Source organism: Fringilla coelebs (assembly GCF_963513975.1).
Source record: "Fringilla coelebs genome assembly, chromosome: 10".
NCBI classification, from domain to species: Eukaryota; Metazoa; Chordata; class Aves; order Passeriformes; family Fringillidae; genus Fringilla; species Fringilla coelebs.
In genome coordinates, this window is record NC_140036.1 from 22,404,052 (window position 1) to 22,547,891 (window position 143,840).

General features: G+C 44.3%; 2 protein-coding genes across 4 annotated transcripts; one reads left to right on the top strand and one right to left on the bottom strand.

Moving 5' to 3' along the window:
• Positions 1-32,716: 32,716 nt before the first annotated feature.
• Positions 32,717-77,805, bottom strand: SERPINI1 (serpin family I member 1). Its single transcript, XM_084212238.1, has 9 exons — positions 77,689-77,805; positions 53,813-54,080; positions 51,763-51,993; positions 49,144-49,338; positions 48,168-48,372; positions 40,727-40,824; positions 35,739-35,825; positions 34,486-34,575; positions 32,717-33,375 (listed from the first exon to the last, which is right to left on the bottom strand). The coding sequence occupies exons 2-9, from the start codon at positions 54,060-54,062 to the stop codon at positions 33,299-33,301; spliced, it is 1,233 nt and encodes a 410-aa protein (XP_084068364.1). The 5' UTR covers positions 54,063-54,080; positions 77,689-77,805; the 3' UTR covers positions 32,717-33,298.
• Positions 77,806-77,921: 116 nt separating this feature from the next.
• PDCD10 (programmed cell death 10) lies at positions 77,922-92,558 on the top strand. 3 transcript variants are annotated; one of them, XM_084212523.1, is made up of 8 exons: positions 77,922-78,066; positions 84,358-84,572; positions 85,162-85,215; positions 86,541-86,658; positions 87,297-87,423; positions 87,768-87,846; positions 88,164-88,246; positions 89,767-92,558. In XM_084212523.1, the coding sequence occupies exons 2-8, from the start codon at positions 84,477-84,479 to the stop codon at positions 89,846-89,848; spliced, it is 639 nt and encodes a 212-aa protein (XP_084068649.1). In that variant the 5' UTR covers positions 77,922-78,066; positions 84,358-84,476; the 3' UTR covers positions 89,849-92,558. The 3 variants fall into 3 exon arrangements, with proteins under 3 accessions (XP_084068649.1, XP_084068651.1, XP_084068650.1); XM_084212525.1 differs by having other exon boundaries at positions 84,366-84,572; XM_084212524.1 differs by having other exon boundaries at positions 77,930-78,066; positions 84,363-84,572.
• The last annotated feature ends 51,282 nt before the right edge of the window (positions 92,559-143,840 follow it).

The following is a 143,840-nucleotide window of genomic DNA, read 5'->3' on the forward strand; positions in this document are numbered from 1 at the left end:
ATCACCCAGGGAAAGGGGGTGTCCCCACCAGGTTTCAGGGCACTCTGAGGTGGCAGAAAGCCTCTCAAGCCTCATCCCCCTGAGAGCTGAGCTGTGCAAACACTCCTTTTGAATTGCTGGGTTTGTTTCTGTGTGCTCTGTTCTACCTCCAGACAAGTTATTCCCTAATAACGCTGTGGCTGCACCTTAGGGAGGGACAGAGGGGAAAACAAGCCAGCCTGAAAAATGGCACAAAAACCTGTGTCAAGGCTACAGGAGGGAGCAGGAGGAGGGTTCCCACCTTGAAATGTGGTTCTGCCCCAGGCCTGAGCAGAGCAGGGAGCTGCAGTGCTGTATTGCACTAAATAGTTTATTTACACACAGATTTTACACTGAGGGTTTGCTGGCTGGGTTTATTTTAGGGACATTGCCCACACCTGGCAGTCACCAAACCAGCTTGGCAGCAGCTGTGGGGCTAAAACCCCTCGGGGAGGAGCAGAGCCAGGGCTCAGGGGGGTTTTGGGGAGGGGATGAGCAGTGCAGGATGCCCTGCAGACAGGAACAGCTCTGCTGCTCCCTGAGCTGGCTGGCAGCACCTTCCCCCAGCCTGGTGAGCCACAGGCACAGCAAGGACCAGAAATTGGCTCCTTTCTCCACTGAGCTTGTTCTGAGGCTGGCTGGGCAGTGGAGGAGCACAGAGCCAGCAGCAGGGGATCTGCACAAATCAGCACCTTGTGGCCTTACCTGGAGATAAAGGTCTATGGGAACAACAGATAAAAATCAAATAAGTGGCACAAAGCCCTGAGGTTATGGGAAAAAAATCCCTCAGTTTTAACCATTGCCCCCTACTTCATCACACACCTTTTTATCTCACAGTGAAAAGCAGGAACTGCCAAAACACTGAGCCTAAAAAACTTTATTTTCCCTCAAGGCAGGTTCTTCACCTTATCCTCTCCCCAGACACTGCCCTTGCCTTCAGATCCCCCTTCCAGCTGCCAATCTCCTCACACAACCCAGGGAGGCTCTTCCAGCTCCCTCAGCCTCATCTTTCAACTATTTTCCTTTTCCACAGTGTTTTAGTTCCCCTGATGATTTCTTATTATCCTCCAAAAGGCCTTTGAATCTGTTTTCCCAACCCATCCAGCACAATAAATTATCAGGAATTAAATTAGCTATCAAAGGGCTAATAGACTTGTTCCTTCAGGGGCTAAATTAGCTACAGCAAACTTTATCTGGAAGGGGGAAGGTTTAAAAATGTATTCTTCCAACAGGTTTTAGTCCTTATTATACACTCTGAAGCTTATCTGCAGCAGCCACTCAAGGGACCACAAGAATCAGCTGCTCAGCACAGATGGCCTTGCACTAAAGGTCAAAGAAAAGAGCATGAAAAACGTGGAAATACTTTAAAATCATTCCTGCTGCTGGCTGGAGTTATCTTTGTGGAGAGGTTTCACTGCCTTTGAAATGCTTCCTCAGTGCTGCTGCAATTTCATTGTGCAAGAATTTTGTTCTCGTTGTTTGGCTTTGCTTTGTGTTTAAAAGCAGGATTTTTGTTATCTCTCAAGAAAGCAAAATATATTTGCTTAATTGTGAAAGGATTAGGAGCTGAGACACTGTGTAATGTTAAAGCAGCACAGACTCTCCATCATACAATAAAAACTTAGCAACAAAAGCCCTCAAGAACTGATTATGAGAACAATTTTCCTCTGTATATAACAGCCTGATCCCCTCTGGTGGCTGAGGGGATGAAAAAGCTGTACAGGACATTCTTCCTGTAAAATGGGGAAAATGCTGGGTAAATGAATACCTGCTGAGTAAAGTTCAGGAAGTGGTACCTGAGCAAAGCAGAGTCTGACATTCCTGAGCCCAAATGCTGCTCCCAAAGCCCAGCCCAGCCCTGCACAGGCACTTCCAGCACACCCACGGGACAGAGGGGATGGGGAGGCAGATCCTGGGGGGACTGGCACTGCCCTGGAGCAGGGGCTGGGCAGAGTCCCAGAATAAAGCAGGGATTTATCCAAAGGATCTCCATGGATCCACCTGGGGCAGCACCAGAGCCCAGCCAGGGCTGCACCCAAGATGAACCAAAATGGCCCCAAAATCCCCGAGCGCTGCCGGGGTCTCTCCCTGGGATCAGCTCTGCTCCATTTGCACCTTGCAGTTCATTGTCCCATCCCAGCTTCAGCCCCTGCAGTCCCACCCTGCTTGTTTTTCTCTCTCCAGCCCACGGGGTTTGTGCTCCTGGCCTGAGATTGGGATCATTTGTCCTTGGTGCCCAGCTGGAGCAGGAATTGTTTTGTCTCCCTGCTCTGTGCACAGAGCTCAGCATCCCCTGATGTGAACCCAGACCCACACACTAAAGCAGCACAGAATGTGAAACATAGAAAAGCCAAACCTGAGGCATCACCCCTGAGCATTGCTGAGCTGCAGCAGCTTGTGGGGCAATCTGGGCACCTTTGGGTGCAGGATCTCCCCTTACCTGGGTCAGGCTGCTCCAGGAGCCCCAGAAGGATCCATTCCATCCTGACCTGTCCAAGGCTGTGCCCATCCTGCCCATCCATGAAGCAGCACCAAGTTACCCCCACCTGACCACCACAAGGATTTCCAGCAACGAGACACACCTGGGAGAGGAGCCCAGCCCCAGCTGAACACCCAGGAGTGATTCCTGCTGGGAGCCCAGGCAGCTCCTGGGGCCCCCTGGTAACCCCCTCCCAAACCAGGCACTGCAAATATCCACTGGGCTCCAGCTGGAGGTAAAATGATGGGTGGGAAACTTGAATTTCATCATTTTTAGGAAGAAATGATTTAACAGTGCCCAGCAGAATCAGCCTAGGAGGGATCTCTGAGGTGCTCTGAGCGTGCTCAGCCCCACTGAGAATTTTGGGAGTCTCTCTGCACAGAACCAGCTCATTGTGGCTCTAAAAGAGACCTTTAACATGAACATCTAGGCAATTTGAAGGAGCTCCATAGTAAGGGGATGTTATCCTTTTAGAAATCCTATGAATTGGAATTCTTTGAGGCCTGCAGGAAGCACTGGAGAATAATCTGTGCAACCCAAAAAATTAGCACAAAGAAGAAAAAAGTCACTTTAAAGCCAAGACCCAGTGCCAGCTCCCTCAGGTGGGCTCTTTCAGGCATGCTGGGTACAACTTTCAGCAAAAACTCAACAACCAAGAGACCCAGAATGGCTTAAGGAAGAAAGAGTGGCAAATTGCAGCTGGTTATTATTGTCAAAAAGTTCAGTGTTTCTCTGTGAAATCATTGTTTCTTTTGGCTGTAGCTCATTCCACTGAATAAAACAGTTTTTTTAAAAAATTTTTTTCCTAATTCATTTGAACTTCTGGCAGCTGCACTTCAGCTCATTGGCCAGGGTTTTGTGGCTGCTCTGCTCTCTCCAGTTCTCATTGTTGGAGAGCTCAGTGTTCCAGATTGCAAGGCAAGATGTATTCTATTGCCATCTGTATGGCAGCTGTCTGGTGTCAAGTGGGCAATCCTCCTTATTTCTCTTCCTGAGTGATCATAATCAGGGTCCCTCAGCAGGGGACAACTACTGATAAGGGGCTACTGAATGTCACTGCATGACTGATAAGAACTGTAACATCCCATTGTGAGATGTGAGCCCAGAGGGAGGAGCCAGGCATTCCTACCTGGATATAATCTGGAGATTCTGACACACCAGCACGGCTCTTCTCCACTGGACTCCCCAGAGGAACAGCAGCTGCTTCTACTCCCATGGATCTTTGGAGGAAGAATTCACCCCTTTCCTACAGGACCCCCCTGCTCCAACAGAACCACGCCTGACACTCCAGGAGGACTGCAGCCCCTTTTCCAACTGGACTGCTGCCAACACCCTGACCAGCAGGGTGTCAGGTTGAGTTCTGACTCTGTCAGTGCTGTTCTAGTGTATTGCATTGTTTTATTTCATAATTTTATTTTTTTCCCTTCCCTATTAAAGAACTGTTATTTCCTGTTATTTTTTTGCCTGACAGCCCCTTATTCTGTCCTAGCAGGTTTGCTGGTTTGTTTAATCCCACAGAACTTGCTCCACCACCCGTTTCCCTCTGTCCACGCAGCTCCAGAGATCCCAAATGCCCTGGTGGCCCTGGAAGGAGCAGGCAGTGGGCAAGGAGAGAGCAGCTCAGCCTGGAGGAAATTCTGTCCTAGGATGTTAGAGCAAGACTTTGGGAATGCTTTGCTAAGTGTCCGTGAAATGTCAGGTTCAAAGGAATCCTTGTAAGTAATTGGAAATTGATTTCATGACACTTTGATACTGCACTCACCAGTGGCAGATGCTATTTTACATTTCACAATGGATGGAAGAAATCCTTCCCTGGGAGGGTGGGCAGGCCCTGGCTCAGTTTTCCCAGAGAAGCTGTGGCTGCCCCTGGATCCCTGGAAGTGCCCCAGGCCAGGCTGGACAGGGTTTGGGGTAACCCATGGCAGGGGGGTGATTTAGGTGGGCTTTTCTGTCCCTTCCAACCTAAACCATTCCGTGGCTCTGTGATCTTTTAAACCTCTTCACAGCAAAATGCCTCAAACATCACCAGCACATTCTTGCTCCTGGATGCACTTTAACTACAATCAGCAAGGCTCCCCAGAATTACCTCACATTTCCCTGGGATCCCAGAGCCAGAGCATTAAAATAATGAAATGAAAAATGATGAGAGCAGAACCAGCTTCCCGTTTGGAAAGAATAAATCAGTGTCTGTGCCTTTCTCTGGTGCCTGACCCAGCACTCAGGTGCAAACAGCAGAGCCTCTGAGCCTTCCCCAGGAGGAGCTGCAGCAGCTCCTAATTACAGCTGCAGGAGGTGGCTGGGAGCTTTACCAGGAGCTGGGAACTGAACCCTCTGCCCAGGGGACTGGAGCAATTTCCCATCCCAGCCCCACTTTGTGATGCTGAGTGCTGGGAGGAGAGCCTGCTCCTTGAGTGCTGCTGCGTGCTGAGATTCCAGTCCTGCTGCTTGGAGCGCTCCTCAGGGGCTGGCACTCTGGGAAAAGCCTGCTGGCCACAGCGCCACTGCTGCTCCTGCCCTGGCCAGGGAAGGCTCTGTAAGGTGGTCAGCAGGGGCAGAGTGGTCAGTGAGTGGTCAGAGGGTCACTAAGGGACAGGTGTCAGTGAGGGTCAGGTGGTTGGGGGGTGGTCAGTAGGGCTAAGGGGTCAGGGAGGTGGTCACTAAGATGGTCAGTAGGGTCAGGTGTGGTCAGTCAGGCAGGTTCTTCAGGCTCTGTTTTCCCTCTGCTCCTGCCTTGGCCAGGGAAGGCTCAATAAGGTGGTCACTAAGGTGGTCAGTAGGGGTAAGGGGTCAGTTAAGGGTCAGGTGGTCAGTGAGGCTCAGGTGGTCACTAAGGTGGTCAGTGGGGGTCAGGTGTTGTCAGTCAGGCAGGTTCTTCAGGCTCTCTTTTCCCTCTGCTCCTGCTTTGGCCAGGGAAGGCTCAATGAGGTGGTCAGTAGGGGGAAGGTGGTCACTAAGGGTCAGGTGGTCATTGAGGTGGTCACTAAGGGTCAGGTGGTCAGTGAGGTGCTCATTAAGGGTCAGTTGGTCAGTCAGGAAGATTCTTCAGGCTCTGTTTTCCCTCTGCTCCTACCTTGGCCAGGGAAGGCTCAATAAGGTGGTCACTAAGGTGGTCAGGTGGTCACTAAGGTGGTCAGGTGGTCACTAAGGGTCAGGCAGGTCCTTCAGGCTCTCTTTTCCCTCTGCTCCAGCTCCCTGCCTCATTTCCAAGAGCTCAGTGTTTTCTCACACTTATGCTCAGCTGAAAAGAACATATTCAGTCCTCTGTGTTCAACCTTGCACTCCCAGACACGAGAGGGGTTCTTTACAGTGATGATGAGTTATAGGGTGTCTGGATTCATTTCTAGACCTGATGTAGACCCCCATCCTCAGCCCACAGAGAGCTTTCCTCTTGTCAGTTCTGATCCCCTCCCCAGCAGGCATTGCTGCTCTCTGCACCCCTTTGCCTGTCCCACACCCTGTTCCCCTGTCCCAAAGCCCTGGCTGTGCTGCTGTTCCTGTGCAAACCACACCATCTCTCTCTGAGCCCGTGGAAGCTCTTGGCTGTGTGTTGTTGGCTTTCCCTCCTGCTCCTGGGGTGTGTTTATGGAGGGGTTGGCACTGCCTGTTCTGCTCCCACTGACTGGATCTGCTGATCCAGCCCTGTAAACCCTCCTCTGCTTCTCCAGATGTCAAGATTTCCTGGGGATAACCACCAAGCTGAAACCTCCTTGCAGTGGTCCACAGCCTGACCCTGTCCCAGCTGTAGAAAATCCTCTGAGCCAGATCCTGTGACACATTTAAAATCTCCTGGATTCGTCCATGCAGGATTTTGATCCCCTGTTTGGGCTGCTGAGCTGCAGGAGGGGCAAGGACAGCCTGAGGGAGAGCCTGGAAACTCTGCAAGCTGCAGATTTCTCTTGCCTGGCTGCAGTACAGATGTTGAGCTGTGACCTCTGTGCTGCCAAGTCCTGGCACTGCAGGGCTGAGCTCTCCTTCCCACCTGAGCTGTCCCTGCAGCCAGCACACAGCAGAGAACTTATTGACTGCCTCTGGAATGAAGCAATTCCCTTAATTGGCTTCATTTCCAGGGCTCTGTGCCTCCCCTGCACTGTTGGTGGCACAGCTATTTGTGTGCTGGTTGGGAAAAAACCCCAAAGATTGGACAGCAAATCAATCAAAGGCAAGGACAGGGACCTCTCAGAGATAATTGCATCCAGAAACCCAAACCCTGGCAGGTCTCTCCCTCCTGTGGCTTTGCTTTGAGGAGCCTCTATTAAGCAGCAGGACATCACCAAACAATGCCAGCAGCCAGACAAAAAACTCCTTTCCTTTTCATGATTCACCTCCCCAGTGCTCTCTGGCCACACCAAGCTCCAAAGCGAGATCTTTTTTAATTATTAGGGTGAAAATGGTTGGGGTGGCTCAGCTGTTCCCATGTACAAAGCTCATTAAAGAGCACTTGGACATTGGTGGGGCTTTTTATTCAGCTCTGGGATTTGTTTTCCTTTCCTTTGGGTGCTCATCCCTGTGTCAGTTCCCACAATGAGCTTGGGGTCTGAGCTGGGATTCGTTCTAATTAAAGGCAGTGGGAGTCAATAATTGTGAGCTGTTGTTGACACAGAGTTCCTAGGTGAGAAAATCACACACTATTTTTAATAATAAATGTAAAAAAATGCTATTAATAAATAATAATCATTAATTTTAATAATAAATTTAATAAACTCATGATAGCCAGTATAACATTATGTCTTATTTACATATCCATACCCATACTTACTTGGTATCACAAATGCACTCAAAAATGTTTTATTTCTGTTTCAATGTCTCCTTGATCAGTAAAAAAAAAAAAAAAAATAGAACTTCCATGAGCAGGATTTACAGTCTCTTTTAAGCTGTAGCACAGTTGAGATGCTGCAAAAATACTGTGCTAGAGTATAGTACACATTCTGTAGAAACACCTGGCCTCAGGGGGTGAGCAGTCCTCTGGCAGTTTTGGGATGCCATCCAGTATTTTCAGGTTTGGCAAGTTGGAGAACACACTTAAAGAGAGGCAAAACAAAAAAACCAGAAATTGAGAAAAGTAATATTGGGAAATGTTGAGAACAAAACAGACCTGATAAAAAAGAAGCAGTGGATTCAAACATATCTAAAATAGATTTGGCTTGTTGGAAATCTTGATTTGCCATTTGTTGCAGAATTTATCTGATAAAGAGCTAATTAAAACTCTCCGATTTCACTTCATTGCACCACCTTTATATCCTCAGACCCAGTAAAGTACTTCAAGAATTTGTCTTCCAACACTGACAATGAACATAATGCCAGAGTTATACCAAATTGCACCAATATTTAATTGCCCTAAGAACTGGCAGATTGAGAGCAGAAACACAATTAGGAATTGTTAAAAGGTGATTTTCTGCTTTTGTTCTCCTGGACTTGTGATAAGCAAATAATAAAAGGTGAAATCCATCATTTAAAATGTACTTTTCCCCTTCCATGCTGATATCTGCCTCCCTGCCTTTATCAGCACCACACTGCCAAAGGGATCCCACAAGACTAAAGGGAAATACACAGGAAACTCAAAAAGGTTTCCATTAAACACTGATTTTAAATTCCTGCTTTCTTTTTTCCCCCTCTCAGGAAGCAATGGGAGGAGATGTGTCCCATTTGAGACACACTCTGCAAGGTTTATATTCAAAATATCAACGCCTGGCTGTGCTTGTAGTGGGGCAAAGCATGGAACCATGCAGATTTTCTAAGAGTGAGGCTTAGAATAGATTATATTCTCCTGAATTCTTGGACTGTAATGCCTTTGGATTAGAATTTCCTTTTCCAGTGTCTGAGCCTGCTCTGTTAAATCTCCAGCCCACCCCAAAGGCCTGCCACAGGGACAGGGGGAATCCAGAAAAATCAAATGAAGGGAACTTAATTTTCTGCTGCTTTTGCTCCCATCTTTCAAGACATCCCCCTGATTCCAGCTCTGACATGTAATGCAATTTAGGCAGAACCCACCGAGGATGCAAGGAGGCTGAAGAGAGTTTGACTAATAGGTAGTTTCTATTAATAAAAGGGAATCTAATTTGTCTGCCCTGCTCACTGTCTCTAAACTTGATCCATGGGCTTAGTTCAGTTCCAGAGCTGCCAGTCATGCCATTAAAAAGCATCATAGGCAGTTTCTGAATATTTGGGGGCTTTTATCACATAATGGCTCGCTAACCCACGTTCCTGGAGTATTTCAGAGCATTCCAACTACAGGAAAAAGAAAAACCTTCTTTAGAAAGCTCGTTGGGTTTGAGATCCCATTCCTCTGAAACTCTGACAAACGTTTTCTTTTGTGTTTATCACTTCTGTTGGCCACGAGAGGGTCGGACTTACAGCTGTCTGTATCTTTCCTGGAACTCACAGGGATTCCTCTTGAGGATGAGGGATTCCAGTGGAGTGTGCCTGAAGTCTGAAATCCCCCTCAGGCTGGTGATGTTGTTTTCAGCAAGAGATAAGTGCTGAATCTGAGGGATCTTTGGCAGCTGTTTGAAGGATGTAAAGTGGTTTTTATTTACATTTAGCTCCCTGCATCTGTAAAGTACAAAGTGTATGGCATCACTATCACATCTGGGACAGAGCCCCCACAAGAGGGATGGGTTTCATACACTGGTTTTACATTTGGTGCTGGCTTTGCCTAGTCATGGATCAGATCCCTGCACTTTATATTCCCTTATTTCTTTATCTTGTACAGCAGATGCATCATTATTTCTGTTCTCAGTACTCTCCATACACCTAAATGCACAAGAGCAGAGTAGCAACAGCTGGATGGTAAAATAAATTTACAGTTGTCATGGTCGTGCTTGGGTTGTGTTCCCCCATCTCTTCACAGAGATTCCTCCTTCCCCTTTTGGCACAGATCTCCCTGGAGCTGGCTGGACCCATTGATTACTCCCCAGGAATGAAGGGGCTGTGATGGGATCTCCTCACTGGGTATTTCCAGCAATGGACTGATGGATTCTCACCCCAGCGCCCCCCAAGAGCAGATCTGGCAGCTCTCAAGAGCCTGCTCCAGCTGTCACTTCAGGAAAATTTTGATTTCTGGGCTATTGTACAAAAATAGAAACAGATTACATAAAAATAGAAGCAGGACATTTTTTCTACCTTGGCAACCTTATGGCACTGAGGTCTGTCAGAGAATTGTCCACCAGCCAAAGCTTTTCCACCCGAATTAATCTGTGGAGGATTCTTTTGAGGTTTTCCACCTGGTAAAGATCACCCAGGTCCTGGAAGGAAAGGTTCAGCTCCTGGGGAGGGAAAAAATAAGAGAAATCACTTTTTAAAATTTTTTTCTCCTTGCTTTGTAATATCTATATCATTAAATATAGACTCAGTCAGAGGTAGTTAAAATGAGAACACATTTTATGCTGCTGCTCTTATAACAATTGGTGATACCAAGCACCAAATCCACCTCAGAATCAGAGTGATGAACTCCTTAATTGTTTGAAAGAAAGAAAGAAACCATCTCTCAAGCAAGAATTTTAGTGTCCATCTCCTCCCTCCCCTGTGAGTGGGGTTACCAGGGTGTGGGAGGGAGCAGGACTGAGTGGTTGTGGCTTTTTGGTTTGGCCTCTAAACTCAGCTGGCACCAAAGTTCTGTGCAGCAGCCAGATTTAAACATTCACAGAGTCCTCACAGAACGGGCTGGGTTGGCAGGGAATTCAAAATTCATCCAATTCCACGCCCTGCCCTAGCCAGGGACACCTTCCTCATCACAGGTTTAAATCTATTAAATGCAGTGAGCTGCCAGCACTTGATTATTTGGCTTCTTCACAGCTACAGTCCAAAATGTTAATGAGAAAGTTTTACAGCACAGTTTTCCCAGTTCTCTTGCAGCCTCTTTTCCCATTTCTCTGTGTCAGTTACTTGTTTTCTTCTTTTCAGAGTATATTCTTCTTTTCTGAAAAACAGCTCTTCTTCTGAGGGCCCTGGTCAGAGAAAAAGATTTACAGTTGAGGATGTGATACAGAACTGGCACTTAGTCACTTGCTAGAAATATATATATATATATGTATGTATTGCTGGGAAGATTCTGTAATGAAGAAATATATATAATATTATAGGTCTGTGACTTTCCAGGCTTCTGAGATTTAAATTAATGGGAAGATTTTTCTACCATTCCCAGGCCCCTAGTTCAGCCAGCAATCTGCAGTCTTTGTGCATGGTTGGTAGATGACAGATCTGCCACAGATCAGAATGAAAGCTGCTTCTGAAGGGCTGTTCATAAGGACCTGAGCTCTAAAATCCTTCTCATTCCTTGCCACACTGTGAGTTGGCCTTTGATTGTCTTGAGAAAGGAAAATGTTTCAGCTTCCAGAGCAGTGCCAAAAAACAACAGCCCCACTCCAAACCTCATTTGTATTGAGACAGACACACACACTAAGACTTAAAGCCTTAATGAAAAGTGTAGAGCTGTGGGCATCTTCAAATTCCTGATTAAAACAAGGACTGGCTGGAAATTTTCCACTGTTTACTCCCAAACATGCAAATACTGTATTTTAAAACCCATCTGTTCTTGAGTGTGTCTGTAGATTGCAATTGGGCCAATTTAGTCCTAAAATACAAGAAATGTGCCACTGTTTGCAGGACTGGGCTCCCCTCCTGCTTTCTGGTTTGGCACAGAAATGGCTGCTGCATTCTGAACAGGCAAGTGTTAATCAGCTTCTGAGAGAAGTAATCAGCAGCACATTAATACTAAAACTTTCCAGTTTGCAGTTCAAGCAGTTGTTTTTCATTTTGGAAATGACAAAGGATAATTTCCTAATGATTAAAAAATAAAAGCAAGCGTGGGCACTGTGAGCTGAAATCTTCCCCCTTTTTTCAAAAGAGTGGCAAACTCCAGGATTTCAGCTCATCACTTCTTAGGATGCACTCTCTGCCTCGGTGGAGTTGGGGCTGAAATGTCAAAGTGCCTTTTTGATCTTTACCTTCCCTCACTCGGGGGCAGAGGAGCTGATTCCCTCTCACACCGTGTTCCTCTATGTCACACCAGCCAAGGTACTTGAAGGAGTCAGAGGGAAGCTTTTAAAAAAAAAAAAAAAAAGGGAAAAATGAAGATATAAAAGAATCACTAAAAGCTCTTGAGGTTTTGGTGTTGCATTTTCTCTTATTTCTGGCCTTATTACAGCAGAAATCCCCCAGCCAGAGCCAGGGGCAGGAGCTGGGGATGCTGTGGGAATTCACAGCTCAGTGGAGGTTTCCACAGCTCATCCTGGCTGACTCCAATAAATCAGCTGAGATATTGGAGGGAGCCTCCTCAGGGCTCATTGTCCCCCTGCAGTTTGGAGCTCAGAGACTGAGGCAAATCCCCTGCCACAGCTGACCCCAAAGAGCAGGACCTTGCTTATTCTCCTTGTTTATTTGGAGGATAAAAGGAGGAAAATAAAATCCTCCTCAAGGCAGAGGAGGAGATTTCTGCCCCAGCTCCTCTGTGTCCATGTTCTCTTTTTTACAAACCTGCAATCAGACTGGGAAACCCAACACTCACTGGGAAAGGCAGCCTGGGGTCCCAGTTCTGCACGAGGGCTCCTCTGCTTTGGGGTAAAACCAGCGGAATGTTGTGGGCATCCCTCAGGATGGAGCAGCAGGAGGAGTAGGAGGTCAAGAACTTCTGATTGCTTGTAGTCAGACCTGAGGAACTAGAGAGGAGACCTTGAGCCAGCCTAGAATCTGTCCAGAGAAATGCAAATTTTTTGGGGTTTGTCTTATATTTACACAAAATAGTTACAGGAAATAACTACAGAAAATACAGAATAGATCAGGGTAGGACTTTGCAGCAGGCAGCAGCCACATCCTGAGGCCAAACCATGAGCAGCCCCCTCACCTGAGCTCATCTCCTTACACACCTGAGCCTGTCACAGGCATGTCCAAAGCCAGAGAGAGGAATTTCCTGGCAGTCTGTTAGGAAAACTGAATTTTGGAGAAGATGGAGAGCTGAACTTGTCCAACAGCAGGATGTGGTGGTTCCCTTCCACCCAGGAGAGCCCAGCTTCTGTGGGTCTGGGCTGGATGGAAAGGGACCTCAGCTGTTTGTTTCATTCCATCCTAGGTGTGGTTTAACTCACTGCTTTGCTAATATTGCTGTATTTATTTTAGCCTCTTGGATGTGTTCTAGCACCTGAAGATCCTGGAACATCAGAGATCTGCAGCAAAGCTGGATTTTGCTCAATGGAGCCTTCAAACCACAGAATCATTTTGGGAAATCTCTCCAAGGTTACCAAGTCCAACCTTCAGCTTGAAGCTGTGTGTCCATGTGCTCTCTTAGTGCCTTGCCTAAGAACACTTAAAATTCACATTTTACACACCCCAAATGGGGCAATTTCTCCAACTGTGCTTCAGAGGGATTGAAGGATGTGCAGGCTGGCAGCTGCCATTTAGAAATTTACCACAGCACACTTGAAAACAAGGATTTCATTTGGTCAGGGTGTGCATCCAGCACTGGAATTTGGTGTTTATTCTACAGGCTTGGGGAGCTCTTGCCAGGGAGCCTCAGCATCAAGAAACCCCTGGAGTCAGGAGCAGAAATAAATAAATAAGCCAGAATAAACCAGAATAAAAATGCAGCTTTAAAATGGTTTGGGGAGGGAGGCAAGGAATGTCTCATAGTGGGAGTAGCAGCCAGGCTGAACAGAGCATTGGTTACAATGCACAGTGACAGATTTTTGGCAAAGCCTGGTGAGGAGAGGTGTCCTGGTGCCCTGACAAACTGCTCCCCTCCCTCCTGCTTTATCTTGGGGTTTCAGTGGGGTCACAGCAGCCCCAGTGAACTGCAGGTGACTCCCAGGATGCTGGGGGAGCTCAGCATTTTGGAGAATAACAACTATTTACTGAGAGATTTCTGAGGGCACCTGGAGGCAAGCAGCCCCTGGTGGGTGTGTGTGTGCTGGAGAGCAGCAGGAGTTCACTCACAGCAGCCCTGGGAAAAGAGGATTTACATTGGGTAAAGAAACCCCAGAAAATAAAAAGAAAAAAAGTGCTGGGAATTCTTGTTTAGCTCAATCTTGCTGTTTGTTCTGCTTTTACCTCCTTGTATGTTGAATGAGATCAGAGCAAAGAAATTTGTAGAAATTCTTTTGTGTCTAAGAAAAAGATCTGCTGTTTTGCTCAGTTTGGAAGTGATCCTTTAGGATGGATTCAAATGACTATTTATAACTGCAAGACTTTTCAAAGCCCACCTTCCTCTCAGCTAGATCCTACCTCCTCTGCTGAGACAGGAATATGCACTCCCAGTCCCTGGCAATGTGGGATTAAACATTTCAGCTGAACCATTGAACATGACATCTATTCTGATCTGCTGGAAACCCACTCACAGAACTCTGGATTGCTGATGGCAAGTAAAACATGAAGTTCCAGAAAAAATAAATATGTGATGGATACCACTTCCCCAGCCAGGTGGGCAGTGAGGTTTCCATGAGAAGGAGTGACAGAAAGAAACATCTTTCCCCTCAAAACTGCCAGGTTTAACCAGGACCAGCTGGACCCCCACATGATGAGATTTTTCTGGAGGACCAAGTGGCACACAGCTTTCCTCTCCCCTGCCTTGTTTACCTTCCTGTTTTGCTGCAGAATGGATGCAGGAGGAGTGGCAGTGAAGGAGGCAGGATGCAATTCCAAGCAATTACTGAGCTCACAATACATGAAAGGAACAAAATTTCCTGCCTTGATTGTGAGGCCCTTTGGCTGGATATGAATCTCCAATGACACCTCTGGGAGCAGCACACTAGATTATGTCAAGCATTAAGGGAAAAAATATTAGATTCATGATGTCTGTCCAGGCTGAGTCATTTCCTCTCACTTTGCCTGCAGTGAGAAATTGGTGGTTATCATAAATCATGGACCTAAATTCTTATGAGAGAAGAATTAATTTCACTAATGGAAACCCTCTGTGGCAATTGCATTCCTCCATTCTCCCTCTTTTTTGGGGGGCTGTGGGGGAGTATTTATGATGTCTCTTAAGCAGAGGTACTTGACTATATTTTAAGAATTCTGTAATAGAGGTTTGGAAAGGAAACTTCAAAAAGTAACAGGGGAAAAAAAATCTTGTGTGTGACCAGCTCCTAATTTCTGAGGCTGGCCCTCATTCCAGCTCCTAACACGGCTACAGCTCTGCTGCTGACACCAAATCCAGGTACAAAATTGTTTTTCATCTCAGTAATAAACAGAAGCCCACAAAATTGTACCAAGCAATTCTTTGCAGGCACCTGGAGGTCTGCAGTGCTCCCAGTGAGCTGACAAGAGGGAGCACAGGCTGGGGGGCAACTGGAAGCACTCATGGCTCACCCCTTGCATTTTACATTATTCTGCTCAGTGGAAGTCCCAGGGAGGAATTCAGTGCCTGAAGTGTTTTGCAAACTGTCAGGAATGAGAACAGAACAGCCCCAGCCTTTTTCAGAAACCCTGCGCTGCTGAGCTCCCCGATCAAAGCCCCAGCTCAGCAGGATGGCAGGATGGGGCTGGGAATGCTCTGCTCCCACTGACACCTTGGCCAGGTGTCCAGGGAGCCCAGGGTGCTCCAGGTTCCCTGAGTGCAGTGCCAGCACCTCTGAGCCCAGCTGCCTTTCAGGGCAGGACACGTTAAAGAACACGAGAAGACTTTGAAGAGCCAAAGCTGAGCTGCCTCTGAAACTGAGTGAGAAACAGAGTGAAAAGTCCCTCCTGTGTATGTTTTAGCTATTTGGCTGTTAAAACATGAGTGTCAGTCAAATCCTTTCTCCTGATGAAACAGCAGCCTCGACAAACAAACATCTGAGACTCAGCACAGGCTCAGCTCTGCTGCCCAGAGAATGGGGAGCTCAGCTGAAGAGGAGGGAGGATAAAGGGGGTCATGGGCAAACTCCTGCATTTGGAATTTGAAAGGCTTTTTGTCCCAACCTTTTGAGCAGTTTTGGGGTCTGGTGCAGCTTCTCACAGCCTTATCCCAGCTGCTCTTCAGGAATCAGCATCCTCCAGCAGGCTTAGCTCGCACTGAGCCACAGCTGCTTTCCCCTTAAAGCTGAAATGCCCTGGATAAGAGGTTTGGGAACAAGTAGTGGGGCTATTTATAACCCTTCACATATCCAGAGTCAGGATTCCCGTGGTGCTGGATGCATCCCACCAAATCACAGCCCACATCTGCTCCTGTGCTGAGCTCAGTGAGCTCTGGTCAGGGCCTTATTTAGCAAAAGGGCTCTCAGATCATTCAGTCCTGATGCTGTGGAAGTGAAAAATGTGCACCATTCTAAAGGAAGGAACCAAATCAAATGTGTTTCAAGATCATCTTGAAGGAATGGGGAAAAAAAAATCCAAACTAGAGAAATTAAGAAAAGAGCAATAAATCCTCCCAAAGCAAAGGGTTTGTGTCACTGGGTGAGAACTGCTGATTTTGCCAGCTCTAAGAGGGGTTCTGGATCTGCCCAAACCACCTGCACACCTAGGTGAACTCTCACAGGTTCCAAACACCCAATTATTTATGTTATCCCAGTCATGGCAAATGCCAAAGCCATGAATGAGCTGCAGGGATAACTCACCAGCACAGCCTGTGAAAGTATTTAAGAGATGGCAAACTCAGAATCCAGGCTGTGCTTCATTTCAAATGCACACAATTTACTGCTCCAGAGCAGCTCTGCTTGTATGCAAACATTTGTTATGAGAACTCTCTGAACTTAGGAGAGTAGAAGATATGGACACAGTGTTTGCATGCTCTATTACCTCTCAATTATTTTTATAGGAGTTTTAGGAGACATTATGCAACATTTTGAAGCAGTTCTTCTGAGCATAATTTAGTGAAAAACACACCTGTAAGTTATGGCTACGAAGCATCCTTGCTGATAGCTGTAGCATCAATTATCTTGCTTTATGCTTCATAAAATTGCCCCCCCCCCCCAAGACATAATTAACTTAATTAGGTCCTATCACCATAATGATACACTCTTAGCATATTAACTAACATTTTCCTCGTGGATCCAGCTTGCACCAACACAAAGCCCACATCTCAATCCACACATTTTCACAACAAACTCAACATTTTTGTTGGGGCAGCTTTTTCCTCCGGCAATCAGGCACTGACACCAAGAAAAACAGCTCTGTTTGAACTCCTGTTTTCCCTGCACAGCAATCTCCTTCAGCAACACAGGCTGGTACATTTTAAAAAGACACTCAATCCTGTAACTCTATCTTTGTTGTCAAAGCATGTCAAGCAATGACTACAGGTTCGTGTCTCCTTGCACCCTCCTACCTTTCAGACATGTCTGGCTGCCGCATGAAATCCTCACATCTTGCACAGGGCTATTTGTCTACAGGCAGGGCTTATCTTCCCATCTCTGGCCCTGCTCAGGGAGGGAGTTCCAGGGCCTCTGGAGAGGGGGAACCTGCCGGGATCCCGATGGATCGATGGGCTCGCCGTCTCCAAGGGAACGCCGTCACCTCGCAACGCCGCTCTCACGTTGGGAGCTATTGTTACCAACCCCTTAAGCACATCCAACAAATTCCTGGGCTGATCCAGCTGGTATCAGTGAGCTGGCTTTCCAGAAGGTGCCTAAAGATAGGCTGGTGATACCTGTGGAGAGATACGTGATCAGCCAGCTGAATCTCTGGGCTGCTCGCTCCGGCCGCTTCGCTTTCAATTCCTTTCACAGTTTTGCCCACTTGAAGTTCGTATTTTTGTTGCCTGAAAGATCTCCTGCTTCATTAATGGCTCATTAAAATCCTTATTAAATATCTGTTGGATGAAAAGAAAATACTTAAAGAGGCTCAGGTTTTATGTAATGTTCTGGAAGGTTCTTTATGGGCACCGTTTCGCTCTGTTGGGCGTTCTTGCCTCATTTGAACGTGCTCAGCCACTTTAGGAACATCTTCCAGGCGTCCTTCTTCAGGTTTGCAGCTGGGAATGAGAACAAGAGATTCTTCTCTTGGTGGGAACCAACAGGCCAGGTTTGTGTCTGTTTTTATATTATATTTTTCTCAAAGCACTAAAGCTGTAGGATCAGCCCAGTGAATTATTCCCTTCAAAATGCGTTTGGTTTCTGTTTGCTCACCCAGACGGAGTGCAGGTGCTGGCAGGGCTCCAGGGTGGGACTGCAGCAGCCCAGGGTGGTTGTGGGCGCTGGTTAGTCCCTGCTGAAGTTCCCAGATGGCCTCTAAACTCCAGCAGTGGTGATGGGAGCCGGGGTTTAGGGGAAGGTTACAATGGAGCTGTAACTCGCGCCCTATCGATCTGCGACTTCCCCACCGCTGGCACAGCCCCTTCCTCACTTCAGCTCCTGGGCTCTGTGCTGAAAAAAGAGGGGATAAATAGATTAAAACCAATGTGGGAGAAGTCCACAATCCCCTCTGCCCAGGGAGATTCAGTTGGAAATGCTATACAGTCAAAACCTCTGTGGTTTAGACTTCTGCCTTTCAGCTTCTTCACAGAAAAGTTACTCCTTATCCTCCTTTCCCTTCACATTTCTCTTTTCTCCTTTAGGTCACTACAAAGGCTGATCATTATAAGGTCTTTCTGCACAGAAAGGTCTGTGCTTTCCCCAATGGTTGCTGAAGGCTCCAAAACCTTCTCTTAGAAATTCTGCCGGCAAATTTCACCGTGCCGGCAAAGCAGAGGGGAATAATGGTAATTAGAGAATTTCAGCTCCATGCACAGGCATTCCGTGGTTCCAAATGTTGAACTGACAGATCATTATGTGAAATTTAACAAAGTAGTCATTCCACCCAGGTTTCATTAAAACTTTATGTGCTAAGAGCTGAGTTTATTACGGGGTGGGCGAGGACAGGGTATTAAGAGATTCATCAGGTCACTTGAGCGAATCATTTCTCTGTCTGCTAAGAATAAAGAAATTAATATCTAAATCAAACAAGATTGCAATTTGGGGCCTTTCTACTTAGCATTTTTTCCTCTGTCTGTAAAATGAAAGGTATTGGTCCCCATCACAGCCTAATGGGCTTCAGATCTTTTATGGCAAATGCATTCCTCATAAAGCCCATGAAAAATTATCTCTGTGCTATTTCAGAGGAACGACATATTTTACATGGTGTCGGCCTTTCCATTATAAACACTATTTTTCAGATCTTTACAACCTGCCCATAAAAATGTGCTTCTGACAAGAAACTCGGCAGTGTGTCCCCAGCTCTGCAAGAAAGAAATCTTTTTTTCCAACTTTATCTTATTTTGATCAGTAGTTTCGTCCTTGAATCGGGTAAATACAGGGTGGGCATGGTTCTCACCCCTGTGTCTCTCACACCTTTTTTTTGTCCCATTGGATTCTTCCCTGCATGTCCATGAAATTTGTAGGAACTGGGCAGAACCCAGCTCATCCTGAGGTCTGATTAATGACAGAAACAATCCCAATTATTCTCACTGCTGTAGGCCACCAGAGGCCCCGTTGTTCTGGGCACCACAGAAAGTCAGGAAAACAGAGTTTGCTCCAGAGGGTTTGTGCTCTAATTGAACAGAGCAGACAGACAAAGAGTAGGAAGAAAGGAAATAATATTATCCCTCCTCCTTTTATACAGAAATAACTGAGATGCTCAGACCATGAAATCCTGGCACTGTGGGAGCAGAAATTCTGTTCCTATGCCCAGGGTCAGCATTCACACAGGATTCCCAGCCACTGACTCTGTTAAAACCAGACTGGATGAACAGTCTGGCTTTGAAATCTGCAATTACTGGCTGAGTTTCTGAGCTGACATTTTCTAATCGTCGTTAAAGGACACTTGAAAGAAATTTCTCTGTTAAAACATTTTTCTGATTCAGGGATAAATCAGTTTGTTGACATAATTTTATGCTCTTGACATAATTTTATGTTCTTTATGCAAAATCCTTTTTTTTTTTGGTGTTAACTTGGTACAAATGGGTGATATGAAACCATCAGGTCGATATCACCAGTACAATCAGACTTATACACGTAACACCAGCAGAAAGCCAACTTTTATTGACCTTACCTGCTTTGAACATCTCCAGGAATCCAGGGCACTGGTGTTGGATGAGTCAGTTGGAAAGAGAGAATTTCTTGGGCTGTCTCAGAGGTGTGATGTGCCTGGCCCTGGAAGAGGAGCTCACTTTTGGTGCACAAACGCTGCTCTGCGCCTCGGCGGGCAAGCAGCGCACTCAGCCCGACCAACAGGTTGGAGTTATTTGTTACCCAGGCTACACTTTCCTCTCTGCCCTGCCCATTCAGGATTCCAGGAAAGTATTTGATTCCCACTTGGAGAGCATTCCCAGGGAAAAGCCAAGGACAACAGGATAAAGCCTTGGGCAGGAGGAGAGCAGAGTTAGTGAAACATTTCATCGGGGTGGCCAGGCAAAAAAGGAATCGGCAACTAGCTGGATAAATAATTGAAGGGAAAACTGTACATGCCTGCTTTTCTGAGGTGTTCCAAACCCATGGATTCCAAGAGGCTTGGAGGGGCTGTAACCAAGCAACGAGGGCTGAAATTTGGTTGTCTCTTCTGGAAAAACAATGGGCTTGCAATAATGACAAGGAAGAGTGAGCCCTTCCTTGGTTTAACAGTCTTTGGATGAAGCTGCAAGAAAAGTTGTTTATGGAATGAAGAAAGCATTTTTGTTTGGTTTAGGAGAGGCCTGCTCCAGCATCAAACCTGCCTTTTTCAGAACAAAATGAAGATCAACAATTTCTGGATGAATCTGACACTGAGGAAAGGCTGCAAATAAGTAACATTTCAAGATTTTCTTTCTCAAAACTTCCTTTTCAAAAGAAATAATGGACATAACTCACTGCCTCTTCATTTGCCTGCGTGAAAGAGAAAACAAGATTGTTTCCCAAGTGGATTTGGTGTCACACAACACTCCTGGCTGACACTGAAACGAGGTCTGTTTTCCCTTTCACCTCAAAACACGGCTTTGGCACTGAATGAAGTCATTGCACCCCTAACCCACAGATGCACATAAGATCCTGATTAACCCTGTAGCCCTCAGGGGCAAAACCAAATGAACCAAACCTGTGTGTGAATGTGGAAAAGCCCCAAAGGGACCTGGCAGGGACCTGCCAGCCCTCCCCAGAGGGAAGGAGCCTCACACAGCCCCTGGTCCGGGCTCTCTGGAGCCCAGGGACAAACTGGGCCATCTAATGAGCTCCCTGTCCCTCTGCACTCCCCCAGCTGCCATTCCTGTCTGACCCTCAGCATTCAAAACACCCAAAGCTGCCAGGACAAACGGATCAGGCACTTGATGGAGCCTCCAGCCTTGGGGTCAGTCCCATCTCCTCCACCCACACCTTCATCAGGGATCTCATGTCTCATCTTCTCACCAGTTAATTGTTAATGATAATTCCCCATGGAGTACAAGATTCATTAGGCACTTCCTAATTTATCAAGCTCAAATCTCATCAGGTAATTTTAATCATGTGAAAATCATTCTAAATTCATTTTGATAGACAATTTCCTGTTGCAGCCTCCTTTTCCCCTGTGTGGTTGGAAGCAGCATCTCTGTTTTTTCTCCTCTGACTTCCACCTTTGCAGATGCCATTGCACTTCCATCATTTTCTTGTATTTATTTGAAACTGCTGCCAGCTGCTAAGGAGGTATGTTTCCTTTTTTTTTTTTTTTTAATTGATTACCTGAAATAAATTGAAAAAAATCAGTTTATTTCATCCATCAAACCCTTTCCTTCCTGAAAATCAGATCTTGCAAATATGGGAATCACCAGAGCACTTTATTAAAGTGGCTTGGCCAGGTTGTCATATAGGAGATATTTGAGACAAATAGGCATAATCTCTTTAAGGATGGGATGGGAAAAGAATTGTATTGCTGGGCCAAGGTGGCAAAAAGCACCCAGCTCTGCAGGAGCTTAGAAAGGCAGGGAAAAACAGGAAAACACGGAAAAGCAATGCAGCTGAATGGCAAACACAACTCAGATGTTTAAAATTCAGAGCTCCCTGTCCCCATTCCAATCAAAAAAGGAGCTGAGAACTCTGAACATGTATTTACAGGCAGAACTTGTTCCTGACATCTCCCTTTTTTTTAATCCCTATTATTTCCCCGAGTCTTATTGCCAAAAAAAATTAAGTTCAAGTGAATGCCTGGTTATTCACTGTCTGCAAGGATAACAAAGATGTTCTCTGGCTGAAAGCAGCGAGCAGAGCCTCCTGTGATGGTGGGGAAAAGAGGAGAGGGGCATGATGAGAAGAATCAGGGGTTTTTATTAAAGGTGTTGTGCTCACGCAGCTTTTGTCAGGAAATCCAAATAATTTACTCCCACTTGCTTTCATTTGGAGCAAAAGGCAGCCTTGTGTTCCATGAAAAAGGAATGAGCCTTGCTCCTCTGCAGTGCTTCTTTTCAGGGCAGGAGACAGACACGCTGTGGCCGTCCACAATCCCTGCAGCTGCAGCCAGGAGCTGGCACAGCCTGCCAGAAGGAATTAAATGTAATGAAAATGTGTTCCTGCTCAAAGTCAGGGGCAGCAGCACATCCCTGTGTCCTGAGGGCTGCCCCACCTTGTCCTGCCAGCGCTGCTGGGGGAGCTGAGCCACTCCTGGGTGGTTTTCCACCGCTTTGTGCCACGGCTGAGGGGCTGTACCTGCTGAGCAGGGCATTCCTCAGCTGCCAGGCTTTTCCATCCTTAGGGCACAGCTGGGAATCTGTAAGAATTTAGTGCAGCACAACAGAAATCTCTATGCTAAATCAGGTCAGTGGAGAAGGGATTCTGAACTTCAGCAGCCAAGGAGACCCTGAAGCATCTTGCCCTGCATGGTTTGCCTTGCCCCTGCACACCACTGGCTCTGCACAGCAGTGCTGGCACTGCAGAGCTGCTGCTGGGGCTCCCCTGAGCAGGGCAGGGCTCCCTCCACGTGCTCCAGCCTTGCCTGGGGTTCAGTCAGAGCCCCATGAAGGCAAACCACGGGCTGGAAGTGAATCCCAGAATCACAGAATCACAGAATTCACAGAATCCCAGAATCACAGAATCACAGAATTCACAGAATCCCAGAATCCCAGAATCCCAGAATCACAGAATTCACAGAATTACAGAATTACAGCATCACAGAATCCCAGAATTCCCAGAATCCCAGAATCCCAGAATTATAGAATTACAGCATCACAGCATCACAGAATCACAGAATCACAGAATCCCAGAATCCCAGAATCCCAGAATTACAGAATTACAGCATCACAGAATCCCAGAATTCCCAGAATCCCAGAATCCCAGAATCCCAGAATTATAGAATTACAGCATCACAGCATCACAGAATCACAGAATCCCAGAATCCCAGAATCCCAGAATCCCAGAATCCCAGAATCCCAGAATTACAGAATTACAGCATCACAGAATCCCAGAATCCCAGAATTAGAGAATTACAGAATTACAGCATCCCAGAATCCCAGAATCCCAGAATTACAGAATCCCAGAATCACAGAATCCCAGAATCCCAGAATCACAGAATCCCAGAATTCACAGAATCCCAGAATTCACAGAATCCCAGAACAGTGAGGTTGGAAGAGACCTTCAAGACCATCGAGTCCAACCTGTGCCCTGACACCTCAACTAGAGCACCACTGCCATGTCCAGTCTTTTTTAAAACACATCCAGAGATGGTGATTCCACCCCCTCCCTGGGAAGGGCATTCCAGTGCTTTATTATTCTTTGGGTGAAAAACTTTCCAGTGGAATGACTTCAGCCAGTGCCTCAGCTCTTTTCAGCCCAAAATCCCCTCTGCAGACAAAGCTCTGTTTTCCAGAGGTCATTCCCCACCTCACATTTTTGCTTGAACAGAGATGAGGTGATGGGAGGAGCAGATTTCTTTACGGGAAAGTGAAAGGGATTCAACCCCAGACACTTCACACCCACCCTGATCTTTGGGGTTCAGAGGGGCTCCAAGCCCACAGCTGGCCCAGAGGGGCTGTGGAGGTGCTGTTAAACTGCTTTTTGTCACAAAATTCCCCAGCCACAGCCTGCCAGGGCACTGAACCAGTCCCAACCATTATCCACACCATCTTTCAGCTGCTCCACTTTGCTGCCAGCTTCCTGCTGTATTCCCAGCTGGGAAATTAGAATTTCCTTTTTGCCTCGCACTGGGGGAAGAAGAGAGCCCTGCCTTCATTTATTAAATGACTGAGTGACCAGGGGTTCTTTTCCTGATTAGGGCAGTTTAATATTTCTGTTGATACCTGTTCCCCAAAGTCTCCTTTCAGCCCTCATATTTTTTTTGCAGTTGAGTCGTGAAGGATCAGCAGCTGAGCTTCAGACATGTTCCTGCTCATTTTTCATGCTGCCTTGGCTGTTTTGGAGAGCTGCTGAATACAAAATGAAGCTGCAAGAGTGTGTTTGCTCCACAGCCAGCAAGGCATGAAGCCCTTTTTTCTCCAGCTGTGGAGTAGAGCCAGAGCATCGCCGACAGAGTCGCTGGGGATGTGACTCAAAGGGTGACATTTCCTACTCTGCTCTGTGACACCAGATGATGAATGCTCACAGCAAAACACGAGGCTGGTTTAAATAAACAAAATTAAATCTATTTCTGTGATTATAGGAATCGTGTTACATCTCTGAGGGAGCATCAGCTGCTGCTCCCGAGCGCTGCAGATTTGTCAGCTTGTTCAGAAATGCTCTGGTTGTTCACTGGGTTTTCCTGCTGCATAAATCCATTGGCATTTTGGCCTGAGCAGGGCAGGGGGGGAATTGGCCAGTGGGGGATTTGGCCAGCAGGTTGATGTTCTGCACATCAGCCTTAATCTTGTTTTACACTCAGCAATTTACAGCATCATATTGTTCCCATTTTCAGCATTACAGAGACACCATGGGAGTGTGTGAGAGCAGGGACCTCAGCCCAGAGCCAAAGCAGAGGGGATTCTCCCATTCCTGGATTCTCCCATTCCTGGGTTCTCCCATTCCTGTGTTCTCCCATTCCTGGGTTCTCTCATTCCTGGGTTCTCCCATTTCTGGATTCTCCCATTCCTGAATTCTCCCATTCCTGAATTTTCCCATTCCTGGATTTTCCCATTCCTGGATTCTCCCATTCCTGGATTTTCCCATTCCTGGATTTTCCCATTCCTGGATTTTCCCATTCCTGGATTCTCCCATTCCTGGGTTCTCCCATTCCTGTGTTCTCCCATTCCTGGGTTCTCTCATTCCTGGGTTCTCTCATTCCTGGGTTCTCCCATTTCTGAATTCTCCCATTTCTGAATTCTCCCATTCCTGAATTTTCCCATTCCTGGATTTTCCCATTCCTGGATTCTCCCATTCCTGAATTCTCCCATTCCTGGATTCTCTCATTCCTGGATTTTCCCATTCCTGGATTCTCCCATTCCTGGGTTCTCTCATTCCTGGGTTCTCTCATTCCTGGGTTCTCCCATTCCTGGATTCTCCCATTCCTGGATTCTCCCATTCCTGGGTTCTCCCATTCCTGGATTCTCCCACTCCTGAATTCTCCCATTTCTGGGTTGTCTCACTACTGGGTTCTCCCATTCCTGGATTCTCTCATTCCTGGATTCTCCCATTTCTGGGTTGTCTCACTCCTGGATTCTCCCATTCCTGATTTCTCTCATTCCTGGATTCTCCCATTCCTGATTTCTCTCATTCCTGGGTTCTCCCATTCCTGGATTCTTCCACTCCTGATTTCTCCCATTCCTGGATTCTCTCATTCCTGAATTTTCCCTTTCCTGAATTCTCCCATTCCTGAATTTTCCCTTTCCTGGATCCTCCCATTCCTGGATCCTCCCGTTCCTGCCCCCAGGGTCTCAGCCACCCTCCCCATTCCCTGCTGTTTTTTTGGGAATGTGTCCCTTGGGATGCAGCCCAGCTCTGAGCCCTGGCACTGCCCCAGCTGCAGCTGGAGCCAAACCCACACCCCAGGGCAGGAAAGGCACACCTGGACCGTGCCAAACTCCAGCCAGGGCTGGGAGGACACCAGGGGAACCATCCCCACAGCAGAGGCTGAGCCAGCCCCTCCCTTGGGCTGGGAAAAGAGCATTTCCCCTTCCCCACTGAAGCCAAATTTTAGCAGCAAGGTGCTGGTTAAGCTCTGAGATTGAGACCAGCAATAAATTCTGATTTTATCTGCTCTGCCAGCTGTGCTGGGGAGGGGTGAGCCTGAGCTGCTGTGTCTGGGCAGGTTTAGATAGTGTTACAGGCTGAAGTCACCACTGCCACGGCACACAAAGGCTCCAGGCTGTCACAGATACCCCCTGGTTCATCAGATGGTGTCTTCAGATGTCTGTGCTGAATGTCAGCACACTTGCAAAATTAATACTCCCCAAGCTCCAGTGGGAAAAAAAAAAAAAAAAAAAGGTTTTGTACAGAAACCCTAAAAATAAGGCAACACTGAGGGAGATATAGAAATGTAAAACAACCTTTCCACTTGAAAACCTTTCTCCATGGAGCCATCAGGATGCTTTTCCTGGGAAAGCAGCACAGGCTCAGATCAGCCCTGCTCCTGAATGCTGCTCAGATTCTCATGCTTGCCATGGAGGGTGGAAAACAGGCTGCCAGCTGGTTAATGGCCCTCCTGAAAAATGGCCTTCTAGGCTGCTTTTGGAAGCCACTTCTCATGGAACTATCAAAATATAATCTCTGTGCTCTTGTCACCCAGAGGAGGAAGCATGTTTTGAGCAAGTGTTATCGGGGCTAAGAGAGCCCGAATTAACTTGTGCTCAAGACACTTAGTGCCCTGCCAATAAATCCACCAGAAAGTAGAAAATACAAAGTAATACCAAAGCAATTCCACCAGGAGAGCCCTGCCAGCTCCTCCCACGGGGGTTGTGGCTCCTCTTCAGGGCTCTCAGGGGCTGGGGAGCTTTGCCAGTGCCCCAGGGTCAAACCCTGATCTCCCTTTATTCCCCTCTGTCTGCTCCCATTACCTGGCTGCATTCCCTGGGCAGGGGTGGCAGGCAGAGGAATTTGCTGCCATCAGTTCCAAGAAGCCAGAATTCCTCATTTAACTGAAGGAGATGAACCCAGACAAGGCACTGACTGAGAAGGGAGGGGGGAAAGAATAATTTTGCCTGAAGAGAGTGAATGAAATATGTTAAAACTTGATAAGAAATTAAAGACATCAAAAAGATTGCCCTGTAAGGATCATGCCCTGGGCAATGCCAAATCTCACTGGTCACCAGCAGTGTGGCACAAAAATTATTATTATTATTTGGGGCTTTTGTCGCTGTACTTTGTAAATGCATGTGTGGCAACAGCCACAAAGTCAGCAAAGCTTAACACAGGAATAATAACATTTATTATCACAAGACAAATACTGGTCTCAACGTTCTTGGTCTCTGCTGGGGACTGCTCTCCTTGGGTCAGGCTGGGATCAGCAGTGGGCAGAGCCAGGCTGTCATTTCCAGGAGCAGGACTGTGTAAAGCTCTCCTGCCAGCTCCAAACCAGGGATGTGTCCTTTTGAATAAAACCTTTTTATTCCCTTACAGGCACCAAGGAAAAGCCCCCCCAGCCTCTAAAGCAAGAGGCACAGAGTGGCTTCATTATTTTGAATTATCTCATGGTTCCATGCAGTAATAGCTTAGGTTTTGTTTACTTTTGATAGCAGAAAAATAACAGGATTGGTGGTTCCCATAATGCATCTACATTTAATGAGAGCACAGACAAAATGCAATTTTCTAAATTCCACATCTTGCATGCACACAGTCTCCACCATTTTTTCTGTAGAAACAGTGATTAGAAGCCTGTTTCATATTTTCAGGTAAGCGTCCTAAAGTAATTTTTGCAAATTGGGGAAAATGGGCAAACTGGACAAAATTTTTCTAGTCACAAAAACCTCAGGTGTGTCACTCCCAGGCAGTTGTTTGAACTCAGGCTTCAGGGCATGGCCTGAGAGGAACCTGCATGGGCTCCAGGGCTGCCTGAAGTGGTGGCAATCATCCCAGGATGGACCACAAAGGGCTTGGAACAGGCTGAGGGTGACAGTGCAGCTTTGTCTGGGGATGCTCTTTGCTCTGACACCACAAGGCTGTCTGCTCAGCATTGGAGGTTGTGGAGGCAGACATTCCCTAATTCCTTGCTCCCTCTCTCCCTCAGGATGCTGTGGCTGGAGACATCCCTGCCTTTCTGTAAGGCTGACACGAGGCTGTCCTGCTCAGGCCCCAAACTCTCTGTCCCACACGTGTTCAGATTCAAAAGCTCAGCAATTAAGAGCTCACCTCCTCAGAACACTTTTATCTATTAGTGTATGCACATTAAATGTGGAATGACACTGGAAAAGAAATGAATTTGATCACCCCAGGCAGCCTGGTCACCTTGCTGCCCGTGGAACTGCAGCAGTAAGACTGGCTCTGAAACACTGGGATGATTCACAAATGATTTCTGATCAAAAAATCTGAAGGGAGCTGATAAACTGGAGCACACTGTCTCTGATTTTCTTTTTGTACAGACCAAGGAGAAAATTCTGTGAAAGAAAAATCAATGCAGACAGATGAAAACCAGGCAGCAGCAGCAGAACTGGCCTCTTTTACCTCTCTGCATTTTGCTGAGGGCTTTAATAGAATCACAGAATCCCAGAATGGTTTGGGTTGGAGCAGACCTTGAGGCTGAGCTCGTTCCAGGTGTCCTGCCAAAAGCAGCTCAGCTGATGAAGACACATCCCTGGTTTGGAGCTGGCAGGAGAGCTTTACACAGTCCTGCTCCTGGAAATGACAGCCTGGCTCTGCCCACTGCTGATCCCAGCCTGACCCAAGGAGAGCAGTCCCCAGCAGAGAGCAGGAATGCTGAGACCAGTATTTGTCTTGTGATAATAAATATTATTATTCCTGTGTTAAGCTTTGCTGACTTTGTGGCTGTTGCCTTCAGAAACATGCATTTACAAAGTACAGTGACAAAAGCCCCAAATAATAATAATAATTTTTGTGCCACACTGCTGGTGACCAGTGAGATTTGGCATTGCCCAGGGCATGATCCTTACAGGTCTCAGGGCAATCTTTTTGATGTCTTTAATTTCTTATCAAATTTTAACATATTTCGTTCACTCTCTTCAGGCAAAAATGTCACCCAGTTACCACCTGCAAGGATTTCAGTTTTGGCTCCAAATGTGACTTTTAACAAAGAGTAAATAGAGTGAAGAACTGTGACTGGCTCCAAACTCTTCTGGTAGCGTTGGAATACTTGAAGGAAAGGTTGAAGCTCATCTTTTTCCACAGGCAATTCCAATCCCTTCATGAGAACATTAAAAGCATGATTTAGACACAACCCAGATTTCCTCTGTATCTTTTCCCTTCCTTACCTAAAAGCATTTCTACACAAACACAGAATAGTTTTTTCTGTAGGAATTTCCCCTCAGTTTGTCCAGAAAGATCACTCTTCCCCAGGGAGGGTGTGTGTTTATGAGAGCCAGTAAAACACCTTGTTACCAGCAAAGCCTGGCTCATATCTGAGCCATCATTCCCATTGTGATTGTGTGCCTGAAAAGATAAAAACCCAGAAAATGGGCTCGATTCCTGAGCTGCAGGGACAATTCCAATGCTTCCCTCAGCCAGCTCTGAGCAGACCCAGAATTTTACAATCAAGATCTGTATCTGGGCTCACACATTTATCTGTCCCACCTTTCTCCATGACTCAGTGACTGAGGCTGGCATCCCTCACAGCCCCACTGCTGCTCTGTGCTGCACTGCCATCCCTCACTCCTGCCCAGCTCTCCATGCAGCTTGCCTCATGCCCACAGCAACTGGCCCCTGACTTGGGCTCCTAATTAGTGCTGGAAAATGAGCAACATCTTCCTGTGGATGCTGGTGGAAGGCAGGGCTGTGTGAAAGGAATGTCATTTGGGAAGCCCTTGTGGAGGGGGCCGCAGCCACAGAGTGTTAATGAGTTCCAAAGCATCCCCATGTGCATTGAGGGTGGTTTCTCATGTGGAATTCCTTGCACAGCCCCCAGCCTGCCCAGCTGGACGCCCCAGAAGCTGCTGGAGCAGAGATCCCAGCGAGCAGCCAGAGCTTTGCCTCTGTCTGGAGCCCTGAACCCGCAGCAGCCTGATCCAAACCCTCGGGAAATCCAGAGTTTTCCCAGCTGAATCAACCCAGAGCCCCTCCCCAGCTGTGCCAGGGGGTGCAGAGCAGCTCCCCAGGGAAGGCAGCTCCTTGCTGCAAGGCTCTGCTCTCCTCCTGCCTGCCCTGTCCATCTCCCTCTCATCCGTGCATTCCTGTTCTCCACCACAGGCAAGCACTGCCCACTGAAAGGGACAGGAACAACTCGAGAATGAGCTGGTAAACACCATTTGTTATTTTAGGGACAGTATTGCCTCCTGCCCAGGCAGGGAGAAGTGGTGGGACCTCACTGTGCCAGGGAATCTGCTTGGGCAGCAATTCCAGAGGCTCTGCAAGGGAAGGGGGGGAATTTAGGAGACAACTAGAAGAGAACAAGGCATCAATGAGTCAATCCCAGTTATTTATGAGTCAATTCCAGTTATTTATCTCTTGTAGAGAAGAAATTCTGGGTCCTGTTGCAGCAGTGGCTCTCTGAAATAGCCCCAGCACAGCTCTGGGGCTGTCCATGGGGACAGGTTGAAGAACAACCCATTCTTGCCATTTCACCCCAAGCACACGAGGCATCATCCAGGACAAAACTTGCCCTGGGAGCAATGAACTCCCTCCAGCAATCCCTCACCAAGCTCAGAGTGAGGATTGCAACACAAAGCAGGTATCTGGGGGTTTGTTTTTCCCCTCTGTGATTATTAATCCCAGGAACCGGGGCTAATGCTGCTCCAAACTCAGCATCTCTCATTAACTGTGCTGAGATCCACCTGTGCCCGAGCTCTGTTCAGGACATCCAGCTTTGCAACACTCCCACAGGATCCCTGTCAAAAGGAAAGTCCTTCTCAGCTCCTTAGGATAGAGTGACATCTTGTGGTTTCTTCTTTTGTCCACCACTGACAAATAAAAATTGGCCAATAAGAGCCTTGACTGAGTTTGGGTTTGTCTCTGGTGCAACACCAAGATCTTATTTCTCTGAGGAACCTCATGTCCTTGATTCCCACACTGATACAGAAGTTCTCTCTGCCACTATCAGGGCTTGTGGAAGGAGAGTGAAAATTGGTGCTTGGAACAGCAACAAACCCATTGTAACTCACACAACGTGACAAATCTTGGTTGAGTACAGACTCTACAAAAACCCTCAGGTGCTCAAGGTCGTGCACAACTGAGTTCCCAGCAGCCAAATAAATAAATTTTCAGTAGTAGCACCTCTGCTGAAGGGATTCTTGGGGAAAACCTTTCCAAGAGCAGCTCTGGAAAGCATTCCCACCTGGGCTCCAGAACTGTGCAAGGAAGAGAAGAGGATCCCACCAGGCAACTCAATTCCAGCTGCAGCCAGCAGGACCTCAGCACTGTCACACCTGGGTCACCTCATCAGCACAATTCCACAAGTGTCAGGGATTTGTTTTCTGACAGAGCCTCCAACACAAACCAGCTTTCAACTGAAGGCTCCACACCTAAGCTCTTAGATGAGCTACAACTGACAAATTGCCCCTGCCAAAAAAAGACAAAATGATTTTGCCAGCTTGGTGGTGAAAGAGCAGTGGCATCTTTGAAAGGAACATTGTACAAAATCTGGAGTCAAAACCATCATGGAACAGCATCCACGTACCTATGAACTGGCAAAAATACTTGTAATATTATTGCTACTGAAAACTCCGGAAATAAATCAATTCATGGTGTTGCAAACCAGGCAATTCTCAATTTTCAAGAAACAGTAAAAGGTTATTTTGCATCTGTAAGGCCTGGGAGAGCAGCAAGTGAGATCACAAGTGTTTGTGTTTCTGTTCCCACTCAGGCAATCCTGGGAATTTGACTTGGAATTTGTGATTCTGCATCACTCCATTGTAGTTTTGCTCAATCCAGCTGCAGGGGCATTCAGTGCATTTGCCTGATACCCTCTATAAACCCTTCTGCCTGGCAGCTGTCCTTCCAAAATTCAAAGCTTTAGCTCAAATCTGTTTTCAGCCCTTCCCTTGGTAAGGTACATATAAATGTTGTAAGGAACTGATACAGAGAAAAGGCAAAACTGGTCAGGAAGAACTTTTGATGGACTGAAAATAAACACAACTGAAGGTTTCTCATGTCTTTCTCAGTCAGAGTGAACACCACAAAAATAGCCTGGAAAAAATGTTAAAAATGTTCAAAAGCTTAAAACCCAGTTTCCCCTAAGATAACCCACAGGGGATCCTCAGCATATGGTGCCTTTCACAGACACGAGGGGATGTCCACAGGGTTATTGAAATGTGAAGAACCAGCCCTTGAGTAACCCACACCAAAGCTCATTTTACCTGCAGTAAGTGAGGCAGTTCTTGGTAAAATCAGCCCCTGCTCCTTCTGAGCAGCACTCCCCTTTCCCTCCCCAGCACAGCACTTTTAGCTACACAAAGCCTAAATTACCATTTTCATCTAAATTTGAATACAAAAGCTGCCTCACCAAGTCCAGACTATAATACAGCAAGGTCATCAGCATCAGAAACACACTTGGAACCCCATTTGTGACACAATTCAGGGGCAGGGCTGGAAATGTGTTCAAAAGCCCTTTTTTGCAAGGGAGCATTCCCAGCCTGCACAGAGAACATCCCTCACATCCTGCTCTGACCTGCAGGAGCTGCACCAGCAGCAGAAAGAGTGAACAATGTGTCAGATTTTGGAAGTTCTCCTTGCATTAATAACTTTGGGAGCAGCATCTCTAGTGTTCTGAAGTGAGTGATTGCCAGGGAAGCCTATAACTGCACTTCAGCCAAAATGCATTTGTTCCCATAGAATTCCAAAGAGAAAACTCCTATTGACTGAGAAAAACCCAGGTTTGTATTTATGATCTGTTTCAAAGGAGCTCCTCCCTCCTTTTCTCCTATTCTCTCTCACCTTCTTAATAACCTCTGTTCTTTTTGTATTTTGCACAATGAGAGAAGAAATAATTACATGTCTCTCTGCTGACAGTGGGTACTGCTCCTCCTCTTCCAAATGGAAACAGCAACTAATTCCCCTGCTAATATTTCCTTGTGCTAGGTGTCATTCTCCTCCCTGTCAGTCTGTTCTCAAGGAAAAGTTAGGAAATGAAAAGGATGATGCTGTTCCTTAGATATTTATTTACAAACTCAACATTTTTAGACACTTTAAGTTGGGTTTCTTTTGAGAAAGAACATTCTGGAGCCCTGAAATGGGATATTGAAGAGTAGAACTGCTGTGGGGGGAGAAAAAATATGTCCACACCAATGGCATTACTAGTGAACTCCTTTACTTCAGTCACACACAGAGCTTTCTACACTGACAGGTCTCAGGTATTCATGCGATCGGGTTTTATTGGCATCATTTCATTTATCAACACTCAGGGGGCGGTGGCAGTCACATGCAGGAGCATCCAGAAAGCAGCACTTGAGAATCACGTGGGACAGTTCACACAAAGTCTACCACAGGCAAGAATCAAATCCATTGTGTCTGCTGGAGCAGGGCAGCGTGGTGGCCCTGCTCTGCCAGGGACAGGGGAGATCACAGTGTCCACGTGTGCTTCTTCAGCTCGAGCAATGCCCACCGAGCTTTGCCATTTGCATTATTCAGAGCTGCACACATTCTGCTCCTGGCTCATTGATCAAGTCAGTCTTTGGACTGTAAAAAAATTACAAATAATGGGCTTGCAGTTTTCTGCTTTACAACTCACTAGAACGAGAAACAATTGTAGACATGTACACAACTTTATTTTAAGGACACGGCAATCACAATGACAGAAACAGAACCATTACTTTAATACTGTAAGCTTTCCTCTGGGAACTGACTTGCACACAGTTAGATCCAAAAGCGTTTTGAAACAGTGTCTTGGGGGAAAACACAGCAAACCTTAAATATATTAACTTCAAACTTTATGTGCTTATCTCCTCCTTTTGGTAGCTGGTGGCAGTTAAAGCTTTTCAAAGTCGTGGCCGCTGGAATTCATTGCCTCGGGGTGCATTACCCTTCCCATGAATAACACGGTACCTGTGGAGAAAGTGGGGAAGGAGGGAGGGAGGGGAAGGTGAGAGAAGCAGGAGGAGCTGAGGATTTAAGGTAATGAACACCAACAATGACCTCTAGAGCTGTGCTGTGTGATTGTTGTAGGAACAAACGTCTGTGGTACAGGAAATGGCTCAGGAGCCCTGTTTGAAGGGAGCAACCAAACCTGAGCACCTGGGCTTGTCTGGAGAGGAAGGAAAACCAACAGGACTTTTTCAAAAGGTTTCCAACCCCAGATTTCTGGATTAGTAACAAGCTTCGAGGCTCTAGCTACAGTTGTTGGCAGCTCCTCTTTCTACCTGCAGCAAGGGTTCTGCAATTTTAAGAACTGTCCCAAAGTGACCAAGTTCTCTTCTGTCCTGATTTGAACGTTTCTTTTTGGGGAGATTTTTGGATGTTGACTAGCAATAAAGGCCAGATACCCTTCTCCAGATATATTTTTTGTCTAATGTGTCTACAACAGTAATAATATTTAATTTTATTATGGTTAAAAAACCCTAAGAGTTGGTAGGGATGGAGTTTGTGGGAATGAAGTCCCCTAAGCAGACCCATAAAAACCCTGTGGGCGCACAGCAATGTTTTATCACCCAGTCACATCCACATCATTACAGCAAATTACAAATACCAGACTCAGGAATTACTTAATCCTTGCCCCTTTTGCTGGTGAGTGCTGCTCTCATCCCTCACCTGCCACAGAGCGCTTGGAGAGCACAACAGAATGATTCCCAGCTGTAATGTCCCTCCATTATGCAAATCATTTGGGACTGGGAACATATTTCACCGGGCTGACTGCAGCCAAGCTCTCAGGGAGTGCAAGGATTATGGATACTCAGGGCAGTAACTCTGTTCTCACAACAGAAATGGTGAATTTTTCTTTCCTGTGAGTGTTTTTCAGGGTTATGTTAAGATGTTGGTGTTTTATCTGGAGAATGATTCAGGGCCATGGAAAAGGTGAGTCTTTCAATATGGTGTATTTTAAAACAGGATAAGGAAATGCATAATACAAGCCCAGTCCATTGGTCAAAACATGCAATTTTCCTTTGACTGCTTGGGGACGTGCAGTGAAAAGCTCAGAGAAGTCTGCAATAATCTCACCTGTTCTTCTATTTCTGACCAAAAAGAAGAAGGGATGGTCCACTATAACCTGGGGATAGAGCACTGCCATTCTGCTGATGGCAATCATTCCTAGAGGAAACAGAACACAGGCAACTCGTCAAACAGCTCTGCCCCTTCTCCTGCTCTTCACCTCTGTGCAGCCCCTGAGGTCCCAACTCAACACCAAAAACAGCAGGAAAAATATTCCCTGAAAAGGAAAGAGACCTGCAGAGTAATTGCCTATTCTGGCTTTAAGAATGATTAACAATGCAGAGTGCTGCAATTTCCCAGGCTGAGGGAGCAGCATATAAATTTTGAGATGCAGAACCTTCAGAGGAGTTGTGAGCCCTGCTCACTCACAGAGGGGAGTGCACTGCATTAACCAGCTCTGCTGACCTGTTTTACACACTGGAGAGGCAAAGGGAACCCTCCATAACCAGGGAATATGCAAAAATTCAATGGGCTGATCCTGCAGCTTTTGGCTGGTGTTCTTAAATATTGCAGAGCTGAAGGTAAAATTAATTGTGAAACAGGCAGTTTGTTATTTTTATTTGGAGGTGCATGGATTTCTCCAGGATGTTATTTCTAATTCCTAGTGTTTCCTTTACTTCTAAATTTTCACTCCACTGTTCATAAAGACTGGAGCATGGCCATAGAGGCAGTTGGGCACAATTCAACCCAGACCTGGCCAGCAATTCTTCCTTTCCTCAAAGACTGGCACAGTAGAGGCAATTAGAAATCACCTAATGATACATATGGGCAACAAATGTAACTTATTTTCATGTGACAATCTGTAAAGCAAGCACCAGCCCCAGCACTGACAGTGCTGTGCATTCAGAACTTCCCACCTTGTTTTTCTGGACATGAGCTTATTAAAATGCAGCTGCCACAACCACCCTCATCTCCTTCTAACTCTCCTGGATCAAATGCCTCTGACCATCTCAATTAGCAGATGAAAAATGATGAATGCTCAAGTTCCATGAAGGAAACATAAATTGCAGTCTGTACTCTCCTGACAATCAGAAAATAGAGAAGAGGTTTTTCACAGGATGCTCCAAACTCTTGGTAAAACATGTTATAAAAATGCCAACACTTCTGATTTGCAGAATTCTCCTCTGCAAGCAGCACACTTGCTATGCTGTGTCTCCATGCTGCTATTTAGCTTTCCTGCCTGTACAGCAAATCAGTTGTAAAAAATTAATTAGCACAGAATACCCAGACATTTGATTTAATTCTGCTTTTCAGTCAGGTACCTGAGGCAGCAGCAGCTTCTGATCCTTCCTCATTAACTTCTAGAAATGCCTTGTGAAATGCCTTTGCCAGGTAAAGTTCCTTGTTATCTGCAGAGGAAAGGGGAACACATTTCAAGTGGCTCAACAATAGGATTGAAGCATTTAAAGAACCCACCCCAAACACTGCCAAAACCCCAACACTATTATCCACCTTCTACAGCAGGCAGGGAAGGAGAAAAGCTTTCTTGCATTAAAACACCTTCTGCCAATGCCTTTTAACAGCACCATTTACCTCACTCAGATTTGTAGTGCTCTCCTACACCAGGGATATTAAAATAGCTCAGGACTGCCCAGAGCCCAGCACAGTTTATAGAGAGAGGGTAAAAACAGCCCTTAGACACAATATTTTAAGTACAATTAGTGGGAAAAAAGATTATGACATTATAGGCAAATACCATGTAAGAATTTACTGCAATACAACAATACTAGACATAAAAAAATTCATTTCTGCACTAGATACAACACAGGCTTCCTCCAGGAAAATGAGGTCTTTTCATTCATCTTCTATTATATATTTACAAGAAGCTGAAGAGAAATATTTATTGCCAGAACCACCACAGAGCTAGGTTTTTTTTTTTTCCAATCCTGTTTCTGTTCCATCCTTCTCTGTCAGTATTTTAATTTCAGTCCCAGCCTGCTCCTGCTGAATGTCTCACAGGTTTTTGGGGGATGCTGAAGGATCAGCTCTATTGGAATACTCAGCAGCAGTAACACCAAAGCAAGCCAAAGGCAGGAGGAGCAGCAGCTGGAAAAGTCTTTCCCCAGCAGAGCTCATTTGCTGCTCTGTACACTCAGCACTGAATTAAAGCTCCCAGTTCAGCTGCTGCACTTCAATCACACCAACAAAAGCCCCAAATCATCCCCCCAGGGACTGTGTGCAGTAAAACATAGACAAGGCTGCTAAAACTGATACCAGGTCTAGACTTCAGCAAGGCTGCCCTGAGAGCTGGGATTGAATTTCCACCCTGTTCCTTTAAAACATGGCACATGCAGCACCCACTTGTCTTTAACATTAAGCAAAAATCTTAAATCCAAATACATTTTTATGTTCAATAAAACATAATAAGTGGAGAAACACCCACTTAGCCTAATCATGTATTTTAATCACTTCTTTATTACTGCAGCACTGAAGCCTGATCCTGTGCCCTGTAACACTCACAGAAATATTCCACATTTTTTGCTCCCAGTGCTTTATTTTGCATAGCTTGGTGGTGTTTTGGTAGTGCTTATGGAACTCCAAGGTGTACTCCTGATGAGCAATAGCACCTCAGAAGATTGCTCTCCACCTGGTGGGCTCAGAGCCCCAAATTCTGAGAGCACAAACACTGCTACCATTTGCCATCAGGTATAAAAGGTTGCTACTTGTGAGAGCTTTCAGGATCTGAGCATTAAAACCGACATTTTAAGTTGACAGCAACACAAAAAGTGTCACTGCAGATGAGACCAGTACACCCAGTGTGCACAGCCCACTGCACCAGCTATGGAATTGTTGCTTCACAAGAAGGTACAAAAAGCCCTGTAAATGAAAACTGCAGCACGACTTACAAGAGAAAAATATCCTCTCACCAGCATGTGCCTTGTAGCCTAACCCAAGTTCCTCTCCACAGAGTGCCTTTATTCAGTGCAGTACAGAGAGTTCTGATTGCTCTGGAGCCATTTCCATTTTTTTGCTCTGCCAATCTCAAAGAACACCCAGCAAAGACCCCTGTGGTTAAGTTTTCCATGAGAGAAGCACTTTCTATTTGTTTTCCATTTGTTGCCTTTCACTTCATTGGATATCTTTGTCCTTGGATGATGAAAAGAGCAATTCCACATCCCAAATTACCTTCTCTAGATTCTTCTCTCTCTATTGCTGCTATCACATCCTTCTCATTCATCTCTCCCTGCAGTGAATGAATCTATTTTCCTGTGAAAGCTTAATGTTGTCCCTGAGAGCTCAGGCAGCCTTTCCTTTGCTCCAGGTTGGGACTGTCCCATCCCTGGCTGCAATGCTCCCCTCTCCTCAGCATTATCCACTTTCCCTTAAGGCTTTCACAGGCAACAAGGTGGGGCTCCAATGAGCATCTCCCATCACTTCATTTCTCTCCAGGAGCCTCTCTGAATGTGGATTTCCGTAAGAAAATGTGGATTCCCTGACTTGGTTCCCTCCCCAGGGAAGTCCCTTGGGGATTTGGTGGCAAAGTTTCAGCTTTGTGCAGGAAGGCTGACCCCTGGGGAGTGGGAGGGAGCTGGAGCTGCCCCCTAATGAGCACGACTCTGCTGGCACCACACTTCATTTGTCACTATCTCCATATGTCTGCAAACTCCCACTCAGCTGCCAACTGGCTGCTCTGCAAATCTCATTTTTAAAAAATACCATGTGGGTTTATTGGCTCTTCTTGCTTAGGCTGTCCCAGAAAAATTATATGGATGTCAGTCAAGACTTCCAAGAGTTATTTACTGGACTGATGCTCTTCTAACTACTTCTTATTGTGAAGGAAGTCACTGAGATCCCTTCATTGCTCACCCAGGTCACCTTGCATTAAAAGCAGCTGCTTTTAAGGCTCTATAAAACAGCCAGAAATATTATAACCATTTGAAGGAGAAGGGGAGTTTTAGCATTGAAATTAGTTCAGTGCTAAGTCTTCAGTGGTGTTAAAACACTCAAGCAGCAAATTTATGTGATGTGATAAAGTCACAATGGTAACATCTCAAATAGCAGAGGTTGTTTCAAGATTATTTTGGACACATGATGGAATCAGATGCAAGTAAATACTGTCAAAGTCTTTTCTGAAAGTGAGAGTCAGAATGCAGGAGAGCTGACAGCCCAACAGGAATGTCCTCCTACTCACCTGTGGCAATTGTCAAAGAACCTAATTTCTGCCAGGGAGTAACATTTGCAAAGTGCACCTCACTAACACTCTCCCTTTGGCTGCTCAGAGCCCAGACATCCCAGAGGGCAGAGCTGCTCCTTCTGGGTCCATTTGGCAGATTGAAGGGAAACAGCAAAATAATTCTGAATATTGAAAAATAATCCTGCAATGTGGTTTATATCCACTAAAGCCACAGAGAATTTTGCTGAGCTCACCAATCTGCCTGCAGCTGATGACAGGATTTGGGTTGCTGCTGAAATTGCAGGAGACTTTCCCTGGCAGCAATGCCAGAGCAACAGGACAGCAGGAGGAGAGGATCTGTGAATGCAACCAAATTTCTCAAAAGTCTCTTTAGATTAAATTTGATTTATATCTTCCTAAATTAAGTGTCCAATTAAAGATTCTGTTGAAATATCTGCATTTAAGACCTCATGAAGTGCCAGATTTTCCAGGGGTGACCCTGAGATGCACATAAACTTCCAACTTCCATTTCCTGATGTCCCATTCAGGTGTCTGTAAAAGTCAGCTTTAAACAATTTGTCTTCATGATTTATTTCCCCTTCCTCCATCTATATTTTAAATTATGAAAATTAGAAAAAATGAAAGTATTCTGCATTTTAACTACTTAAAACTTCATTTAGACAGCATCAACTGTGGGATTTTCATTAAGGACATTACTTCAAAACCATTTTTTCATTCTTCATTTACAAATAACCTTTTCATGCCCAGGTGGAACAACCTATTTTCAGTAAAAAGCAGGAAAGCTACAGTAAAACTCATGAATTTTCTCTATACTTAAATAACAAATAAATCTTTAAATGGCAGAGGAATTAATTCAGCCAGGCAGAACGTGGTGTTTATTTTGTACAGTACAATTGTCAGAAATACAAAGCTTTAAATAAATCATTAGTCACATGGATTAAGACACAAGCACGTGGTTCTTTCTGCCAACCTCTTGATAAGTAGATGTCCCTGATATATAAGTGAATTTTACATGGAACTAAATAAAAGCCAGGAGCTGCCTTTGTGGCTCCCTGTGCATTTTCCATTCTCCTTGGAGCTTTTTCTCAAGTAAATAATTTCCTATAAATAGACAAGATTTTAGAGGAAAGCAGACTTTTCTTTGAGCTGGCAGAGAAATTGAAGGTGTTTTTCTTCAGAAAAATGCTATTTCTTTGAAAAAGGGGTTTTTCATTTATTTCAACTCTTTTCATATTAGCTAAAGCCAGTTTTTCCCCAGTTTCACTGGAAAAGTGAAGGTGGCAAACCAGTGGAATAAGCTACACGATAGACTATAAAGAATGTTTCAAACTTAGCAAGAATGAAAGGCTGTGAACATCCCCAACACTGCTCTGTGAATGAGGGAGGAAGGTTTGCTCTATGAGCAGTGCTTGGGCTAAGGCACACAGCTGTGACTGTCCCAGGGTCAGACAGTGGGGAACAGGATGTCCCACCAGCCAAGGACCTGCTGGATGGCTGGGGAGCAACACATGGAGCTAAAAAACCCCAAAATCACACAGGTGCCACTTCAAACTGAGCAGCTGCCCCAGGCCAGGCTGGACAGGGCTTGGAGCAGCCTGGGACAGTGGGAGGTGTCCCTGCCCATGGCAGAGGGTGGAATGAGATGTTCTTTAAGGTTTCTTCCAACCCAAACCATGCTGTGACTCCACAAACAGCTTTAGGAGGTATTAAAAGCATAAATATCACACTTCCACGTGGATTTTTAAAGGTATTGGATATTTCAATTTCTGTTGAATGCAGGTGGCATTTGTGGCTAAATTGCTTTTATCTCCAAACTCTTCCTTCCCGTGCTGCTTCCAGGTATCTGGGGAGAGGAATTGATTGTGCAACAGCTGGATGCTCCTCGTGCTGGGAACAAAGAGCACTGGAGACACAGAGTGACCCCCCTGGGGTGTGAATCCCACCTGGCACCCAGGCACTGCAGCCATGCACTGCTCCAATCTGCATCTGCCTCTTGCAGAGGATCACACTTTGTCCCCATCTCTAATGAGACCCAGTTCTGAAACAGAGTGAACCTTCCCAGGTGAAAAATGTATTTCCTCATCCACCTTGAGAGACAAGACAAGAAGTTCTTACCAGACATGGCAGTGAGGTCAGCACCGCTGCTGAACAGCTCTGTAATTCCCAGACCTCTCCAGACATCCTTCAGATCAATTTCCTGTTCTACTGTGAACCTGGAGAATGGAAGAGAACATTACAAAAACCAGATGTAAGCACTACTTACTGTTATTAGAAGATTAAATTTTCTAGGTGAAAACACCACGATAAATAATGCAAAGTAGGAGATCCAGTGCTAGTGACACCTTCCAAAAAATGCTTCTAAACAAATGAGTTTACTCACAGCTGGATTTTTCCTAATACAGAAGCAATCAAAAACATGCTAATGGTATGTGCAGCCCCCTGCCCATAAAACTGCAGAGCAAAATTATGCAGCAGCTAATGGAAATGCTTACTTTTTACACAAGAGGTTTTCTCTAAAACCTGAATTTAATTGTGCAGATACCAGAACAGAATATCAAATGAGGCAAAGGACAGCAGAACTTCCCAGAGAGCTGCTGGCAAAGGAGGAGTAAGATACATACTCCATTTTTACTGTGATAATATAAGAAAGACCAGCTATGAATATGAATATGAAGCATTGCTGATTCAGCTTCTAATTAGTGTGGTGGCACAATTGTAATTGGGTTTTGATTGTGAGTAAAGAGCAGGGAAAACAAATAGTTGTTAGTGTAAATGCACTGAGTGTAACCTGGCAAAAGCCCTGTTCCAGGCTGGGTTAGCGTGCTGGAAGGACAAACTGACATCTGTCCTGAGGGCAACATTCTGGCAACCCAGGAGAGTGGAAAACAAGCAGAAGCTTGTTCCATTTACAAGGTGATTTTCAAACATTGTAAAAGCTATGCTTGGTGTCAGTAGAACACAAAAAAAAAAAAGACCTTTATGCATGGCCAGACTGAGACTGGACAGCTGGAGAAACAGAAATATGGCAGAAAAATATTAGTAATGGCAGCCCCAAGCAGAAAATACAGATGTGTCCAGGCTGACAGGGGAGAGTGACTGTAATCCTTGGGAGGGGTGAGCTCTGGGGGCTCTGGAGAATGAGCAATGAATTATTTGTGATTTCCAAGGAGCTGGCTGGAGCTGTCCAACACTCAGCACGGTCTGTAGGAGGCTGCTCTGGTTTGTTCTGGTTTCTGCAGCCACTGAGTCAGACCCAGCCACAGCTCAGTCCTTGGTGATGGGGCACAGAAGTGCTAGAACCAAATAAATGTGCTTCTGGGCAATCTCCTTCTTTGGGAGTGGGCTCCCCAGCTCCATGGAAGAACAACATGTTCTTTCCTAGTGAAAGCCTGGCCCAGAGCTGTAGGCAGGGCACAGCTGATGGAGAGCTGAGATGTCCAACCTTGGCATGCACCAGCCTTGGCAGCTTGAAAAAGAATCATCTGGGCATCCAACAGAACTGGATTAGAGTCAAGTGGATCTTCCTCACTTACACAAACCTGAAAAAAATCCAGTACATAATCTACTTTCATAATGAACTTAGAAATGCCACCAGAAGCCAAAAATCTGGGGTGGAATGGATATCATCCAGAATTATCATTATTCAGAGAAGAATTTTAGGACTTAAAATAGGATCTGGAGAGAGCTCAGCATTGATAAATCACTGGTGGCATCAGCAGTGTTCATGCACTTGTCCAGACCAACTCCAGGGCAGGCATGGAATAAAAACACAGGAACTGATTCTTGTGGTTTTATTGCCTTGAAAGCCCTCCAAAGAATCAGAAGAGACCAACAAAACTTCAAGTACTGAAGAAGCTTCTCATGGTGTTCTGGCAGATCCTGCAGCAGTTATTGTGGTAACAAGTCTACAAGTTGCTCATTCAATCACATTTCCCTGACCTTTAGGATCCAAAACTAAAACCACTTTTACCCTCACAACACACTCGTAAAACATGTCCACAACTACTTTAGAGACTTTGGTAAAAACCCTAAAAAAGGTGAATTGAGATTTGATTCCCAATGCTAAAGTTAGTACAGTCCAGTCCAGAGATTCTATCTCTGCACATTAGAGAGTTCTACAGAAAATAAACTCAGAAATATTTCCTTCTACATTACATTTACATTAAAATGTTTTGAAAACCACTTCCAACTGCACCTCCTTTACAGAGAATGCAAATGATTGTTAAAATACATTTTATAAAAGTTTCAGAGCTGTCTGTTTCCCTTTGTGGTTTTTATTTCACCCCAATATTAAATGCATCAAGCTTTCAACATGATTTAGGTAGGAGCCAGCAGTGTCAAATTTGTAAGGAATATCAGGATAAGAAAGCAGCAAGTAAAATCTGCATGGAAAGCAAACTTTGAGGTAAAAAATAAGAAAAAAAACCATTTTTTTCCACATGCAGAGAAACAGAGTAAGACAGAAATGGAAATCAGGTGGGTTTAAGTCTCTGGCCCATTAGACACAAACACCCATCTGCTCAGAGATGCAACTGACCCAGAAAGCAGCTGTGGCACAGGATGCTCCTGCACACTGAGCAAGGGAGAGCCCTGGGAGAGGTTCAGGGAAAGATAAACCTGGAAAGGCTGACTGAGCATGGATCTGAGGAAAGGGGAACAAACAGATGGGCTGTAATGGCAAGGAATGCCTGGGGGAAGGACAGCAGAGCCACTGGAGATGGAGGCTCCATCCCTGCCTGGAAGCTCTGGAAAGGCAAATCCTGAGCAGCTGGATGAGTGAGGGGCTGCCCAGCATCTACAGAGGTGAGCTCCTGCTTTGTGTGACCAACAAAACAGACCCAAAATACCACATCAGCTGTACAAATATCAAATGATCCCTTTAGGAAAACAAACCTCATTACTGCCCTTCTTGGAGTTTTGTCTTGTGGTAAAACCCCACTCCAAAGAGATCTCCCCTCTTTCCTCACATGCTCTGAAAAGCAGGCAGAGTTACAGATCAATTATTAATGAGATTTCCAATATTTCAGCTGACATCAGGACCAGCCTTTTCTCAAAAGCAACAGGGCAGCTCCCACAGTCTGAAATTTAATTTCAGGCTCTGCAATTCGACATAAACATTCAGCAGGAGTTACCCCTCAGTCAGATGTGGAGTTCTGTGCACTCCTTACAGACAGTGAGGATGATATTCAAAATCAAAGCTGACAACCCAGAGCACAGAACTGACACTCCAGCTCATTTCCCAGACTCTGGGAATGCTGAGCTCCACCATAGCAGCCCTGACACTTGGTTATTTGCACTGTTTGCTGCATATCAGGAACCAGATGGCCATTTTTTATTTCCCCCACCACGTTTTAGGTGCTCCTGATGCTAAAAACACTCTGAAAAACTGATTTAAATACTTCAGCATCAGAAATCATGGAACAGTAGCAACTGAGAGCTTTAAAAACCACAAAGGGAAATCTGAGAAACAGACACTGAAGAGAAGATGAGGTAGAGAAACCAGCAGGTCTCTGGAGATTTTAGCAGAGAATCAGGACATTTTAATGAAATTTAAAACTTGCACAAGCATTAGAATAAAATGATGCATTTATGTCACTGACATTCTGTAGTTAAGCATTAACATTCCACATCAGGCCACCCTTCTTCTATTTTACAGCCTTTTAAGAAAGAAAAAAAAGATGTGTTCATCTTCTATGGTGTCATACTGAATTGTCTGTGATTTTTAGGTGCTCAAGAGCCAAGGAGGATGAAGGTACAGGGTCTACTCATCCAGGAGAAGGGAACTGCAGCCTGGAGTGATTCATCCCAAATGCCATCTCTTAAAAAATTCCTGAGGGTTCTGAGTGAGCCAAAACAACACAACTCCTTGTTTTCAGATTGGTTCTAAGGGATGGAACCCTGCAGAAGGAGGGGCAGAGGAACGGCTGCAGTGCCTGACATCAACATTCCTGCTTCTGATGCCCTGTGCAGGCTGTCCTGGAGCAGGGGCTGGGCAGAGCCCCAGAATAAAGCAGGGATTTATCCAAAGGATCTCCTCCATGGATCCACCTGGGGCAGCACCAGAGCCCAGCCAGGGCTGCACCCAAGATGAACCAAAATGGCCCCAAAATCCCCGAGCGCTGCCGGGGTCTCTCCCTGGGATCAGCTCTGCTCCATTTGCACCTTGCAGTTCATTGTCCCATCCCAGCTTCAGCCCCTGCAGTCCCACCCTGCTTGTTTTTCTCTCTCCAGCCCAGGGGTTTGTGCTCCTGGGCTGGGATTGGGATCATTTGTCCTTGGTGCCCAGCTGGAGCAGGAATTGTTTTGTCTCCCTGCTCTGTGCACAGAGCTCAGCATCCCCTGATGTGAACCCAGACCCACACACTAAAGCAGCACAGAACCTGAAACATAGAAAAGCCAAAACCTGAGGCATCATTTGGAGAAGAGGCCCTGGGGACTGAGGCACTGTTGGCACCCAGGCTCCAGTGCCAGCTGCTATCAGTTCCAGCATCCTGGCTGGAATTTCAGCCAGCCTGTCCCCAGGTGCTAGGAACAGCTTCCAGGATTTAATACTCTGAAAACAAACAAGAGAGAGAGAGCAAAAAAACCCCACCAACAGCAAAAACAGGCAAAAAAACCAAACCCAAAACCAACAACCAATTCAGCTGCTCTGGGCAGGGGAAGCAAAGCAGGTTGTGGGTTTTCCTCTGTGAAGTTCCTTCCTGCCAGGGCTGAATGTGCAGGAGTTGGGTGGGAATGCTTTCCAGGGCAGTTCTGTGCCTCTTCTGTGGTTGTGTCTCAAGGACAACCAGCACTGGCCCATCCTCATCAAAAGGGGACTTGAGACAGCATGTTAAAAAGTAAAATCAGAAAGCTCAAGGATTTTTTTTTTTCATTTTGGTTTGGATTTATACTGGGTTTTGAGGAGTGATTTTAGTGCTTGCTGTTTTTTCTTTTAAAGAAAACAAGCTTCAGCTAACACCACTTATCATTTTGGCACCAGCTAAAGATTTTAAAGCTATTTTAAATGCACAAAAAAAAAAGAAAGAAGATTGTTACAGAGATTTGGGCACACTGGAACAATCATGAACAGGGGATCTGCAAACTGTAGCACCACTATTAGGTACCAGTTCCTCCCATGCTCTTCAAGTAATTTATGTTGGAGAGACAGCTTTGTAAATTAGATTCATGGTCTGTTTCACTCCTATGCAAAAAGTGGATTAAAATGTTGATCATTTTAGTCTGGGTTAAGCTGGAAACAATGATTTGGAAATGAAAATGAGGAAGTATAATTTAACCATTCTGTACAAATCTCTCCTTTGCCATTAAGAGGAATAATACACAATTTCATTTGCACACAGATAATGCAGACAGAAATTGCAAAGTTGTGATTAACTCTGCTTTGGCAAGTCATTCAGTCCCATTACAAATGTATAAGTTTAAAAAATGTTCACTTTATAATTGGATAGCATCTCTCAAGATATAAAAATTTAATTTTATTCCAGTGCTGCTTTCAATTTCTCAGTGGACAGAGCCTGGAGGCCACATTTCATAACATGCCTTTCTGAGTCACAGCATCAAATATTTATGAAGTGTTTATTTAGAGCATTGACAAAATCCTGCAGATCACCTCTGAATCCCTAATGGAATCCAACACCTTGGGAGCATGCAATTAATTTCTGGATTTTTTTTGTAAGGATACTGCAGAATTCCTTCATGGAATTCCAGGCTCAGGATAGTTATCTTTTGTAATCTGAAAACACTGAAGGTGATTACCATGTGTTTGCCTCTGTAGAGGATGAATTTGCAGGTGTTTATCCCATTCTTTGGGGTTCTTGGATAAGAACCAAGCAGCCTGAAGGCAGAATAAATAAGGACATTTTATGATCACACAAACCCCAGGCCTCAAATTCTCATGTGAGAACCTGGTGTGTCTACAAACAAAACCCCAAATCACCAATATAAACTGAATCCAAGCCATAAACATAATTAATTATGTTTTCAATGCCATTCATGTGTTTAGATACCCAAAATACTTCAATATGGAAACTGGATTCTCCATAATCAGTGGAGGATCTCCATCATCTGCTGTGGATCTCCCACTCTAGAAATTCTAGGAGAGAAGATGCCCAACTTCAGCACTGGGTGCACAGGCTGCTGTCCCAGGTACAGAAGGAAAGCTTAAGGATGGAGGAATCCTCAGATTTCTCTTCTCATTCACACCCAGGTTTGCCCAGGCCTGCAGGAAAAGCAGCCTAAGAGAAAAATGCCCTCCCATGTGTCTTAGTGGACTTTCTGAGGCCTCTGGCACCTGAAGCTCCAAGAGAAAACAAACAAAAACAAATCCCAGGAACAGAGTGCAGCAGGTTCAGTCTCTATAAAACCTGCAATGCAGCTCTTTGCTGCTCCTCCTGCTTCTTCAAAGGAACTGGGGCTTAAAATCAGAGAGAAACTCTTACTAAGGGGACTGACAAACAGCCCCAGAACGCTGCTGGACCCTCAGCACTCTGCCTCTAAGCTCTACAGAGGAGTGGATTCCATCTCAATTTGGGATCAGGGCATGCTGACAGCACCAGTCAATCTCAGCCTCATCCTGGCTGGCCTTGTTTATTGTGCCCAGCTCCTGGTCTCTGCTTTGGAAAGGGAGCTGATGGACTGCAGGGAGCCTGAACCTGTGAAATGCAACAAGCTCAGATCTCCAAGTTACCTGAAATCAAAGAACTGTTTTAATGATTTGAGGATTCACTTGAGTTTATTTTTTCTGCAGCCACGTACCCACTGCACAATGCCACAAAAATAGAAGAAGTGGAAGTGATCACTTTCAGAGATGGGCTCTGTTGTTACATAAACAATTCCATGAAATCATCATGAATCACTTGAAGGACAGTGTGATCCAGCTGTACATTATTAGTGACATTTAGTAGTAAACAACTCTGCTACCAAGCCAGGCAGAGCACAGGCATGAGAAATATCTGAAGGTGGAAGGAGCAGGATTCCAGGAAAGATCCAAATGCTGTATGTGGGCAAATCTGCCCTGAGCACACAGCCTGTGCCTGCAAATGAACTGACACAAATTTCAGCCCTTCTGGTACTGATGTCTTGCTGCTCTAAGGAGGAAAAGTAGCACTTCTTACAGCTGGGAATAAAAAACACCATAAAATAGACTGGAATTACCCCTCAACACTCAACCATTGGTATTTGCAGACACACACCACTAGAACTTCTGAAAATAGCAGCACATAGAAACCTAATTAGCACCTCAATGAAACATTTGGTAGTTCAGACTTCCAATATTTCTGTGTCTCCTGTCTAAATGGAACTTATCCATAATGAGCTCTGCACTACTCTGAGCATCATTCTGGGTGGATGTACCCCTGAGGAGGGAACTTGCCTTTCTGGAGAGCTCTCCTCTCCCTGAAAGAGATGCAACTGCTGAGATAACCTCACCCTGCACTGCATCCCCAGGCCCTGCTGCATCACTTCAGGCTTGAGCAGGACAGTTCAGGTGTTCCCTGCTCTGCTCCTCCATCAGTGGGGATGCAATTCCCCCTTCCATGACCTGGGAGCACGCTCTCACCTCGGCAAGTACACTTCCACTTTTTGCTTCTTCACAGAGTTAGCCCATTCATTAATCAAGGAGGCCTTGACCAGTGGCTCCAGGGTGGCCAGGGGAACCTCCTGCCTGGAGAGGACAATCATCATGCTGATCTCATCCCCCTCATAGGGGATTTCCAGGACCTGGTAGATCCCTCCTGCTTCATTGGAGCCATCGCTGAACTCTCCTAGAGGAGGAAAACAACAAAAATCCTGTTAGAACTATTTTCTTCTGTCTTTAGTATTTACTAGATACTGGAACTAAAAATGACCCTCTTTAGTCTATATAAAATTTTATATAAAATTGGTTTCTTCATCACAGAATTTGAGGCTTACATTCAATTTCTTAAAGAATACAAGCTCAAGCTATCACACAGTTTGTAGATAATCACAGCTCTGGGACATAAGTTTCAGTGGTTATGCAGAGAAGAGTCTAAAATTTAATGCAGCTGAGACTCTCAGGGAAATGGGAAGAGATCTTATTCAGGAGAGAGGATTTTTCAGTGATGAGTTTGAGCAAAATGCTGCCAGACATTTTAGAACCCTCTTGGAGCTCAAGCTCCAACTAAAAATGATCATTAGTTCTGCTGTTCAAAGAACCTCTATTATACCAGCCCAACAGTAAAGAACAAACATTACTCATTTGAATGTTTAGCACAGCACAAGAAAAATATTTTTGTGATAAGCAGGACTAGCTCAAGAATTGCAAAGAACTTCAATCCAAGGGATAAACATTCTGAAATCCATCCTATGGCAGCAAGCAAGTCATTATAAATGTTGCTACCAGTTATAATACACACATTAGGGGAAAAAAAAACAAACTCTGAGACCCTTCTTTGGGCAAACAGCACATTAAAAATTCTAGGTGGAAGAAGAGACAACAATACAAGTGGATATTACTGCAACAAACCCATTAAGTGAAGATTTAGTAGCTCTAAATTGCTGAAGGTCTAACTCACCGTAGTAGAACTCTCCCTGTTGGTACATCATTGGAATTTGCACTTCACTTTCATCATCTTTAGTGAAAGAAAAAGTTCTGGTATTTTCAGGCCTGAACTGTGACTTCCAGTTGCCTTTAAAGTAGATTGCATTGATGAGAGCCAAATGAGTTAGAGCACCAAAGTCTCTTGAAGACACAAAATCTTTGATCATACCTAAAAAGAAACCCAGCTGTCAGTCTGCATGTCAGAGCGAGCATTAAATCCCAACTTAAGGCAGCTAGAAAAATGCAAGAAAATAAAAAGCAGTGTTAACATGTAATTTCCAATTCAGATGTTTCATTAAATCTCCAATTAAAGTGCCAGTGTTTTGTAAACCTAAATCACAGTGTAGGTGTGTAAACCCTTCCATCAAGGACGTGTTAGGCAACTGTTTCTTGATCACTACTAAATGTACCCCACAAGGAAGACACGTGGAGAAAGGGTCACATTTGGAATGTTTACCCTGCTGCTATGAAACAGTTCAGCACTTCCATCTTAAAGGGCAGAACTTGCACAAACTTTGGTTCCAATCCAGAGAAGCACTTAAATGGGTGCTTGATTTAGAGGGGCTAAGTGCACCCATTGCAGCTCCACCTGGGAGCTTCAGAGATCTCCTGTTGAATTCAAAGCCAGGACTAAGCACCAAAAACCCACATAAATTCCCAGCATTTGTTCCAGTGGCATTAGCTCTTGAAAAGCAAAAGAGGAAAACCATCTAGCATCTGCTCTATTCATGGGAGGTACAGCAGCTGAGCATGGCAGCTGCTTTGCTCCTACTCCTGAATAAGTCATTTACATCAGAATGCAGTCTGCTACCTGCTGTAGCTCATCTCAAACATTTCACTAAAATCGTTCCCAGTTTGGTAAACTGGGTGCACTGACCAGATCTGCCACTGCTCTTCAGGAATTACAGCCTCCTTCAGATTGCTTTCTTGCTCACTTCTATTTTTAGCTGACATTGCAATGCAAAGTGTTAAAATAAACACATTCCTCCATCTGATTATTACTCCTTAATCCATGGTTTAAAAAACAAATTAATTCTGCTTTCTGGAGCATATGATCCTGACTAACTGGTGTGAAATTTGTGTATCACAGGGCTGGATTTCTTCCGGGTTGCTGTTTGTACTTCATTTTATCTCGAATGTTCTAAGGAGGGAGGTGTGACCAACACTCACTTGGAGTTGGAAAAAAAACAAAGGGGAAACTAAGAAAGAAAACATTTCCAGATTTCTATTTGGTACTCATATTTCTTTGTTTTTTCAGCCACATCTTGTTAATATGTTAATGAAATGTTAGGAATTTTCCTGCCCAGAGGAACCTTGGATGGTTCTGTTTTCTGCTTCAAGCCTCTCAACACGCTGAACAGGCTGGAACTGAATCCTGCCTGTGCTGTGCTCCTTTCCCAAGGGGGAAATCAGAGAGAAGGGGACCAGCTGAGGGACTGGAACCATCCCAATCTGCCACCAAGAGCTCCCCAGCTGCCCTGGTGGGCTCTGCTTTTCTTTTTCCCTCAGACAGACACCACATCCATGGAAACCCTCTGCAATCTGCTGCATCACTTCCACCCAGCTATTTCTGCAGCCTGAGAGAAAGGGCAGTTTGTTAAGAACAGAATGGCTGATGTGTTCCCTTGGAACAAACCAGACCGTTTTCAAAAGGGAATAAAAGCATTACAGAAGGTGCTTTTCCCCTTTGGAGCTGTGCTTTTCCAAAAGGAATTATGGATTCTTTAGTGCTCAGACTACATGGGGATGTGCTAATTCCTTCCAGGTGATTCCAATCCCTCCAAATTCCCAGTAGTACAACTGTGTCAGAGCCAGACCTCCCTGAATTACTCCCAAAATCTCAACCTTCAGAGCGGGCCAGGGGAAGCAGAATGAGAACATGCTTTGATCCCTACACCAGGAGACTCCCAGATATGGGGGCTCTGCATGGCTCCAGGAAATGCCACCTCTCTGGGAGCTGCCAAGCCAAGCAGCATCCTGCAGCTCTCAATGTGCATATTTACAACAGTAATTTTGTGCTTAACTCCCCTGCTGCAAATTTGTGTTGTGAAACTGTTGACAGCGTTCCTAAAATCAACTACCCTCTCAACATGCTATCTCGTTTCCTCACACTGCAAAATATTACATTACACACTCTGATTTTGTGGTTCAAAATTAGCTTTTTATTCCCCACTATTCTGTTTCTCAGTACCTTGTGAGTATGAGCTCCTCAGAGGAGGAGTGATACTCCACACATTCAAAGCACAATAACCCTTGTGCAGACAACTTTTCTGCCATTAGCAATAATACTTTTGTAAAATAAATTAAAATGCCTACCATTAAAACAGTCTCATTCAATAAATGTTACAGATGGTAGGACCAGAGAACAAATATTCAAATAGATGCCACATGATTAACAATGACTAATATTACTTATGACAGATCATTCCTACACAGGAAAAAATAGAAATACTAGAATTCTTCTCCTGGGAGGAGACACTTCAGTCTCAGACAGAACAGATAAAAGCCAAAGCAGCAGCCCAACACCACTGCACAAGTTTGGAAGCAGAAACACTTCCTGCAGGAAGCGCACAAAAGGATCACATGCACTTACTATTTGTGTGATTCTCCACCCATTTATTGATCTGAGTAGCAACAGCTGCACTTTGGCTGAAATCTACATTCTCTACTTCAGCTTTAAAGTATTTTTTCACCAGCTGCAGGAATTTGTCACTGACGTGGAACCCATTCTGCACGTAGAGGGAGTTGGCGATGTCCAGCACGTAGTGACTTTCTTCAGCAGTTGCCATGTCTGAAAGCTCCTTCAGGAAGGCAAACTCTTCACCTGGGGAAGGAAAAAACACCTTCAGTGGTTCAGAAAGGAAAATTTTTCCATGGCTTTTCTGCTGAAAATTCACCAAAATGTTTTATTGAAGGAAAGCCATCTTTTTTAAACAAACTTGTTTCTAAACCTACACACACCTTCAGATCTGAAGGAATAATCTCCAAGATCATATTACTTAGAGCCTGTTTTTTCTCCTAGCTATAATTAGTCTAATTAATGAGACATTTGAGTCCTACCAGAAGCAAAGCTATCAATTGAAATTCTTTCTACACCAAAAAAGGAATTAAAAAAATTCTTCTTACAGGTTCCATTTCTTAGTCTTGCCACCAGAAATTCTTAACAGAATTTTTATTCCATCTTAAATGCCAGTTGTTTAAGGAAAAATGGACTTCAAATCTTGAAACTAAGGACCTGCACAGCCTCTTCTATGACAAAGGCAGGTCTAGAATTACCCAGGATCCTTAGTGGGGTAGTACAGAATCCTTGGTGGGTAATGAGGAATCTTGAGCAGGATTAAAGCAGCCTGCTTTGAAATAGGAAGCTTGTACTGCTGCATAAAGGTAAAATTTTTAATTAAAAATCCAAGAAAATAAACCTTTAAACTGATGGCAATGATGTGTTTCAAGCAGAAATCATGGGAACACTTTCACTGAATGCCACACTCATAACCCAGAATAGGGAACAGCCCAAAAAAAATCAACTACACGACTCCCTCCATGACAGCTATGGGATAACTGATTGTTGTTTTAGAGACAAAATGTAGATCTCAACTGGTGCTGCAGCCTCCACAAAGAGGCACCAGCTCTGCAGTGGCTCTTGACAAACACAGTTTGATGTTGGTGTTCAGAAATTCCTCACCAAGATCCTTCCACTGAAGACTCCAAAGTCCAGCACATTGCACGAATAAAAAATTTCATTCAGGTTTCAAAGCAGTTCCTTGGATATCAATAGAAGCAATTTTGCTGAAACTACTGCTTTCCTTAACAGCTTTCACTATAATCTCTCAAAAGGATGTTCCTAAAAATCTTCTCTTTCTAGAGGCCAAGGCAAGTTTATTTTGGAGCAGAAACCGAGATGAGCTGCAGCTATTGAAGGCTCAGCTACCCCAGCCAGGGTTTTATGGCAGTGTCAGAACCCAGGACATTCCTCTGGCTGACCTGGGTGATTCCAGACCCTGGCAGGGAGCTCAGAGACCTTGGCACGGAGTCAGAAACACCTGTGCCTTTGATTTTAGCCATGGAAACAATTACCAACTGTGTGTGAAGATTTACAAGCCACAAGAGTTTGAATAGAATGGTAGTGAATTTGTCACAGGGTGAAAAAGTAGAATTTTGGGGATTTAGAGTGGGAGTTCAGGAGGCAAGATGGAGGACTAGGAGAAGAAGAAGAAAGACAAGACACGCCCAGATTCCTCCATCTTGCCTCCTGAACTCCCATTCTAAATCCCCAAAATTCTACTTTTTCACCCTGTGACAAATTCACTGTCATTCTATTCAAACTCTTGTGGCTTGTAACTCCTCACACACAGTTGGTAATTGTTTCCATGGGCTGAAATCAAAGGCACAGGTGTTTCTGACTCCATGCCAAGGTCTCTGAGACCCCTGCCAGGGTCTTGAGTCCTCCAGGGCAGCCAGAGGGATGTCGTGGGTTCTGACATGTCAGCACCTCTCAGCTCATGCAGAACCCACACATCTGAGCCTGCCCATCAAGGCCACCAAGAAATCCAGTGATTTATAACCCATGGACATCAGCAGGCTGCTCCCAACCCTTGCTCCTGCTTCTCTAAGACAAAAAGTAAGAGATGCTGCAAAGGGCTCACCGTTTTTCAAGCTGTCAAAGCCCATGGAATGGCGGATTTCCTTCAGGGTGGTCCCGTGGGCTCCCAGCTCCACCATGCCCATGGCTATGGCAATGCTCAGAGGGGAGAACAGGATGTTCTCATCCTCCCTGCTGGCTCTCAGCTGGTTGTAAACGTTGACAGACAGCTCAGCGATGGTTTCATCAGGAAAATTGGTCTTGAAGGCTTCGCTTTGCAAAGCAAGCAGAGACAGCAGTCCAAGGAAATACATGACTTGGGATTTTAAGGCCTGCAAGATAAATTTGAGACAAAATAAGATTGGTGGATAATATAAAATTCAACTTGAGAGAAGGAAGAGTAGTCAACTTTTTAATCTTAAATCTGTGGGGGAAGAAAATCCCTAGAGTTCAATGCACAATGCAGTTCGTTGGAGGAGACACTATCAAAAGAGAAGTAATGATGGATTTTCACACAAAAATAACCTCCTCCCTTATGTAACGGCATGTTTGTGAAATCTTCCAGCCCCAGACCAAGGAAACACTCACAGCTTCTACAGAAAAGACCCCAAAGACAGCAACCCCCTCCCTCCTTCCCTTTGGAATTGTGGCTGTTTAGCAGTGCTGACCTGGAACTGGTTTGTGTTTCTGCACTGTTCCACCAAGAAGAGCCAGAAATTTGCTATTTCTTTCATTTGACCTTCTAGTAAGATGGAACTTATTTATCTAAGTCACTTGAAGCCCCCAACAGGTAAAACTGTTTCAAAGACTGTGAGAAAGCTCCCTGACACCCCTGACAAAGTTACTGTTCCGTGATGTTGCTCAGTTGCAAAACACGTGGCAAGCAGCCAAAAATTCTTTGAAAGAAAAAAAGAAATCAATCATGCCTTAGTTACTAACTAAACCCCCTTTTGTTAGTAAATAACAGCGAGAAGTTGGGTAGCTCTGCTAGCTGGGAGTCAACCCCCGGTGAGAGGATAAAGGTACTGTACAGTGAGAAAGATCCAACAGTGGGAACAAGGAAGGAAACTAAATTTAAAAAAGGGTGATGCTTCTGACTAATCCATCCCCCAAGCTCTGCTGAAATGCTCTGGGGTAAGCAACAGTTCTCACTCTACCCCAGTTTAGCTCACACAACTACTGATAGTAGAATCCCAGCTCCTGGAGCAGGGAATGTGTAACTTCATCCTTCCATTTTTATTTTCCTTTAAACTCTGCGCTACCTTGGCATGGGACCCACTACTGCTGCAAGCCTTGGGTGAGAAACAGCAACCACCAGAGCTCCTGTTTCAACTCCTTCCCTCTGCCACTCTGCCTCCAAGGCATAGCAGAGCAAATCCTCCTGAAGCAGGAGCTTGGACAGGACAAGGCTCAGAGCTTTATCCACAAGTGTTTACAAGTTGTTGTGCCAGGCTGCAGGGCTCGTCAGCACAGCCCAGATTTGTGTGAATGCTGCTGCTCCACAGAATCAATTTGCATGCAGGCAGCCCAAGTGCCTCTCCTTATGCTTCCCAGCAATCCTGGGGCTGCATTACCAGGTTTTATAGACATGGCACAAAGTGAGCTTTATACAACATTTATATTCTGCATTTCATCTTCAAAGGCCTATGTAGCATTATCTAATTCACTCACACGGCGCTGAATGATCCATAATTTAAGTGTTATTACTCGCATTTTATAGCTGAGAAAATACAAAGAACAACAGGGTACACACACGTGCCTTGGCAGCCACTGGTGCCAGCACTAGTTAAGATTCCTCCTGTCCCCCAGCCTCCATCAGCTTTTTGTTCAGTCCTGAACTGAGAAAATTGAAGAGATGAACCAGGGCTGCAATCCCACATGGTTCAGGGGAAAAGGAGAGCCTTGCCTCTCATCTTCCTCGTGATTCTTTCCACATATGTAAGAAATATTCTCCTTCCTAAAATTCCAATAAATTATCTATGGTGGCATCACTTCACTTCTGTGGATTACTTGATCAATCTTCCTCTGATTCTTAGTAAGACAGCAAAAATGTCCACTGAAGGCTCTTATCCTATTTAGGAACAGCACAGAAAAGTCATAGAAGCCTAAAGACCCAGCTTGAATCCTTCTGCCTGCATGTTCCAGGGCACTGACAGAACCACCCAGCACTGCTGCCCAGTGCAAGACACCAGACTGACCATCATTATTTATTTCAGAAACACTGAGACACTATTTATAACCCCAAACATTATCAACACACCACAAACTTCCCCAACAAAACTGCTTAACAGCAGTATATTCTTTTCAACTTACCCATTTATAAATTATTGACTTAAGGATATTAAGGTTTCTGCTATAGAAAAAAATTGGATTTCTCTGTGATCATGGGCATTGCAGATTTCTTTATTTAAAAGCCCTGGAGCATGCCTCTGCCAGTGTTACATAAGACTTGAGCCAGCACATCCCTGTGATAGACTGAGCCCAGGTATTATTCTCTTATCCTAAAAGCTGCAAAAGGCAAGGAAAGCTTAACAAAGCTCCATCACACAGGTCTGTAGTGGCACCAAAAGCGGTACTCAGGAAATAGATAAGCAGGAGCTCATCTTGCTTTTGTTGAGGATGAGCCCAAATTTGGGAGCTCTCCCACCCTAATCTATACAAACAAGTTGTGCAGCTCAGTGTGGATGCAATTACACAGAGAGCTGAAGCTTTCCACTCCTGGATCAAGAGCAGCTTGAGCTCACTTGGAGACCTGATGTGCTTAAAACAGATGTGAAATAATCTGCAATTTTCAGAAAGGGAAGTTCCCCAGCCTTGCAGTTGCAGAGGCAGCTGCTCAGCACTCCATCACTGATCTCTGTCCTATGTACTACTGCCAGACAGGCTTAAATAATTGCACAGAGGAAGGAGGGGAGAAATTTATACATCTTAATTAAGTGTTTAACATGCAGGTCAGACTGTCTGAAAGCTAATAAAATATTTGTTATTAGACAATGCTGGAACCCCAACATTACATACAAATCAAAATCATATTTCTTTCTGACCACTCACCAAAAGTTCCTCATGTGAAATAATTATGCTATATTACTTTTCATTATTTAGTTGGAAAGAAAATAGAGTAAGTACATAGACAGAGACAAATAAAATTTATACTGAAATGCTCTTAACAAGACAAAGTACATTTTTAACTACAAAAGTATGTTTTTAACTACAAGCCAAATCCCACTGATGGCAACATAAGAGGCTGAACTGTGCAGAATAGAAGTTCCTAGTAAGAATGAATTAAACCCAAACAATTTTGATTTCCTCCCCAGCCCTTCCACATCATTTTAGTCTAGAGAGGCTTTCTAATGAAGTTCACAGTGAAGTTCCCCATACAGACACCAAGGGGAAAGGAAGACAGGGAGGCAGGAATGAACACATGGATACAGGCAGAGAATTTATCAGCTCCTTGTCTGGCAGTGCTCTCCAAAGTGAAAACACAAACATAAATGAATGAGCCCAATGCAAGGGAAGGTGCTTTAAAGCCAACTAAAGATCTGTGGGTGCTGGTCAGTGGGAAGGAGCCTGTAAAACACCACAGATCAATCCTTGCCAGCCAGTGTGAAAATGGGCTCATCTCATCCATCTAATGGGAAATGTCACTGGTAAATTCCTAGGTTCAATTCTTCTCACACTTCTGGCTCATGCTCACACTGCTCTGCTGACAACTGGGAATCCAGCTCTTAATTATCATTCCAGCCAGAGCAGCTCCTGCTCCTCTGATCCTGCCTCACTGCAGGCTGCATTACTTTGGGGTCTGGGCCCCACCAAGAGCTGGGACTGATTCTGGAGCAGCATCTTCTCAGCATCTCCCTCCTGACAGAGCCCAGGGCACCCTGGATTGTCACTGCAGTGGCACTGAGAGCATCTTTGAATTGCCTGGACCCTACTCACAAACACACTTCAAGTTGAAGGAAATGAAGCTGAACATTATGTAATGCACATCCAGAAACTTAAACAGTCCCTGGGAGTATCATCAAAATTTTACTCAGGCTTTTCTGTCTTCCTCAGACATCCCCAGTACAGTCTGTCACTGCTGATCTGCATCAATGCAATCTGGTTAAATAATCCTGCAGCAGTGGGAAAGGAGTCAATGTCCCCACTGAGCAATGTTTAAAAATCAACAATCATCAGTTTCAAATGTTACTGTGTACATTTTGCTTTCACTGCTAAATATAAGAATTAAAAAAAAAAAAAAGCTGTTAAAAATCCTTTCACTCAGCCATACAGTTATTAAGGCCAAAGGTATGAACTTCTCATTTGAGGGTGTGTCAGACAGATTCTGAGTTTTGTTTGATTTCATCAATTGATGCACGAACACCTCTCTCCTACCAGGCAATCAAGGAATCAGTGCAAACAAATTCTCCTTGCCACAGCCTCTTCTTGAAAAACAGTTGTGTATCACAAATCCTCACTTGCTACAGAGGTTTGTCAGAGCGTATCAGTCTTGTTCTGGCTTGCAACTGCTCCCAGGGGAAAAAAGCAGTGATGGAACACTAAAACCAACAAGATTCCAGATATCCATCCTTCAGCAGCTACTGGCACTGAGGCCAAACCTGGTTCAATTCCCAGGAAACTTTTTTATTGAGCATTTCAGAAAACACCAGCCCCAAAACTCAGCCACAACCAGCTCAGGGCTGCTGTTCACTGCCCTGGGGCCAGCCCAGATGTGCTCCTGTGCATGGGCACAAGGGACACCCATCCTTGTGATGGCTGAAGAAAAACATTCATCTGATAAATACAGGACTGCTTCTCCAGCTCTTGCCTCTCCCCAGCATAAGGCTGGGATGACTAAGAGGAAGCAGAACAAATTCGCCCCCTCACACCCACAAACTCTGAACTATTCGGTTCCAGTAAAATGCAGAAGGGGCAGGCGCTCTCTGGAAGCTGAGATATTTTGAGATATCCTATCAACAAACTCCAACTGAGTTCACAGACATGAGGTACCACGGATTTTGAAACAGCGAGACCTGGACTCGGCGTAGGAAGGTGCCAAAAATTCAATTAAGGGTTGAATTCTAGTACCTTGTACTTGTCAGACAGGTTGAAAAAATGGGTTATAATTTCCTTTTCTTTTACACCTTTACAGAGGGTTTTATAAAGAAACTAATTTATGGCTTTAAAAACCTACAAAATAAACCTGTGATACATTGCCTTGGTTCCTCAGCACACGGAGACTAAACTAAGATTAGTTGCCTTCAAGATTACTCTTGGCTACCTGCGAGCTAAACACCAAAGGTGTGGGAAGTACAAATAAGAAAAACTGCTGATTCCTGATCAGTGTGTTAAAAAAAAACCCTGGGAGGAAAACAAGTGTGGTAACAGCACTGATTACATTGTCTCCTGTAAAGAGCAGCTGCAGGAGCAGACAGAAGTCTGGCAGAACAATTTGATAAAGCAACAGACGGATTTGCTCAGGGAACAAGACCTGCTGGGTCAGGGGAAAAACCCACTGTGGATCCAGGCAGGAACTGGGGGATTCTCCTTCCCCCCAAACCCAACCAGAACAGTCTCATGCTTGTGGCAGGTGAATCATGGAAGGATGTGAGTTTGGTGAAATTCAGCCACTACTGCTTTGCCAGTTGTTAAACATGGCAATTGCTGCAGGCACCTTTACTCCGAATGATTTCTTGTTGGCAATCACATCTACCAATAAATGCCAGAGAGAGGCACCACCTAACTAACAGTAACAGCTCAGAAAACGAACACAGCTTAGACAATGAGCCCAACTTCCCCTCACAAAGAACCCCCTGAGCCCCAGCCCAGCCCAGGGGATGCAGGAGCACTTGGTGAGATCCTCAGCTGTTCTCCAGACCAGGAATGGTTGTCATGGCTACCCTGAAGGATGTGCAGAGGAGGCTCCCAGAGATGTCCACGATTTGCTCCCAGCTAGTTCAGGCTTGCCTCAGGCCCTACAACAACAGGGGAATGTGGCTGCTAGCACAAACCTCAAGCTGCTTACAAACCCACCTGATCCACTGCAGAACAACACAAGAACAGCCTTTCCAGTCCCTTCTGCTTCGTCCAGCAATACAGCCTCTCAGATTTTTATTTGAAGATTGGGCAAAAATTGCACCTCCAGCCAGTACAACTGGAGTAAAAGCATTCTCACCTCCAGAACGTTGTGGTTTTACCACAGCAAGCCCCCACAGAAGCAGTGTGACACCTGCTCCCATCGGCTGCTCCCTGTGTTCATTTCCCTTTTCTCCCCCAGCTCTCAGCCCCTCTCTTCCTCCAGCACAGGAACTGCGAAATAAAGCTCAAACCTGAGCTGGCTCCACCTGAGAAATCATTTCTTTTCCACAGCCAGGTGCCCAGGGGATGGGAGTGCAGGGGATCACACATCCTGCTGGGATCCACAGCCAGCAGTGCTCACTCAGCTCACTGGGATGTGCTCAAACACACAGAGCCTGCCTGGAGGTGAGAGCAGCAAATCAGACACCAATCCTCACAGCACCACATACACAATTCAGGAGCTGTTACTGCTTAGAACCAGCAGAATGCAGGCCAAGGAAATGGGAAAAACACTAAATAGCCATTAAATGCTTCAAGCCACAACTGAATAGATAACCAAGAGGCTATCAGGGTCCATGCAAGCAGCACAGGAAGGACCTACAAAGTACTTTGGGTATCAGTAGTGCAGTCCCTGGAAGTGGTGACAAACCTGGGAAATTCTGCATTCCTTGGACAGCAGGCAGGCACATCACTCCTCGCTGTGACATGCGTTCCATTTAGTCAGCAAGGCAGCTCCATCAAGTTAGGGGATGTACTTACATTTTCTGTGCTGCAAAAAATGTTTATCCCTAAAAAATGTTTACCCTTAGCCTATATGAGCACCTGACCTCATCAGGCAGAGATTCTACAGACACATGTGGAAGCACTGAACTTGTCAGAATCGGTTTGTCTCAGTGCAATGACATCTCTATCTCAATCGGCACAAACATTTATTAATAAAGTTAAGGGATTTTGTCACCATCTGTCAATTATGGTGTCATTGCCTTCTGGAGCAGGAAACCTTGAGGTTAATTTCATTAGAGAGCAGCACAATAATGATATAGGAAATAGTGGGGTGTTTAAATCTCCAGTATAGAGTGACTAAGACAAGGAACAGTCATTCCACAGGTAGTGTTTGGACCACACTAAAACCTTGCTCTCCAACACACAGCCAAGTCATGCCCTTCAGGATTCTTTACTCCTGTTTTTAAATGACCCCATGGCACCAGGAGCATTGAGAAAACCTGATACTGTAGCAAATGCTACACTAAAAAGTTTCATATTGACAATTTTTTTCCATTGAATCCCAAATGTTTTTAAACTTTCATGGAGCTTGGCACTGACTCACTAACCTGCTGAGGCAATTATGCAAGCCAAAGTTGTCTTAATTGCGCTTCCTCAAGCATATTCCCTCAGCTCTAATTAAAAAATAAAAAGAGATGCTGAGAAGCCATGTCCAAAATACTTAAATTTGAATAGCCTCAAGCGAACATCTAAATACATGTCTAGACAATTAAAAAAGGTGGTCTTGTTTCCAAATCTACTGCTCTAAGGCCTGCAATTGGGAGGACTCTCATGCAATTTCTCTGTTTGTTTCTTCTGTCTAGGAGAAACAAATTTTTAGAAATACTTTGGCAGAATGCCTTATTTTTGACAGCTCCAGTGTGCCCCACAAAGTAAGAGCTATAAATAAGAAAACACAAAACCCACAAGCTCTGTGAAGGAGAAAATTTGAAGCATTATGGAACTCGGGGATTCTAAAAGGTTCAGAACTGGGGGTGTGCCTGTGGCTCATCTGACAAAGTCAACACAGTCTGACTGGGGAGAGCTTCAAGCTTTAGACTGAAATACTACACAGGATCTGCTTCCAGCAGACCAAAAGGGGGTTTACCTGGCAAGTTCCACAGAATTCTCTTAGTGAGGCACAGCCTGTTTGGTTTTGGTGGTTTCACCATCCATTTCTGTCCCAGTGGGGGCTGCCAGTCCTGCACAGCTCTCTGCATGAGGTCTCTCTCAGGTACATTGGTCTGGTGGTGGAGATGTTGACCTGACTGCTGGAAGGGGGAACAATGCCCAGACACAGGAGGGAAAGGTGCCCCTCAGAGCCTCTCCAGAATCAATTCTGACACATTTTATCTCTGCAATAACTTGACTTTTCAGTGAAAAGGCCAATGCAGTACTCCACTCGGAGTGCAACCATCCAGGGAAGATCCCCCAAATGAGACAGCAGCATTCCTTTTCCTCCCTCAGATTTCCTCAGGGCTATCTGGGAAAAGAAGGGTGAGATCTAATTCTGTAATAGTCTCTTTCCATCAGAAGCAGCAGAGATAGAACACTGCAATCAGTTATTTTAGACACAAGAACAACTTCTTGCCTGCTCTTGCACGTACCACAAATTTCCTTACTTACAGAAAGTCCCATTTTTGTTATTTTCCTGTGAAACTCAGCTGATCATCAAGCTCCCACTATAATTTAATTAAAAGGGCAGTAGCTAAGTTTCACCATATGCAACTGCCAGATGCAATCACTGCAGTTGGAGTCTAAAGGCGAGATCCCTGCATGTACTGGAGCGTAGTTGTATAAGTGATGAAAGCTGTCACTTATGTCACAGAAATTGCTGTAATGCATGGTGATATTACAGCTTCAGCAGCACCAAAATATATTAATAATACATCCTGTGGAAGCATTTCCAGCAAGTGAGTTTGGAATGCAGCGTTTCAAGCATTTTTCTTGCAACTCCCTATTTATACATAAAGTCACTTCAGATACATTACATTAGTCTGTGTACTTTGCCTGGCATTATACAAGCTCTCACAGCCAATTTTAAACCTTCCAAAGTAGGAGGACTAAAAGACACAACTAATTAAGGAGAAACAAAAACAGAACAGGAACCCTTCACTACTTAGGGTTGCTGGAATAGGGAACACTGCAGGAGAAGTAACTAGAAATTGTGCATCTGTGGAGGAAATTTTGCTGAATGTCTTTTAAAAGCCCATCAACCAACTCAGGAAAGTCATCAAATATCTTTAATAAAACACAATGAACAATGACAATCTTTAAATCATCCCAGAATAACTAAATAGAAAAAGCACACGGTGTGAAACACCATTCAAAAGATCAAAGTAGAAGTTAATTCTTCCTTACCTTGTCCAGCTGCCTTCACAAGGACTTCAGAAGAAAAGAGATCAGGCTATGGTATAGCTATGTCAAGATGACGAAGAAAGTTAATTAAAATGCATCAGGATTTCAGAAGAGGAGTCTGTCAGTGCATGAACTGAAAGCAAGTGTGACATACAAACCAGCTTGTTTTCCTACAAAATAATATTGGCTGCAGCCTTGCAATCAACACTGGGCTCCATTTACATTTAGGTAACGTCCCTCTTGCCAGGAGAGTTATTATTCACTTCTGTTAACACTTTTGAGATCAGAATTACTTTCTTACAGTACAGTAATAAGGCAGAGATTGCTTTAGAAAAAAAACACCCCAAAACAATTAACCCCAGCATTCAGAGTAGATGTTATACCCTGATTAATTACCAGCAGCAATTTGTCATCACCAGGACTGCTGTTTATAATGCACGGACACCACTCCTCCAATGCTGCCCTGCTGCATGCTCCCCTTCTCCATGGCAAACTCAGGATTGCAGCAGCCTCTGCTGAGCTTCCAGCCAGCCCCAAACACTCCTGGGAGCAGCTGCACACCCCAGAGAGCCAGTCCTGACAGCCCCAGGGCTGAGAGCAGCCCCAGCTCAGAGCTCAGCCCCGGCACCAGGGCCCAGGACGTGGCCACCAGCTGAAAGAGCTGTCCTGGCATGGCCAGGAGCCAGGCAGGACCTAGGAAAGCCCAGGTTTAAAACCAGCTGAAAGAGCTGTCCTGGCATGGCCAGGAGCCAGGCAGGACCTAGGAAAGCCCAGGTTTAAAACCAGCTGAAAGAGATGTCTTGGCAATTGTGCACAGCCTGACCGGCAGAGCCACAGCTGAGGCACAAAATGAGAATGGAAAATGTCTCTAAATCTGGTCCAGCACAAAGTCTCCAGAGACAAAAGGTTGAGAAAGAAGAGTCACTCAGAGGGGGTTCAGTTCTGAACCAGCAAAATGGACTCACTGAGCAAGGACAGTTCAGCAAAATCAGTAACTGAGGGAAAAATTCAGCACTAAGCCTCTCCAAATATTTCTCTAACATAGCAGAATAACATCTGTTACAAAGTACAGACTTTTTTTTTCTAAAAACTACAGAATAATCTCGATGCCAAATTCAGCCAGTAGCAGGATTTTTTCACTCTGTATTTTTCACAGTGGAAAACCTCAACAAGGCATTCCATAAGAATTTCTTTTTGATCTGAAGGATGTTGATCACTGATCTTCCCAAAGGAGTGAGAAGCATGGGAATTCCACATGGAGAAGAAAATTAAACTCTTCTTTCCTCCCACCCTAAGGCCAGTTCCAATTCTTGCCTCTCAGGCCTCAGCATCATTGCTATTTACTTTGCTGGCAATTTTCATATATTCTCAAATATTCTCAATTGTCTCTCCTATCTCCATGGTTTCTACAACTCCACAACTCTGGTTTTATATTGCTTGCACTCGAGAGCAGCTCTGCAAATATCTAAAAAAAGCAAGCAACCCATCTGCCCATGACAGACAAGACTCCAGACACCAATAGAGACAAGTCAGATCTAGGCAGGAGGAATGAACCACCCAGTATGGCCCAGTGACCAGAACTGCCACTAAAATCCTCAAGCTTTTATCTCCACATCATCATTCACGTCCTTCCTCCCTCTTGTTTCTTTACAAGCATCCATGAACTTACCAACTCGAGGAAAAAACCCAAAAAGCCAACAAATGGGACAGGAGCAGCCTCATGCTGCTCCAAGTGGGAGAGCTGGCAGGGCATGAAAACAAGAAGGAAGCTTGGTGCCCTGCGTGTGTTTCTGAATTGTTCAGAGAGAGTATCTGGAACAACAGCTTTAAGGGATAAACTGGAAAGTTAGAAACAGAAAGGCAGGGAGGAAAAACTACTTCCTGCTGTTCAGGCATCTTATCCACAACAGAAGATACACAACCACCAAATAGTTTTTTCAATCAGAGTAAAGAACAAGCCTCGTTTTACTGAGGGGATAAAATATTCCCATTTTTGTTCCTATAGTTTCATTTATCCTGGCCTTGGAGGCTTGTGGCTATTGAAACATCACTCTTGGCCTACCATGGACAAAACAGCTCAGTTCAGAGTCCAGCACTCAAGCTGTGCCTGGAAGGTGGAATCTGGCCTTGGAGCTCACTTCTGTGCTCACTGTTCAAGCCTCATTGGTTTGTGTTTATGGGAACTGACGCTGTTCCAAGTACCCACTCCACGATGAGCCATTTAAACACCACATGCAGGGAGCTGAATTTGTCTTAATCCTGCTCATTCTCCCACACAGAGGAGTTTGCATCACGTTAGACCTGACTGTAAATGCTGCAGCGATTCCCATGAACAAGAGCAATCGCAAAGCGCTGGAGGAACAGACCACTTGTGCTGTGCTCTGCTGGCTCACATCTACACACCCTCCCTGAGGCTCCAGGAACACACTCGTGCTGTGCTGTTCAGAGGATGTCTGGGGTGTTTTTGGTTGGGTGGTTTTGTTTTGCTTTTGTTTTCTATTCAGATTTTTATAATTTGAAAGCTCCAATACCTTAAAGAAAGGAAGTGAATAATTTCCAACACCCAGAATGAAAACTGAAGGTTGAAACCTTATTCTCTTCCAGCAAGTCTCAGATGTTTTCTTATTGCAAGTTCATATTAATTCTACCTTGTGCTAGAAAGACTCTGACACTACTCCCAGCTTTTGTATGATGAGCTATGATTCATGGGCGTCCAGTATTTTCCATTGGTGGGTAACACACACACTTATTTAAAATGAGGTTAATCTTTTTAATGAGCGTGGCTTTCAAAACTAAGTAGGTTAACCTGAATTCCTGTGCCTATATAAGAGCCAAAATGTCAAGCTTTACGTGGGTTATCTGCTTTTTATGTCTAAATAAAGTTGTCAAATAGGCAAGGTGGAGAGCTGCACCTCAAAGCAAGGAATTCAGACCCACTTTGTGCCAAGTAGTTCCATCGATATGGTCACAGAAGAAAAAATATTTTAATTTTCAGTCAATCTGCCTCAGCACCAAACTCATTAGGCAACAACCAGGCAGAATGCCTTGCCTTACACAGACCTCCTAGAGCTGGTGCAGCTGGATGAGAAGCAGTGCCCAAATGACACACATTTCTTTAGTTAGTCACCACAGGACAGTTATTCCAATGGATCCAAATACACCCCCAGGTGTAAATGGGCAACAGCTCATCTCTCACTGCACCAACTCTGCTAATCCTCAAGGCAGCACACAGAGATCAGCTGGGCACCTTGTGCACTGTAGCACAGCCACCTCTGTCTCATCAAGGTTTATCACTGGGACACATGAGACCCTAAAATTACAGCTGGCCCCCTTCAGAGCATGGAATCATCCACCTAAAGTTACTTATAGGTTGATTTCTTCTTTGTTCAAATTCATCCATGGCAGAACATACAGAATTGTACTACCCTGAAGTGAAGAACAGCACTGAGTTTTGTTGTTTGAAGCAGTAAAGTCCCCGTGTAGAGGTAACAGCAGCTCCACTGGATCAAGTGTCTAAAGCTGTGGGACCTTCAGTGCCATGAATTCTGCACTTAGAGAGCAACCAGCTGAGACATCAGTGCTTGTTTCCATAAAAATACAGGGAAGCCAACAGCAGAAGACAACCAGCCTTCAGCAGGAGCCATCTCTTTCCCAGCTCCCAAAGCCCACAGTAACCGAGGCAGCTAATAATGGACCAGAAGTTCGCTACACTTTTCCTCCCCAATGCTACAAGAAAAATCTTGACTTTAAACAGTCCAGTCTTCACCAGACAGAGCTGTAATATTTGTGTGCTTACTGTGGCTCCCAAATACAACATTAGTGATGTCAGACACGGCCACACACTTGCCCAGGCAAGACTCAAGTTTATGTCTCTATAGAGCCGGAAATTAATAGCCTAACACTTGTTTTCCCATGATTCAGAAGTTTTCAGGAATTGTTACAGTGTACTAGGAGGAGCAATGAAAGTAAAATAATGGATTAAGAAAACTCTTAGTACAGCAAGACTTGAAAACACACTTATCACAGCTGTAATTACAAGCCTGAATGGCCACAGCTGATCCCTAACCTCAAACACTTTTGCACTCCCATTCAGCGAGTTTGCATTAGGGAAAAAATCTTTACTAGGGCCTTATTAAACAAACATTTCCTTGTTCTCATTTTAAAGGTCCTACTCGTTTAACCTGTCTCATACAGAAAGAGTCAAACCATGACATTACAAAATTAGAGCTTAACTACCTCAAAGTCCTCAGGTTGTTCAGATTTTCAGAGGTCTTTTTGCTGAATTGTTTCAGGGAGAGAAATATTTACCTATTTGACACTGGCAACTCCCCACTCACTCCCTCCAGGAACTGCTGAGATTACTTTCACCAGAAAACCTGACTAGAAATTTTCCTCTGTAATGTCCTGATCAAACTGGGGATTTTGCAGTGTATTTATTTGGTTTATGATACTGTCAAAGAGGTCAAGGTGGTTACTGTGGGGAAAAAAGCTTACATTTGGCAGGCACTCAAGCACTGCTTTCAAAAACCAGGAGTATTCCCTATGCCTTAGGAATTTTCCCCTAGGATTGAGTGTGACACAGCCTGGCTGCAAATTCTTTAGGGCGGGTGTTTATTTTTTAATTGGACTAACAATGATGCCAGCTGAGGTAGCCAAGTATGAAATTAATATGGATTTAAAAGCTCAGACTTGGCCAGTTTGGGGATGTTTTATTTCGGTGCCTCTCTTTGATATCAATCATGGAGGGAGAAGAAAAAAAGGCATTAAAATATTGTTCTGATTGTGTATGCACAGTGGATGGGACAAACTGAGTTTCAAACTGTAGAAACAATATATCAAGCTCAAACAATAGAATTTTGCTGGCAAACACAAGAAAGCTCTGGAAGAGGTTGCCTGGGGGGGTCTCTACCCATAGCCACTCCATGTCATGGTGTTGGGTCAATGATTTTGGGATTCTTGGCCAAAGCAGGCCAGCATGGTTCAAACCTCTGTTCTGTGTCAGGGGTGGGAACACAGAAATCATTCCAGGTTTAGGAGTTTCATGGCTAGCACAGAAACCTCCTCAGGACCCCAGTTCTGTTCACTGTGCAGCTCTGATTTTACTCAAAAAACATGAAAAATCAGAATTATTTTCCCTTGGCTTAAACTAACACGACAAAAATAATTTGAGCTGCTCAGAAAATGTTGTGTGTTTAGCTGCTTGATCTGTAAGTGGAAAAAAGCTAATTACACAACCCATTTAGGCATTTAATGTCCCAGGGCCAAGTCACTCTGTGGCCACAGAAAACATTAATAAACATGGCTTATCTCACTTTATGAAAGTTGTGATTACCATTTTTCAATAACTGCAGCTATCAGCAGCATTTCACCTCTCCTACCTTATGAAACTGAGCCCAAACAGCAAAACCTATTTGAATTCAGCTCAAATGTGATTTTATTGGGAACATGTTCTCTTTTTGCTCCTGTGTAAAATGTCAAAATTCAGGGCTGGATTTCTCAAAGTGCAGCACATCAGGGCTCAGCTGGGAACAAACAGGAGCAGCCAAGCACATGAGATCAAATAAGCCTCTAGTTTGATGCCTAAATGGGAAATAAATATTCAAGGGTAAAAAAAAAAAAAAAGAACACAAAATAAGCCTGCCTGCTCATTTTCACAATTGTTAACATTTTAAATCTATCTGTAGAAATGGGCCACTTTGCATTTCAGCTACAGAACACGCAAGAAATATTTAGGAAATTTCCTCAATGGAATAAAAATCATCTTAGTATTATGTAGCTATAGTCCAAATTCTATTAGCATCAATGGAAAGACTTTATAATATTTTGCATATATGACATTATTACATAATATATATATGCTTTAAGTCCTATATGGGTTATTGATATCCCACTTTTGAAATGTCACCAAGCTGTTGGCTCCCATTCAATACCAACCAACTGCCTCTTCCTTGCTCTGAAGGCAGACAAAATAATTGTAAATCTGTAGCAAACCCTCATATTTCAATTATGAGTGAAAGTAAAGAGAGTCCCAGAAAGAAAACAAAATTAGTAACTCTTCATGCCACAGAGACATAATGGTTACAGTATAATGTAGCATATAGGTGAGCTTTATGAATTATGTGATAAATTATCTTCAAAGGTACATATTCCAACTATATATATATATGTCTGTGTGTGTGTTTAAAAAGACATATATACATCATCAGACTTTTATATGCTTATATTGATACAAAAACGTGCTGGGTAATACAGGAAGGTCTAAACATCAACTTACCTTGCAATCCCTGTCGGCATTACCAAATTATGACAGGAATTTTTAAAGCATTTTTACCACATGAAAGCCACTGCTAAGACCAACATGCCAGCTCCTTTTCCTAGAAACTGCCAAAACTTAGAGTGGCTCATCCAATGTATGCACACAAGATTAGCTCAAGGTTAAGTCTTATGATTTTAAAAGTTTTTCTGATCAAAAATATTCAGATTTTTATCCAACTCAAGAAGGAGATCCCATTTCCACAAGAACCTTAATCTGAGGTGAATCCATTTCAGAATCCACACTACTCAGGCCTAGATATATTCCAAAGCAAATGGAAAAAAAAAAAAAGGAACTAACAAGAAAAAAATAAGCAATTTCCCTAAGCATTTCCATAGCTTGCATAAAGACATCAATTACCATAGCTTGTCTTCTAAATTAATGATTCACAGTGATGGATTATTCATGCAAGTCGGCCAGCTGAACATTATACTTTGACTCTGGGGAGAAAGTATAGCATGTCTTAATTAACTAGATTTTGTATATGCCAAAAGATACCCAGGAAAACTTTATTTGTCTAGTCAAGCAGGTAAAATGTGAGCAAACAGAACTGATGGTAATCAAAATATGTAAAAATCTTCCGCAGTCTCAGAATCCACATTTAAAGTGAACTAGCAAGAGCACATTGCCTCAAGTGAGCTCTGTAAAATAGATCCAAATTGCCATTTTGTTGAATGAACTGACTTTAGATCTGCTTCATTTAAGCATGAAAAAGATGGAAATTTCACATTAATATGCTGCTTCCTGTCTCAGCACAACCTTGCAAGGCTTCAGCGATGGCACAATTTCTTGTTTCTAAAGGATATCAAGTATTTTCTTGACTGAAGCGCAACCCAACACTGAAATTTTCCATGAGTGAATGATAGGTTATTATTCCAAATGAATGCTGTGTTCTAATGGCCTCCTTGAAAATACATAATATTTATGTGTTGTGCAAGTCCACTGATGCCATTTGTTACTTTGATCAGGATGGTGCAAAATACCCTTACAATTCCAACAATATCTGGGACTTGCACTTATTGGCTTTCAAAGCGTTCTTCAATCACGGTATTGAAAGATTTACAAAATAAAAATGGGAATGCCATGATAAATGTTGCAATTTATCCTTCAAGTAAGTAATAGGAACGATCCAGTGTCTCTAAAAATCTATACCAGGCTGCTCTGAGCCAGCAAAGATCACCAAGCTTGATGAATGAGATGCCCAGTTAGTTGCTTACATGGCTTCTATAGACTGAGGTTGTTAAAAGTATTAATCACAGTCAAATACACCTTTATCTTTACCACATTAACCCCAGATGCTTCACAGCCATTATGAGTAGCAAGAGTCTGTTTTCATTTTAAGTAAAGATGAAGTGACTTGTCCACTACCAAAAGATGTAAAAACAAGCAATTTTTTTCCCTTCTTCCCTTAAAACTACCCTATCCATTGGTGTGACCTTCTCTGAGCTCCTGGGATAATCCTAGAGCCTTTGAAAGCAAAAAATTAATTTTGTCCTTGCTCTCTCAGTGCTTCAGCAATATTCCCAGGGATTCTTCCAAAGCCCTGTACTTCCTAAGGGCTTAAGTAATAACTTCAGGATAGGATAGTTACATGGATAAGGATTAGGAAAGGATGGTGCAAATCAATTTGATTGGTCTCTGCCAATGCTGAGATGACAAACAGTGGGAACACATTTCCATCTCTCTATCTCCATAGGGCTTTCACTAATGGTAACAAAGATCTTATGAGACTCAGCTCCTTGTAACAATTCTTAGATGCAGATTTGAATTTCTGCTGCTTTCCTCCCCTTCCAAATACGAGATGTCCTCTTGTTCTTCTTGGGAAATATGCTTCCATCACTTCAAGAACTTGTTTGCATTGTGACTGAGTGAAAGCTTGTCCCCTTGCAGCTAAAGAGTATTTTGCTGTCACTTCATATATGGGTACCTGCTATCTGTTATGTCAAATCCACAAGTGCACTGTGTTTTAATATTGCATGCACATTTTCCTCCCTCACATTTCTTCTATATGATAAACTACTAATGGCATTTTTTGCTTCATGCATATCATCCCCTCAAAATAGATCTACTTACAGTCAATTTGATTCTTACTCACTGTCATGGGTATCTTATCTGCCCTGCTGCTCCGTATGCCCTGTAATTAAATATTTCTGCTTGCTTTTTTTCTGATATTTGTTTTCCTTGGTATCTTCCCCTATATCTAATTTCCTGCTTTCTTTAGTATTTTAACAGAGGCATGGTAGGAAAAACAGATGGGAACTGTCAGCTAGAAATGATGCCAAGTAGCTTCTGAGCAAGTGGAGACTCCAAGAGCTTCAAAATCCCCGTGGGGTTTGGTGACACCAGGACATTCCCTGTGCCTCAGACGTGGGGAGGACAAATCCAAGGCAGAGCAAGCAGAGCTGGTGCCTGCAGTGACCACACAGGTGACAGTGAACAGGGGAGCTGCAGCCAGGTGTGCACAGCACAGGACTGCAGGAAGAACAGCCATGAACAATTACAGCCACAAAGCAGCACAAACACAGCTCCGAGTCCTTGTGGTGGTGGCAGAAGTCAGAGCTCAGGGGATAAAAGCAGCAGGGATTTGTGAGCACACCCTGCAGGAGCACAGAGCACTGTGGGCACAGCAGAGCTTGGAAGGGCAGAGCCCTGGGGACAGGCTGGCCATGGAGGGAGGAGGATAAAGCAGGCCAGCAGCTCAGATGCAGAGAATGACCCGGGGCAGAGCCCTGGGGACAGGCTGGCCATGGAGGGAGGAGGATAAAGCAGGCCAGCAGCTCAGATGCAGAGAATGACCCGGGGCAAAGGCAGAGGAGCCCTCCCAGGCTTTCACCATCACCAGTTGGGGACAACACATAATCCCAATCTGTCACACTTAAATCAGCATTGCTGCAGGATGGAAATGAGATCACAGCAACCACAGAGCAGGGCAGTGCTGAATTAAAGGGTTCAGCTCTGAAGCTCCCAGGTTTCACTTCCAGCTGCTGCATGGCTGCTCTTCCTAACCCTTGGCTGGCTCTCTTCTCTCCAGATTCTCAGACCCTGCTGCCCTCTTCTTCCCAGCTCCCCAGCCTGCAGATCCCACCAAGAGCTCCCTGGGACACACACAAGCAGCAGAGCAGATGTGCTGATGGATCCTGTGACTGGACTAATCACAACCAGGGTCCCTTGGCACAGAAAAAAGAAGCTGCTCCATACCACATACAGTCATGAAACAAGATCTTGTTTGTCACTCTAGACCAAGGAGGTGTAGCAGGCACATTAAGCATTAATCTAAAACTCTTCTGTCATCTTCAACTCAAGCTTTGTCAAGTGTTAACTGAACTCTTATTTTAGAAGTGTGGAGTCAGCTTTGGTTTTTTAAATTTTGTTTTTAAATCAAAATCCCACCCTCTGCCTGTAATGTTACTGTGAATAAACAATGTTACTTTAGGTTTTTATTTACCATATGCAATTGCACATGTTTTAAAGATAAAATAGAATTACTACAGTGTTTTAAAAGTCCATATCCAGTTTAATAAGAGACTAGTTTATTCCTCTTTAGTACTTGTAAGAGTCATTAGACATCTTTCAACTCCCACTAATTACTTTGTTTTTGGCAGACATTAGTGTTTCCTCCTCCTGCTTTTTTGAATAAATCTGAAATTAACAAGTCAATAAACTGACATATTTACAGTAAAAATAACTCGGCTCCCCTGTCTTCTTCCTCCCACTTCTCATATCTCTTAGCAGATGAAAAGGTCATCATTCACCTACAGGCTTTACACACACTGGTGGGGACTTGGGCACTTTCCCTTTGCATCAACCTCATCTCAAGTTGAGGACCTGATATTACAGAAGCTGTTCCTGTCATCTTAGGTTTTGATTAATTACTTTAAATAGTTTAGAAACTGGAGCAATGCTTCTTTAGAGAAAAAGATGTTGAGAGAGAAAACATGAGTTGCTTCAGTGAACTCCAATTGCTGTGTGAAGTACACAGTCATTAAATGCTCCAGGAGCTGCTTTAATTTAAACACGGAAAGAAAAAAGCATTGGAAAAGGGCAGTTTTGGCGTACCAATTAAAAAATGATGCCTTAAATCTTTAGACCTCCCTTTCCAACTTACATAACTGAGATGTATGGGGAAAACTAGGGCAGCAAACATCACCTCAGACATGGAGACAGTCCCCAAACCCTGGCACTTTGCTGCTGTGCCAGGGAAGGAGGCAATCTCCAGTGGCTGAGTGATGCTGAGGAGTTCCGACAGGCTGTCTTTGGCAGAGTACCCACGCTCTTAACACTACCTTGACATGCCAAGGGCACTTAAAAAAATCACAGTGAAAAGTAGATGTCCAAGTCCTCCAGCTCACTCCAAACTTCCACAGGAGAATCAGGGCTGGAATGGAACTGCTGCTCAAACAGTACCAGATGCAGAATGCAACTGGTGAGCAGGGTTTGGGCGTTTTGTCTTACTGCAAAGGGAATTGTCTGAGCAGAATTCTCAGAACTGCAAAAGCAAAACAAAGCCTTTAGTGTGCAGAAAGGTTAAAAGCCTTTCTCTTGTGCAGAAATGTTAAAAAGGAAATGAGAGTTCTTTTTTCTGAGATGAGGAAAAGCCCCCAAACCTACTGCACACACAGAAACATGCATGTCAAAATTAGAGGAAAGGAAAAGCACAGGAACTGCAGCTCTTCCACAGTCTGGGGAGATCACTGCTGCCTAACAAGTGCTTGGCTTGTACATCTGACACCCCCCTGCACATATGGCACAGCTTCACTTTTGATTGGGACAGAATAGATCTTTCCAGAAGCAGCAGATTGTCCATTAGGCCATCAAGCCATCACGGGGTTGGAACTGTCAGACTCACACGGCAGAGCAGGAACAGAGAGCATTATTAAGCAATTATTTCTTTAGTTGTAATGATGAAAGACTTCAGGGCTGAAGTGCACAAAGTTCATAAATTAGTGCAAAAACAGCCAGCCTATAAATTGGAAGCTAGTTGGTTAAAACTTAATACAACCACATTGTTTTAACTTTCTTCTTCTAGATAGTAAATTACTTTTCATTATTGATTCTTCCTGAAAGAAGAGTCTCAAGGTCTGCAAAAATATTTCTCAAGAATTATCATAATATTTAAACACTGAACTAAACCAAAAATGCTTTACAACACACAAGGTCAAATCTCATTAACCCAAAAGCCATACACACATTTAACTCATTAGCTTGTATGAATAAGAAATTTCCTCTTTTCCCATCTCACAGCTACAGCTGCTCTGCAATGACTCCAAAAGCCCAAAAAGGACATGGATAACTCACACAGCTTTTATCCCATTAGCCACGGTCTGCAGTTCTCATAATCATTAGCTTTGAAGTGTATTAAACAAACCAGAACACGACCTTAGAGCTGATATTTTAATCACACCACATAAGAACAATTCTTTATCACAGATACTTCATTAAGGCCACCAAACGAGATGCTACTGAGAACTACCCAAGCCACAAGCAGGCAAGGAACCATTCTCACATTACTTTATAGCTACAGACCTTCTCCAATACAACCTTCCTAATGACTGCACTGAGGTATTTACACCTGAAATAAACACATTCTTAATGGGATCGATACATCTGTACATCCCTGTCCTTTTGCACTGCTTTAAATGAAAAGTACAGAGGGAAAATAAGCACCAAAAACTTCCCTGTTATTACTGAACTATGGGATTAAATTTTTGTCTTGAAGTGGCTACAGCTTTATGTCCTGGACTATTTCACAAAGAAGTTGACAGAAAATGTGTCCTCCTGTCAATTCAATAATTCAAGACTCAGAAAGTATTTCCCTCCCTCCCACAGGAATACATGGTATGTTATTTCCCCCACCTCTACATCCTGCTAATGTTTAATCATCCAGTTCACAAGACCATGCTGGGAAGACAAACCCAATATTTTTTAAGGGATTCCCAAATTAAACAACTCTGTTTTTTCATACATACAAAGTATGTATATATTCATAAAGACACATTTATCACTAATTACAGCTGACTATACAGACATCTTTCCCTACCATCTGCCCATTATATTGTATCAGAGACATGCAAGCAATATAAAATACAGAAAACCAAACATTAACTTTGGAAACCATGCTTATAGACCAATTTTTAACGTTATTTTGAACACACAGCTTAATTCAGATAAGGCCAGCCTGAAGACTCAGTATAGGACAGATGTACCCTATATTGATTCAGCCTGTGCTTTACACAGACAGAATAATATATTGCCCACACAGAACACAAATTGCTAGAAATTATTTTAAAAGGTGTTCAGGCATGCCAACAATGTGTCTTCACTGATGATGAGCAGCCCAAAAAACAAATTTGAAATTTTGAGAAGTAAAACATTAGTTGCAAAAGCCTTTAAAGAGCGGGGAGTAGTCAGATCTTGCTGTGAAGAATTCTACCAGCACTAACCCATTTTCATGGCTACGTGCTGTGATAGACAAGGTTACAAACTGAACTAAGCTACACATAAATACAACATTTACATCAACAGAATAAATTTCAAGAGAGTTGTTACAACAATAGTGTTCCTAGAACTGTTCACCCCGAATATGAAAGGAGATGACTGACACGTTCATGAATAACTTTCATCTACATGTGAGCAAATCCCTGACAATGGCAGATGAAGAGACAAACTCAGAGCAAATCTAGAAATCCCAACTCAAACTGGACTAGAGGATGTGAAAACACAGGACAGGCAGTCTCATGAGGTCAAATTTTGGAACTCATGACTGCCTTTAACAGGAGAGTTTACACTGCCACAAGCCTTCACATCGCATTACATCTTAGGCTGCCCTGTGTAATTCTGTAGACAACCCACACCTTAAAAAAACCACCATCACCCTTTTCTGCTCCCTCCCTTCCCTTGGCAATTACTCCTCATCACACTCCACCAAGCCAGAGTAATTCTAAAAAACACAATGGATGTAAAATAACAAAGTGTGAATCTGGTCCAAGCCTCATGGTCCAACCCCAAGAACTCCAACCAAGACCTGACAGAATCTGGAAAAGTATCACAAATTGACAGAAGAGATAACTATGTTAAGTTTTAGCAGCTCTATGACTGCAGCTTTGTAGCTTTATTTAAAACATACTAATTTCACTGAAAGGATAAATAACCATTAAGCAAACATTTGGATCAATCTATGCTACAACATTTTACTAAACACCGCTCCCCTACACAGAAGGGCGTCATTTTCCGTTAGACCAAATCACCAGATCACATCAAAAATGAGGGGAAAATTGAAGAAGCTGAGCTCAAAGGTGGTTAACAGTACAAAACTCCTATGCATGATGCAGGTTTTAAGCTGCCCTTTAATACCAGGAAGCGTAGAGTATTTGATATGTGAGAGACCTGATTAAAACAGAACAAGGTGGTGTGGGAAGGAGAAAACTCACACGTATAACAATCCAGGTGACTTTTTTTTCCTATTTTTCCCCCAGTCAGTGCCCTTGCCCAACCCGAAGGGGATGTGGATGGGCGCAGGATGGGATCCCTGCACATCGTCCCTCTGCTCCTAAAGGCACCCAACTCTTCCCACCCTGCCAGCAGCACTGCAAGAACTTACAGCCAATGCCTGACAAGTTTAATGCTTCATTCCCATGTTCACATGGAGGAATTCAGTGCCTTAACGTAGGCAGAAGCGATGAGCGTTTTTAAAAAGTGAGCGTTAACAGCGACACATCAGAAATGTAAATTCGGACCTAGAACTGAGTTGATGCTTAAATATTAATATTAAATTTTAATCGCTAAGCTCTTCCTACAACGTAATTCGAAACTTCAAACCTCAAAGCTGACTAGGAGCAGAACCACCCCGACAAATAATGCCCAAGTTCAGTTCTTTTAATGGCCAACACTCGGGGAGCACAGACGGTCTGCGGCGCGCCGAGCCAGCCGCCAGGACGGGGCTGCCGCCGGCGGGAGAAGCCGCTCACGGGCCGGCTCTGGAAGCCCAGCTGCGGGCTGGGAAGGGTCGGGACGGCCGCAGGGACCCGCGGGACACGGCGGGCGGGTTCTGGGGCACGGCACCGCGACCCTTCCCGCACCCGAGCACAACTCCGCCGGGGCGCGGGCTGAGCTCCGCGGAGCCGGACAGAGCGCGCGTCCCGCCCCGGCCGCCCGCAGCAGCCGAGCGAGCGCCGGAGGGGCTCCAGGGCTTGCATGCCTCTCCCCGCCGGTTATCCCACGTCGGAGGAGCAGCTCTGATCCCGAACGCCTCCTCTCCCGCCGCAGCGGGCGCAGCCCGTCCCTGCCTCCCGCCCTCCCTCCGGCGCCGAGGGAACGCCGGCGACCCCCGCACGGGCAGCGGCTCCTCCGCACCGCCGCTACTCCGGCACGGAGCTCCGCTCGGTGTAAGAAATAAGCCGGAGCCGGCTGCTTTATTCGGTCACACAGCCCCGCCAAGGGACGGGCGCACTCACCGGCACTCCCGCCGCCGCCTCCCCGCCCGCTGCCCGGCGGTGCTGCCGCCGCTCCGCGCTCCGCCGCGGCTCTGCCGTGCAGGGCTGCGCTCAGCTCCTCTGAGCCCCGCTCCGCCCGGGCACTGTCCCCGCCCCGGCCCGCCCCGCCGAGCGCTCCCGCCCCCGCTCCGCTCGGCATTGTGGGGCTTGTGGTCGCGGAGGGCGGACTACGAGCCCCAGGGCCCCGCGCGCGGTTCCGGACAACGCCTGGTGTGTGGTAACACCGCGGATCTTCCTCCTCCTCCTGCTGCTCCTCCTGCTCCTCGCGGGCGCTTCCGGCGCGGCGGCGGCGGCGGCGAAGCCCCTCGGGAGCAGCGGGGGCTCGGCGGGCCGGGGCAGGTGAGGTGCCGAGCCCTGCCCTGCCCGGCTCTCGCGGGCTGGACGTGGGGCCCGCCGCGCCCTCCGGGGCTGCGAGCGGGTTGGCCGGGCTGAGGAAGCGGCTGAGGGCGGCCTCGCCGTGCGGGGAAGGTGCGCGGGGTGTCCCTTCCCCTCCCGGCCGGGCGGTGACCTCCTTCCTCCGGCCCTGAGGCAGCGCCGAGGGCTTGTCCTTCTCCCCGCCCTTCCCGCGGCCGCGGGGTTGGGGCCTGGCCCCGCTCCGGGGTTCCCGGCCTGGTGCTGGTTCGCTCGGCCCGGGCCCGGCAGGCGCAGGCCCGGATGTGTTTTATTTTTGTGTGTATTATTTTTAGCTCGTCCTCTCGGAGCGGAGCGCTGTCAGGTGGCTGCGGCGGGCAGGGAGAAAGGGCGCCTCGGCTCCTTCCCCCTTCTTGCGCCAGGGGAGGTGTAGGTTGAACATTAGGGAGAAATTATTCACAGAAAGGGTGATTAGACATCGGAATGGGCTGCCCTGGGAGGTGGTGGAGTCACCGTTCCTGGAGGTGTTTAAGGAGAGGCTGGACGTGGCAGTCGGTGCCATGGTCTGGTTGACAAGGTGGTGTTTGTTCAAAGGTCGGACTCGATGATCTTGGATGTCTTTTCCAGCCTGATTGATTCTGGGATACCTTCTCCGCAGGCTCCCCCCCGGCTGGGCCCCCCTTGGGGACTGAGCAGTCAGGGCAGCTGCTCAGGGCTGGGGTATCCCATTAAGTTGCTCACTGAACTGGTGAGTTTGGGTTGGTGTTTTTCCTGTAGCTCGCACATACCGGGTGGCTGAAACCTTGTGCTGTTCCTGTTATCAGAGGAACTAATTCTCCTCTGGTATTTGTTCACACATTGGAATGCATTTTTGTCCCTTTGGAACTGTGTCATACCCATTTGTGTTTGGGAAAGTAATGGCTTCACTTTCACATTCCCAAAGAGGTGAAAAAGAAAGAGAAATGGGGATATGTTGTTGTGGTTATATATTCCAACATTCTTGACCTGTTTCAGTTATGCTGTATAACAGTTCTGGTGTTGCTGACTGCTGGAACTGGAGCACAGGCTGTAGGGTCTCATGTGAGACGCACACTGGGTGTATTGGGACAGATTAAATCACTTCCATTTTGAAGTCCAGCAAAAGAACATGGAGTAATTATAAGCCTGACTTCAGGCTGGGCTTGGTTTTTGTTTTTTGAGTTGATATGGTTCTAAAAATAGACATCTTGGATTTATCACAGGTCTGTGTCATTTCTGAATTAGTCATAGAACTGCTCTTACAGAAATCAAATGCATAAGCAGTTCTGCTTTGCCAGAGTGAATTCCACTGCAGGTGACTGTTACATGTGTGTGGAGATGTTTGAAAACTGCATTTCTTTTGGTTTTGGGAGAGGCATTTGAAGACATTTTCAAACTTCAATACTATTTGCTGGTGACATTCCTTTTATTGACTCTGCAGTGAAACTATTTGGTGTAAGATTCAGCAGGATGTGGAATCAGTTCAGTATTGGATGCCATTAAAGTCTCTTTTTATCATTGCTGATTATAAAATACAGATTGTTATCCTAGTACTTGATCTGTATGCTAATCCCAGTGAATCCACCCATACTCAGTTTTAAAAAGAAGGAAAGTAATTCTGTATCTGAAACACAAAGCTTTGAAACTTTGTATCAAATAATCTAAGTTATACAGTGGGAAATAATTTCAATTGATAATTAAAATACGGTGGCAGGTAAGGTAACATCTGACCAAAAAAAGATGTGTGGATTAGGGTTCTTTTTTAATTCAAGTGACCATTAATGACAGAAACAGAGTTACCAAGACAGGTGTGGGGTGTGTATATAGTTAAAAGAGCAAATTCTGCAATTTTTTTTTTACTAACATAAACTTTACAACAGCAGTAGTAAATTATCTGCACTCCCTCCTCCCATGCACATTGCCCTTACATTTTGATTCAAGCTCTGCCTCTGAATTCAGGTGGAATTTATGCTGTTGTTTCCCTTCCCCCACTCTTTATTCCTGGACTTGAATGAATTTTTCTGGTAACTCAGGGGTCTCAGATTATGTTAAAGGCAAAACCTCTTCTTGAATCCTCCCTGCAAAAAGTGGAGCAGAACCTCTTGGCAGTAAGGTAGTCTTTTCTAGCAGGAATGGAGCTGTGATTTTTGCTAGAAGCCAACCACTGAAATAATAATATTTGTAATCACTGCCTTGGGCCTTGTCCCTCTGTAGTACTTTTCTAAAAAAGAATATTAATGTCTAAGCACTTCCCAGATCTAGGGTAGATGGAGCCTGGAGAAGGGAATAGAGACAACATCAGTGCAGAGGTAGATCTGCTGATGACAGAGCTGAAACCCTGCCAATTGATACCAAATCTTTCTGTTGGTTTAAAACTTGAAAAGTTGAAATCATGAAAGTCTGCTGTCTTTGCTTTAAGCACTGCTTCAGAAGATTGTGTTACACAAACACCTTTCTTTGATGGAAACCTCTTCAGCCTGGCCTAGGAGCAGGTGTGGGTTTGGGGAAGATCCTGCCTGCTGGAGTTAGTTACACATGGGGATGGTTGTGTTCTTATGAAGCAGCTCTGCTTGATTTAAGTGCATGGCCAAAAGTCTGTCAGTAAATGACACACATTAGAGAAAGCAAATTGTCACCTTAGACACTGACAATGGTGGTTGTACATGTGGGAAGTGTGGTGGTTTGTGCTCTTCACCCTTCTTGGCAGGAGTTGGGTTTTTGGGGTTTTTTTCTGCTAAAGTTCAGTTGAATGATTTAAAATGTCATTGGGTGGCTATGGGGGAATAGGCCTGTCAAAGAACCTTTCCAAATCTATTCCTCATCTAAAATATACCAGCTCTCTCCATGTTTGCTGACTGGCTGGGATCATATTTTAGTGCTGAGACTTAAAGGTTAGAATGTAAGATTTATCCTGTCAGTGAAAGCACATATTCCATGTTAGTGCATCTCTTGGAATCCAGCCTGGTGTGTTTGATGGGTCAGAACTGAGCAGTCAGGCTTGTATTAACTGTATTATTTTAGCACATTTGACAAATCCAGATACTGTTACAATTCCTGTGTCATTCTGTCCCTTCTCTCCCAGGACTCTCATTGCACACCCAGAGATTTGGGTCTGTGGGGTCCCTGTAACACAGAGGAGGATCAGGCTGACGCTCAGCTCAGTGTTTGGCAGTGTCCTGCTGCTTTCTCCTCATCTGCCCTCTCAGACCAATTAATGAGTTTGCCAGCAGAGTAACACCTTTTCTGCATCTTACAGTTTTCCAGGATTTTCTCAACTCTACCACTCCACTGTGGTGTCCTAATAATCACACTCTCATGGAATCTTATTCCACCTTTTTTAAGAATGTAAAATAAACCAGATGACAGATGAAACTAGGGTAAACTCCTCTCAAAGAAAAGGCTCTTTTGGGATTGGAGGAACTGAAGTTAAGCTGTTACAAGACACTGTCAGGAAGTCTGGCAGCTGTGCAGAGTTGCTTTTGATCACATCCTAAAAGAAATGCTGAAAGCTCCTTCTTTGCTGCTGATAATGTGCATTAAACTTTTTGAGTCAGACCATTTTGAAGGTTAGTGGACTCGCTGAGAATTGATCTAATTAGAACAGAAACTTCAGTTTTCTCGAGGATTTGGTCCCTAATCAGGATTGAGACCACCTTCAAGGGTGGGTATTTGGATGTGGTTTACTGCAGCTATGACAAACTGACTTTCAGTAACACAATGAACACAGAGTTTTTGTGAAGATAATTATTCTTTCTATTTAATACTAGCAAAGACTGAAGTGAAAAAGTTGCATCCAAAATATGTGAAGTTGATTCCTAACTGTAAAGATAAACAGTTTGAGAATTTTAGCAGTCAGGTCCTTCATGACACTGTGATGCTTCCTAGTGTATCTTCTGGAAAACAGGAAGATTTCTGAAATAATGAACAAGCAGTGTGATAAATTGAATATATTTCTTTTCATACCTTGGCAACAAAAGCATTTGGTGTTCTTAAATATTTCTTGTGTGCACATATATATAAACCCACCTCTTCAGTTGCAAAATTGGTATCCTTTGTGTTAATATAAATCCAAGTGTTGTAGTTTTTTTTTAGGAGTGTCAGTGTCTGGAAAAGGGGTAATAGATAATGTATAATTGTTTTTATATGAGGGTTTTAACTGTACCATGGATTAGTAACAATAGCTTATGGTTCTTCAGGAGAAAATGAGTTCTTCATGGTAGCTCACAGTGTAATAGGTTTTCATCATCATAAAAATCCATCATTTCACTTAGTATTTCCTTTTGTGTGTGTGTGGATACTGCTAACCCATAAAAACAAAGTAATTATATCTAATGGCGATTTTGTCCTTTTTTGCCCTTCTTCCTGTGATAAAAATCTTTTGGGTAGAACAATGTTCAGTGACCTGATTTAACTATTTAAGAAACTTACTCTGAGACTACAGATAAAAGCGTGCTATAAATTTATCCATGAATGCAGGTGGTGCTTGTCAGATGTGTGAGTGGACATTCACTGAACTTCCAGAAAGGAGGAATTCAACAGCAAAACAAGCAGATCTCCATCCAGCAGGGAATACACATGGATAATAAATGGGACAGCTTGTACCTGCAGTAGGGAGTGAAAACTTGTTCAGACAAGTTCCCTCCCCCCATGTGAGCAGACCTGGCATGAATTTATGTAACTGAAACAAGTTCTTGGGAAAACACTCAACTTTTTTGAGGATTGATGAATATTTGCTTGTATTCCTCCATGTTCTTGATAGCTGTAAAATACCAGGGGTGGGTGATAAAGTTGTGAGACCCCCTGATTATTGCAGTTCCATCCAGACCCCTTTCTCAAGTCTCAGGAATTCTTTTTTGGGGCTGGAGGAATCAGCTCATCTGTGGCACTTTGAGGCTTGAACAGCAGGAGGAACAAAGAGAGGTTTGGCAATGAGCAGTCCATGTTAGAAGACTTGTATAAAGTTTTTACTGTAATCATGTTGAATTTTTATTCAATTTTTACTGTTCACAAGAGAGATATGCACAAGATTTGTAGTCATCCAGTTTCTTCTCTGTGCTGACTGTAATGAGTAACAAATTTCACTTGTCTAATTATGGCTAAACAATTATAGATCTGCTCTGGACAAAAAATACCTGTTCTTTTGTTTAAACAGCCTGAAGATCTTTAGCCAGTGCACAGCATAATGAGGAGTATGGCTTGAAGAAATGTCTTGGCATGGTCTTAACCTGTTCATACTCTCAGGAAGTGATATTGATTGCTGGAGTAGTTTCTGCTGTTTCTTATCAATTCACTCTTTTCACTTCCTACTAAAATGTCAGTAAATTACATAGACATTCAAATGCCAGGTGTCTGGAGCTTGCTAGGAGAAAAAAATCCTTCCTCTAGTGCATTAAATCCTCCAAGCAAATCTAAAAATTAAAAAGCTTAATATCTTTCTTTTTATCTTTATTTCTGACTTGGACTTCAGGTCTTTAAACTCATATAAAATATTTTTTAAAGAATCTGGTTAATAGAAAATACAGCAGACTGGAGCAAGGGGTTTTTATCTACTGTAAGGTAACCTTTTTTCTTTTCCACATAATTTCTGGGTCTGAGCAGCCATCCTTCCATGATGGATATGATGAGCTGGGCTGGGTGGAGAACTTCCAAAACAGAGGTTCAGTTACTGGAACAATAATTTTCCGTTGAGTTAACATAGCTGGTGGCACACCCTGAGTGGAAACATGACTTCAGCTTATATAAAACCAAAGATGTAGTGTTCACGTTCAGATGGGTGGAAAGTAGGCACTGATCTCCAGCAGAATCACAGCTTGATGCATGTGCAAAAATATGGAGTATTTATAGGTAGTTTTAATAGTCACAATGCATCTGGATGAGCTTTGGGCTGCATGTAGTCCTTTCCAAGTTTTTCCTGGATGGGAGTTGTCAGGAACCTTATGCTGTTGCCTATGAGTGGCGGCAAGATTTTTGTAAATAGCACATAAAATCCCTGCTTTAAGGAGAATTGATTCCATAAGAACTTGAAGGGAAAAACACTTGGGGTAGCACCTTTTCTTTAAAATGCTCATTTAATAGATTTCAGTTAGAGTTTTGAAGTTACACCAAGTGGTCATTCCATGTTTACTTGACTCATGTAATCAGAGATCCCTGGTTTCTACACAGTAGAATTCACATTGATCTGTACCTTGTCATTTTTAGAACCTGTCCCTCTCGAGCATTTGTAATTGTGTGTTTGTTTTCTCTTTTCTCACACACCCTAAGGACAGTAGATTTCCCAAGTTCTTCAAGTATTCTTGCACAACGAGGAAAAAGAAGAGACATTTCAGTGAATGAGGAGTTTTTTGCTTCTATAGTGTTTTTCTTGAGAAGTGGCTCTTTGAATGAGGATGACAATGGAAGAGATGAAGAATGAAGCAGAGACCACTTCTATGGTTTCCATGCCTCTCTATGCTGTTATGTACCCTGTCTTTAATGAGGTGAGCTCCAGTTTACCTTGGAATGCAGTAATCCCCTTTATTTTGGGAAGTGAGGCCACAGTAACATGTTGTTCATCTTGGGAAAGCTTTGTCTAACATATCTCTCTCTGCATTGTTTCACCCTTCTTGCCATCAATAGTTTCATGCTCATCAAAGCTTGCTGGTTGTCTTGGTCCTTAGATTTTCTCTTACCTTTAACACAGGATTTTGACAAAAATGCTAGCTCTGGTATTCTCTGGCAGGAAATAGCACACAGTCAAACCTGTGAACAGCTTGATGCATTTTAATTTTACTTCTAATGGTTGTAATTTAATATTTGTTTTTCTATGAATATCAGAGATTGCCAAGATGTTCTCACAATCTTCTGTCAGACTTTTCCTGCAAAATACATCCAGTGATTTTTATTTTCGTTTGTGGGGGGAACTCTTTCCTTTGGGATTAACTTTATAGCATCTCTGAAGTGAGACCAGCAATTTGAAAGCTTCTGTCAATCCCCCTTTCCATTCTGCTTTATGGGGTAAGGTGTGATTACTTGACTTGTTTTGATAACAACAGAATGCTAATAATTAATTCTAAACTTTTATTGCAGCTAGAGAGAGTAAATCTGTCTGCAGCTCAGACACTGAGAGCAGCTTTTATTAAGGTGAGAAGTAACTTGCACTTAAAAATGGTTGTTTCAAAAGTAAGCTGTGTAAGATGAAGCTAAAAGGTCAGCTCTCTTGTTTCCTTGTCTTTTTATCTGAGACTTCATCCTTGATCCAATAGTCTAAAAATAAAGTGGACAATTGCATGAACTGGAAGTTTGAGATGTCTGCAGATGTCATGAGTAGAAATTTGAATGAGCAATTTTAAACAGACTCTTCTCTTGTCCGTATAGAACAAAAGCTTAAATGAGGCAGCAGTCAGTGAATAAATAATCAACTTAGTCTAAAACCCACAAGATTTGTAGAATAGGCTCTCATGAACAATAGGCACGTAGAAGACTTTGAAATTGGTTTACAAAGTGAGTGGTAATGGGATTTTTTTGCGGATGAAGTTCAGTGTTTGTGTAGAAATCCAGCAGTAAATGGAAAAAAAAAAAGATTCTTCTGACTTTTCCATCGTATTCCTAAGGAGTGAAAATACAGACATTCCTTTACATTGCTTTATTGAAGTGGTGATCTTTTCAAATATTGAAAGAAAATAATGGCAGGTATGACATATCTGAGCTGTGCAAATCTGGGATACTTCCCTGTTCCTGCACTTAAATCTAAATGTACCTTGATGGGCTGAAGTCTCAAAGTGAGCTCCTACAAGTGTGGGCTGGTTTTGTGTGTTCTCACAATTGGTGGGAAGGAGCTAAGCTGGATGCAAATAATGTTAAACTGAGATGTTGGTAAAAACGGTATTGCCAGCTAAAAAACCCACAGAGGCTCATTTTTCTTCCACGCAGAGCAGTTTTCTGGTAGCAGCACAGGTGATGTGAACAGCTCCAGTGGTAATCCAGCTCTGTACTTAGATATGTCATCAATCAAAAGCTGGGTTTTTTCTGAAAGAGCAATTCCCAGATGATGTCTGAGCATATGATGTGATTCATGAGAGGCACATTTATAAATGTCATGGGGAAGGTGGGGGAGTAGCACCTGTGCTGGAGTGAGTTAAATTCCAGGGGATACCATATCTTTGTCTCAAAGCTTGGTGTTTATGAAAATATAACAGAGACATTTATTAAAACCTTTCTTACTCAAATTAAAATGAGTGCAAGGGCTTATTGGAAAAGTTGCTTATACAAAACCAGTGATGTAATCCAAGAAAAATTAATTTTGTAGTGGAAAAATGTTTTTAATGTAATCTACTGGTCTAAAGCCATTAGACATTCAAAATTCTAGCAAACTCCTGCAGTATCTGAAGTAATTCACATGAAAATCTTGGTGCTTGCAATGTCCAGGTGTTGCATATTTAAAAATATAAAATTTCTCTGCTTTACAGGCTGAAAAAGAAAATCCAGGTCTTACACAGGACATCATCATGAAAATTCTGGAGAAGAAAAGTGTGGATGTGAATTTCACAGAGTCTCTTCTGCGTATGGCAGCTGATGATGTAGAAGGTAATAAAACCTGTGTTGGATAACTGTATTTTTAATTACACTGTTAACTAGGAACATGCAGTTCTCTATTTCTTTTTTTTTCAGAAGAGATTATTTGTTTCTTAGTAGAATTTTTTCAGCATGGTAGAAGAAAATTTGTATTTTTGAATACTGCCACTGGAGAAATGAAATCTCCCTGAAAACCACACTTGACTAATAAGAGAAGGAAAGAAAGGAAATGAATGTTCAGAACTATGTTTTTATGGGTGCATTGTTCACCTTTTGCAATGCTAACAACCAGGAAAAGGCAAATATGGAGTATAACATCCTCTTTTTTTTTCCTACTTCAAATTAAAAGCAGCAGTTACACTGTCACAGAAGGAGAATATACTGCAGCCTTTAAGTTATTTTAATACTGAATTTGATGACTTTAATGTCTCAAATAAAGTAAGATGGGCTCTTTTTCCACCATGCAATAATGAAGGTGATTCTTGCACTGTCCTGATTCACACAGGGGTTATTCACTGCAGCTCTCTGCTCGTGGCTGTTTCTGTGCTGTTCACCCTGGCAATCCTGCTGCATGTTTTGTCGTGTTTTTAGCTGTCACTGCTGACTTGAGGACAAACTAATGGTGGTTTTGAATATGTTCTTTTTGCCAGAGTATATGATTGAAAGACCTGAACCTGAATTCCAAGATCTTAATGAAAAGGCACGAGCACTTAAACAGATTCTTAGTAAGATTCCAGATGAGATCAATGACAGAGTGAGGTTTCTTCAGACAATCAAGTAAGTACAATATGATGGATTTTGCTGCAGGTTGAGAGGTCAAACTTACTGTATTTAGGCCTGAATGTTGAAATTCTGTAGATGTAGCAGCATTGTTCCCATTTCCAGGGAGCCTTGATCCCACTTAGAAGTGATGAGGATGATATTTGACCAAACTTGCTGGTTCCAAGGCTGAATTCCCAGGATGCTGCTGTGGCTCTCTGCATTTGGTCTCCTCCATCACGTCTGACACTTCCTCTGTGTAGACTGCCCTGAGAAATACTTGACTGCTAGAAAGGGATTCAATTCCAGCATTTCATGGCATCTCCTGAGGATATTGAAATTCTCTTTTTCTTGCCCAACAGGGACATTGCAAGTGCAATAAAGGAGCTCCTTGACACAGTAAATAATGTCTTCAAGAAATACCAGTACCAGAACCGGCGGGTACGTGCACCAGCTCTTCATCCAGTATTTCTAGTAGCAGCACAAGAGGCATCCATCCTTTGCATCCAAGGATGAACAGCAGAGCTTAGCTGGTCAATGAAACCATTCTTTAACAACAGAGTGGTTGTATGATAGGTCTCAGGAATTCTAGAGAAAATAATTATTCCTCTTTGTTTCTTCTAAAGAAAAAAAAACAACAAAATTTTTATTCCCGATGTAAAATTAATTAATTTTCTGATCAGTTTAACCTCAAGTTTCTCACTGTACCCAGAAGTACATGAACTAAGACTCTGTTCCTGTTGTTTTTGTTTTTGTAGGCACTTGAGCACCAAAAGAAAGAGTTTGTAAAATACTCCAAAAGTTTCAGTGATACTCTGAAAACCTATTTTAAAGATGGAAAGTAAGTATGCTTTTGTCCTGTTGTTTCAACGATTTACATAATGACTAACAGGAAAATAGGACAAGCATAAGCTGCCTTTTTTAGGAGTTGCCTAATTATTTCCTTACCTGTGTCCTCTCATTACCATGGCTGCTTTAAAATGCTGTTTCTTTGCCTTTGAGGAAAGGGAAAATTGTTAAATTCACCACCGTGTAACACCCATGTGTGGTGTGAGTTTTGAATTTGAAATAGAAGTTCAGTTTCCTGGCCCTGTGTGGGTTTTCTCAGTGCATATACAAGGACAAAGAAATTATGGATTTTTTTTTTTTGAGAAAAGTAATTTACCTATTTGAAGTATCATTTGCAAATACAAAACATCTGTGCAGGGTTCTCTTTGATTTACATTTTTATTGGCCTTTCTTTATAGACCCTCACAATATTGGAATGATTCAGCTGAATCTTTTTCTAGCTGAGCATTTTAGCCCTCAAACGGAGTCTTTTTCCAGGTCTTCACCTTGTGTTTTACAGTCACTATTCCTGTAAAATTCACTGTAGTGATTCTTTTGGAGGATGAGTGAATCCCCCTCAGATTCTGACAGTGCCAAAGTGTTCTGTTTTAAAGATGGAACCAACTTTGATGTCAGCTCTTGTTGAGCTTGGCAAAGGCTGAGAGCACCCAGGAGATGGTGCATTACTAAAGGAGAGAAAAGTCTTGAGACCAGCTGGGAGTACAGTACTGCTCCCATCAAAGCATTCTTGTTTTTCTCTCCTTTCCCTGAAATTGGGGCTAAATTTGATACCAAAATGAGAAGTTTAGGCTTTAGTAGCTTTGATTCCTGGATAGAAGTACTGTGTGTTCTGGGCTTAAGCTTAAAGTAAGTGTGTTAATTATTTGCAGTAGTGTAAGAAATTCCATCATGTATTTCCCATCCTTGGGAAGTCAGGAGGAATTTCTGTCTGAGCTGCACATGGGGTGAGATCCCTGCTCCCCCCAGCACTAAACACAAGCTGTGCTCAGACGTCATTCCTGAGCTCAAAAATTCAGTGACCCCACACCTTTCTGTGCAGAAAGGTAACTAAAATAGTGTGTTGCTGTCACATGTGGGCACGTTTAGTATTCCTTGAGGGAAGAGTTGCCAATTCTGGAATTCCTGGGGGGGTGAAGAGCTCAGCTTTGGAAAGGTGTTTAACAGTCAGAGTCAGAAAATGGCTGTGACCTTAAAGATCATCTGGTTCCAAGCCCCAGTCATCTGCTCCATGGTTTTCCCTTGGTTATCTGAATCCCAGAAGGAAAGGATTGAGACGTCAGTGATGATAGAGAGCCAAATTCTTTTTAAATTCCTGCCAAATCAACACAGCCTTCCTGGGATTAGCTATGCAAATGAGGCTGGCTGGCTGCCAGCAGGGAGCTTCAGGTAGGTCAGCACAGGGTGGAACATCCCTGTGCTTCCAATTCTCCAAGCCCAGGTGCCAATGACGCTGGGTTTCTCCGCTGCCGTGTTTCTAGAAGTGTCTGAAGCAATATTCTTCTCTTTCCACAGGGCAATAAACGTGTTCATAAGTGCCAACCGACTAATTCATCAAACCAACTTGATACTCCAGACCTTCAAAACTGTGGCCTGAAAACTGTATATGTTGAGAGTTGTACTTTTCAATGGTGGCTAGGGTACCTTTATATGTAAATTTTAAAGTTTTGACTGTATAAATTATCAGCCCCTCCCGAGGGGCCTAATGCAGGATTTTGAATGGGATTATTGCCATCTTACACCATATTTTTGTAAAACATTGTAGCTTAATCATAATCTCACAAGAAAGATTTTGCATCACTTTTTGCTATTATCATTCTTTTCAGAATTATAAGCCAAAAGAATTTACGCCTTAATGTGTCATTATGTAACATTCCTTACAAGAATTGTAAATATTTGGTGTTCTGTTTCTGACATTTTAACTTGAAAGCGGAAGAACGTCAAGATTATGTATTTAACAATATTGGTGGCAAATATTCAATAAATAGTTTACATCTGTTAGACTGTCTTTTTGTATGTGAACAAAAGTGCATAACTCATCTTTCTAGAACTGCAGAACATTCATTCAATAGAAAAAGAAATTAAAATTATTTGGGTGCTTAAAGCTACCGGGAGTTCAAATCAGTGTAAAATGAGGGGTTTTCCTTAGAACTGAGATTTTGGCTGTTATCTAGACCAGAATATCAGAATAATTATATTAAAATGTCTTTGAGAAAGTAATAAATAAACCCAGAAGTGAGATGTGCTTTTGTTTTTGATAGAAACTAGATCTCACTTCTTTCTTAGTCTTCAGTTAGTGGCGAGTTAACAGGTTTTTTTACTCCTAGGCTTTTCCAAGGTTTGGAGCACAGGTTTATTTGAAATATATGCAGCAAAGATTGAATTTAAAACTATTCAGATAAGTGGGTTTGAATTTGACCCCTTTGGGAGGGAGGAGGATTGGAGCTAGAACTCTTCCAGGTAGCACTAGTGATATCTATACTATGCATGCCATAAGGCAACTTTGTTTTTTCAGGGAATTGAAATCATGTGAGACCTCGACTGACAAGCCTTGGCTGTGTAGATGGTTAAGAGCTGCTGCTGGACAGGTGGAAATTTTCTCTTTGCGATTTCCTGGTGATGTTTCACAAGTTCTGATGAATCCCTTGGAAGTGCACCTCGAGCTGATTTGGAAGTAGAATAAACCTCTGGAAGTTTGCAAAATCTGTGGCCATTACTAGGAAGTTTAGGGAAGAATGTGAAGCAGCTTCTGAAAGCTGTTGCAGGAGGAGCACTCCAGGCTGAAAGAGCACAATTGCTCCAGAACTATTCCTTGTTTGGCTCTAAATGGTGAAGAAAAGGTCCCTGCAGATTGTCTGGCACACTGGCCTGGTGCTGTACTGCTCATCTGGGGCAAGTGCCTTATCCCAGGTACAACCGCTGGGTCCTTGCATTTGCTGATCTGAAAGGATCAAAAAGGGGGGAAATGCAGACTGCAGCCTCCCAAATAGCACTGGATGTTCTGCTGTCTATTTGTGCATGGAATTGTTTCCTTGATGAGAGCACTGACTGTAGTCAAATAGAACAATGTGAAGGAGAGTATTGTGTAAAAATGAGTTCTTTGGGAATGTATGTTGTGCAATTTTCGGTTACACATAGAGCTATAAGCAGGACGTGGTCCTTAAAGCTTGCTGGTCAGCCTGTTCTCTGTTCTGACAGTGGTGTCTCGTGTCCTTAGCAAAGTGAGCTTAGTAAAGGGATGCAGAATCAATTTATAGTTCAAACTTTCTGCTATTTCTTAAAGCTTGGCCTGCTGAACTGTCATTTTTTGGCAAGTGGTAGAAGAACAGCAATGTTCGAGCTGACAAAATTAGAGTGATATTTAATTTGCATCTTTGCATTCTGTAACTAAAAGGTTTGAGTAGTCTCCTTGTGGGTGATTCTCAGTTAAGTCGTAGCTCCAGAGGGCTTCATGAAGATCCACGAGTCAGGGAGAGGGAAGGGAAAGGCCCCTGGAGTTTGTGATACTTCATCTGTCTTGGAAAGAGTGTTTGGTACTGGAGAGGCTGCAGCAGTGGCTGTGGAGAGAGAGAAACACAAAAGATTGGATTGTGGTTTATGAATTGGACCTGATTCCCATAATGTTCTGAGATTTCTCTATTTTCTTGGATTGAGCAGGACAGTAATTAGTGCTGGCAATCATAAGTTGAATGAGACCATGTCTATGTCTATGGCTGGTAAAAAATACTTATAAAAAATCCACCTTGGACTTGTGTCCCACACAAGCTGCTGTGTTATGTCCTGCCAGTTGGTTCCTTGTCAAATCAGAGGCTTTTTCATCGAGAAATGAACTATTCCTGTTCATCAGTTCTTCCCAAAACCTTTATTGGGTAAAAGGTACCAAATACAGGGCTAAGCTTCAGGTTGTCTGGCCAATGTGTTCTGTTTTATTTATAACCTCATTGTGATTTCTATATGTTACCCTTCAAAGTAATGGAAAATTATTCATTGTAACCAATGTCTGGTAATGGGAAAACTTGAAAACGTGTCTTCAGGTCACACTCTTCTGTTGTGTGCAGTGAATCCATATCTAGTGGTCTTATAAACCTTTCTTTTCCACTGAATATGAGCTGGGACATATGTCTGTCAAATTTTATTGTGGTTTTGCACTTTATTATTCAAGTTACCTGAGTAGCTAAAAGATAAGTTTCTCTTGAGGATTTCTGATACAGCAGTTAGTGTTGCAAAATGCTCTTAGAGAATTTCTGCTGTGAATGTGGGTTATAACTGCTATGATAATGTTAAGATACAGAAAACCAATCTAATAAACAAAATAAAACTTTGTATATTTGTTAATGAAGCAAAGAACCGTCTTAATCACTTGTTTTGATTTTCCTCAGCCTATAAAGAAGTGAAGAAAAGCTTAGGCTGGCTTGTTTTTGGCTGGAAGTTTAATCCTGATCCCCAGATTTGTGTCCAAGTCTGTGGGAGGTGCCAGGTGCCCAGCTCAGAGCAAGGTTTGTCTTGAGCTGAGGGGAAGTGGTGAGTATGAAATCTCACAGTGTCCTGGTGTCAGACCTTCCTTGGCTCCAGCCAGCACGAGCAGATAGTGTCAGTCTGGATTAAACATGATCTTATCTGGATCACCACCAAAGTGCTCCTTCTAAAGTGCTGTTCAGATCTCACACTGTGTGTCCAGGGTAGCCTGGTTTGTTCTGCAGGTGTTACCTCCTCATTTTACACAGGCTCTGCCTCTCTCACTTGGGTGGGGAAGGAAAGGAAGGTTGTCAAGACAAACTTGCCACAAATCTAAGCTTTAGATTGCTACATTTATTTGATTTCCCCTTCAGACTGGAGTAATGTTTGCAATGGTAATAACTGCACTGGGCACAGCAGTGATTATCCCTTGCCCTTGGAGGAGGCCCTGGTTGTTCTGCCTGAGAATCTTGCTTTGTCCTGCTCAGCCTGGCTCATCTTCCCCCAGGACTGCCCTTCTGGGGAAGCACTGCAGGCAGAGTGTGCTGGGAGCTGTGGGAGCTCCCTGAGCTCTGCCTGATCATCCTGGGCACTGGCACTCTTCATTCCTTTGCTTTTCCTCACACACATCTGGGCTGGTGCTGCTTTTGAAAGAGAACTGTAGGGAAAGGGGTTCCCTAGCAGCAGCCTTGGTGCTAAAAAACAGGACTGAAAAGAAGCTCCAGGGTCATTTGGCTTCTCTTACAGAAGTTAAAAGATACTGGAGAATGTTGGTCCTAAATCTGCCCAGCTCTATTTTAAAGCCAGCTTCTTTATCCTCATTCCTTTCATTAGATGTCATTTTAGAACAGTCTGAAATGATAAAAAAACCCCTTCAAAAATTGAAGTTTAATATGCTGCATAAATTTAATTTATGATGAAGAATTCACTAACCTTGGCCACAACCAACTGTTCTTTTTCCCTTTTCTTCATTTAGTCCACTTGTACCACCATGGGCTTCACTTCTTACAGATGCTCAATCCCAAGGGTTTGGACCTCTAAACTGAACAAGGTGTTGGGCAGTGCTAAATTTGCTCCTTTGAGGCTGAGACAAAACAATTTTTTCCTCATGCTGTAACACAAGCTTCAAAATTTACTACCAAACTCCGTGGTGCTGTTGTCTCCAAGGCAGAGGAGGAGGTTTGGCTCACCTGGAGATATCTGTGGAGGGATGTCCCTGGGCTCCTCTGTGCCTCTCCTGCCCCACAGCCTGGCTGTGACACACACTTGGTCTCTGAGACAATGCAGGATGCTTCCCCCTAAGTTTGCTTGCTGGATTTCCTGTGCATTTTTCTCCCTGACTTCTGATTTTGCACCTTGTCCCCCTTGCCCCATGCGGGCCTGGCTGCTGTGCCAGCTCGGGGAGCAGCAGGGGCTGGGGCAGCACATTGTCACAGCAAGGACTCCTGCAGAGAGGGGACAGCTCCAGGACTGACTCCTTGCTGGTCACTGGCATCTCTTCCCCAGTCTAATTGTGAGGATGCCAAGCTATTTTTGCCAGATTTGGGCAAGTTCCTGGCTTTCATGTTCATTTAAGGGTCAGGAGTGGAGCTCAGCAGCACTTGAGGTGCAAGGCTGTGAATTTGGGCTGCGCTGCCAACCTGGGCACTTTCTGATCTGTGACTATGTGATAAGAGGTTTTATCTCTTCCCTCTCTCTGCCACCTTGCAGTACTGCTTATCACCATGTGAAGATCCCAAAGGCTTTCCCTGGCAGCACAGAGCCACAAGTTGCAGTTCAGGAGTTGAGCATCCCAGAGAACCTTGTGGTGTTGGGTAAAGATCACTGTGCTCAGACAACTTCAGTGAAAAGTTTGGCTACATTCTGCTGCTGCTGTTCCTTTGGAATTTGTTCCTTGCTGTTAAAGGTTTATAAATCATGAGGATTCCTTTGCTGAGCAGTGACCAGAGGTGGCCATGGGGGGAGGTGGCATTGTTTTTGGGGGGACTGGCAGTGACGCTTCAAGCACTGAGAGGAAGAGACATTAAATTCCTCCAAGAACCAAGAGGAAGGGAAATGGAGTTCTACTCACTCTGGAGACAGAAGTGTTCTACTTCGTGTATCCAGAAGGAAAAGTGGTTTTTTAGCACTGTAATCCCATTATTGGTGACAAGGTAAGCAAAATAGATTTTCAATTGCTGATTTCTAATGCACACTCAGATCTGCTGTATAAACACTTGTGAATTTGCATTTGGTATCACAGTCAAAGGAGTGATTCCACCTGATGGATAGAGAAATTTCAGAGATTATTTTGTACTGTTTCACCAAGCCGAGTATAAAACCCTATATCTAAATTAGATGTGTCTTTGACATTTTATTATTTCATAATTGTAACTCCTAGACTTTCCATAGTAGGTAATTGCTTTTTTCCCTGAAGCTGCCTTAGTCTCCAAGGATAAATGATGGGTGAAATAGATGCCTGAGTTCCTGAAGTTTTAAAGTAAAGAGAATAAAGTATGAGCTAAAAGTATAATTCACTTAGTTTCCCTTCTTGCTGCTGGGTATCTAATCTCCAATAGAGCCACAGTGAAAAATGCTGTGAAAAAAATTAAAAGACTGAGCTACAACCTTTAAGAAAAGGCATGGTGAGTGAATTTCTTAACTAAAATGTTAATTGGAAGGATTTTACCTTGCTTGTTGAGGAAAATGTGGTAACCAATTTTTCCCTGCTGTTTGCACAGCCGTGTGGTGTTAATAATTTTGTGTGGTTCTCTACAGCTGCTTAATGAGTGACAAACAGAATTTTCTTAAGTGGTTTGGAATGGGAGAGCAGAAATTTCTTTCAAGGCTGTAATGCAGTAAGGATAATAAATATTGCCTGTGAAGGTTAAGAGGAAAACCTCTCAGAATCACAGAGGTGATAAGGTTGGAAAAGAACTCCAAGGTTGGACTCAATCTTTGACTGATCCCCACCAGCCCAGGGCACTGAGTGCCACCTCCAGGAATGGGGACTCCCCTCAGTCCTCTGGATCTGCACAATCTCTGCAACAGCCATATCCAAATAAAATCCTCCTGGGATCCTTTAGCCCAGCCCCAGTATTTAGGGAGTCTGGGTAGAGTCTTGTCAGATGCAAATTTAATGCGCTCTGAAGCCCCACAAAGAGCCATGGTTGCTGCAGGTAATGGGAGAAAAAAATCCCACTTATTTCTATTCAGTAAGAATTACAAAGCATAAGGGGCAAAGGAAATGTAATTCAGCTGAGTTTTGCCTGCCTTTTTTACATGACTTTAAATAAAAACCCAAAGCAAACGTTCAACAGTAAGGCCTTGTGCAAGTCAGTATTTTTTATTTGAATGAGAACTGAGCTGCTCTTTTCAAAACCAAATGTCTGCATTACCAAGACATAAAAGCAAAGTATGGGTTGTTTTTTTTTTTTCCTTCCAGCATAAGGAGAGAGTTTTTTGTCATGAAACACGAGCAGTGCCAACTGCTGACAGTGCCAAAGTAAGTGAAGCTCAACCTGTTGACCTCTTGCTATCTGGAGCTTTTTCTCATGAACATGCAATAATGGTTCTGTAATTCCCTGCCAATAGAAGGCAGCAAGTTGCATTAGCAGAGTAATGCATGAGGAAAGGAGAGCTGAGGTGTGAAAGCTCCTGTTGTACTCTGTCTGGCAGACAGGAGTTAAGCAGCAAGGCTGGCACCTGCAGCAATTAAGGATCAAAGCTGCTCCTTGGCCAATTCTCATTTCCTGAGGTGTCAGGTGTGATGTGTAACTTTGTCCCAGGAGCCCAGAGGGACATTCCTGGTGTCCCAGTGAGGGAGGAAAGCAAAAGCTCCCAGTGTGAGCTGGTGTTGCTTTGTTTACTCCATTTTTGGGCCAAAACAAGCAGCATCCACATCCTCCTCCACGTTATGTGGCTGCAAGTCTAAGTGGTAGTCAATGATCATGTGCAAAGACCCCTCCTGACAGTTTATTTAATGAATTTGGTACAAAATCATCCTTTATTTCTACAGGCTGCAAAGTAAAGCTGTGGGGTCTGGGGCTGCAGAGTGCCCTGTGTCCCTGCTCTGCCCTCAGCCTTAGCTCAGGGTGGGACTTCCAGCCCAGGCTCTGTGTTTATTTCCAAGCCCTTTGAGGCTGCAGAGGATGGATGGGGCTGCTTTGCACAGGAACACCTCCACACACATTTATTTCCACTGCAGCAGCCACTGGGCTGTGTTCTGTGCCCAGCTCCCATCCCAGCTCTTCCCCAAGCCATCAGTCACTGTCCCTCCAGCCCAACTTCGGGAGCAAGTGGAAAAGTTCATCATCAAAAATGCCTAAAGTAAATGGAATTTGCTAGGAACGGTTCAGCTGCAAACTGCTGCTGCCTCTGTTCATCTCTGGATTGTCTGTCTCCCCAAACTGAGGAGCCAGAACTAAATTTTACCAGCTGGCAGCTTTGTGGGTTTTCTGACTCCTTAAAAGCCAATTCAAAACCTGCACCTCCTGCTGCTTGTCTGCCTTGCAGGCAAGACTTGTTACTTCTCTCTTTCCAAACTCCATTTGTGGGAGAGTTATGTGGTAGAAATTAATTAAAAACACGGACTTAACATTTATTTTCTTGACCTCTGAAAATTATCCCAAGTGGTGAGCATTAATCTTGTGGGTTTGTTTTGGATTTTTTGCTGGGGGGAGGCAGGGGATGATGATTACAAATTAGTTAAACATTTAAATAATGTCTCAAGATGTTTCCATATTAATTCATAAATGTGGGGTCACTCACCACAGTGGGAGCTGGGTAAGAATTTTGGTTTTACACATCTTATATATGGTTCCTGTTGTTGGGGTGATATTGCTGCCCTTCTCACTACCAGACTGTCCCTGCTTTGCTGAAATCTCCCCTTCCATGGAGCAAAGGAGTTGTAAAAGCTGTTGCATCCCTCAGATTTTTGCAGCTGATTTAGCAGCAGAAAGCAGAGAGATCATTCTGTATGAATTTTATCCCTGAGCTATTAGAGCTGGAAAAGCCAGCCCTCAGTCTGCATCTCTCACACACAACACACCTACAATTCTCTTTCCCTCTCCATGGTAAAAAGCTGCTTTTAGGCTGATTTATCTCAGTGAAATAACTTCAAACTGGACACAGGAACTCAGACTATGGGCGGTGGGGCATGAAAACTAGAAGGACACTGCTGGAAATTGTGTAATTAAGTACTAAAATGAGGTTTGACACTTTCCTTAGACCAAGTGTGGCAGTGGAACATCATTCCTGAGAGCTGCTGCTGTTGGCATGGAAAGATTTAGGGGTTTTCAGGGTCAGGAGGAGAGTGTGGGGAAATCTCTGGTTTGCTGGGGCTGGCACTGCTGCTCTTGCTTGCCCACAACAATTCCTTCCTAGCTAGGGGCTCAAAAAGCTAAAAAGCTGTGTCTTTGTCTTCACCCCTTCCCCATGTGTAGAACATCCCTCAAAAGGCAACTCCACACATAAAAAAAAATAATTTAAAAAAATCTGTAATTTGCTGTTTCAGAGAAAATTAATTTTCCTTTTCTCACCTTATTGTGAAAAATCCATCCTCTGTGCTGCCATGTTCATCAGTGGGGCACTGGAGAAATAAATACCCAGCCCCTTTCAGGTCACTGGCAGGGGACAAAGGTGGCCTTGTCCCAAAGAGGAACGTGGTTCCAGCCAGCCCAAACCTCACCTGACCCATCACCTGCTGGATTTTCTGTGCCTCAACTTCCCTGTGCCTCAGGTAAGGACTGCACTCAACAGGGCCCTGATTTCAGCTACATTGCTGTAAAAATAAAAATAATAATGTAAATTATAATGATAATAAAATTAACAACAACAACATCAAAACAACAATAACATAATAATAATAATAATAATAATAATAATAATAATAATAATAATAATAATAATAATAATAATAATAATAATAATAAACAAATAATGGACATTTCCCAAGCTTTGCAGGCAGGGAATGTCACATTTTAGAGTGCTGCAGTGTTTGCAATGAGAACCATTTAAAGTGAGCAAAGGCAAATCACTGACAGTGTGGGAACACTCCAGAATTAGATGGTATCCTCTAAATATTTCAGAATTGAGATGAAATAAATAAGTCAGTATCTTTTTAGCTAAAGAGCTCAGATAATTTTCTGCATGGATTATATTGCTAGGAGAAAATGGGAGAAGCAAATACTGGAGGAAAGTAGTCATAATTTGTAGAAAATGATTGTGTGGAGGGTATTAACTGTTATAAAATATTAACTGTTTCACTTACCTGCTGAATGTTTTCTTCCTGGAGCAGGAAGATGCTCAGGTACCTTAAACTGCTCCTTCCTCTCCTGGGCCAGAGCAGTGGTATCATCATCCCTGGACACAAATCCTCCTCCCAGGCAATGCTGCCTCAGGTGCTGCTTTATTCCAGGTGACTCAGGGCTGTTTTATTTCCCTTTTGCCAGAGAGAGGAATGGAAACCCAAAAAGGGGTCTTACCCACCCTCTCTATATGGTTAAATTAGTTTTTTTTACCTCACAGATGGAACTTCTGAGCTATTGAACATAAAAAATGAAACAGTGGTGCCTTATCTTGGCAAATCATTGCCCTAATTATGTAATAATTAACAATTACTGTATTCTTCTCTTTATTACAGCAACAATTCCAAGCAGCCTGACCATGGTGCACCTCAGAATGAGACTTTGAGGGTCCTATGCTGGAAAAATGGCTGATTTTTTTTCCATACCTGGCACACACGGAACATCTCAGGGATGCATTGATCAAAGAACTGTGATATTTTTTGGGATATCTTGTGGCAGGAAGGAAATTATGAATCTGACTCCATGTTCTTAGAAGGATATTATATTATATTATATTATATTATATTATATTATATTATATTATATTATATTATATTATATTATATTATATTATATTATATTATATTATATTATATTATATTATATTATATTATATTATATTATATTATATTATATTATATTATATTATATTATATTATATTATATTATACTACAGAATAGAGAAAGGACACTTGCAAAAGGCTTAACAAGATAATAATAAAAAACTCGTGACTGCTGCCAGAGTCCGACACAGCTGGACTGAGATTGGTCATTAATTAAAAACAATTCACATGAAACCAATCAAACAAGCTCCTGTTGATAAACAATCTCCAAACACATTCCAAAGCAGCAAAACACAGGAGAAGCAGACAGATAATTGTTGTTTTCATTTTTCTCTGAGGCTTCTCAGCTTCCCAGGAGAAGAAATCCCGGCAAAGGGATTTTTCAGAAAATGTGACAGTGGAAATTTTCTGGAAATTTTCTGGACAGTGGACATATTTTCTAGAAAAATCCCTTCGCCAGGATTTCTTCTCTGGGAAGCTGAGAAGCCTCAGAGAAAAAGGAAAACAATGTTATCTCATTTGCTTCTCCTGTGTTTTGCTCCTGTGGAATGTGTTTGGAGGTTGTTTATCCAACAGGTGATTGTTTCATTGATTTCATGTGAGTTGTTTTCACTCTTTGGCCAATCAGTGCCAAGCTGTGTCAGGGCTCTGGAGAGAGTCAAAAGTTTTTCATTATTATCTTGTTAGGCTTCTGTAAGGATCCTTTCTGTATTCTTTAGTATTGTTTAGTATAGCATTCTTTAATATAATATAGCATCACAAAATAATAAATGAGCCTTCTGAGAATGTGGAGTCAGATTGATCACTCCTGCCTTCATTGGGGCACCCTGGAAATGCAACAGGGGATGTGGGGAAAGGTGGATGTGTGGAGCTGATGGGATGTGTGGGGCTGATGGGATGTGTGGAGCAGGGGATGTGTGGAGCTGATGGGATGTGTGGAGCTGATGGGATGTGTGGAGCAGGGGATGTGTGGAGCAGGGGATGTGTGGTTCTCCCCCTCCCCACGGGATTGTCGTGACTGCAGTGGAAGCCAGAGAAGAGCTGCTAACGAGATCAAGGACCTGATTAATCTTTTTGTGATGAGAGAGATTAAGCCCTTGGCTCGTTCAAAACCTATTCAACGTCAGAAAAGAGATTCTGAATCTCCTCTCCAACATTTGGGGTGGATAAAAGGGGAGCTGCTGGGGCCAGGACTGTGGGGTGGAGCTGCGGTGGCTGGGCCATGCCCACAGCTCCTGGCACAGGAGATCCTCCTTTTCCTGGAAGAATTCTGTGCTCTGCTGGGAAAAGGAGCCCACAAGGCTGAAAGGTGGGATGGGAGTCCTTGGGAGCCATTGTGTGGCTCAGGACAGGAGATGAGATCAGGTCTATAAATACCTGGGCTTATCTCCACCTCAGTAAGGCAGGAGGTTTAAAGGCTGCTGAGCCACTGGAAATATTTTCTCTGTGCCCATCACACGCCTCAGCTGGGCACTGGCTGGGGCCAGCCATCTGCTTCTGCCTCCTCCACTGCTGTAATTTATTTTTTATTTATTTTAGGGCTCTGTGTGTGGGGCAGGGGGGATGTCTGGGCGTTTCTCACTTTGTCTGAGTGACAAATTTGGCTGCAGGAGTCAGGGCTGGGGGGCCAAGTGGAGCAAATGTTGAAGTACCTGGGTAAAATAAACTCATTTTGTGTGTGAACACTACAGCAGCAATTCCCTTCCTCCCCCTACAGAGGTCCTGGAAATTGTGAATTGCTTGGAAGGGGGTTGGGACCTGGGGGAGTGCTGATAATGTAGGGATCAATTGAAGCTTCACACCTAGTGAGCTTCTTCAGCACAAAATTCTTTTGGAATAAAAAATGTCACTTTGGACAGATTGCATCTAGCTCTAAAAATGGATCAAAGCTTGTAGTTAGCTAGAAAAATAGAAGTGTGTGTATGGGGAGAAGATTATTAAAAAATCAAGGTAACTTAGCTCAACATTTGCAGAAGAAGGTTTAATCCTTCTTTTAAAACAATTAAATTTCAGGCATTGGTTTTTTGTTTCTTTAAGTCTGAATTAAAACATCTCTAGCAGAGGAAAAGTCCTGATTCAGCTTGAAGACATTTTAATACATTATATAGAAAATTAAATAGAGTATAATATAATATAGTATGATATAATATAATATAGTATGATATAATATAATATAGTATGTTATAATATAATATAGTATGATATAATATAATATAATATAATATAATATAATATAATATAATATAATATAATATAATATAATATAATATAATATAATATAATATAATATAATATAATATAATAATGTTTAAAGCTATAAATATATAAAAAGATAAATATAAAATTTTTTTGCCCTTTTTTCTTGAATTATTTTTAAACATAGAGGTTTTTTTGGTAAGTATTTCCTAGGCTGAGGGAGGTTGTGATGGCATTCATTTATGTTTTTGGGTAATAAAGGGTGTGGGGAAAATATAGCCAGGTAAAAGCCCAGCACTAGTACAGTTATATATATAAATATAAATTGTCCCTGAATAATTTAGGTCTGCAATTCTTATTAGAGCAGCTTGTCGGTGGTACAACTGTCCAGTGGGAACTGTGAGAAGAAAATAGAAATTACCAGACAGCAAGAAAATACCCAATTGATGCTGGAGCAAAGTGAGAGATGATTAAGTTTTGGGGAAGACTCTGTATTTTGCTGCTCACAGCATCAGGGGCTTTGGAGCTTTGTTCTGGTGCTGTGTCTGTGCATGACCTGAATGAAATGCAGAGGTGGGAAGGGATTTATCACTGAATCATGAGGTGATGGGAATTGCAGCAGGAAAAGGAACTCTCTCCTGTCATTTAGCCCTTTCCCTTGGCACATGAGCATGGATTCAGCCTCGCTGTCTGAGCTGTTTCTAACATCCAGGATGAATTGCTCTCATCCCTGCTGCATGCCATTGCTCACACTTAGAACCATTTTACCACACTGACCAGGGTGCCTCTGTCTGTGCTGGCTGCCCCCAGTGCCCCCCAGGCTTTGTTTGTCACCCCCAGGCTGGGCACACGGAGCTCCTGCAGCCCCCTCTGCCTCCTTGGGGAGAGCAGCCCCAGCAGGGATATTAAAGCATTAAAATGCAGAAAGCTGCAGGGTGAGGGCTGCTGAAGGTGGGATCTCTGTGCTGCACTTGCTCACTGCCCTTTGACAAATGCCCTGACTGGAAATTCCAAGGCTGAGGAGTTCTGGTTTTCCTCCTCAAGCCCAAAGCAGCGTGGGCAGGGGAGGGAGGGGACTCTGCCCCTCTGCCCTGCTCAGGTGAGACCCACCTGTGGTGCTGCCCCCAGACACCAGAGAGACCTGGAGCTGCTGGAATGAGCCCAGAGCTGCTCCTGGAGCCCCTCTGGAGCCAGGCTGGGACACCTGGGGGTGCTCACCTGGAGAGGAGAAGGCTCCAGGCAGAGCTCAGGGTCTGAAGGGGCTCCTGGAGAGCTGGAGAGGGACTGGGGACAAGGATGGAGGGACAGGGGACAGGGGATGGAGGGACAGGACACAGGGAATGGATTCCACTGGGCAGGGATGGATGGGAGATTGGGAATTGGGAATTGTTCCCTGGCAGGGTGGGCAGGGGCTGGGCTGGAATTCCCAGAGCAGCTGGGGCTGTCCCTGCATCCCTGGAAGTGTCCAAGGTTGCAGCCTGGGACAGTGGGAAGTGTCCCTGCCATGGCTGGGGTGGCACTGGGTGACCTTTAAGGTCTCTTCCAACCCAGCCCATCCTGGGATCCCAAACCAGCTGCTGCTGTGTCAGGTCTGAGCTGTGCTCACTGCTGGGGTTCCCTTTTTGGAGAGCTCCTTCCCCTCAGAGCATCCCACTGCTCGGGGGCAGCTCTGCTGGCTGCAGCCCTGGCAGGTTCAATCCTTTCCTGACCTGTGGGATTTGCTTTTTGCCTTGTTTAAGATGAGAAACCTTTGGGGGGCAGATCCCCCCTGGGGAAATTCCCCAGCAGGGGCTGAGCTGCTGTCCCTGTCAGGAGCTTTGCAGGGTGTCTGGGTGGTGTGAGAAATGGTTTGGGATGAAGTCAGTCCCTGTCAAACAGCTGGAAACCCAAGGCTGTGCCTGTTTCCAAGCAGCTTTAGCACTGCAGTTCTCACAGCATTGTCTGAGTTCTTCCCATTCTCAGCACTACCATGAAGAAATTTGTTCCATCTCAGCTCCTGCTCCTTTCCCCCACTTTTCTCCTCTATGAAGTTTATAATTTGTCTCATAGTTTGATGTTATGGAAATTACTTTAACATCACCTTTTAGTCAGGTGTTCCCTGAGGAGCCTGGCTTATAATACAATTTAGTCAGAAACGAATTTGTCTTTGTAACAAACTGCAAATTACCAAGCTCATGAAACACCACTTCTCATAAATGCCTCTTACAGCCTTGCAGATTTGAGTCCTGGAGCAACAATCAGGCCCCAACCCTTCCTTATTTGTCTTTCTGTAGAGACTGCAGAGCAAAAATTACAAAGGCACTTGAGTTTTGAGTGGAAAGTTGTGCATTTTGAACCAGTTGTGACCATCCACAGAACAGCTTTGGTGCCTTTGTGGGAGAATAAGAAATGTTTGTAAGAGCAGAATGGTTTGGGTTGGAAAGGAGTTAAACATCACCTGTTAAACATCACCTGTTAAACATCACCTGTTAAACATCACCTGTTAAACATCACCTCCTTTCACCCTGCCATGGACAGGGACACCTTCCACCAGACCTGGCTGCTCAGAGCTCCATCCAGCCTGGCCCTGAGCTCTTCCTTTTCATCTCATCTTAATTGTTATGCTAAAAGCTTGAAAATGAGTTCTCCCTACTAATTTGTTGTGATTTATTAAGATGACTTTGTGTGTTGTGCCAATATTTTTTCACCTGTGTGTGTGTCACGCATCAGAGTGAATTATTGCATCAGTTAGAGGGTGGCTGTGATTTCATCAGATAAATCAGCTTGAAAGAAAAGAGAAGATAGAGTCTGGGAAATAAGCTGGGTGAAATTACACATAAATGAAGGTGGAATTAAAAGAAAAAAAAATATATTATTACCACTGTAAAAAATGGTTGCATTTATAGAATAGATGGAAGATGTCACCCACTCCTTTCCTGAGAAATGGGATATCCCACCAGGTAAAATCTCTGTCTCTCTGGACAGCAGGACGTGATCCAGGAAAGGTGTGTGCCAAACCCAGTTTGATTTCTGTGACTGCAGGTTTATTCCTTGTCTGCACCCAGGTATTGATCCCTGCCAGCCAGTGGAGTGCTGCAGGAACGTTCCAGAAGTGCTGCAGAGATCCCAGCCCAGCCCCTGCAGGACAGGACCCTTCCTCTGCTCCAGCAGCTCCTTGGGAGCTCTTCCCAGCACACCCAGTAAATTCCAGTTTGGAGCCTGCCTGCCCCTGTATGTGCACACAGACCGTGGTATTCCCACCTGAGCCTCCTGCAGCTGGGAATTTTTCCTGGGTCTCACTCCCAGGTCTTTGGGGACCCTTGCAGAATGCAGCTCTGCCAGGGCTGGTGTTCCAGCTCCTCTCTGATAATTCTGATTTCCTTCTGAGTGTATGAGCCAGAGACATCAGACACAATAGAGGCTCTGCTGCCTCTGATTCACCTGATTATAAAAGAAAAAAAAAAGGTTTTAATGCAGACACATCATGTGAGAAAGGCACAGACTGTGGGGAAGGAAATGAGTGTGATTGATGAGCTGAGATGCACAAGTGCTGCAAGCCACAAACATCTCTGCAGCTCCTTTCTTCTTTTGTATAGGAATCTGAAAGCCAGAGAATAAAATGTGCTGGAGTAGGAGCAGGATACTGCTGGAATAAATGTGTGTTTATGCAATGAATAATAGTACAGCAGGACCCTGACTGTTGACACAAAACAAATAACAACTCTTTATAGAGCCAACCAAAATGTGTTTAGTTGCAAATGAGGAAAATAATAAGCAAGGCAGACCTTCTGCTGTGTGAGCTATTTGTTCCTGAATCCCATTCTGAGGCAAGACCTGGAGATAATTGGTGATTTCTTTGTTATGTTCACAGGTGTTGAGGACTGGGGGCATTCAGCATCAGCTGTGCACCCAGAAGATTGCTGGTTTCTTCCCAGAGATCTGAAATCCCATTCTTCTCTCTGTCCTAATGAAGCTCAGAGATGCCCCTTTATGTCCCCTAATAATGAGCTGGTGTTCCTGCAAATGGAGCAGGGAACTTGCAGCAGGGTCAGAGGCAAAGCTCTGCCTGGATCCTGGGCAACTCAGTCCTGAAGCAGCTAAGGGAAAAAGGCAAACTGATCTTCCTGCATTCCCCTGGAAAAAAAAAATAAAAAATAGGGTTTGAAAGTGTGCCACTGGAAAGCATTTCAGAGATGTCAGAGGGGTGAAAAGAAGCAAGCCCTAACCTAAATGGGAAATTATCTCATAATCATAAATCATAGAATGGATTGGGTTCAAAGGGACTTTAAGCTCCTCCAGCTCCACCCCTGCCACGGCAGGGACACCTTCCCCTGTCCCAGGTGCTCCCAGCCCTGTCCAGCCTGGCTGAGAGCACCCCTGGGAATCTGCTCCCTCTGCACAGAGTGCTCTTAGCTTAGAGGAAAAAATGGTTCTTGAACAGGTCTCTCAAAACAGTAAGAAAAGATGACTTTAAACTCTGATAGTGAGGAGTTCTGTTGTTGTTTCACCAATAGCTGGAGCCCCTCTGGAGCCAGGCTGGGACACCTGGGAGTGCTCACCTGGAGAGGAGAAGGCTCCAGGGAGAGCTCAGAGCTTGAAGGGGCTCCAGGAGAGCTGGGGAGGGACTGGGGACAAGGATGGAGGGACAGGACAAGGGGAAGTGGCCTTAAGCTGCAGGATGGCAGATTTAGATGGGATTTTGGGAAGGAATTGTTCCCTGGGAGGGTGGACAGGGGCTGGGATGGAGTTCCCAGATTTGCTGTGGCTGCCCTGGATCCCTGGAAATGTTCAAGGCCAGGCTGGACAGGGTTTGGAGCAACCTGGGATTGTGGAAGGTGTCCCTGCCATGGCAGGGGTGGAATGGGATGATCCTAAAGGTCCCTTCCCACCCAAACCCTGCCATGACCCCACGATTCACAGGGGAACCAGGTGAGATGTTGCTTCGTGGTGGTTTGGGAATGCCACCATTAAATACCCCAGCTAATCCTGGCTGGAATGAGCATCCCGGGTTTGACATGAAATGTTGGACTTTCAGTTCATTTTTCTGAAATGAAATATTGCTCCAAGAAAGCTGGTAATAAAGTAATACCCACGTGAAGGAGAACAGAGTCATCTCAGCAGAGCTGTAAATACAAGCCTGGTAGTTTATTTAGATGAATCAGCTCCTTGTATAGAGCAAATCTGTCTCCCATCTATAAATGGATGTGATTTAGATCACAGATTTATTTCCCTCAGAGGTTTATAGTTCTTAGTATCTAGATTTAAACCTATTTTCTTGCCCTGTGGCCTGTGTTTTTTATTACTAAAGCTATTTTTGCTTTTAGTATCTGGAACCATGGTTGTGAAGATGATAAATACATCTAGGGCAGGTACCTGTGAAACTTGTGTTTTCTGGGCTGCAAATGTGCATTTTTCACCCTCACTGCTCTATTGGGTTTTGATATTCCCTGTCCTGTGTTTTATTTTCCCCTCTGCTGTTCAACATTCCAATTTCAGATGTGGTTTCCTTGAACTGAGCAGTGCCTGCTGTCCATCTGCTGGGTTGGGCACCTTCAGCACCACCCTTTGGTAGACCCAGAGCTGGGTTTGATCCCAGCTCATTTCTGGGGATGCCTCCACACTCAGGGCTCAGCACAGCTGGGGGATGTGCTCCCTTTCCACAGACAACTCCTGCAAAATCTGAGTTTTCCACTTGGGACACCCCCTGCAAGGTCCAAAGGTCAGATTTAACTGTGCAGCTGGACACTGAGAACGGGTGGAAATGCCAATAAATGTGTCACTAAGAACCTCTTTGAAATTGCTTAAAAGGGGGGAAAAGCTTTGTGTAACCTCTGATCCAGGAAACTGGGGTTGGCACAAGCTGGGCAGAAATTTTGGAGTTCAGTGCTCAAATCAAAGCTGCCTTCAGCACCCTGAGTGGGGGTCAACCCTGCCCAGCCCCGGCTTTGCTGCTCCCCTGACTGGTTTAATCTTCACAATTGATGCCCTGTGCAGGCTGCCCTGGAGCAGAGTCCCAGAACAAAGCAAGGATTTATCCAAAGGATCTCCTCCATGGATCCACCTGGGGCAGCACCAGAGCCCAGCCAGGGCTGCACCCAAAATGAACCAAAATGGCCCCAAAATCCCCGAGCGCTGCCGGGGTCTCTCCCTGGGATCAGCTCTGCTCCATTTGCACCTTGCAGTTCATTGTCCCATCCCAGCTTCAGCCCCTGCAGTCCCACCCTGCTTGTTTTTCTCTCTCCAGCCCACGGGGTTTGTGCTCCTGGCCTGAGATTTGGCTCATTTGTCCTTGGTGCCCAGCTGGAGCAGGAATTGTTTTGTCTCCCTGCTCTGTGCACAGAGCTCAGCATCCCCTGATGTGAAATCCAGACCCACACACTAAAGCAGCACAGAATGTGAAGAATAGAGAAGCCAAACCTGAGGCATCACAATAATGGGGAGAACCCCAGTGTGGAGCCCAGATTTGCAGTGCCCTGTGCAATCCTGGCTGTGGCTGAGCTCTGTCCTTGCTCAGGCTGTCCTGCCCGCTGCTCCCCTCCTTGCTGGCAGCCCTCTAACATCATTATGTTATTCCTGATTACTTTTTATTTTTTTTTCCTGGACAGAAATAATGCTGTCATGTTGTTCTGTCCTCCTTTGCTGGCAGGCAGGGAGAACAATTGCCTTTTCCAATTTCCTGCTCCTGGGCTGTTTTCCATGGGGCCTCAAAGAGCTGTTGGGGTCTGAGGTTCAGTGCTCAGACTCTGCAAACATCTGTCTGCTCCCATTATCCTCCAGCCCATCCCAGGGACAGCCCTCACCCTCCTGTCCTTGGTGGTAACTCCCTGCTTGACACCTTTAATAAGACAAATTAAATAATGGATTGAACATTCTGGCCTTGGCATTGCTGAAATCTTTCTCCAAAGAACCAACATTTCCCCCTGGCCTCCCTCTTGTCTTTGCTCTTGCTTTACTTTGCCTTGGAATAAATTTTCTATTATTTATATATATATATATGTATTTAAATTATATATATATATAATTATATTTATATAATATGAATATACTGCATGATATACATTAGTATATTTTAAAATTTTTATTATAATTTTAAAAATACTTTTCATCCTATCACGTTTGTTCAATTGTATTTTCAATGATCTTGATTCTGCTAGTTGCTCATAAAAATTTACATCTGTATGGATATATGTATTAAACCTTCTGAAATTAGTGATAACATCATGATAGCTCCCATGATTTTTTTAATAACTTTTTCCCCCCATAACTTTCCCAGCATATTTTGCAAAAGTGCACGATTTCTTACTAGATCAAATAATATTTTCTTTTTTATCATCTTCCTTTTGCTTTTGAGCACCCTGCACTCTCTCAGGATCCTTCAATAATCAGCAGAGAGCTCAGAATGCATAAGAAAATACCAACATTCATGTAAAAAGGAAATTTAATTATAATCAGGGCTTAGTTTTGGCTCTGCTTGAGATTTTTTTTAAGGGCAGAAGCAGACTTTGTAATTGGGGAAGTATGAAGTGTATTGCTTCTCAAATGGGCTTCAGTAATTAAATAAGAATTTCTAAAGGGCAGCATCATGCTGCCTCACTTCAATGAATTTTTCCAAGGATGCAAGAAGAGATTTCTGATGGCTTTGACCAGATTTTGCTAGAATAGATCAGTGTCACATTTATGGCTTTAAATGATAAGAGCAAGTGTTGGTTTGTGCTGTGAGGCTTCAGCAGTTTTGTTTTATGTGCTGGCTGCAAACCTGGGGATAAATTCTCAGGTTTTGCTGGCACTGGGAGGAAATGCAACATTTAAAGTTGGTTTTTAAAACCCCAAGAAAGAGTGAGAAGCTGTTGGGAAGAGAATTTGGGGGGTAATGACAGAGCCATGGGAGGTGTGGGTTGGGAGGGACCTTGAAGCTGATCAGTGCCATCCCTCCATGGACAGGGACACTTCCACTGTCCCATCCAGCCTGGATTTGGGCACTGCCAGGGATGCTCTTGAGCATCAATTCTGATTTATGAACCCAGGACCTCGGCTGTGAGGGGGCAGGCAGAAGTGCCACGTTCTGCTGGTGATTCCTTGGCTTGGGACTGAAGGCCAGCAGCAAACCCAGCCCTCTGATGGGAGCTTGCAGCCAACAAGGGGCCAAAACATGGGGAAAAACTCCCAATGATGATGGATTTAAAATGAAACTTCTCCTATTTTTTAACTGTGATCATACCAATAAATTCTCAATTCAGCTGCTGTCTCCTCAGCCTCCTTCAATTCCATTTCCCAGGGGCTGTACTTGTGGTACAAAGGAGTGACCCAGCCTCCCCTTGGAAGCTCCAGCACTGTGGGATCAGGAACCATCCCAATGAATTGAAAAAGTGGGGGAAAAATCAAACCTCAGTGCTGAGTGCTCTGTGGTGTGCATTTCAGCTTTCAGCCTTTCCCAGGCTCGGAGCACAAACACATGAGATGGTTTTAATGAAGATGTTTCAAGGCAGAGCCTCTGTTGGAGCAGCTCCTGCTGTCCCCAGGTAATCAGCTCAGCCTCAGAGCTGCTGCAGCTGCACATCCCAGTTGTTGTCGTGGGGATGCTGGGGTCAGCCCCTCGAAGCCAGCAGGACCAGGCTCTTCCCCCAGAGGAGCTGCAGAGGTGTGGCAGAGCCCATCCTCCTCCTTCAGCCCTGCAAGGTGTGTTCCTGTCCCCCAGTTTCACCCATTCTGGGGCACAATGGACAGACCACGGGAAATTGTTCTGCCCTGCCTCACTCAGGAAAATGCTGAAGCTTGAGATGCTGCTGGGGAAATGGAGTTTGGTTTTGTCACTCACCTAAACCCCGGGTCACTCACAAAAACCACGACCTGTAATCCCTGATTCGAGGACTGGGCAGCATATGGTAGAAATCCTGCTGGTTTTAACTCAATTATTTCCAGCTAAATGAGAGAGGCTGTGTCAGAAACCTGACAAAACCCCCCTGGGTTTGCTGCCCTTTTCAGCAGTGCCCACAAAACCCTGCATTGTCTGGGACTCTTGGAAACCCCAGCAGGAGATTTAGGGGGAGAATCCTCAGTTTGAGACCTGGCATCAGACATTTATCCCTGCCAGAGGGAGGTTTTGCAGGGGGATCTGTGGTGGTGCCTCCCCTGCCTGTGTGCAGCCAGGTGCTGCTGTGTTAAAGAATAAATAACAATTAACAGGTTTGCGATGCATTTCTGCTTCTGGACGTGCCTCACAGGCAGGAACTTCTCTCCCTAATGAAAATTCTTTCAAAATGTTCTGTTCTCGTTGCTTTGCTGTACAAAGATCCAGCCTGAGCCCTTCTGCCTTTCCCCATTATCCAGGAGGCTGCAGCTGAGGTTAATGTGAATTAAGCTCTTGGCTTTGTCTAATTAGAAGTGCTCTCACAGGAAGGTTATTTCAGAGAAGCCCTAATAAATGGTAATAATAATATGCATTTCCTGGAAAAGAGGCTTCTCTTAGTGCTCCATTAGGGCTTGTCTGAATACAAAAGTTCTGCCTTAGAACATTAGGTCTCATCAGGTCCTCTGAGTATTGTACCTGCTTTCCATTTCCACTTTGAAAAAGCTCATTACAAAACCATAGCCCTGCTTTAAATAATAATGAAAAAGCATGTGCAATGGTGAGGCTCTTCAAAGAATAATCTGGAAGTTCAAATCTTAAGAACAGTCAGAATTTTACATTTCTGTCCAGAAGCTGAGGCTGAGTGAATCCAGCAAGGGAATTCCTTATCTCAGTTTTCCTGTCCTGTAAATAAAACTTGAAGATGGAGCCCTCCTGAACCTCACAGACATAAAACAAGCACATGCAACACCTTTGAAATCGATTCATGCCATGAAATATGCATATGTTGGAATTCCAGCAGGTGAAATGCATTCCAGTTTATCATGGCAAACACCTCCTATCTCCAAGTCCTGTCAATATAAATTATCACTGCATGAATTAGACTGCATTTAAATGAGATGGGCTACCAGTGTTTCCCCCAAACTGCATCTTTTCAAAGGCTGGTTTAATCTGCAGGAGCCAGACTGTAAATTAACCAAAAAGCAGCCTAGGAAAAGCAAATATTGGTGAAGAGCAAGCAACAGATTTTATTTTTATTGGGTTTCAGCTTGATGTTGGACTAGTACTGGGAAAACTGTTATACAGATAAAATATCCATAGTGAGAGGGATGTGATGTGGCCACACTAGCTACTGATTTGTCACCTGATTTTTCTTTGCTGATATATTATTTTTTTCCTTTATTTTTTTATTTGCTATATTGACTCTGAATACAACAGAGCAGTTTTCTGCTCTGCCTATGCTAATTTCTTCTTCTTTTTTTTTGTTTCTTAATTAGCAGTTTGATTTCACTGTCACCATGAGGTTGGTGTTGGAAGGAGCAGATCCACTGGCAGTGAAGAGGATGAAAAGTGAGCTGTGCTGGTACAGGTGCATGTTATAAGAAAAAGCAGGAAAAGATAGATTGCTGAAATGTATTGTTTGCTCCAGTTTTTTTTTTTTTTTATTTTTTAAGATATAAAAATCTGTCAAAGCCTGATTTCCTCCAAGCTGAGTAACTCCCTTGGCTGGTTGGCAGCTTGGTGCAGGAAGGAGATTGGGGCTGGCTGCACATCACTAAATTGCTTTAAAAGCTGCAGCACCATGAAGAAATGCCTTCCCAGATCTCTTGCAAATTAAGGCAGCAGCTGTCCTCAATAAATCCCATTTCAATCCATGGATCTGTCCACGTTCAGGTGTTTACTGCACTGAATTGACCAATATTGACTTCCTAAGGCTTTGTTCTCTCTGCTTTGCAGTAGACAAGAAAGGGCACTTTAAAATAGCCCAAGCTCATCAAAGCACTGAAATGATAAAGGGCACTGCTCTGCTGGGTTTTTATGCCATTATTATGAAAAACATTGAGGCATAATTTCCAAACATTACATTTGTAAGCTCTGAATTTCCAAGAATGCAGATGCTGCTCTGGCTAAGGAGAAGACTTGCACTGCAGTTGTACAGTGGTGAGAGGAGGAATAAAAAGGGATAAATTGCTTTTGTGCCCTTGTCTGTTTTCAAACCCTCCAAACAAATATCTTTGTCTTTTAGGACTGAATTTCAGGAAGGAAAACACCAGGTTTTGGGAGGGAAATGCCTTTAGTGCCAGAGGTGTGTGCTGCCTCTCTCTGTGCTTTGCAGTGTGTATTTAGAGTATTTACTGGGTTTATGGAATAACTCCCAGCTGCTCCCAGGGATGGGAACAAACTGCTGCTGTCCACATGTGCCTGCACAGGAATTATGGCTCCTAAGCAGCCAAAACTCCCTCTGAACCTCTGGATCAGGGATGTTTGCAGTGAACCAAGAATAATGCTCACCATTATGTTGTTTTCAGGCAGAGAGCTGGGTCTAAACTTCACCTCATTCAAACTGCATCATCCAAATGCTCCTTTTGATATATTTTTTCTTTATTTTTGAACTCTTAAAGTGGAGCTTTATTTGGCATGGTGAGTAGAAAGTCAGTGATGATCTACAGACACCAAAACACTGTTGCACTCTGTAAAATATTCTTGTAGACAGACTAAGTTCTGTTTATATTCTGCACACAAAGCAGGACTAAAGGTCTCTATTTTGGTGAAGATCAATGCATTTCCCTTCCTACCAAGCCATTGAACCCTGCCCCTTTTTAGCTGGGATCACTTCACTGAGTGATCCCTAAAAGCAAATGGGGAAATTAAAGATAAGAGTTTTGTTAGTGATTATTCCTGCTTCCTGTTTCTCCCAGGCAGAGTCTCATTTCAATTCCCACTGGTGGAAAGGCAGCCATCTGTTTTCCCTGACTGGAGCTGGGCCATGTCCACCTGCACCTGATATAATCCTGCATTGGGACTCCTTGGGGAGGCACAAATTTTGCTGTCTGGTTCAGTTTGTCTCTTCCCAATCAATAGATAAACAGCAGTGGGAAGGATTTCCTCCCTGAAAGGCTCCACTGGAGATTCCTTGGCTTTCACAGAGTTCTGTGTGTGCTGACATCCTGCTGGGCATGGATCACTGGGAAAGCATCCACACCTTTTCAGGGGGAAGATTTCTGTCCCAGTGATGAAGATCTGAGTCTCTGTGAGACCAGGGTGTCATTGAGCTTTGCTGGTAGCAGCTGCTGAGAGATATTTATATGATTTCTGTACCTGTTGGAGTCCCTGTAGCCATGATCTGATAAGAACATGCTGGGAGCCTGTTCAGAGCTGCCTTTGCAGCAGCTCCTGCTTTACCTTTGATTTGGCAGCTCTGCTGAAAATCCAGCTCCACCTATTAGAAATAACAATCGTGTCCAAGCCAGTCCAGATGAAACCCTCCCGTGAAGTAGCGAGGTGTGACTGGATTAATTCCTTTGAGACTGGTTTATTTGTGCATCTTTTATGAGGGTAATTACAGCCTTCCACCTGAGCAATGGGAAGCAATTATCTGTTCAGGCTGGAGGAGGGGAAGGGGGTCAGGATCAGCGTCCTGCCCTGAAATTTGTGCTGCTTTTTTGCTCCAGTCACACAGAGAGCAGGATGGATCCATTGTCCCATGGGTCAGGGGGACTCTGTCCCTGTTTTCCCACATCCATCCCGAGGTCCTGGCTGGTGCCCAGGTGGGACCAAATCCCAGAATCCCAGATGGGCTGGTTCAGGAGGGACCTTAAAGCCCATCCCATTCCTCGCCCTGCTGTGGGCAGGGACACTTCCACTATCCCAGGTCTCTCCAATTTCCATCCAAAGTGGCCTTGAACCTTTCCAGGGATGGAGCAGCCAGGGCTGCCCATCCTCCCCGGGAACAATTCCTTCCCTATATTGAATCTCCTTTAGTTTAAAACCACTGCCCCTTGTCTTGTGGCCACAAGCCCTGATAAAAAGTCCCTCTCCAGCTCTCCTGGATCCCCTTCAGGCACTGGAAGGGGCTCTGAGGTCTCTCTGGAACCTTCTCCTGCCCAGGTGAACAGTCCCAGCTCTCCCAGCAGAGCTGCTCCATCCCCCTGCTCATCCTGGAGCCTCCTCTGGATCTCTCCAGGTCCCTCCTGTGCTGTCCCCAGGGCTGGGGCAGCTCTGCAGGTGGCTCTCACCTGAGCACAGGGGCAGAATCCCCCTTCTCCTGCTGCCCACCTGGGGGTTTGGGCTGCCAGGCCATGTCATGTCCAGGTTTCCACCCTCCAATTCCTCCTTAGGGCCACTCCCAACCCCTCCACTCCCCATCCTGCATTGATCCTGGATCCCCATCCTGCATTGATCCTGGATCATTCTGAGTCTCAAGCACAAATGTCCATTGATATTGAGTTTGTGCACTGTGAACACAATTTTTTTCCCCCAATTTAAGCATTTTTTCCCCAGAGGTGTGTGTTTTACAGTGCAGGGACTAACAGGGACAGTTGGTGCCTATCACCGTGCAGCCATCAAATTTTTGTGCATGAAGGTACAATGTGCACACACAAAAAATTAAAAATATTTCAGACTTAGTGCTCTGTGTAATCCTTCCCCTCCCTGAATTCTCTTTGGATGGGGGTGTTTTAGGTATTTCAGGGGTGTTTGAGGAACTTCAGGGGATGTTTTAGGTATTTCAGTGACCTCCTGGCTCAGCAGCTCCTCGCAGCACAGACAGCAGCTGAGGCATTCCAGCCTTTCATCCAGGTGCTTTGTGATCCTGATGATTGCAGGTTCCATTTCTGCTAATAGAGCTGGCAATTACACAGGCACTGAGAGGAGCCAAAGCTGCTGGCCTGGCTCTAGGGAGCCTTTGGAACTGTCCCTTATTCCAGGTCTAACAGGCCAGTGGGGAATGGCCCCCACAGTGGGACGTGCTGGTGATGTACAGGATGCTGATGTACATTTCCCACTTCCTTAAAAAAAAATTTAGCAATATTTTAATAATCTTATCTTTATAAAAATCACATTTCCCCCCTCTTTTTTTTTCTCAGTGACCAGCATCAAACCCATGTGGATCTGCAAGTTTTGTTTGCCTTAGAAAGGGGAACTTTCACAGAGCACATGAACATGATAATAATTTCTTTCTTTCTTTCTTTCTTTCTTTCTTTCTTTCTTTCTTTCTTTCTTTCTTTCTTTCTTTCTTTCTTTCTTTCTTTATGTATGTATGTATGTATGTATGTATGTATGTATATAATTTCAGCTCAGGACTGGCTGATTCACTGAAAGCTCATGTTGTTCCTAGGAGCTATGGTGGGAAAGCTGTTTGGAACAGCAGCCTGGAAAATGCCAATCTTAAGCTGTGCTTCAATCCTCCAAAGCCTCTGCAGCCCAAACCAGGTGAGAAAGGCACTCATCCCAGAGATTTTGGTGAGACCCCGAGGTGAGTGCTGTGTTTTCCCGTGCACATCATATCCTGGGAGCCACTAAATTCCTGATAATTGAGTGCAGAGTGTGGGGGGGTTATTTACAACTTTGCCCTGTCAGAGTGACAAAAAGCAGCCTTGAGGTGCTGCTCGCTCTGCTCAGCTCCACACTTCCAATATTTCCTCAAGGCTATTGCTGCTGTCTGCTGTCACAGACCTACATCAGCATTTCCATACCATTACCTTCAGCGAGGAGCATTCCCTTAATTCCTGCCTTGTTTAGTCCTGGACTATAAATAAAACTAACGGCTCAGGAAAGCAAGCCTCGCAGAGCCCTGCCCTGGGGGCCATTCAAAACCTGAAATTTCATTGGTTTGACAGTCTTTACAGACGAACATCTAATCTATAATAACCATAATGCCAGTTGGAAATCCATAATTAGGGCCCACTCTGAGCTGTGGCACAGCAGATGAGGAATAATGTCGAGCACTCCGCTGGAGGAAGTGCACTCAGGCCATTTTCTCTGTATGATTCTCATTCTGGCTCTCTCCCTCTCTCTGCCCAACTCCCCAGCCAGTATGATGAGAAAATAAATACAGATATTTATGCCCATTTCTGGGAATGCAGTTGTCTCAGCACATACAGCACCCAGGAGGGCTGTAAGAAATAAATTAGTGCTCCACGCCGCGGATGTGCCAGGCAGGATGCATGTCTGTTTGACTGCTGCTAAGGAGCTGAATATTTCACATGAGGAAGGTTTATGGTGCTGTGAATGTCACTGATATGTCAGAGGAACAATAAGCTTGTGGAGCTTTTAGGGGTTTATTCCTCACCCTGCTGCTGGGAGCACTTGGGCTGCCAGCGCTGTGGGTTCTGCAGGCACGCAGAACCTCCCCAGAAGCCAGGAATGCAACACTTAGGGGACAGAAATTTGTTGAATTCTAAAATATCAAAATTCAAACCAGCGTGGGCAGCAGGTGAGGAAGGGAATTCTGCCCCTCTGAGACCCCACCTGCAGAGCTGCTCCAGCACAGGAGGGACCTGGGGCAGATCCAGAGGAGGCTCCAGGGTGAGCAGAGGGATGGAGCAGCTCTGCTGGCAGAGCTGGGACTGTTCACTGCACAGGAGAAGGCTCCAGGGTGACCTAATTGTGGCCCTCCAGCGCCTGAAGGAGCCAAAAACAAAGATGGAAAAGGACTTTTACAAAGGGTGTGGGGTGAGAGGACAAGGGGGGATGGATTCACTCTGACAAAGTAGGTTTTGGTTGGATATTGGGAAGGAATTGTTCCCTGTGATGTTGGAAAGGAATTGTTCCCTGGCACACAGAAGCTGTGGCTGCCCCTGGATCCCTGGCAGTGCCCAAGGCCAGGCTGGATGGGGCTTGGAACAGCCTGGGACAGTGGGAGATGTCCCTGCCAGGGCAGGGGTGGCACTGGATGATCTTTAAATTCCCTTCCAAACCCTTCCACGCTCTGTGAATATCCTGAGCTGGAATGGACCTGCAGGGATCACAGGGTTCCCAAGCATCCCTTCATGAACCTGGGAGTGTTTTCCAAACTCTCCTTGAATTCTCCATCTCTCCAGAAGGAGCCAGGCCAGGAGCTGAGGTCCTGCAAGGATCAGGCACCACTTCCAGCGGGTGTGGAGGCAGCTCCTGGCTGTGGCGGCTGGGATGTGCCAAGGAGGCAGAGCCAGCGTTGTGCTCCTTAGGGAAGGGCCTGGAAGCCTCCCCTGGCCACCACCTGCTGCTTGTTTGTGCAGTTTGCTCACCCCTCCGTGAATGGCTCCTCTGAAAGTCCGGGATTGATCTCCGGGATCCGAATCCCTCCAGCAGCCCGAGGGATGGCAGGATGGAGCTCATTGAAATAAAAATGAACAAATTCTCCTCAAAAGAGACCGGGGCTCACGAAGCAGCTGGGTACAAAAGTGGGGAAATGAGCTGTGGCTTTTTGTGCTGCCTATTTACAAACACAAGCTCCTTGATAAAAGCCGGGAATATCTCCGGGAGATGAGCGGTGACTAAAGCAGCCCCGTGATCGTGCTGACAGCTCTTGGGGGAGGCACACAATGCCTGAAGATGATTTTAATGAGGGACAACAATTTCAGGAGGCTTTTCTCTCTAGATGGTGGAAGGAGTATTTCACTGACAAGTATTTCCTGTACAATGAGTCGGCTCAATTTGTCCATAATGAATAAAATGAAATTTAGGGATCATTTAGGGGTTATTAATGGACGTGATGTATTAATTATGCAGCAAACTTTAATTGTCTCCTCCTTAAAAAGTCAGTTCAATTAGAGTCCTTGGAGTTTTTAATAGTGTTTTGAAATAGTTTTTCAAACAACAAAGCATTAAGTCTCGTTACGGATCCATTTCTCTTTTTATGGGAAATGATTTGACCATAACTGATCCTGACAGGGAATTTAAATAGTTTAAACCCAGCCTGGCAACAAACATAGAATCTTAATGTGTGCAACCTCCAGCCCATGGAATAGTCCTAAAGTCACTGAGGTTGCACAGGATATCTGTGACAGCCCACTCTGGGTTTGTGTGGGATCTTCAGCTGATTTCTGTCTGGGGAAAGTGAAATAAATTCTCTGTTGTTTCTCCTGGCCATTCCTTGAACCTGCACCATGTGTCTTTTTCAATTGTAAAACAATTTGAAAACATGCAGATTTATTTACCATGCTCAAAGAAATCTGTCCATTGGGCTGTTGATTTATAGTTTTTCTCCCTCCCCATCTACATTCAGTTTCACCAGGTACTCTCATTCCTATAAAGAAAACTGTTTACAAAGTGAGATTTACTTTGGAGCACTGTATTCATGAATAGGAAATAAAGGTACAGTTCTGAAAGAAGCTTGTTTTCTGCTGTAACTCTTTCTCATTTTGCACTGTGCAGGGAAATGAATCCTTCCAGCAGCCACCTGCAGGATGTATTTCCTGTGGAGGGAATTGATTTGCAGGTTTGTCCCAGCCAGTGTTTAAGGGATGGCTGGAACAATGAGGTTGTGCACAGCAGAGGCTGCTTCAGTGCAGAATTGCTCTGATGCCTTGTGCAGGCTGCCCTGGAGCAGGGGCTGGGCAGAGTCCCAGAATAAAGCAGGGATTTATCCCAAGGATCTCCTCCATGGATCCACCTGGGGCAGCACCAGAGCCCAGCCAGGGCTGCACCCAAGATGACCCAAAATGGCCCCAAAATCCCCGAGCGCTGCCGGGGTCTCTCCCTGGGATCAGCTCTGCTCCATTTGCACCTTGCAGTTCATTGTCCCATCCCAGCTTCAGCCCCTGCAGTCCCACCCTGCTTGTTTTTCTCTCTCCAGCCCACGGGGTTTGTGCTCCTGGCTGAGATTTGGCTCATTTGTCCTTGGTGCCCAGCTGGAGCAGGAATTGTTTTGTCTCCCTGCTCTGTGCACAGAGCTCAGCATCCCCTGATGTGAACCGCAGTCAGGATCTCCTGGTAGATCAGGCAGGGGAAATCCTGGAATATACAGCTAGAGTGCAAGGAAACCAGCCCACTGATTTTTGTTTCTTGTAAGGCAAGGGCAAATCAATCAAGTTTTACTTCTGGCTTTAATTTTTGGTGTGGTTTGGTTTGGAAAAATGGAGCAAAACTTCAAACTCCAGGTCTGAGCTCTGGAGGGAAGTCCAGGGATCTATTTCACCCCAAGGAGAGCCCAGCAGGCAGCTCAACAAAAACCATTTGATAAATAAGATGATAAATAAGATGAGGAGGAGGAGACTTTCCCCCTCAATCCTCCAGACCCAGGATTACAAACAGCAAGTGATGGGCTTTGAGAAGATTCCAAACTCCTCCTGGGTATTTCTTTCCTGAAAAATGTTTTTTCCAGTGGTGGGTCCCAGTGAGAGAGTCCCAGCCCCTCTGTACAACTCGTGTGGAAGGCTGGAGTACCTGAGGAACAACTTCTCCCTCTTTTGCAGCAGTTGGGTAGAAAGATCAACTATAAATAAAAAGCAGCTGTGGTCTGGGAGTTATCCTGACTTCTAAAAACAACACTTTTAAGAACCTCTCTGGTAGAAATAAATACTATGGCTCTGCAGATGTCCCAGGGGAGGGATGTGCTTTCCCCCTCTCTTTTTTTCTTCCAGGAAAAGAATGACAGCTGATATATTTATCTGTAGGAGAGCCTGCTGATTTTACTTGAACACTACAAGAAATTATTCAAGCTTCAAGCAAACATTTCATCCTTTTTTTTTTTTTTTTTGGAATAAAAATCAGCAAGTTGAAAATCTTGCTTGTCTTTCACAGGAAGGATGTTGCAAAAAAACAAGTACAAGAACAAAGGCTGATGAGGATGAGGACAAGAAGAAAAGCAGCTCCTTTTTTTTGAAGAGGGATCTCCAAATTTTGGAGATAAACAGTTATTTTACTTGTAAGTAACTTATACAAGGGGGTATGCTTTGACATATCAAAATTAGGTAAAAAACCAAAACAATGGCATGTTTCAGAATAATTTTTTTTAAGGATGATGGAAGACAAGATTTGATGTTAAAAGAAAACACTTAAACTGCCTTCAACTTGAACCATTTGTCTGTAAACATGACAGAAATTAGATTTTAAGTAAATTCTTGCTTTCTCAAGTTTGCTTTCAGTTAGGAACTGAACCATCATGCGATGGGCAAAGAGGAAATGGGATTTCCCAGCTCCATCATCTGAATCAGAAAATGAGTAAGAATTGGAGGGGATTTTGTTATATGTGAGGTTGATTCTGGATGGGATATCAGTTGAAGACTGAGCACAGGTAAAAGGAATGTGGAGTGAAAAGCACTTTTTGTACACTTTCCATCTAGAATCCACTTCCAGAGCATTCTCCCTTGATTTCATTCTATAAAGCTGCCAGAAATCACACCTGGATTGTAGGTTTTATTATTCTGACACGAAAACAGAAAATGGCCCAAAAGGTGCATTTTCCCAAGGAATTGCCATTTTTTGCCTGTTCCCAGCAGTGCCAGCCAGGAGCAGAGGTGTGCTCTCCTTCTCCCACCTCCAAGCCCAGGGGGGGCCTTGGCAGAAGGTTTCTTCTCTGAATTTTCAGTGCCTGGAAGAGAAACAGATGAACATGTTCCACTTTTTTGGTACATTTTTACCAAAAGCACACGAAGCAGGAACTGGCTTCTGGGTGTTCTTGTAAATATTTTACTAGAAAGTGGCTTCATGAGGGATTCTCTCTTTTGTTGGAGCCAGATTCCTCAGAAATAGTGCTTTTAGTAAAAATTGCTTTGGGATCCCATCAACATGTCCTACTTTCCAGCTCTGCAGCAATGTGAGGTACTTCTTAAGAGTATGTGCTTTTTTTGGAGACATTTATGGCAATGCAGAAACCTCTAGACCGGTTACTAATTTTTCCATAATTAAAATTTAATTTTAAAAAGATGATTAGAAGCCTTATTATGTAAGTTGGATTTCTGGCTGACTTGCTAAACATCTTGTATTTGTATGAGTAGGCTGTGATTTGCAGATTTCTCCTTACCTGGCCTGAAACCCTCCAAAATGGTGAAGAAACTTTCTCTTGGGTTTAAAAGGTTCTTGGTGTGACCTTTAATTGCTGCAAAACTGGATTTGTTGCTTGTGTTTGAGGGTGTCCTGGGTTGTAAAAGATGTGTGTGTTCTGTTCCCATCTGTCAGAGCTGGGGCAGCTCTCTGCTGTTCTTTGGGCAGTTTTCTTTATCTCCCCCCCAGCCCATCCTCCCTCCAGGAGATCCCTTCTGTCCATGGGTCATTAATTATTAATTATCTCCTGTCCATGGCCAGTGAGTGTCCCTGCAGGGCTGATCAAATTCCACCATCCCATGGGGAGATGCTGTGCCCAGGGCAGGAGCCAAGCATTCCTACCTGGATACAATCTGAGATTTCACACATTCCTACCTGGATACAATCTGCCCTGGAACAGCCCAGCAGCCTTTGCCCCCTGCATTCCCAGAGGAGCAGCTTTCTCCTGCCCTGCATTCCCAGAGGGAGAGCAGGCCCATCTCCAGCAGCCCTGCAGCTGCAGAGGAAAACTCCCCCCTTGTGCAGGATCCTGCTGCAGCAGAGCCACAGCTGGCACTGCAGGAGGGCTGAGCCCCCCTGGGATGGGGCTGTGCCCCCACCCTGACACAGGGGACAGGGACTGCCTCACTCTGGCAGGGTTGGGTTGTATTGCTGCATTTTTATTTAGATTTAAATTTTTGCCTAATAAAGAACTGTCATTCCTACTCCCATATCTTTGCCTGAGAGCCCTTTAATTTCAAAAATTATAATAATTCAGGGGGAGGGGGTTTGCATTTTCCATTTCAGGAGAGGCTCCTGCCTTCCTTGGCAGGCACCTGGCTGTTCAAACCAAGAGAGATGGAAAAGCTGCACAGCTGTATGTGCTATCCCTTCATCCTCCCTTGGAAGCAGAGGCTGTCTCTGAGGAGGAAGCAGCTTCTTGCCCAGGGAAATTGTGGATGCTCCATCCCTGGAAGTCCAAGACCAGGCTGGACAGGGCTTGGAACAACCTGGGATAATGGAAGGGAATGAGATGAGTTTTTAAGTCCTTTCCAGCCCAAACCATTCCAACTCCTCCTCGACTGCAGACAGAAACCTTTTATCCTGCAACCTTTCCTCAAGGCATGCTCCAAGCTGTATTTCTGTATATCCACAACTGTATCAATATTTTGAATAAATATATAAACTGTGCATATATGAAAAATCTCTCCCCAAATGCTTTGCAAATACAGATGGATCTCCCAGTTTAAAGCTCAGGAAAGCACTGAAGGTGACAGCAAAAGCAGGACCTAAACAAGGGCAGGCTCAGGATTAACTGCTCCTGGATCCATCCCCAGGGATCCTCCTCAGCCTGACCTTCAGGGAGACACTGGGAACTCCACCAGGGCTGGGACCCACAGGAAGCACAGATTTATTTCAGTTCTACAGTGGATTTCACAGCATTTCTGCTTCTGGTACAGGATCAAACTGAACCCCAGCCGAGCCTTGGTGTCTTTGTTCCAAGTGGCATTGAAATATCTCAGCAACAAATGATGTGCTGCACCTGAGTTTTTCTCAGGATGGAATTGTTTGCACAAAACAAAGCATTAATTAGCACTATTAATTATGTTCAAGAGGCTGGCCCAGTTTCCCAGCACTTGCTGCACTTACCTGTGTTCATCTTAGTTGGGAGGACTCCCACCAGAGCAGGCAGTTTGGGCTTTTTAACTGAATGGAAAGCTGCTTTTAGGAAAAACCTGGAATATTTTATTTCCCCTAAAAGGTAATCAGGAGGAAAAAAACCCAAACAAAACATGTTTTTACTCTATTTAGAATTTCTGAACACTTTTTGCCTGTAACTACATTATCTGTCTGATAGAGCAGCGTTGCAAAGATGAGATGAGAAAAGTTAACTCAGAGAAGCACAATTCCATCTGGTGTTCCAGTAAACCTGGATTTGAAGGGTGTGTTTGGGTCACTGAGTGTTGGAGCCCTCAAGGAGACTGATGGCATGAACCAGTCTGACTTTGCTCCTCTACCTGAGAAATACTTTGGGGAAAAGACAGCAGAGCAGTGCTGGGAAAATCTGTGTCCTCCCAGGCTGCTGGAAAATAAAGAGACCTTCATTATATTCTCATTACTCCAGCTCTCAGCACAGAAAGACAAAAAAATATAAAGGTCACTAGCTTTTACCATCTGTGCTAAAATGAGATGAAGGTAATAGAGAACTCCAAGATTTATTGCTTAGCAGCTGATTTGAGGCTCCAAGAAAGTGGTGAGACTCTTAATCCTATCTCAACACTTCCTTGTTTTGTAAAGGGATGTTCCAGAACCCCCTGAATTTGATGGAAACATCAGAACTTCCTTCATCAGGGACTGGATCAGATTTCACAGGTTAATTGAGAACACCAGTCTGGAATACTGGCTCCTGAATGGGCTTGATCGAAGAAAAAGCATTTTAATTTGTGAAATACATGGGAGTATGAGAGGAAAATTACATCTGGGGATTGCACCAGGTGATTTCTGGTTAATAAGATGAGAGACTTCCCTCAGTCCATTTGGAAACCACTTGACAGGGTCTGTGCAGTTGCTTAATTGGATGCATTAAAGCATCTGACTGGCGCATTCATCAGCATCCTTGCAGCCTCCAGGAGGTTTTCTGATGGCTTTGGGATCTGGCTTGGCACTTCCTCCTCCTTAGAAAAGCTCCTCTCCAAAGCTGACAGCTCCCAGCCTGCCCATGGTGGGAAGGATGAAGGATGTGGGCACATCCAGCCCTGCAGGCTGGAGGTGATCCCAGGATCAGGAATTTGGAGGTGAGAGTTTGGAGCTTTGCTGTGAGACACGTTCACTCTGGCTGAGATGGATTTGGGCACATCCAGCCCTGCAGGCTGGAGGTGATGCCAGGGCTGTAGATCCCAGGATCAGGAATCTGGAGGTTGGAGTTTGGAGCTTTGCTGTGAGACACGTTCACTCTGGCTGAGATGGATTTGGGCACATCCAACCCTGCAGGCTGGAGGTGATCCCAAGATCAGGAATCTGGAGGTGGGAGTTTGGAGTTTGCTACGAGACACGTTCACTCTGGCTGTAGACCCCAAAATCAGGAATTTGGAGGTGGGAGTTTGGAGCTTTGCTGTGAGACACGTTCATTCTGGCTGTAGATCCCAAAATCAGGAATTTGGAGGTGGGAGTTTGGAGCTTTGCTGTGAGACACGTTCACTCTGGCTGAGATGGATTTGGGCACATCCAACCCTGCAGGCTGGAGGTGATCCCAAAATCAGGAATTTGGAGGTGGGAGTTTGGAGCTTTGCTGTGAGACACGTTCACTCTGGCTGAGATGGATTTCAGAGGTCGATAGCTCAGCCCCCAGAAAGAAATGAGGTGAAAGAACCTGATTGTGTTGGACAGCCTGCAGCTGACTCAGCGAGGCCAAGTGTGCAACCTCTAAATTAAATACTTTGAAGCTGATTTAATTGTCACATGAGCTGTGAACTTTTTAATCAGGTGCCTGTTTCTATCTGAGCAAGGGATGCTATTTCTGTGTAAGGATGATAGCAGCAATGCTCTCTCTGCTTTTCTGTGGAAGGCCAGGTGTAAGCATTGTGTCATTTTTATTCAGACAATTCCAGCATTTCAGAGCTTCCTCACTAATTTAGTTTTAATTGTCCAGACCTTGCCCTCATCAAGCAAAAGAAAAATGGGTCTGGCACTTCCACGTTACCACGAGCTGCTCAAAATGAGAGATAAATGAGGGACAAAGCCATTAAAATGATGTGGGCAGCGCAATTTAAAAAGCCAAACTCGAGTGGAGCGTGCTGGTTGCGTGTGAATATCCCCATTACCAAAGTAAATAAGCCCAGCTGTTGGCAAATCTGAATTTCAGCTCTAAATGGCCTTGGCTTCTCAGTGACCTCTGCAGAGAGGGAACAGCTGGATTGTTCACACAAATCCCTGCCACGTCGGGCCAGCTTTTATTTGAGTGAATATTGAGGTTTTTCCTGCTCTGGCTGTGCTGCAGATGTGGGCACTGGGAGCTGATTTGCTGTTGGAGGCTCTGAACCATCACTCATTAAAGCCACTCTGCTGCCTTTAGGATCAGGCTAGCAGTAAATCTGTATCACATTCTTTTCTGCTGCTAACTTTAACAATTCCCAGTCAAAAGCTTTCTCATTTGAGGGGGTGTTTAAATGGCTATCTTGTATCTGAAATTAAGTCCTGGTAATGTATTAATTAGCCTTTTTTTTTTTTTCTGGAGTTTAATGTACCTTTTAATTAAGCCAGAAACCCAATTTACACATTTAAAATCCTAATCCTTTAAATCATTGCAAGTTTTGTCCTAAACTTACAGAAATCAATAGATAAAGTCCTGTAGCTTTCCCAAGAGCTAAATGCCTGTAATTACAGCTGGAAGGTGAGATTTCCAGACAAAAAGTTGCCTGGGATGCTTTGCTGTTTCTCCCCTCAGCACTCAGGGCATTCCTGCCTGGCCAGTAATGAGCAGGGCTCCAGGAGCGTTGTGTACTTTTGCTTTGATTTGATTTAATGCTCTCTACAGTGATAACAATCACAGGCATCAAGTCCAGCCTCTGCCTGCTGCTTTCCTGCCTTGTTAAATGCGAGTGCACTCTCAGCTGAAGTGGCTGCAGCAATTTGAGATCCGTGCCCGTTCCGCGCTCATCATCTTGGTAACAGCATCCCAAATTCCCAGCCAGGCACCTCCTCAGGCTCCTTTCCCCAAGAAAGCAGCACAGCCCTGCCTCCCACACTGCTCCTGAGATGCTCTCAGGTGTCATAGTAACAGTGAATATCATTGAATTCTGATTCATGAATTAGCCTGGCTTTAGCAGGAGGCATCGATGCACGTGAGGAGAAGGAATCTTGTCCGGGACTGTTGGAATCCTTGGAGATCATCCCTCTGCATCCATGGAAATAAATGGCTGCAGGCTAAACCTGCTCAGTCATGCAGGCCTTCAGGGAGCAGTTTTAGAGCTCTTGTTTCAGTAGAGGATAATTTGATTACTTTTTTCAGTCCTTAATGGCAGGATGGGAGTTTTAATAAATTAAAGGAATGGAAAATTTGAGGAGGAAGGAAAAAAAAAACAAAACCCAATCCAGACTTCCTGAGTTAAGTAGGGGATTAATTTGCCTCTGTGCAAAAGTCAAAAGCAAAGTTCTGCTTGGTACAGGGAAGGTTTTGGAAGGGGTGGCACATGAAGGTGGGAGGCCTCTCCCTTTGGAAGTTTCAGGATCTGCAGCTGATTTTCAGTCCAAAGGGGAAAGAATAAAATGGAATGAGCAGTTACAAAAGCACTGCTGAAGGCACACTGCCAGGGATTTTTCCCTTGAGATGGACTGGTTTGATTCTGGTGCCCAAAGAGGAGCTGGCTCTGGGTGAAGATTTCCCAGGAACGGGGACATCCCCAAGGAAGGGCTGCTCCTCGTCCATCCAGTCTCTGCATTCCTGCTCTCCAGGAATTCTGCACCCTTCTGTGTCTAATGGTGAACAGGGGGGTGGGTCTGTATGGACCACCATGACCTTAAAGGTGTTTTGTTTTCCAACCTCCACAATTCCTTTATTCCATCCCATCAGATGTGCTAGACCTGCCCAATGAGCTCAAAGGGTGCGAGGCAGAGATGGATACACCATGGCCCTCAGGGCTGGACAAGTCTCAGGTCCCTAACTGAAAGAAAAATCTCCAAAAATCCAAATTTGTCAGCAGAAGTGGAAGCAGGAAACCCAATGTTTCCCTTGGAGCAGGGCAGTGTTTGAGGTCTGCCTCTCTCATTTTTTTAAATTCTTCCTGCAGCCTGATTTTCACAGCGCACCTCACCAAATGTTCCCCCGGTTTTGATGTGGAATTCACTCCTGTTTTGTAGCCTTGAAAGCAATATTTGATGAGAAGAGCCTGTTCCCAAAAGAAATTCATGATCCTGAACAAAACAAGCGAAGCAACTCCGTCAGCAAGCACGGAGGAAAAAATAAAAAGAAATAAGCAACAAGCAAAGCTGGCAGAAAAATAAACCTCCTCTTCCAAAGGAAGGTGTGTACACAGAATGCAGATCCAGGGAAATTGTCTTTGCTCTGTGCCATTAATTTTTTTCCAAAATGCCCCTTTTTATCTTAGGAGCAACATTTCCAGCCATTACTCAGGATCTCATCCTTACCCAGCCCTTAGGATTTCCCTCCCTCCAGCTCGTCTTGGGTTTTACATCAAAGAAACCAAAATCAGGGAGGTCACTTTTATGCTTTATTTCTTGTGGTTTGAGTAATTTCCCTGATTGAAATCCAGCTGAAGTTTCCAGGCATTCAGATGCTCTTGGAATGTTTTAAAACAGTGAGGGATCAAATCCTCCTCTGATTTAAACCAAATAGTTGAGTGCAGTCAAGTTGCTTTTCAGTTATTCACTTCCAAATGTAAGGTTTCCCCTGATTTCCCTGTTTTAACCCTAAAAAACAAATGCCAGTGTGAGCCCAGAGAAGAACCTGGTGCTTGCAGGAATTTTCTTTCCCAGATTGTCCCCAAGGTTTGATATCACTAATTCAGAGTAAGGAAGTGCTGACCCCCAGCCTGATCTCCCACTTGTGCCAACCCATCCCTGTCTACTAGGGAAGCCACATGAAAATGGAATTAGCAGCTGAGCTGGATGCTCGATTGGATTAGGTGGTGGCAAAGCATTAATCATGGCAATGGTGGATCTTTTCAACTAAAAAAAAAAAGGAAAAAATATTTTTTGTGTCTTTGAATACGAAAAACCCCCCACTATTCTGGCACTGTTTTACTCTAATTTCCTCTTTGAATCTGAAGGGCAAGAAATCTCTGTAGACAACCTCATTTCCTCCATTTTCCAGCTTAATACCTGTTCTGGATAAATTTGGGGAAAGTAATTGAGGATTCAGTGCCTGCCTAAACTGACAGCAATGTTTTAAGAGGTACTTTCTCTAAAATCTCCAGCTTTAATTCTTTCTCTGCCGGGAACTTTGCTGTTCATTAAGGAGCAAGGTCAGACTGTAGGAAGAAAACAATGAGCTGCTTTCTTACCTCAGAGGCAGCTTTTGCTCAGGAGATGCTGCTCTCTGCAGTATCTGGTTGAGTGTTTGTCATCTCTTTTCTCCTGGAAAATATTTTGTTACTAGAAAATGGGCTTTATTCAAAGCAATTTACATATCTTACTGCAATAGTTACTATATTGGCTCATCCTCAAGTTTATGTCAATCTGCAAAATATCCTCTTGTAGAATAATTTGCATGTGTAATTTGCCAGACCAAATCCTGCAGAGATTTGAGTCACGCTGAATTCAGGAGGGCTATTCAGGTTTACATATGCTTTTGAAAAAATAAATCCTAAGTGCAGAGTTGTTTACAAGGTCAAAACCTGTTTTTTTCCCAGTCTCACATAAACTTCAAAGCAAATAAAATCTCCTCCTGCAAGGACACATTTGTAGAGTATTGTGATATTGAGGGATGTCAATATGTGTTTGTTAATTTGGAGCCACTTTAGCACCAGTGCTGTGGATATGAGAGCCATGGAATGGTTTGGATTGGAAGGGATCTTCGAGTCCATCTCATTCCAGGCACACCTTCTGCTATCCCAGGCTGCTCCCAGCCCTGTCCAACCTGGCCTTGCACACTCCCAGGCATGGGAAGTTTCTATGAAGCAAAGCAAGCTGAGGAGAGTTAATTAATTAAGCCAAAGACTCGAAGAATAGAACTTTAAGCGCTTTTGTTCCTTTTCCCAGAGCTGCATCTTATCTCTCCTGTCTGTGTTTTCTCTGATAATTTTTTACAGCTCTCCTGTGTTATTGCCTTAACGACTTTAGGACCTCAATTACACGCAGAGTAGATGCTTGATGCTTTCTAAGTGGTGAAAAATTACCTTGCTCTGAGAAACTCGAAGTCTGAGCCAGATAATTAAAATAATCCGAGGGCACAGGGAAATGAAAGAAGCAGTTCCTCCTCCCAGGTGTGTGTCTGGGGTGGCAGGGTGGGAGCACAGGGGTTTGGCTGAGCCCTGTGGGGTCACAGGGCGTGGGGAGGCAGTGATGGTGCTCTGGAGGTGACAGGAAGATGTGTCTGCCGCTGCTGCAGGAGCACAGGGACCATCCCTTCTGGCTGCCTGATGCTTGCACTGAACCTTTCCTTCTTCATATCAGTTAAAGTTAATTTCAAACCTGAGGAGTTTCAGGCAGAGGCCAGTTTTTAAAAATGGATCTGCTGTAGCCATGGCCTTTCGTGCCTGGTGGGAATGGAAAGCCAGCGCTGCACACCTGCCCCAGATCTGCTCTGCAGGGCTGAGGGGAAAATGGGACACAGCTTTCCTTGGCCCTGGGACTTAGCCCTGATTATTTCCGTCCTCAGGGCTCAAAATGAAACCTTTATACTCTTGAAGAAAGAAAATTCCCACCTTCCCACAACTTCTAATCCAAGGAGATGGCAATATATTGGACTTTCAACCAGTGCCACCTTTACGCAGAGAAAAGCTTTTGCTCAATTTCAGAAGTTTCTAAGCCATTATTTATGGCACTCTCTTCCCTTAAAGCTTGAGCAGGCTCAGATTTAAAACAGGCAGAGTGACAATGAATGTTTGTAAGGAGGCCACAAATAATGTTTTTGTACAGACCCGGCACTGGCAGCCTGGGTCATCCATCACTGAGTCACACCCAGCTTGTCGTGCCTCCTGCAAGTGACAACAGCCTTATCTCCAACCCATCCAGATTAAAAGCTTTCGAGATGTTCTATCATCTATTTCCAGTGCTTTTAATGTCACAGTATTTCTCTGGTTTAGATTAGATTGCTTTTAGCCTAAAGCTGTTTTGTTCACGTTCAGCTGGTGATGGAGTGAGGGATGGGTTTGCATTTGCAGGGTAAAGGCTGGGCTGAGCCACAGCCCTGTGCTGACTAAGGGGGATTTCTCAGGCTGCTTCTGACTCCTTTTTCTATGGGAAGGAAGGAAGGAAGGAAAAGGGCACAGGATGGAGCAATTCCTTGTGGGAGCCATGCAGGACAGGATTGTCACGAGCCCCATGTAATGTATTAGTTACAAATGCAGAGCTCTGAACTCTGTTTCAGAAGAGGTTGCAAAGTAAACGAAAATGTCAGGTAAATTGAGACAGAAATGAGCATTTCTTAAGGTCTCCTAATCCCATTAAACTGAAACCTTGTTCCCTCCATTAATTTCTTGCAAAGGCAGCCCTGACAGCCCAGCGTTCGCTGCCTGCCTGTGGTGGCCCTTGGTGCATTAATCAAATTGTTTTTCACGTTAGGCTTATCTGTGTCCTTGTTTTAGGCTTTATTTTTCAAGGCAAACCTGCTTTAACACTGACCAGTGGAGAGGTGGGACACTGTTTTCCAGTTAGCTGTGCATGCCAATCCTTCCCAAGGCTTTTGGGAACAGTTAATGTGGCAGCGATGGCATTCACAGGGGACAGAGTTGAAACAGCAGGCATTAACAGAGGAAAGTTAAATATTTTAAGTGGTGTTTGGTATTCCCAGTGCCTAAATCTGGGTTAATTTTGCTTAAGCTTTAGGAGAAGGCAGAGCTGTGTGTGGGCTTCTGCTCTTTCCCACAGGACCACAGAGTTCCTGATTGATCTCAACAGAAACTTTAGAAAACTTGATTGAATTAAGAATATATTTATCTCTAAAACTTAATGTGCTTGGGCACTAATCCAAAGTCCATTAAAGCAAACGGGAAGAGTCCCTCTGGTTTTATTCCTTTTCAGCTGATGCCTTTAGGACAGTGCAGGTGATAAACAGCAGGATGGATTTGGGGCAGGATTCTCCCAAGAGCTGCTGAGATGCTTTTAAAATCCCCTTTTCAGCTCCCTGATGTGATTGACGTTTATACTCTGGGTTAAGGCATTACAGAGATCCTATTTCTTTGTATCCTGCTTGTCCAGCAATAAATAAGATCCCCATGAAAGAAAATAAATATGTTGTGGCAGTTCTTTGAATGGAAGGAAAGGGGGTGTGGGTGTTGGTGATCCTTTTGAAGTGGAATTCTAAGTCAATATCTGAATGCCTTTCTAAAGGAAAGTTTGACTTGGTTTCCCAAGGATCAGCAAAAAAAAAAACCCATTTCTTATTCTTTAAATTTTTGCCAGGATTTTAATAATCTTGACTTAAAAATTCTGAAGGGAAGCGCTAAAAAAGTGAAAGTCCAGGTTTGTATTTGCCATGAGAGCACACTCTCTCTGCTACAGTGTTTCTCAATAGTATTGAGAAATTGAAATAATGTATGGGCTTGGTTTTGTGTGTAAGACTGATGCAACATTTGTGGATAAAACATTTGCTGCTCAGATCAGGGAAATGAGACAATCACTGAACTTGTTTCTCAGCCGGAAAGGAACTCTCTTATTGTGTCTGTGAGTGGAGCATTTAAAGGAATGTGTTCCTTATCCAAATAATGCTGATAAGAAAGCCCTAAATAGGAATTTTAACTCTCCTGGACATGGATTTTTGTGGGATCAGATCTGGCACCCATTTGGATACAGGAGGTTTCATTAGAAGGCTGATTTACACCCTGTCCTGCTCCAGGTCAGAGATAACTCTCCCAAAAGATGCAGGCAACTTCCTTCCATGAGTAAAGACAGGGAGCAATAAAACTTCAGAAAATTCAGTACTTTTATCTAATTTTCTCAGGCAAGAGCAGTACTTTGAAGATAAATCACTTCCCTGGTTCCAATAATTTAATTGGTTTCAATCATCTGGCAGGGAAAAAGTGCAATAAACAGTGTGATAATGCCAAGTGTGTGACAGCAGAGCTCTGCTTTTGCTGGGATGTCCCTGCTGGGACACTGCCTCTGTCCCTGTGCTGGGGCTGGCTCTCCATGGGGCTCTTCACCCCCTTGGTGCTGCCCCAGTGCCTGAAATGGGGCAGTGGGGACAGAACAAGCTCTAAAAGCAGCTGTGAGATGATGGTGAGCATCTCCTGTCCTGCTGCTGGCTGTTTTCTGGGAGGGATTTCCTGCTGCTGCCATAAATTGCAGCAAATCATTATTTAAAAGTGTTTTTCACGTGGTTACACCCACAAATCTATGTAGTAAATAGCTCTATAAAAGGGGGGTGGCTTTTCTCACAGGCCACCAGTGATGGGATGAGAAGAAACGACCTCGAGCAGCAGGGCAGGGTGAGGATGGACAGCAGGAGGAATTTCTTCATGGGAAGGGTGGTCAGGCATTGGAGTTCAAGTCCAGCTTGCACAGGGAATGTGGAGCTCCCCTGAGCATCCCAAACCACCTGGACCTGATCTGTGGCCAGGCTTGAGCAGGCAGGGGAGGATCTGAGCCCAGGGCTGCTGTGTGTACAAACTGTACCCATGAGCTCCTCACTCAAATTCCTGGGAGGGTTTGTTCCTACAAGAGATTTCTGGTGTCAGATTCTGGTCCCATGTCAGAAATTTTCTTCTCAGCCTTCCCTAAAAAGTGTTCTCTACTGACTTGTTTCAGCCAAGTAAGGCAGGCAGTGAAAGATTAAAAAAATTACTTCAAAAGGCAATCCCACAGTTTTTCATAATTTTTTTTCAATGTCTGCAACCTGTATGGCACAGATGAATTCATGTTTTACATGCAGGACTATTTCCATCCCAAAAAGGGATCTTAGAAAGGCAATAAATCTGTTTTAATTGGTTTTATCATTCCAGTACAATCTCAACAGGTACAGTCCCAGATTTGCACTTGGAATAAAAAGTATTCAGCACACTGAATGCTGTTTTGAGCTGTTTCCTTCCACGGACCTTTCTAAACTCTCAGAAAAAATTAACTTACCAAGGGACCACTTGGCTTTCCTCAAGTATTGATTGTGCAAAGGTTTGTGGCAGGTGATTTGCAGCTGATAGGATTTGTTTCCCCCATCATCAGAACTATTTGAGCAGACAGGTTGCAGGAAGCAGCAGGGCTGTGAGTGCTGCCAGGTGTCCCTGGCACAGAGGGCTCTCCTCAGGCTGCCTGGGGGTACAAGATGGTCTGAGCAGAGCTCTCCCTGCAGGGGGACAAAAACACTGAATGAACCCATGCTGATAAGGTTGTAAAAAGGAGTCTCAGAAGAATGGAGTAAGATGAGCAGGCAGCTGAAGAGAGGGGAAAATAAGCTGTAATAAACTGAACTGATGGAGTGGCATAAAGCAGCTTAGCTGTAATGCTGGTGACATCAGTGGGAGCGCTCTGGAACTGCAGCTGGCTCAGGCTGCACAGATGAAAACTACAATCAAAGAGCTGAAGATTTCAAAACAGGAGTGCTCTCAATAAAAACAGCCAATTGTGCAAGTGATTTAAAACCCCACCTGTGTCCCAACATGCTGGCCACACCGATCCTGCCCCTCTGCTCAGGTGGGACCCCACCTGCAGAGCTGCCTCCAGCTCTGGGAAGAGGCACCAGGATGATCAGAGGGATGAGCAGCTCTGCTCTAAGGCTGGGAGAATTGGGATTGTTCAGCCTGGAGAGGAGAAACCTTTGAGGTGACTTTATCACAGCTGCTCAGTACCTGAAAGGAGCTGAGAGAAGAGATGGAAAAGAACAATTTAACAGGGCCTGGAGTGATAGGAGCAGGGGGAATGGCTTCCCACTGACAGAGAGCAGGTTTAGACTGGATATTAGGGGAAAATGGTCCCCTGTGAGGGTGGCCAGGCCCTGGCACAGAGTGCCCAGAGAAGCTCTGGGTGCCCCTGGATCCCTGGAAGCGTCCAAGGCCAGGCTGGTCAGGGCTTGGAGCACCTGGGACAGTGGAAGGTGTCTCTGCCCATGGCAGGGGTGGAGCTGTACTATCCTAAATGTTCCAACCCAAACCCTTCTGGGATTCTGTGAACATTTCAGCTCCTGACATCAATTTACTAGAGAACCACAAGATCTCACTGGCACACCATCTTTAAATTGCTTTTTTCCCCGTGTGTTGCTTTTGAAATGCCTTTCCTTGGGTATTACCCTTTGAAGGAACTCATGAGGTTAACAGACAGATTTGCCATGCTTATGCTGAGCGGCGTTTTAATTTTTTTGAGTGGTCCCTGAGCCTGTTTGTGATGGTGAGTGCATCATAGGGGAGGGAAGAACTCGGTCATCAATCACTGCACAAGTCTGAGCTGCAGGAGGATGGATTAGGGCTTAATTCTGAAGGGGTGGCTTCGTTTTATTTCCCACTTCTACTCCTGCAGGGTCGATAGCATCCTCAGCAGCCATCAGGGTGTGTTTATGGGAGGGCTCTGAGTGGGGGAAGCGTTTGAACATCACCAGATCTGTCATCCTGGCTGGCTGCTCATCTTGAGGGTCACACCTGGGGGAATTTCACTTGGGGTTTGTGGGATGCAGGCAGAGAGAAAAAACAAGTGGGAGGAAAGGGAAAGGGGAAAAAAAAAGAGAGGTTTTCTCTCATGTTCTTTTCACACTCTTGTCTTTCATTCTGTTCTCTATCCCCCTGCTGAGGTTTGCCACAGAATGACAAGGCAGCCTCCGTGGTGTGAACCTGACAGGAATGTTGCCAGTTCTCACAGACATCTAATTTCCTTCCCCATCACCTTCCCAAAGCTTGCTCTAAGGAGCTGTTAGGGAGGGGAGAGCGTTATTGATCCCTCTCAACTTTGTGTTTCATTAAAACAGAGCTCTGGGCACGGAGCCAGCCCTCAGCACTCCACAGCAGCTGTGCCAGGAGCTCCAGGGCACTGGGATGTGGTTTGGGGATGGATCCTATGAGGATGGACAGTTGGGCACCCTGGATGTGGTTTGGGGATGGATAATGTGGGGATGGAGAGTGGTTTGGGCGCTCTGGATGTGGTTTGGGATGGATGGTGTGGAGATGGAGAGTATTTTGGGGTGGATAATGTGGGGATGGAGAGTGTTTTGGGCACTCTGGATGTGTTTTGGGGATGGATAATGTGGGGATGGATATTTGGGCACTCTGGATGTGTTCTGGGGATGGATAATGTAGGGATGGAGAGTGGTTTGGGCACTCTGGATGTTTTTTGGGGATGGAAAATGTGGGGATGGAGAGTGGTTTGGGGATGGACAGTGTGGGGATGGATATTTGGGCACTCGATGTGTTTTGGGGTGGATTGTGTGGGGATGGATAGTTGGGCAGTCTGGATGTGTTTTGGGGATGGACAGTGTGGAGATGGAGAGTGTTTTGGGCACTCTGGATGTGGTTTGGGATGGATGGTATGGAGATGGAGAGTGGTGTGGGGTGGATAATGTGGGGATTGAGAGTGGTTTGGGGTGGATAATGTGGGGATGGAGAGTGGTTTGGGGTGGATAATGTGGGGATGGAGAGTGTTTTGGGCACTCTGGATGTATTTTGGGGATGGATAATGTGGAGATGGATATTTGGGCACTCTGGATGTGGTTTGGGATGGAAAATGTGGGGATGGAGAGTGGTTTGGGCACTCTGGATGTGTTCTGGGGATGGATAATGTGGAGATGGATATTTGGGCACTCTGGATGTGGTTTGGGATGGATAATGTGGGGATGGAGAGTGGTTTGGGGTGGATAATGTGGGGATGGATAGTTGGGCACTCTGGATGTGTTTTGGGGATGGATAATGTGGGGATGGAGAATGGTTTGGGGTGGATAGTGTTTTGGGCACTCTGGATGTGGTTTGGGGTGGATTGTGTGGGGATGGATAGTTGGGCACTCTGGATGTGTTTTGGGGATGGATAATGACCCCACCACAGCTACCTCATGTTCCTCCCATGCAGGTGGTGATACCACGAGTGTTTTTTGAGAGGGTGAGGAATTCTCCCTGCTCTAGCCAGGCACTTTTGTCTGACACATCATTTAAAAAACCCTAAAAAGTTTACATTTACTCTTGCCAATGTCCTCCACCTTCAAGAAGGATTCATCGGGAAGGGATGGTATTTCCATGGCAACAAGGGATTTTTTTCAGAGAACTGGTGAATTTCCAAGGCACAAAAGCTTGTTCAGAGCCCAGAAGTACCTGGATGGAAAACAAAACAGATGGTAAATCCTCTACAGTTTTTTTTTTCTTTTTTCAGAATAATTTTTTTGCCAGTTATTCTCCACTTTCCCCCATGTCCTAAATGTTTGCTTTGCAATGAATTTCTGATCTGTGATGGATCCAAGGCACTGCCCAGTGGAATTGGAAGTCAGCAGCACCAACAGCTCATCTGGGAGGGACAGGGACTCCAAACTGCTCAGAAAACATCTGGGATTCTCTTTAGATTCCCAACTCTCAGAAACATTTCTTAATATTGTCATGCAGAATGATTTTTGATAAAGCTTGGGGAATTGGGACATTGGGAATTCACCAAGCAAAAAGTTTCTGTCTTGGAAAAGTCTCTAAGGATGGACTTGAATTGTTTTTCCTGAGATGCTGCATTTTTCCCAGAGAACAAGAACCGGTATTTTAATTTAAATGCGCGTTCTCCATATTTATCAAGTATTAGTTATTGCCTTCATCATCCTCAATTACTGAGCAAACCTTTTTGCCTCTATTTGAACCATTTTTCTCACAATCATGGGAATGATCAGATTTTGCAAAAGTCCCAAAAAGAGGAGTGGCTCAGCTTAGGCCAAACAGCTCAGCTGTGGGAGTGGTAGGACAAATGAATTACATTCCAGCTGAGCCTGGCTTAATGAAGTTCAGGAGGAAGAAGAGAAAAAAGTCTTCAGTAATATGTATTTTTCAATTTTTCTTCTTTCCATTATCTTTTGTTGTTTGTCAGTGTAAAAATACAAGGCTTGACAAAGAAATTGCATGGTTGTTTCTCATCATTTAATTAAAACCAAATTATTTGTTTTTAATTAAGGAGGAACCTCCAACTCCAGGACACCCAGGACTGCTGCCTCCATTTTTCTGTTACACCTTGGAAATGTAAATTTTGCCTTTAAGTTAATTTCTGGTTTAGTTTTCTGGTCCTTAATCTGCTTTTCAACTCATTTTAAAGCTGAACAATGATTTATTACATCCAGCAAGGATGCTGGGAGGGAACTGGAGGTTATTTAACTTTATTTTTAAGATGGAATTTGCCAGTATCAAATTTTCATTTGTAACCAGCACATTTTCAGTTCTGAACCCCTTTCCTTGAGCATCTCCACTGTCATTTAGATGTTCATTATTTTGTGATATTTTATGTTTTCCATTTGCTAAGAGGAGACAGAAAATTCCCTACATCCTTCCACACTACCATTATTGACAAAATTACTTTAATGAAAAAAAAAAATGTTTTCTGATGTGAAAACTGAGCTAGTTCCTAAATTAATGGCTTGGATAAATGGCAGATTATTTGCAGGATATGAGGGAAGGGAAGGGAAGGGAAGGGAAGGGAAGGGAAGGGAAGGGAAGGGAAGGGAAGGGAAGGGAAGGGAAGGGAAGGGAAGGGAAGGGAAGGGAAGGGAAGGGAAGGGAAGGAATTTCTGCTTTTACTGATTATATAATTGAGGTTTTATTAGGATCTTCAGAGATGAATTATGGAAAGCCTGGGGTAAGGAAAAGCATTTAAAGAACCTTGTGGTAGTTGGACTGTAATATCCATGATGTGTTTAGATTTCTCTAGTTCAAATAAATAATAAGTGTAAGTAAGGTCAGCTTAATTGATAAGAAAAATGGAATTGTTAATGTTCTGTGACATTACCTATCACTGTGATATTTTCTAATGCCAAGGCCATTTAGCAACTGATGAAAACCCAAAGTTCACAGTAATGATTAGCATTAAATAAATTCCCATTTCCTTTGAATATGTAGGCCCCCTGGTTTTTTGGGAGTGCTGAAAAAGATCACTGGCTTTAAGAAATATAAAGCTTATAAGGTCTAATTTCTGAAATTAAAACCTCATTACTAATAGTTAACTACAATTTTTATTCATTAAGTGGTAAAAAGGATGAGGAACTTAAATGTCAGAATAAGAATTCTGTTTCTGTAGCAGCTTGGTTTTGGCCATGCAATAATTGCCTGCTCCTCTTATTGCAGCTCTCAGGGAGATGCATTAGAAATCCATATTGATTAATTCATGCACGCTGTGACTTGGTATCTAATTCTTTCCTTTGTCAGCTTGCTGGAACTGAAGAAAATATCTGATCTTATTCCTCTGCTGGAATGATTTTTACATGAATTTTTAACAGCAAGACCTTCTCTTGTATTTACTTGCAGGACCAATGTTTTAGTCTCTAACTCTGGCATGCCAGCAGAGATGATTAATTTCTATTGCTTTTTGGGACAAAAAAAGGTCTCCACTGAAGCTCTCCTAAATTAGAAGCATTTTTTCCCCTTTTCATTTTTTGTTCTTAATCCAGCAGATGCTTCGTATTTGTTTGGTTTTTTGTTGATTTTTTTTTTGTAGTCACAAGGTGAATCCTTTCCTCCTTTATTTGCAGGATTGCAATTTGCAGGATTCCTGATGGATATTTCTGCCTGTGCCTGGTAATGACCCAACAACCAGAATACAACATTTGCACTATGAAAGCATTTTTGTTCAAACTTTGACCATGTGCTAATTTCTCCCCTAAAATTCTGGTGGAGCCAAGAGCAAGGGTGTAATTTAAACACTCCTCATGTACTTGTGAGATAGGCAGTGCATTTTTTGTGGGATTTTACATGGAGAAAGGGCCCACCTGTGGGGTACCAGTGTTTACAATGATTACATTTAATTATGGCATCCTGTCCAGGAGTGTTCTGTGAAAAACACAGCAGGAATTCCATCTGGGAAAGAGCTCTGGCATTGCCAGCAGGATTCAGGCAGAACTGAGATACCTTACAGCCAAAATCACAATGTAAAATCACAGAATCCCACCTCTGCTGGGAGGTCAAAAATGTTGGAGATCCCTTCCACTGAGATGATCCAGGGATAAAGTTTCCCCCTTTTTTGGAGGGATATGGAGCAGACTTTGGGAGAGGTGGATATATTGACAGTCATAGTTCTTAAAATTAAATCAAGAAAGGAATTCTTGCATGGAATGAAAGAATTTGCAGTTGATGCTTCAGATGAGCTTCCTGTGATGTTTTCCTCTCCCATCCACTGCCCTTAAATGGCTTATCCAGAGCTCAAGGTCCCACTCAAGGAGCTCTGTGCCTACATGAAATGAGCATTTCTGTTACTAAATTCATGGAGGAGAAAGAGCTTTTCAAAGTTCACATCTCACAAACTTGTACAGAACTGGTAAAAGACATTTCTCCAGACCTCTGGAATTCTGATGGCCTGCAGCAAGAAATTCAAGAATTTCATAGAATCCCAGAGTGTTTTGGAAGGGATATTAAAAACCACCTCGTTCTACCCCAGGGCAGGGACACCTCCCACTGTCCCTGATGCTCCATCCCCAATGTCCAACCTGGCCTTGGGCACTTCCAGGGATCCAGGGGCAGCCACAGCTGCTCTGGACATCTCTGCCAGGACCTGCCCACCCTCACAGAGTGGAATTTTTCCCAATATCCCCTCTCACCCTCCTCTCTTTATCACTTGCAAAGAATGTTTTATAACAGAAAGTTTCCCAGCAACTTAAACCAGGAATGAGGCGAGTCCTTTTTTTAACACCATCAAGATTTTGGAGGATGCACAAATTAATTTTGCTTCCCCCCCTTTTCTGTCCCTCCTGCGTCCCAGTGCCCCCAGCAGGGTTTGCCTGTTGATCACAGTCATTCAGCAAATCACAAATGACAGCAATGTGACCTCTAGGGGCTGATATCCCTGCCAGCCCAGAAAAGCAGGATCTGAGATTTTGATTTTTTATGTTTCAATAAGCCACTGCAGTGGTTTAGCTACAAAAAGGAATTTAATACAAGCAGACCAAACCATCTATGTTTCATGCACAGTCTACTAAAACTGCAAACTTTTGCAAGACAGAATTATTTTAATGACTATATTAAAAAGCTCTTCTCTAGGGAAGCATCTCTCTCTCTCCTACAGATGTGCTAAATAAGCAACATTTCCTCATATTTGTAAGCAATTCCAGTGAAAGTTCTTTAAAAGATGATCTGTTGGCATTCTGGCTGTAAAACTGGGCTGTGATCTGCATTCTTTTTTGCATCTTCCCCTCTTTTATAGATGTGGAGTGGTTGAACTATTTCTGCCAGGGCTATGGGGAAATGATTTGGTATTGCTGCTCAAACTAATCATTATTCACATATAAACTGCCCATTTTCTGTTTCTCATATCCAATCTTTGAAGAAAATATTGATGATGACACCCGAAATAACTTGGCAAGCCTTTGAAGAAGCTCTGCAAATCTGTTACAGAGATGAATTGCAAAAGTGAGGTGCACTCACCAACCATGCCAAGTGAATGCCAATAGATAAAGTTCAGTTGAGGATTTCTCAGTTTGAATCTTTCTAGGCAGTTTGTGCATGTTATTGTAAGCAAATTCCTGGTTCCTGGTTTTTCTCATTGTGGAATGGAAAGAAACTGAGGTGCTGGAGTTGTGAAAATGGAAGGAAAATGTTACTAACCACTTTAAAAAACAGAATTCTCTGCTGAATTTAGGTAAAAGCTGCCCTAAACCAGCCAGGAGCTTCTTTGAGACCTGTATTAACAGCAAGTCTTGGAAAGACAGCAAAAGTCGTGCAGTGGCTGTGAAAAGCAGCACTCAGGAGGTTGGGATATCAGGAAAGAACAGCAGGGCTGTGAGCCCGAGCAGCAGAAGGAAGGATGCAATGTGAGTTCAGGCTCACATCTGCAAAACCCTGGGCATTTCAAATGTGTCATCATGGATCAGGTGAGGAGAAGCAAAGCAAATTGAGCCCAGCCTTCCACAAAACCCCAGCTGCCCATTCCCTGCATGCCCAGGAAAAATCCTTCTGTTTGGGATCCATGCTGCCACGGTGACTTCAGCCTGATGGAGACATCTCCTGACGGGCACACCTGGAAAAAGGCAGTGCTAGAAAAAGGTCCTGACCCTGCTGGCAAAGCCATCTCAGCTCTGGAGATCCCTGCACTTACCTGGCTTCCTACTTGTCTCAGGTTTAGCTGGGGTCTGTGTTCTGTTCTCATCTGTCAGAGCTGGGGCAGCTCTCTGCTGCTCTCTGGGCAGTTTTCTTTATCTCCCCCACAGCCAGTCCTCCCTCCAGGAGATCTCTTCTGTCCATGGGTCATTAATTATTAATTCTCTTCTGTCCATGGCCAGTGGGTGTCCCTGCAGGGCTGATCAAATTCCACCATCCCATGGGGAGATGCTGTGCCCAGGGCAGGAGCCAAGCATTCCTACCTGGATACAATCTGAGATTTCACACATTCCTACCTGGATACAATCTGCCCCGGAACAGCACAGCAGCCTTTGCCCCCTGCATTCCCAGAGGAGCAGCTTTCTCCTGCCCTGCATTCCCAGAGGGAGAGCAGGCCCATCTCCAGCAGCCCTGCAGCTGCAGAGGAAAACTCCCCCCTTGTGCAGGATCCTGCTGCAGCAGAGCCACAGCTGGCACTGCAGGAGGGCTGAGCCCCCCTGGGATGGGGCTGTGCCCCCACCCTGACACACAGGGGACAGGGACTGCCTCACTCTGGCAGGGTTGGGTTGTATTGCTGCATTTTACATTTTTATTTTTTCCCTAATAAAGAACTGTAATTCCTACTCCCATATCTTTGCTGGAGAGCCCCTTAATTTCAAATTTATAATAATCCAGAGGGAGGGGGTTTACATTTTCCATTTCAAGGGGGGCTCCTGCCTTCCTTAGCAGACACCTGGCTGTTCAAACCAAGACACCACTCTTCACACCCATCCTCCATTGAAAACCTTCAGAAAAAGGCTTTTCATAGCCAGGCTCCTCTAAGGTTTGGGCATAAAACACCATTTCCCTTGCGATGGGGAAGCTTTTGAGTCAAAGGGAAGGATGATCCTGGGCAGAGGTGGAAATTTCAGTGTGGAATATCTGCAAGGCTGTGCTTGTAACCTGCCTCACCCTGTGATCAGCCAGGAACTCCCCTGCTGCTTTACTACAATACCTGCACACAAACAAGAGTTGTGTTCTCTCTCTCCTACAGTTTGGGGGAAAAAAGACCAAAATAATTTCTATTTTTAAAACCTGAAAATGCCTCAATGCATTAACAGTCTTCTGTACGAAAAGCAGAGACTGTGTAAAGATTCAGAAAAACAGGATTAGACAAAAGTAAACAGTTGAGATGTCTTTGGCTATGAAACAGCAGCTAAATGGTTACATTTTTATAATTTCCTAAGCCATTTTACCACATCTATAACTTAATTTGCCTTGTACAGACACAGCAAAAGATTCTGTTTTCCTTCTCCTGATATTTTCTTTTATTTTCGTAGGGCTTTGACACTAAAGCTGCTTTAATCTTTGTAGATAAATCTTCAGGTTTTCAAATTTTTCTTTTCTCTCTGAAGACTTCAGCTGTCTTAAGTCTTTACATTTCATCGTGTTTAAATATTTTAGACAATTTGAAGCCCTATTTATAAATGGATATCATTAAGATTAGGCTTTAATAAGTGCTAATCTTTCCCTCCAACCAGGGAGATAAAGCCTGTCTTAAACCTGAATGGCTTAAAACAAGTTCATTTTTTTTATCCTCATAAAGTGAACAAATAAAACACTACCCAGCAGCTGTATTCACTGGAAATAATCCTCCCATTTATTACAGCAAAGTGCTTTTCCTTGGAGGTATCAGCCTGCTTTACCTTCAGATGTGCAGGCTGCAGGTCACAGAGCCTGAAACGTGGTCATGATACCTGAAAATCTCCTGGCCTCACAGAAAACCCCCAATTTGGCTCCAATTTTGGATACTTTTGGTTGAGTTTGGGGTCAAGAAGGGCCAATAAAGGCACTGCAGGTTTTTAGTTCAAGGCACAAATTAATGGCCTGGTCTGCACTGCACACCTCGAGGTGAACACTTCTCTTTTCATCAGGGAAATTCTGATGCTTGGAGGTGCTGAGTTCATTTCTGCCTGTGCTTGGCTGAGCCCAAGGTTTGTGATCAAACCAGGAGATCTGGCTGAGCAAGGAAATATTTTTTTTTTTTTTTTTAATGAAGAATGCTAAAAAATGACTGAACATGGCAATTTAATGTGTTATTCTGGGAAGCATGATGAAAAATCACAGTAAATCAAACCCTGCTTGGGTTTTGCTCCCCAATGGACTTAATTAGCCCTCTCCTATCAAGCAAAAGGGACAAAGCTGCCCTAAATAGTTTTAATACTCCAGACCATCTTAAATGGGATCTGATGTGACTAAAGTTAAAAGATCTTCATCTGCTTGGTAGCTGTTATTCCAAACGTGCCTCTGCAGCCAAAAACAGGGGAGGAAGAAGGAAAACAAGGTTCTTGGTGTAGGGCCAAAATGGAGCAAATAATTCACAACTAATAAGTAACACAATCTCCTCCTGAGGACTAAAATACCCTGCTTTTATTGAAAGTGCATTTATTGA

Bases quoted from the DNA above. Each gene is read 5' to 3' on its own strand.
- SERPINI1 (XM_084212238.1), bottom strand. From the start codon at position 54,062: ATGTATTTCCTTGGACTGCTGTCTCTGCTTGCTTTGCAAAGCGAAGCC. The intron at 51,994-53,812 runs GTGAGCCCTTTG...TTCCTTCCCCAG, and splicing joins CTTTGACAGCTTGAAAAACG to GTGAAGAGTTTGCCTTCCTG. The intron at 40,825-48,167 runs GTGAGAGCGTGC...TCCATTCTCCAG, and splicing joins GTGGAAGTGTACTTGCCGAG to GTTCACAGTAGAACAGGAAA.
- PDCD10 (XM_084212523.1), top strand. From the start codon at position 84,477: ATGAGGATGACAATGGAAGAGATGAAGAATGAAGCAGAGACCACTTCT. The intron at 84,573-85,161 runs GTGAGCTCCAGT...CTTTTATTGCAG, and splicing joins TGTACCCTGTCTTTAATGAG to CTAGAGAGAGTAAATCTGTC. The intron at 86,659-87,296 runs GTAATAAAACCT...TCTTTTTGCCAG, and splicing joins GGCAGCTGATGATGTAGAAG to AGTATATGATTGAAAGACCT.